We start from the raw sequence: 121,896 nt of genomic DNA, 5'->3' as shown, positions 1-121,896 counted from the left end.
CATGGTGGGAGGTTAGAACTAGATGATCTTTACGGTCACTTCCAACCCAAACCATTCCATTATTCTACCACAGGGTCAGGTGGAATAGGCTTAAGCCTCAGCCTGCCTCTCTGGGTGAAGTGTTTGTTTTCTTCCAAGCCTTTAATAGCAGAGGCACAGATAACATCCTGAGTGAAATTAGCTAAACATGTTTCTCTGTTCCTATTTCAGTCACATACCAAGGGCAAATCCAGAAGGGGTCTGATTCTACTCTCCATAAACAGTAACTGGCACTACAGTGAAGACCTGCACCTCTCCCCACTCCTTTTTTAAACATAATTTAAGAATGGCTAAAGTAAATGCTATTTACATGAACCACAGTGGGAACAAGTGAAAAAAACCCCAAACCTAAGAGCAGAGCAAAGCCAGCAAATAGAAGAGAATATATTGGTGAACTTTGGATTGTCATGGTAACTAGACAAGCTATAAATTCACTGGCAGCACACTTGGATGTTTTAAGCAAATTGATGTCATTACAACTCCATGAGTAAGGCTTCTGGAATAGGTCTGGTAATAGTTTCTGTTTTTACAGCTGCCCCTTCTCAAACTCCACCAGCTCCTTACTGAATTCTTGAGTTGAAATTTGCCATATTAAACTCAGCTCCTTCAGGATTATCAAATACCAGTTTCCCCAATGTTTCTATTGCCCTAACCAGAATTCTCCAGAAGAGGAGGGCAGGTGCCTGCCATTTATCAGCCTGGTCGAGTCAGCTGCCCCAAATCAGGGCAGGGAAAATATGTTGCTAAAAGGGCCGTGGCATCCTCAGCCTTGAACCAGTCCTTGAGATGAGAACTGCCAGGACCAGACACCTGGTAGTCCAGAGGTACAAGTCAGGGAACAAGACTGGGACAAGCAGCAAAGCCTCACATTTGTAGGACCTGGGAAGAGGAAGCCTTGCCCTTTGTAATGTGGAATAGATTAACCACATACCAGCCCAAGGCAGGTCTGTCTCCTGCCTTAGCTGGCTCTTGTATTAAGTGACAGTGCATTAGTGGTGGAACCAGTTTAAGTTGTGGTGAATGACAACAGATGGAAGCTTTCAGCTTCAAGGAAAACAGAAGTCTTAATACAGCACAAGATGCTGTGCCTCACCCACTCAGCTTCTCATCTTGAAATGTAGGAAAATCCAGTGAGGCTTTCAGGCTCCTTTCATGTAGCTTAAAAAACAGTCAGCCACTCCCATGTGAAGAAATACTGAGATCAAAGCCTTTCTCAGCTGGAGCTGTGTCCTTGCTTTACCCCCAGGCCTGTAACACAGCCATGCTGCTTTTCCCTTTTCCCCACATGCTGGGGGTGGAGGAAGGAAGGATGAAGGCAGGGAGGGAGTCCTGCACTGCAGCTCCTTCCCTGTCAGACAGCAAACACCACACGCTGCAGTGTCACTCAGGAAGGAGCTGTTCCCCAGGCTTTGGAGTGTCCTCCCATTCCACATCACTCAGCAGCTCCGAGGAATGACTTCACCTGCCCAGAGATGCTCTGACTCAAACTCCAGGAGCCAGCTGCCTGGGGCAGGGTGTAAGGCACGATGAGGCAGCTGGGAACTCCCTCCACTGAGCTTTATGGCTTGTTTTTTATCGAGGAATGGAGCTGCTTCAACTGACATCTCACACACCACGAGTAACAAACCCTCAGCAGCCATTTCAGGAGCAGTCAGAGGCTAAATGCAGAAGCAGCCAGGACGTTTAAGAAAGATTCTGTCTCATGTCCCGTGTCAAGTTTTACAAGTTTTCAGGTTACAAAACATTACACTGCTCTCCATTGAACATTTCCCCCTTCACACCATTTCCCCCTTTCCCCCATTTGCCTGCAGGGGAAACAGGGCAGGGCAGCTCATACCAGGAACTAAAACCCCAGGGATGAAAGCAGTAAGTAACCCAATTTACTCAGCAAAATCTCAACTGCAGGGACTGAGTGTTAATCCTGCTCCCCTTTGGAAGCCTCTGCCCTGTTCACTCTTTACCTTCCATTTCTGCAAACATAATGGAGATATTATGGCACAGGAGCCATTCACCATTTTATATTTCTCCAAGAACAGAAAGGTAGTAAGGTGAAAAGGTATGAATAAAATTCCATTTTAAAGGGCCTTTGCTTCTAGGAGGAAGAAAGGATGTCATCTGACTGCAGAAGAGCAACTGCATCCAGAGTCTGCCTGTGTGCCTCCTGGGGAAAGGGAAGTGAGAAAGAAGTAGAAATATTTTCCTGTCCAGACCTTGCATTTTTTTCTATTTTATTTTAAACATTTTTGAAAGGAAACAGTGTCAAAAGTCATTAAGAAAATGCAAGAACATTAAGACAATCCTTTGAACACACTGAAACTGAAGGGGGCCAATAAATCTTGTACAGTGCTGATAAAAATCAGCAATGACAGAAGTGTTTGAACATTTCCAACCTAAAGACCAAACCATAGCTCAATCCCAGTATTGCAAAACTAAGAGCTAAGGCCTGTGGCTCTATGGCCACAACTATTCAAGAATAAATTTACATAAATTAAAGGGTAGACTGTTCAGGAATTTTTTAATAGGCATAAGCATGCTATGAGTCCAGTTCCTTAAGTGCAAAATTGTATTTCATCTGTGTTGCACAAACATCAGGAGATCTAATACAACACTGAAATTTTCAACTGAAATATTTCCAGAACAGAAATCAAAACAGGCATTCAAGGTTTAGTTTGCAGCTGAGCTCCTCTGCTTTGTGTGGTTGTCTCTAGATATGCTTTAAGGCAGTTTGTTAATAAGAAACAATGGGAAATTCTTCTCAGTTACACTCTGGTGTTAAGACAAGCTGGCTGAAGCAGATTCAGGTTCTCCTTGGTGAAAGAATTCCATTTCAGTGGACTTTAAAGTAGGTCCTGAATAGAATTTTCAGCACAGTTTTGCAGCTCTTCTAATCCGACTGTTTTATAGGTCCCAAAATAGAAGCAGCAATATTAAAGAACCATTAACAAAAACCATTAATGGGCAAATGGGGAAAAAAGCTGTGGAGCACTTACAGGGAAACAAAGGCAGTTGCAATATTTTACTCAGAAGTTAAAAAATTACATGCTACTGTGTTCAGACTTCAGACTAAGTGTTTAAAGCAGAATTTTAAACCCCTGAAAATAGGGGATTGTTCTGAAGCACTTTCATTTCCTGACTGTAATAACCACCCCATATATACACAGATGCCACATTCCTTAATCACATTCTAAAATAGATTCCCTTAAGGTATCATACATAGCAAAAGGACACCTCTTTTTCCAACCAATATTGCTTGCACATAGTTATTGATAAGCTCTACCAGTTTCAGAATAGCAAACATCCAATTATTTAACAATATAAATATTGGTTACTAAAGTTTTAATCATAAGTATAAAATCTCTATGTAAAACCACATGCTACAACATATCTGTACAAAGGCCAGGAAAAAGGCTATTTTTTCTTTTAACAAAGTGCTACTGCAGAATTAACTGATTTGTTGTGGACGTTTCTGAACAAATACAGATTGTTTGGCTCAGAGCATTTCCTTACAGACTCTAAATTCTTCTCAGAAGATTGTAAAGCAGTTAGTTTCAGGCTGCTCAGTAAAAAAACAAAACAAAACAAAAAAAACCACCCCAAACCCGTCCCCCCCTCAAAAAAAGAAAACCAAAACCACTCTTGAGTTATGGCTGTGCAACCAAACAAGCAGGTAAATTTTAATTTTCTCTAAACTCTTTCTCAGTTTTCACTATGACTTCAGAAGTTCCCATCTAGATTTAATCTACACAGAGCACCATCAGACAGTACCTGTGTTACAGCTCCAGCCATTCATGAAGCTGCTGCTCTAGCTGTGGCAGCTGGCCATTTGAGCATTCCTGGTGCATAAGGCTTTGACTCATCTTTCATATGGATCAGGAATGAATGGCCAGGTCTCTCCTCAGCTGAGAGCCCCAACAACTTCTTAAATGACTCCAGCTGTAAGGCAGCACTTGTCCATGACCCCCCCTAGGAAGTGCCACTTCAAGCACAGTAATCCTGTGTCTTATCAGAGGCATGGGATGGAGTGAAAGGGGGGAAACCTCTAAGGCAAGAGTCCAAAAGAGGTGCTCAACTCACACCTGAGGTTCAAAATATCCCTTCCTTTTCATACTAAGGCTACCACATCAGATTTTCTCAGACATCCTTTATTCACACCTAGACACTTTCAAGTAGAAAGAGAGAACTTGTCCATTTATTTGGGATTTCCAGGTATCAGGCAGTCCAGAGCAAGAGCAGCATCTGACAGGCTGACATCCCTGGAAGCCCAGCAGGAGCACTCAGAGCAGCTGCATGTTCAGGGTGTCCCTGTGCAGAGATCAGCACAACCCAGCTGTGCAGGGCTCACAGCAGCTGTGTTCCAGACCCCAGGCAGACAAGTTAGAGCTGTCCAGCCTCTGAGATGTGCAGGACAAACAGCCACTACACTGATATCTGCCACAGCCTGGACACACTGGCCTGTGCTACTTGTACATCCATTCACTTTGTGGTGTGAAATACAGGAGCCATAGGTACACTTTTAATAGTTGGGGGGAGATAATAACACCAGGAATGTTCCCAAATATGTCTCCATATGTTCCCAGTCAAGCTCCAATATTCTGCATTACATCATGGTAACTAGGACATTGACTCACACCTTTAGTTTTTCACATAAAATACCAGGTATACCTATCTGGGTGGCAGAGACAATTTTTTCAGAATTGGTCCATAACACTGCAGTGCATCAAAATCAGATTTTGAGCATTTGTTCAGCAGCTGCTAAATGAAAAAGGAAGTTTTCTGTGGCTGGTGGAAATCGCTTTTGTTTCAGGGCCTCAGCATTAAGGGTTGGTTTTTCATTGCCGTCAGAAACTTCAGTAAGTGAGGCTAAAGTAGCCAAGATTTCTTTTGTCTTCAGAGAAATGTCCTTAAGGAACAGAAAAACAAACAACCATGAATATAGTATTATGTATTAAAAGGTTTACACATACACTTAAAATAAAAAATCAATACAGAACAAAAAAAGGAAATAATGATAAATAAATAGCTCATTTAAAATAAAAACCCCATTTATTTTAAGGTAACCTTGTAATAGTTCCTAAGCCTGCTCTCATGCCATACTGGATAAAGGATGCACAACCACTCCTCTCCTGACCCTACTGAGTTACGTGACTAAGTCACTCAGTTGTGAAATGTCTATTATTAGATGGGGGAGGGAGTGATAAAATGCCATCATCATAAAAATCAGGTTTTATACTAAGAAGCCATATTTAGCAGGACCTTTTCAAGGTATTGGTAATAGTAATGATAAAGCATTGAGGAAAATCCATGCTTTGTGGAATAAAACTGGGAAATCAATCTTACAATCAATAGAATTTCTGAACTTTCTTCAGCAATGTAGTTACTCAAGAGATAATATAAATCAAGTAAGTTATCCTTAAGAACCTGCATGATGAATAAAAATGCTCATTTTTAAAAAGGCAGAAGGTAGAAGAGACTGATTCTCAGTGACACTCTTCCTCCTACTCCCTCCTTCTGCCAAGATTTAGCAATAGAAGTTAATTAGATTTAAAAATAAAATATTAACCTTAATGACTTGGCTGTCTGATTTATCTGGATCTTCTGCAGATTGAACAATTAGTTGTCCAATTTCTTTGTGAAGTTTTCCCATTGTCATTGCCTCTGTGTAAGAAAAAAAAAAAAACCCACAAATAAAATCACCTTTTTTGTGACACCTAGAAATGCATATGAATAACACACCAAACTGAAGAATCTTTTCATGACTGCCATTTGAAATCTGTTGGTAAAGGCAATTATCTTGTATCAACAGCCAGTACCTCTGAAGTGGCCCAAAGCAGTGATAAGGAGCAGCAAGATGATAAGCAACACACAAGGATTTCTTTCAAATGATGCCCAGTCTTCAAATATTTAATGATATGTTTTTCTAAAAATTCATGTAATACCTCTCCATTCAGCTGGAAGTCTCTTCCATGTCTAATATGCATGTTATGAAATCTCAGTTGTGCATTTGTTGGAAAACAAAGCACATCTTTCTGAATTCCAACTTTAACCAGTCTTCCAGGGTGGCAATCAAATGAAGACAGAAATTTACATACTGACTTTTCAAAATCTGGATGGAAGAAGGATCAAGATTGTTTGACCTACAGGAAGGCTGAGCAATTACTGTCAACTCTGGAATAAACTAAATCCAAAATATAAACAGCAACCAACCTTTTACTACAGGTGAAACTGTAATTTCACTGTCTGCCAAATTCACATACACGTCATAGAGGTCTGATCTACTGCTCACTTCAGAGTCTGTAAATCCAGCGATGTAACCTAGAGCATGGAATTGAGCAAGATTAGGTTCTTCATAAATAAAATCAAAAATCACAGTCCTAAAGTCTATTCTAACAGTATTTGACACAATATCCACTAGACACAGGAGGTTGTTCTCGATACAATCATTCAACAAGTGTTCAGCAGATGTGTCATTTCCAAGGAGCTTAAAAATTGACTTCTAAAACTGCCTTGAGCATGGATTAGCTGCTAACACTACAGCAATATCACCAAGTTACCAATCCGAAATTTTAAAACTCTTCCTACCTTCCTACTAAAATCACTCATTTCCAACTTTCTCATTACAAAAATCTCCACTCTGGGGCCTCTTGCCACAAAGTCAGTATTAGATTGGAACAGAGGAATAAACACAGCAGATTTTCTTATTTATAGCATGTCAGGTGAGCAAACTTGGAGCAGTTTTTCTCCGTGGAAGATGCTTTGTGAGCTGTAGAAATGTTGAAGGTGAGTAGTCTTCCTGCTCATATTCTACATAAAGAAGCCTCTTAATGGCCACATGATGTGTCACAGTAACCTCTGCATAAAGCAAGGGCCTGGATTATGCATTAAGCACTATGCACACACAGCACTGTGTCACAATGACCAAACTCCAACAGGTGAAGTTTACCTGTGCTTAGGAGCCTAAGATTTCACTGACATCAAAACAGAAGTCTGGGACTTCAAAGTTAGGAATTATAAAAAAACATTCCATTACTAGTGATGTGTGGAAGCTGGGAAAAGTATCTTATCTAAATGAGCTGCTTCTCTAAAACAGGAAGATTTTCAATCCCTCCAATCAAAGCATCAAAAAAGTCTCAAGGCTGCTTTGCATCTGTGATTAGAGATAGACTGATGTGGATCCACCCAAAGCCACCAGATTAACTAATTATCTTCCCACATACTTGTTTAGTTGGTTTGCCCTTTCCAGAGGAAATGATGTTTAGCTTTGATCAGTAGAATTAATAGCAAAATAACCCTTTTTTCCCTCCAAAGTTCCCTGATGCAGAACTTTGCAGCAACAGAAGCTGAAATTGAATTTTCCTGGTATTTTTGATTAATATATTATCACTACCTGTACAAGCTTTTAAGGCTTCCAGTTCCTCCTCATTTAGATGCACATATGAATGAAGAATTGACCAGTCTTGTCGATGCCACACTAAAGCAGGCAAAGTCCTGGGGAGATTATGGTGCAACTTGAGACACAGTGGATTTTTACTTACACTTACTAAAGCTACACAGTAAAAATTGCATGCCATGAAAAAGAACAATTATTACTAGGTCTCATTTGGGGGGGTATATGTGTATATATATATATATGTTATATATATTTATGTATATGAACTGTAAAGATTTCTGCTATCAGTGCAAGCAGAGTTTATCACTCATTCCACCATTAAATTTTTCTGAGTTGAGCCAACATACAGCTAAACCTTAAGAAGGATTAAGCAGAATTTCTATAAACATGTTTAAGATACTTTTTTTTTTTCCCTTAAAATACAGGTTTTTTTCTCTATGAAGGTTCCAAATTTGGTGGACTTCTGGGGGTGGGTGGGAAGGAAGGAATTGATAAAGTACCTGGTAAATTCCTGGATAGCTTCTATTCTAGGATGGTACACTACAATTCTCTTCTTTAACATCAGTGCAGTATATAAAATAACTGTTTCCATTCCAAACTGAGACACTATATCTAGAAAAGAAGGGAAATTATTTTCTAGAAGATACATATGCTGATATCATATTTTTGAAGAATCTTAATAATAACAGCACAGGTAACAGTGTCAGCACAGCTTACTTGAAGCATACATGAAAACAAGATTGTATTTTAGGCTGTAAGCAAGAAATCAGAATAGAGACTCTGGCAGAGATTAACCTTTGATGGAGCCAGCAAGGTAAGCCTTCCGAGCATCAAAGTCCTTGCTGAGGAAGGATCCATTTTCTTCACTTTGGCAGATGCCCTTTGTAAGGACTGCAATGTAACTCTCCATCATTTTAACTGGACTTCCATGCTTCAAGTAGATTCTGTGTGAAAAGGAGAGAATCTGGTATTTTAACTGCATCAGTGCACCAATATTTATATGAAAAATTAAAAATCAGTATCCCAGATAGCAATATTGCTGGCAATAATTCTTATTCTGGACACTTGGCTGAGGTTTTAAATACTAAACTAGAAATCTTCCAACACGCACACGAACATGTCTATCTTGGAATTTAAAATAACCCTATTTTATTTTAGCTTTCTGTTTTATGAATGAAGCAACACAGACTAAGATAGAAACACACCCCAAAGGTGTAGGCAGGTGTCCAGACAAAGGACTCTTTGCAGACTTGGAAGGTGTCTGCTTAATGAAAAAGCAACTACCACAGTAACTCCTGTTATTACATGCACACTATGACTACATAGCTTTTAATCTTTTATCCAAGTATCTTTTGCCATTCTTCTGTACTCTTTGCTAAGTGATGAAAGAAAAATATAAACATGTCCTTGATACTCATTAAAAACCCAAAACTACACAGAAGAAGCACACAGAGAACCTATGCACTGTCTTCCAGGAAGAAGAGAGATGCTGTAACCTATTTTACAGGTTAAGATATTTCAGGAATAGCACTGAAGCTGTCAACTACACATTTTCCATGTCAGCTATAGCACAAAGCTACATCACATTTGAAACTCAATTATTATCATGCTTAGAAGAATCCATTCTAGATTTGAAAGGAAGTACTAGCTGGTAAATCAGCAGAAATGTGATCCACAGTGAATCTAAGTATTTCATCTATCATATCTCAGTCTTTCAGTGCCCTGCAGAATTGGTAAGCTTGAAGACATTCCCAAGTCTGCATTATATATAGTAAGTCCCAAGAGCACAAAAACCTCAGAATTGCATCTAATTAGCTGCAAAATCTCAGGGAATACTCTTGGTATCAGGAACTGGGACTGAACTAACTCAGAAACTGAAGGAAAAGCAAAATAAGAAGCAAAGAGAGAGCATGAGAATGGGGACATGAACGGAAGTGAGTAAACAAGACAAGGAAATGAGGTTTTCTGGTTGGAAGAGGGCTCTCACTTCCCTATAGGAAAAGCAAAACCATCCCCGGGTGCTGTGCTTAGCTCAGAGGAGCTGCAAGCAGCATCTATGAAGATGTTGTGCAGGGATGCAAGTCATTCACTATACACATCTTTGAGTCAGTCTTTGAGCCCAGCACTGACATCTTCCCAAACATTTACACTTTTTAAAAATACATTCTCAGAGAAAATGAGTGTGAGGGTGGTGGTATGTATCTGGTGAAGACACACATTAAAACTCAATGAACATCTGACACTCACCCAACACTTTCTTTATACAACAAGCTCAAATCAAGGACTTTTATCATCTGATTTCATTTGTAGGACTGAGTTTCCAGCAATTTGTTTGAACAAACGCAACACAATGAATTCAACCTTTTGCTTTGGCAAGATCTAAGCATGCACACAGCAGTACCTAAGGCCAGCTTTTATACAGACCTACAGAGGATCCTGGTGAAGGCTGCATACTTCTCTGGGTTGAAGTCTTGGGCAGTCAGCACAATGGAGAAGTGGGTCACCTGCACATGACACAGGGGCAGAAACACACAGAGCTCAGCTAATCACCCCACACAAACAGTGTCACTTTATTTCAAAGACCCAAGTTCCTAACTGCAGGAGTGGCCTGGACAGAGGACTTGTGATGTGCCTCAGCTCTACTACAAACTGTCCTTTGCTTAACCTACAAACAAGAGTTGCTTTCCTCTAATCTCATGAAGTTATTAAAAAACAGAAAGACATTTTTCTTCCCCACAGCAGGCAGGAAACTTCCAGAATTTGTTGCCAAGGGAGGCTGCGGAAGCAGACAGCATGGACATATTTAGAAAGAGACTGGAAAAAATACACAGATAACTGGCCCACAAACAGAACTACACTAGCTTCCTCAATCAAATGATTGTGTGCTGGGACAGCACAAGACTGAAAGTCTGCAGACAACAACCAGGCTTATGTGTCCTCCTGAAAGAGCATCTCCCACTGCAACTATTGAAGACAGCACTGTGACATTTAATTTTATTTTACTTCATAGGAAATATAAACTTGGAGTGAGGAAAGGCAAGCAACATTCTGCTGTGGGCATACAAAATTACCACATTATCTTCCTACTTAACAACATAGCATGAAACATGAAAACTGAACAGACTTAACTGACAGTTTAATGATTTCATAACAGGAAAAAGACAGAAGATACAACTGTATTTGCTGTCTTCCAGTAATCAACGCAGTCGAAAAGGAAGTTCCTACGTAACTCTATCATTTGGGGAAAAAAGGCAGCAGGTTCTATAGGAACAAGATTCTGAACACTATGAAACAAACTTTGTAGAGAGAAAAAAATGCTGAACTTGAAATGCAAATTAACTACAAACAGCAGCATGAAATAGCATTTGTATGTAAACACAAAGAACTGGGTAATGAATATCTCAATCATTCTGTAATTCCATGTCTTGGTGACAAATGAAACATAGACCAGCTGGACACCTGGACAAAGCTGTATCTGTGAGCACACAACACCTTGAATCCCTTCTCTTTCTCACATTTCTCTCCATGGGAAAAGACTGCTGTAACCCACAGAGGAAGCTCTGCAGAAGCCCTCCCTGCATTCTACTGAGACCCTGCCAGGTCATACCTTTTTCAAAGCTGGAGAATCTTGAACTTCTACCGTTGTGATGTAGAACCAAGACCTTTTATACTGGCCAAACACAAACGTATGGAGCAATTTGTTTTCATCTGTAAGGCAGCACTTTCGAAGCAACAGAGTCCTCAGTTCAGCTGTTACGGATGGATAACACCAAACCCACAAAGCATCTCCGTTGGTGTCTTTTTCTATGGTGGAAAGATGTTCACTGTGAGAATGCCAAACAGCAGCAAGGAAGTAAATTGATGGGTTAATCAGGTTTGTTTCCTGGAATCAGATTAAAATTCCACCTTACACTAACCCTAGACATCCAGTTCTGCCACTGCAGTTTAAGCCTTAAGGCAGGAATTCTGATACGAATTTTATTTTTAAAATATTAATACATCTCCATTCTTGACCTGCTTCACGAGGGCAAAGAAGCACCAAGTTTGAATGCACATTCAACATGAGCATGGTATTGAGGAACAAGCACCCGGACCAGCTTATTTATGATTTTCCCTAGTTCTGATTTCGCAACACAAACCTCGGAAGCCGCGAATTTCAGACACTTCGGCCGAGTTATGCACGGCTTAGCTCTGCAACAGGCAGAGCCAGCACCCCCGGCACCGCCCGGGCCCGCGGCCTCAGCGCGCCGGGCCCCGGTACCGCCCCGGCCCGGTCCGGCTCCCCCGGCCCTCACCGATCAGCCCCACGGCCCGTAGCAGCTGCGCCTCCGGCTCTGCCATCTTCGCTCCGCCGCCTTCCGCCCGCCCGGCCCCGCTCCGCCCGCCGGGGCCCGCCCGGCCCTCACGGCGCCGCTCCGCCCGGCCGGGCCCGCCCCCCCGCCATTTACTGAGCGCTCCCGGCGCCTTCTTCCTCCGGGACCCGCCCGCCTGTTCTCCGGCGGCAACGCGGAAAACGGAGAAAACGCTGTGGGAAAAACGTGTCTTTTCTGTTGTCTGCGTCACAGAATGACAGCACAGTTCAGGTTGGAAGGACCACGGAGCTCAGCCGGTGCTCAAGCAGGTTCCCAGAGCATGGTACTCAGGAGCGTGTCCAGACGGCGTTTGGGCATCTCCTGTGAGGGAGACTGCAGACCCTCCGTGGGCAGTGTCCCAGTGAGTGATTACTGCAAAATATAGTTCTTCCTCGTATGCAGGTGGAATTCCGTGTGTGTGCCTGTTGCCTCTTGTCCTATTGCTGGACACCACCGAGCAGAGCCTGGTCCCTCCTCTGACACCTCCCTTCAGATAGTGACAGACATGGATGAGATCCCTGCTCAGTTGTCTCCTCTCCAGGCTGAACAGGTCCAGCTCTCTCAGCCTTTCCCCAAAGCTGAGGAGCTCGGGTGCCATCATCATCTCTGCAGCCCTCTGTAAGTCACAGGGCAGAGTTCATGTGAAATGTTACACAAAAGGAGGGTGGCCCTGCTGGCAACCACCTCCTGAAGTCAGGGCCAGGAGCCATACCCTGAGTAACCCAAAACACAGACATCCCTGTGTTTCTACACAGCCTGGATAAAGGCTGGCTTGTGCCCAAGTGGGGACTGGGTGGTGTGAGGAAGTCATGGAAGAAGAACAGCTATTCCTGAGTAACTCCATGCATCAGCAAGTTTATTGAGAATGTAAGGATCTCATTTGCAAGTTTGGATGAACAGTGGCACCTGAACGTTGGACTCCATGTTCTTAAGGGTCTTTTCCAACCTAAATGATTCTAGGAATACCATGACACTTATTAGAAGAAACTTCTGAAATAACTGGGATTAACTAGAGGAGCATCAGAAGCTGCTAAAAAAATGTGAAGTTCTGAGAGACCTGGCTAGGGAACACCCTAAGGGGCAGCCTGCCATATGATTGTCATCCAGTCATGAAGCACACACATTAAATATACTCAACTACCACATAGGAAGAGACGTGACAAGACAGATAAAAGCTGCTCCGGATACAAAATTGTCTTGATCCCAGCCTGGAGGGCTTTCAGGAACTTGAGAGATCCAAAACCATGGAGTGGGCTGCGCAATAGCAAATCCAGCAGTAAGTACCAGGCAGGGCAGCTGCAGTCCCCATGAGTGGCTGTCACCACTGGCTCCGGTGACATGGGCACAGCTGCCACCCAGACCTCAGGTAGCCACCCGACAGACATAACATTTGATTGACTTATTTATAATTAATTTTATGAACACAAGAAAAGCACTTGATCAGTACCTTAAGTACCTTTGTCATGACTCTACTTAAAGCAGACCATACTAAAATACAGGTTTGTCTTGGTTTAGGAATAGAATTCCCCAATTTAATGCATCCACTGAAACACCCCAGACTACGCACCACTCGCTCACGTCCCTCCCAACGTCCCCCTGCGATAGGATGGAAAATTGGAGGTACAAAAAGGTAAAGATCACGGGTTGGGCTAAAGACTATTTACTAGAAGCATCAATGGAAAAGGAAACGAACAGTAAGAACAATGCTAATACGAGAATGTGCGAGACAGGCGCAGGACTCACGGGGCCCAGCGCCACCCGACTGCGTTCCCCGACAAATCCCCCGTGCCTCCGGTACCGTTTATGGCTGCGGACAAAGGGCTTCGTGGAGCTCGCCCCGCGATCCCATCCCGATCCGCCTCACGGTCCCGATCTCCCCACGTCCCCATCTCACGATCCCTTCAGGGTCCCGATCCCAATCCCCCTCCCGCTTCTTCCGCAATTCCCCCACGACCCGGAATCGGTCCCGCTCCCGTCCCCCGTCCCGGTCCCGCCTGGCGGCCGCGGCCCGGTCCCGGTCCCCTCCCGGCGGTTCGCGCGCGCGCCGGGCGGGGTTTCCGCTTCCGCCGCCGCCGTCAGGGCGCGCGCGGGCCCCTTTCCCTCCCCTTCCCCTGCCGCTCCCTCCCTTTCCGGCCGCGCGTGCCGCCTGGCTGGAGTGAGGAGCCGCCGCCGCCCCGTGAGGAGCCGCCGCCGCCGCCATCATGCCGGTGTACTTCCAGCGGCCCGAGAACGCCCTGAAGCGGGCGAACGGTCAGTGCGGGCCGCGCCCACACTCACGCGGTGCCGGGTCGCCTCCCGCGCCGCTCCCCGGCTCCCGGCCGCGCCCGCCCCGGGACTCCACGGCCGGGCCCGCCCGGGAGAGCCCACCCGGAATCCCATGACGCTGAGCGGAGGCCTCCCGGGAGGGAGCGGGCGGCGCGGCGCCGGCGCGGGGAAAGGGCCGGGGCGGCGCGGCCGCGCCGCATGGCGGAGGGGAGGGAGGCCCGGCGGGCGCGGGGAGAGGGCCCGGCCCCGCCTCCAGCTCCTCTGGGCCCCACGGCCGCCTCCGGGCGAAGGGGGAGCCGGGGCTGGCGCGGCCTCATCCCGCGGGCCTGAGCCCGCCGGCGGCCGGAGCGGCCGGGGTTGGGCATGAGCGGGCCCGACCGCGCTGCCCTGACGGGGTGATCTCAAACCCGGGCTGATCCCGGGCCCTTCTGTCCCCCGTGGGCTTCGTGTGTTGTATCCCGTCCTTCACGTGACTCCGGCCAGAACGCAAATGGTAAAACTCCTTCACTGCCGCGCAGGCTGATAGCACTGGTTTGTCCCTGGAAGACCGACCTAGGGAGTTGTTCAGTTCAGCGCTGTAGCCGACTCTTGCTGACTGCCACATAAAAGCCGGACTGGTTATATTTATCAGCTGGCTCATTTCGGGCCAAACATATGGCTTTGACGTTTCTGGTTTTTATAGTATCCTATTTTAAGCCCCTTAGCAAGACCATTTATACCCTTCATTGTCACAGGGCTGATCGTAAGATGACACATAAAGACATCCACAATTTACAGGTGATGTACGGGTCTTGAAATGACAGCAGAAGAGGCTGTGTGCTCTGGGACTGTGCATTATTCAAGTACTTTGTATTTTAACAAGAAATGTGAAAGTACTGCATGTCCTCAAGATTTTTAATCAAAAATTCATTGTAAAAATCTTTCCCACAATGGTAAAAAGATGACAGATAAAATCAGCTTCAATAAGCATTCAAGGATGAAGATGTGCTGTATCAGTCCTTTCACTGAAAAAGATGCATATACCATAATATATAAACTTTATTTATACTTGCAAATTCTTGGGTAGAGTAAGTGTTACTTGGTGTGCAAGTCCCATTTCTGAAATATTGACTTTAACTGCTCGTTGTTATTGATGCTTTCCTTATATTTAAATTCACATTTCTTACACTGCTGCAAGTCTGCTGAACTGTATTGAAGTGATGGAGTCAAGTTGAACTGAAAGAGATGTTCTCCAGACAGATGATGGCAATCCTGAATTTCAGTGGATTGAATGGAAAGCTTGACCAGCAGTGTCAGGTCTTACAAACTGCAGGGGGCTCAATCTTACTAGAGCTAAGCATAATAAAGGGTGGAAAGTCATACCTAAGGCAGACTATGTGTTGCAGGAAGCAGTTTCGTGTTAAATTGACATTTCAAATGAGGACATTCAGTGCAATTTCCAGAGTTTCAGTGTGTGCTTTATAGGTAAGGCTCAAGTGAGCGTTAGAAGCACTTCATGTTCTCAGTGACTTCAACATACAGAGGTGATGTTTGGAAACATGAAGAGCATGAAGGATTTTAAGTCTATACAGATATGTAAGAAAAGTGTTTTTATAATTGATAAATGTAGGTCAAGGCCAACCCTCAGCTATTGTTAATATTTGGCATTGCTTTGTAGTCAGGGATCTAATGCAACTTTGAGGAGTGTTTTATTGTTGCAGATACTAAGCTTGCTCACTATTAGAGATACTGTAAAGCACGTGACATCTTGGTCACCTCTTGTAATGACATGTTTTCTTGAAACCTGAGTTTAATTCAAGATTTTGGGTTAGCAGTAGGTGAATTGTTCATGTGTATCAGCTGGTTCCTGACCACTCAGTTTCAGTTGCTACTCTGGATACCTGTTAGCATTTTAAGTAGTATAAAAGAACAAAACTAGTAGAAAGTAGCTCTTACAGCTACTTATGGACTCATCTTTACAGTTTGTATGTTACAGATCTGAGTTTCCATAACTTACAGTTCCTACTGTGAAGCATGGTGTTGTGTGCTGTATTTGATTCTTTAGGTTCATTTTGTGCTTTTACTGAAGTGTCTCTTAAATTAGCCTTAATTATTTGACTTACTTGTAGGAACTTGCTTGGCCAGAATTAATTAAAAGTTTCAAAACAACATATATTAATTTTGTGCTTTGTCCAGTGGGTTATCGACCTCTGAGAGCTGTGGTTGGAGTGCCCTGGCATTGTTGCAGGATTAAACTTGTCTTTCAAGTTTATTTTCATTAATGAAGTCTAAAGCTGAACAGTAATTGTCTCAAAAGCAACTCTGAGATAGAATGACAGTGCAAATTATGAGATGGAGGGTAGCTTTGTTAAAATTCCCTTGGTAAGTAAAGTACTGCTAGATACTGTCACACCGTAACTTTGATTATCTTCAGTTGTATCATGGTGCTTTCTCTGGAAAGGAACTTGCTCATCTTCTGCCAGCTCATTATTTACATAAACTGAGCCCTGAATATGAGCTGTTGTGTTCCTTAAATTAAAACCACTCTGCTGCTTTCAATCTAAACCTTTTGCCATGTTTAACTTCAAATTTGAGATTCCATAACTTGTAAGCTATGTCTCATGTCTGAGCCCCTGGAACAGGCCCCTTCTTTAATAGCTTTTGCCATTATTTCTTTAGGGGTGGAGTGCTTTCCAAAGTACTTCATGGGAAGTACCGACTCTACCCCACAGCCTTTAAGAACAGGCTGTACTTGACCTCCCTTATCTTTTAAACCTGTTCGCTTCCCATTCTGTATGTTCATTTCTCCTGCTGTTCTGCAGTGCAGAGTACATTCAGAATAGGGTCTGTGTGGATGTGGGTCGCTGCCTCAGTGTTTCCAGTGGGTGGTTTGCTGTGTTTTGTGTGAGGCAGAATGTGTGGGGTATCAGAGGTGGGAGTTGCTGAGAGCTCCTGTTAATAACAGCAGCTACTTATGGATGATTAAATGGGACACTGGTTTCAGCAGCAAGGCTGATTTAAAAAGTGTCTGACCCTTCAACTGAACTGCAGCAGCTTTTGATGTAACTTCTTTAAACTGAAGTGCTAAGCCACTCAGGAGTTAAAAACAACAGATGAACAGCTTTGCTGTGTGAAGTTTTTTTTCCTTCCTCCACCTGAGAGCAGGACTTTCTCTTTCAGTCGTATTCATGGTGTGTTTTACACCTTGTTGAATGTCCTTGGTAGGTAGCCAAGGCCTTGTACCCACAAGCCTCCTGGTGGGTATTCCTTTTCCTTGATGAATCGAGGATGGTTAAAACTGGATGTGTGCATTCATACACAGTCATGTCTATGAAGTGCTCAGTCATGCCTGGATGGATGGAGAGACCTTTCTACTATTCTGAAATTCCCATGTAAATTTACTGGTCTACATTTGTTTGCCAGTTATGTCATTGAATAACTGGCACTGAGTTGCCAATGTTTTTGATCTGGCCAAGTAAATCAAACCATCAATGCACTTTGGGTAGAATTGATTAAATTCTGAATGTTTCCTGTATTAAGTATAAAACATGCATCTTCTGGTGTGCAACTCTTTTGCTAACTGGGATTTTACTTTCAGAATTTCTTGAGGTTGGCAAAAAGCAGCCTGCCCTTGATGTTCTCTATGATGTTATGAAAAGTAAAAAACACCGAACATGGCAGAAAATCCACGAGCCAATTATGCTGAAGTACTTGGAACTCTGCGTGGATCTGCGCAAGAGTCACCTGGCAAAAGAAGGACTGTACCAGTACAAGAATATTTGCCAGCAGGTATGGCTTTTGATTTTTGATTGTACTTATTTATAGCCGGTATCTGTCAGCTGATATAACCTAAAAGTAACTGATTTCTCAGGAATTAGGATTAATCTGCCTTTTAGATGTTCTTGGGTTTGTAGCAGTTACATTTTAAAAGATTTGTTGCCTATTGTGAGTGGAAACATCTTCCCATTTTTTTTCGCCTTCGGTGTAGGTTAACATCAAATCTTTGGAGGATGTTGTTCGAGCCTATTTAAAATTAGCTGAAGAAAAAACAGAAGCAGCTAAGGAAGAATCCCAGCAGATGGTACTGGACATAGAAGACTTGGATAACATTCAGACTCCAGAAAGGTGTGCAGCCTGTCTTTAAAGTGTAACAATTCACAGAAAGTATCCTTGTTTTCATTCACAAAGCTGAGATATAAATGTGGTAGACTTGAAATGGAATACTAGTGGTGTTCTAGCAGTTTTAAAGGTAGAGATGAAAGCAGGAATTTTACATTGAATGAAATCCTAAGTCTGAGTAAAGAAAGCAGGCACTAAGGAATAGAAAATCTAGGTGTAGTGGGAGTTGAGTCACCACTTTCCAGTGTCTGCTCAGATCTGCCTCTGTAGATGTATTGGAGAGTTTAGGATGGTAAACTGCTCATTACTGGTTGATTTAGAAATGCTGTTAATTATATCAAACCAATTTAGTTCCCATATGTGATAGGCTCCATTTCTTCTGTACATTGTGCATGTACAAACAAAAGAAGTGTTATTTTATACTTGCTTGGTTAAGTGATGAGGTAATAGAAGAAAGGGCATGAAAAGTACATTCAAGAGAGAATTAATAGGATGAGTAATGAGAATGTAGAATGGTGATAGAAATGATAAAAAAATTAGAAGAAATTACTGAATATTTGTCTTGTGTAGGAATAGTGTTGTAGTAGTCAAATAATACTCATAAGGACCTGGAGTAGAAGGCTCTATTTACATGTTAACAACTAAATTCTCTAGTCTAGAAGTTGGTTGTAAAAAAGAAAAGGTGACAGACGTGTCTTGAATAAGGGGGCAGTGCCATTCATGTTTTTTCCAGTGTCTGAAATTGTTACAGAGGAATCCACTAATAGTTAAACAGTGAAGATTGACTGACCTCTCTTTTCCTTGTTCTCCTTTCTATAACAGAGGACTAGAGAATGGATCTTTTCCATCACACTTCTCATCTAAACAAGCACAATTTCCTTAGTGTTTTTTAGGTCCTGTTTTCTAGACTTCTCATGCTTTCCTACTGGATTCACCTCTTGATCTGTTAGAGAAGGCAGTGGTGATGTGTCATGTTTAATAGTGTATGTAGCACCCAAGGATGCAAATTAGAACTGGAAGTGGTGTGGCAGGAAAGAGTTATAAGAGTTGAGACTTTCTATTAAAAACAGTTCAAAAAGAATTTTAAAAATGAAGCCTTAGGGAAGATGGATTTTGTAAGTTTAATATGTTGAGTGGATTGTTCAGCAGAAAGGGATCTTTTGGGACATAGCACTGAATTGGTCTCAGTGTCTTGGGAATGCTTTCACCTGTCTTATATTCCTGTGATGAGGCAATGAAGTTCCACATGCAAGATCATCGTCTCTTACTTCTGATGTATTTAAGCATCTTTTTCATGTCAGAATTTGTAAAGGATTTGAAATGTTAATGTGAGTATTCTGGTTTCTGACGTGTGCGGATCATAACACAGCGCTTGTGTCACATGTCAACACGAAATGAACTCTGGCAGCAGTGCTGGTGACTAAAAGGGAAGTGTCAGCAAGTACTAAAGTGTCTGCATTGGCACTGATACTTGACTCTAACAGAGGTACAGGACACAGCTCCCTGCTAGGAAAGGGAAGGTGAAAATCCTGGAGTGAGTTTCCTTGGAAGGATACAAGCTGCTCATGTCTTACCTCTGGAGCTTGGAGATGTCAGTTGTATATGCAGTGGCCAAAGTTTGAAATGTAAAAGTTTGAAATAATTATCTACATCCCTTAAAGGAAAAGGGAAACTGGTCTGAGGGACCAGTTTGAAAATAAGCAATAGACCATTCAGCAGCAATTAGCTGTTCAGATTTGTCCAGTTTTGTCTTAGAAGCTGGTAAGAAAAATTTATGAGAATTGTAGGGAATAAACCACTTCTCTTTTTTCTCTGTCTTTATCCTGCTGCCCTGACTAAAGCGTTCTTTTGAGTGCTGTAAGTGGAGAAGACACTCAGGATCGTACTGACCGCCTGCTTTTGACACCCTGGGTTAAATTTTTGTGGGAATCCTACAGACAGTGTTTGGATCTTCTCCGAAATAATTCTCGAGTAGAACGCCTGTACCATGACATTGCACAGCAAGGTAGGTGCAAAAGATGGAAACTTGAGCTATAATGATGTGGTGTGTGTCCCCTTTAGGGGAGGGGAGCATCCAAGATTTGTAGATGCTTGTGGTCAAAAGGATCAACAAGAATCAGAGGGTCCTCAAAAGCTTAAAAAGTTTTAGTAGAAAATGATGCATTTGGCATGAAAATCAGTGTATTAGTCCCTGACCTCCCAGTATAAGCACATGGCAGTGGGTTTTGGAGAAAGGGATAGCATGGAAGAAGAGAGGGTTGAATTAAAGAGAAGCTTAGAGAGAAAGAATGGGAGGGAAAAAGAGAGAAATCACCAGTCTTCACTCCAGTGTGGATCCAGCTGATGGGGGTGCCCAGGGTCCTGGGGGTGTACACACACCTGGGCTTGACCTTTTTATAGATCAGTTTCTCACTTGGTATGCAAATCAGTTCTCCTGCTCTGTCTGTTCTTCTGGACCTTTCTGGAAATGGGTTGGAGGGCTTCCAGGGTTTTGGGTGGTCTTGATTCCCCTCTACAGTCCATCCCCTCTTCTTGACCTCTTTCTTGCACTTGTATTGTGCTTATCTCCAGAAGCCAGAACAAGGACTGGTTTTTGAGAACTATGGGATTAATGACAGTGTTTTTGTCTGTCATTTCCAGACGTTTGAAAGCCTCATTTGACTTTACCATATTTAGATGCCTTGGGAATTTTTCCCCCACATTTTACAAAGCCAAAACCTGAATTCGTGCCATTCACAGGATTTTGTGTGCTCTTAGTTCAAACTAAAAGCTGGAATCAGTGCATAAATTAGAACATTTTTAAAGAGACTTAAAGTATTCCCTTTGCTCTTTAAGCTTAATTATGTAGAAACATCTTCACCTTTTGGGGTCAAGATGAAAATGCTCTGCATTGTCACTTACTCATTATGTGTGGCAGACAGATTGTATCATGTTTGAGATGTCTTTTGACTGCAAATGAAGACTCTCTAAGTGTACTGATTTACATATTTGAATCCCATTGAGAACTACCATGAAGTCACCATCAGTGAACATTTTTAATTGACATTATTCCTTTCTGCAGCTTTCAAGTTCTGCCTGCAGTACACGCGGAAAGCGGAGTTCCGCAAGCTCTGCGATAACCTGCGGATGCACCTGGGGCAGATCCAGCGGCACCACAACCAAAGCACAGCCATCAACCTCAACAACCCTGACAGCCAGTCCATGCACCTGGAGACCAGGCTGGTGCAGCTGGACAGTGCTATCAGCATGGAGCTGTGGCAGGTATGCAGCAGGGCTCCCCATCACGCTTGGTCTCCAGCCTTCCCAAGATCTGCTCCGTGCTGTTCATGTCTCATGGGACATGCAGCAAGGTGAAGAAAAGGATAAGAGCTAAAGAGTAAAGTTTTAGTATCTAGGATATTAAATGCTTAGTCTGGTGTTCCTGCATAGCACTTCAAGCTTTGCTGGTAGAACTTTCAGAGATTTTTTGTTTAGTTGTTTTTTCCCCTTCTTGATTTGTAGCCTGAAAATCTGAATGAAACAAGTTTTCAAAAGTACCATATTTTAAGCAGATAGTTAATGGAGTATGTCCAAATAATTTATTAGGAAAGAAGTATTTCATTTCATGTAGCTGAAAAAACTGAAGATCACAGCTTTCAGTAGTATTAAATATTTTATAGTCTTATAACCTTTAATAAATTTGTATTTTTCTTTTTTTGTGGTGTTACAAAAAACTTACTAACAGTAGTGTATTTGGTTGTTTTGGGGTATTTTAGGAAGCTTTCAAAGCAGTGGAAGATATTCATGGACTATTTGCACTGTCTAAGAAGCCCCCCAAACCACAGCTGATGGCAAATTACTATCACAAAGTTTCAACTGTCTTCTGGAAATCAGGAAATGCTCTTTTTCATGCATCCACCCTTCACCGACTTTATCACTTATCAAGAGAAATGCGAAAGAATCTCACACAAGAGGAGATGCAGAGGTGGGGAAAGATACTTGCTGTGATCTTAGAATCTGTTTTTAACCCCCTAGGTTCAAAAATAGACTAAATTGTACCCCAAAAGAAGCAGATGACATGTATGGCTATGAGCAGCTCTGTCTAAATTGGCCAGTACTAATTGCCTCAAAAGAAATCTAGAGCAAGGAGGATGTTTTACAAAGCTGCAGTGTAAGTATTTTAAACATTAGCATCACCTTAGTTAAGCTTCCTTCTCTTTACTGCCTGAGAAGATATGCAAGTCAGTAAATAAATATCTGGGAGTTTGTTTTCTTTTTCTTTTCTGAGTGGTGGTATCTTCTTCACAAGATTTCACAATTTCCTCTCGTGGTGTAGTTGCTGTCTCCTGTTATTTCGGGTGTTTTTACTCAGTTTTGCATCACGGATGCTCCTCGTTCCTCTCTTGAACTGGCACATATATAAGCAGGAATTAGTAAGTGCTCTCTAGCAGTTCATCTCTTGCATTTTTGCTTTGTCACCAGGATGTCCACTCGAGTCCTTTTGGCCACCCTGTCCATTCCAATAACTCCAGAGAGAACTGATATTGCTCGTCTCCTGGATATGGATGGAATCATTGTGGAGAAACAGCGGCGCCTGGCCACCCTGCTGGGGCTGCAGGCCCCCCCTACACGGGCCAGCCTCATCAATGACATGGTGAGTACTGGGGTTCAGGTGAGCAGCTTCCTAACACTGAGCCCCGTTCCCCAAGAGCCCTGTGCTTAGCAATTAGGTTTTAAGCAATGGGTATTTTCAGAGAATGTTTGAATTTCTTTCAGTTGTTTGCACTCATATCTCAAATTTAGGTTCAAAGCTCATTTTACAATTTTAATTAATTCTTCTTGCAGTAGCTGTCCAGTCTACTTCAAACCCACAATTTTAGGCTTCAGAAATGTAATCATGAGCAGAGATGTGTGGTTTTAGTTTGGATGTGGGTCTATGTTTGTGTAGTAGGTTTCTGTCATAGAAATGGCTGATAATGGTACTCTAGTCTGTTTAGCTTGTTTGGTTTTTGTCTACTTTTTGTCTACTTTTCTTCTACTTTAAGTGATGTAGTGTAGAATTACTGTCACTGCAGTTAAGAGTGTAATGAAAAATACATAGTCTCCTGTATTAAAAACCACATTTGTTGCCTCTTTAACTTGTTGAATGTGAAATTCTTAAAGCATTAACTATTGGTTAATACTGTATCAACGTTGAGATCTTTGGATTTTTTTTGTTGACTGTAGGTCAGGTTCAATGTAGTGCAATATGTAGTCCCAGAAGTGAAAGAACTTTACAATTGGCTTGAAGTAGACTTTCACCCGCTCAAGCTGAGTGCCCGTGTCAGCAAGGTAAGTTTTTTGTAGCTTTGTGTGTGTAGTAATTGGTCTTGACTAATAGTCTGTTATTTCCATATTGATTTGTGGTAAATATCAACTAGCTTTTTCTTTTGCCAGATTTTTCAATAGTAACCTTGATTTGGTGAAGTTCCATTACCATGACATGTGCATGACAATCTGATAGAGTAAGCCAGGTTATTGAAATAGAATGAAAATTCACTCAGGTCTTTTGGGTGCTATTCAGAGGGCTCCATGAAGGTGCAGAGTTTTGGGAACATATCAGAAGGTTTTGTTAGTGGAGATGCTACTGAGTTAATTTTGTTTAAAGGTGCAAAATAAGAAGATATGCACACGTGGGCATATGCTGGCAAGTGGGTTGTGTGTTAAGTGGAAAGATAAACCAATGACTGGTTTTACTATTAAAAGGTAGAGTGTTAGAATAATGTGAAAGCTGTTGATTAGGTTAGTGTAAATTCTGCAGCTGATGAAGCACATAATGTTCTTTTTCTCTGATAGTGGGAACAAAGATATTTGAGGTGCTAAAAAGAGCTTGAAGGTAAATTAGCAGTGTGGTAAATGTTGCCAATACTGTCAGTCGCCTTCATACAAAAACTGTCAGCTCTCCTTCGTAACTAAGTGTTCTGATCAAAGGATGAACTTAATAAAGCAGTATCTGGACAGAAGTGCTCTTGTTTTAAGAGCTGTAAACCAGAAATGTTACTTTAATGGTGAAGTTTGTACAGGTCAACGCAGATAGAGTAACTTTTCAGACTTTTGATAGGTTCTGAACTGGGTGAAGGACCAAGCTGAAAAGGAGCCTGAACTGCAGCTGTACATTCCTCACCTGCAAAACAACACCATCCTTCGCCTTCTGCAGCAGGTATGAGTAAAGATAATGTATGTTCCTAAGTTAGAATGTGCTTTGGAGGAAGATTAAGTTGGAAACTTTAATGCTGAAATAATTTTTCCTTCTATCAAGTAGAAGACTGATTTTCAAATATGTATTTCTAAGATGTAACCTGTATCTTCAGTTTGCATCATTTAAATACAGCTGTAGTAGCTCTACTTGATAGTGGGGTACAGTGGTGTAGTCTCTTGTCTAGATTTTCTCCATTATGTGCCAAGTTTCTTAAAACTTTGGAGTAAGGTTGGGGAGGGGAGTATTTAATTTTGGTTTTTGGTTTTTTTTTTTTTTCTTTTAATTTGTATCTAAGTTTTTTATAAAACGCACATTTCATTGACCTGCTTTCGTTACCAGTGATGAGCAGCGTTATTTCTGGTGTGCTAAAGAAATAGTTGAAGGCTAATTAGCAGCATAGCTGGATGTAGTTACTGCTGCCAGTCTCCTTCATACAAAGCAGCTATTCAGGAATGGGGTTTAATCTGAATACAGTACAGAAATAAAATCCTCAAACAGTATTTGCATGCATATATATATAGTATTTGCATATGTATATATATACACATTAGTACGTATATATTCATTTGTTGACAATTTAGCAAGTTAACTTCAAGGCCTATACAACAACTTCTGATTTCTTTTTATTGAGGAAAAATACCTAAAGTTTCTGTTCACATTCAGGTGGCCCAGATTTATCAAAGCATTGAGTTTGCTCGTCTGTGTACCCTGGTTCCTTTTGTGGATGCTTTCCAGCTGGAGCGTTGTATTGTGGATGCAGCCAGGCATTGTGACTTACAGGTGAATGCTGTAGAAAGACTTGGTGTGAAGTGATATCTGGGCTCATGGAAGAGGCAAGAGTGATTTGTATTTCAGTGCTCATTTCATTGAATTACTGAAAGTTCGGCCTCTTCCACTGCCTTTGTTTTTGTTGTTGGGGTTTGTTTTTTGTCTGAACCATAGAAATAAAAAAGATCTTCATTGACAGTGCTATTTTTCTCATACTAATTTGGCATTTCTCATACAGTGGTATAGCAAAACTTTTTTTCAAGTAATTTCTGCTTAGAGCCCCTGTTGACTCATGGTGACCATAGGCAAAGCAACAGAGAAAATGGTTCAATAAAAATACAATCATTTTTCTTCCTTTTTTTCTGTTTTTGCAAAGGTTCGCCTTGATCACACAACCAGGACACTGAGTTTTGGTTCGGATTTGAATTACTGTACTAGAGAGGATGCTCCACTGGGCCCTCAGCTGCAGAGCATGCCTTCTGAGCAGATCAGAAACCAACTGACTGCCATGTCCTCAGCTCTGGCTAAGGCTCTTGCAGTTATTAAGCCTCCTCACTTAATGGTAAGTCATTTAAAGTCTTATGAGAATGTTGACAAAGCTCATATTTTAATGAATGTGTTTTCTCAGATTAGATGTATGTTTTACATTCTGTTTTTTTCAGCTTAGTGGTAGTCACTTTTCTTTTTAAGAAGTCATTCTTAAAAGCACTCAACTAGTTAGTTTCTGGGCATAACTAAAACACGGCAAAATGTACACAAGAGGCCTGAGTTTCAAGTTTCCAGTCTTGCAAATACCAGGTTTAGGATATAATAAATAGTAACTGTCCCATAAATGAGCCTACAGAACTAGAATTTGTTTATAATTTTGCATGCATTTTTGAAAATCCAAGAGCCTGCTTCATTTATTCTTCCTGGAGAAACTGCTGTTGTGAAAAAGCTGGAATGTAGCTTTATAGAATAAAACATCCCGCAGCTCAGGAGCTGACTTGTCTCTTTTCCTCCTCTGGGGCTCTTGGTTTCAAGGTCAAACTCACATTTCAGGTTTTGCAGAGCTCTGTAGCAGCAAGGTGTAAATCAGTCTCAGATTTCCAGCATGCTTTGGTCGTGGCAAGTTAAACCTTCACTTTTTTACTATATCAGTGGTAATTTTTTCATTTGTTTTAGGTTTATGAAGGATTTCATAGCTAACACGTCAGATATTTGTTCCATAGGGAAAAAGGGCTGATAGCAACATGTCCATGTTAGATTCTCTACAGGTTGAAATATTAAGTAATATTATTAAAATCTAAATGCAGAAAGTAGAACTGACATCTAATGCTCACTTCCTTATGTTAGCTTGAACATACATTAGCAGTTTTACTTCTGTATAGGTTTTCTCTTAAAAAGATTTGATTAGTGATTGGTATTGGATTGTCAATTTGAAAGAAAAAATGTGCTTTAAGTATACATCCATGGATAGAAATGGCAGTGAGTCTTGCACTTGACATGTTAGTACAGTTAGTAATTGTATAAGACATAAATCCTCCTCATTTAACTCATCAGTGGTCATTACACTCGTAAAATTGGAGAACAGTATCAAAGTTAATATCAATCTGTGTGGTTAGAGAAGCTACAGAACAAGTTGATACCCTATTTTCCTTTATTGTACAGGTCAAAACTTTCCACTTTTGTCAAGGGTTTAAAAGCTTTTAATATGCCACATTTCTAATAATTCACAAAATCGTTAAATTTGTCTAAAGCTTTTTATTTTTGTGTTTCTGGCACCTCCATTTAGCTTTAAATGTGTGCAGATCTGCAGCAAAGTACGGATGTTTCAGTGTTTTTGCTGAATGCCCTAGAAGTGACAGGTTGCTAAAAATATCCCTGCGGGTGCTCACATTTCAGGGGTAGCATGGCTGGGGGAGTGTGGGGAGCTGATTTGGGCTGCAGTGTTTGGCTGGACTCCTGGAAATGGGCCTGAGCTGGCACAGTGACACCTCCTCATGTGTACAGCATCAATGTCCACAGAGAACTGTGGGGGTGCTCTGGGAAATGCTGGGGGGTGGGAAAACTGCTTAAAGAACAGTTCATGTTTCTAGTGTCTAGAAGCCTAGTGTTTTTTATAAGGTAATGAAAATGGTTTTAAATACAATGTTTAAATTGACTTATTTTTTAATCGTCTCACAGATTGTGTTTTGTGTCAGGATACTTTTTTCTTCTATTAGTGTTTGGAAAATAACAAAACTTTAAAAGAACAAAGCAGCTTTGGTGAAATACAGTACATATGATGATATGCTTGCAAACACATACAGAGACAAACAAGACTGGCCAATTGCAGTTAAAGATTTCAATATCAGTAACATCTGGGTGTACAATATTTTTGTACCCAAACCATGTTGAAGAATACTGTCTTTTAGAGACAACTTCCTCCATGTGCACATGATTCTGGGCAGTTTGTGCTGCCTCAGATGCCACTTGGATATGTGACTAGATTTTCAACTTCAACTGTATTTACATTTGGTTGGCAAGTTTGGAGAATAGAATTAACTTTGCATTTTCCTTGAGAATCATTTGCTTTGCTTACTGCCTTTTTAAGAGGGACTGTTTACATCATTGTCTTATTCTTAAATTAAATCCAGCAAGAGAAGGAAGAACAACATCAGCTGGCAGTCACCGCCTTCCTGAAAAATTCCAGGAAGGAGCATCAGCGTATCCTTGCGCGCCGTCAAACCATAGAGGAGAGAAAGGAGCGCCTGGAAAGTTTGAACATCCAGCGTGAAAAGGAGGAGCTGGAACAACGGGAAGCAGAATTGCAAAAAGTCCGGAAAGCCGAGGAAGAGAGGCTGCGCCAGGAGGCAAAGGAGAGGGAGAAGGAGCGGATCCTGCAGGAGCATGAGCAGATCAAAAAGAAAACTGTTCGGGAGCGCTTGGAGCAGATTAAGAAGACTGAACTGGGAGCCAAAGCATTTAAAGATATTGATATTGAGGTAGAGGATTTATTTGTTACAGTGGGAAGTTATTTTGTTATGCTTTCAGTGTTACATTGCTGGGTTACCTGAATTTTGTGGATTTGCACTGCAACTGGTCTTACAAACAGTCTCTCTTAAAAATGAGACAATGTAAGTAAACTTTAGTTCTGAATAAGATCTTTTTTACCTGGGGAGATAAAGACTGCCTTTTGTGGGAGTTTTTTCTCGTTTTTATATTGATAACTTTACTTGGTTGTAGGATCTTGAAGAATTGGATCCTGACTTTATTATGGCTAAACAAGTGGAACAGCTGGAAAAAGAAAAGAAGGAACTTCAGGAGCGACTGAAGAATCAGGAGAAAAAGGTACAAAGTAGGAAGGGTAAAAATGTCCATACAATTTTTTAGTGACTATGATCTGTGTTGATACAGATATGTGCATACACACATATATAATACTGGTGTTGAAAATGTTACTGTCTGAAATTGAAGAAAGGTGAATGTGTTATATACCAATTGGGTCTCTGGTTTCTGTGCAAAAATCTGTTCTAAATAATGGAGTTGATTTGAAAAAGGACACTTAAGCTGGATGTGAACTGAGTCTTAGTTGGGAAGTCTTATAATTAAAGAATGTTTGGAATGCGTTAAATGTTCAAAGAAGGAGGGACTAATATGGAGCATCAAAATTAATTAATGGTGTTAGTCCTCACTGGAAGAGAGGAAACTCCACTGCTAGAGTCCTCCTAGATGGCAGAAAAGGGTCTGTCTGAAAGGGTAGCTATAAAAGTGTGAGAAATGTGTCATATTAAATAGAAACACATGACCTGGGCAAGATGAAATTCATCCAGGACTTCCTGCTGCATTCAGGAATGAAACAGAGGTTCTATGGTACAGTTGGTGACAGCTGGATTGAAGAAAAAGGGCAAGTAAGAAATGGCAGGTTAGTTAGAAAGGTTCCAGTGAGGATCTTTGACACTGCAGGCATGTAAAGCTGTTGCTTATACTGGACAGAGGAGCAGAAAACACATTAACAATACAATTAGTAATCACCTGAGTGAATATAATCTACCTGGAAAAGTCAGCACAGCTCCTATAAAAGGAATGTTTGCAAAGGCTTCCTCTTAGAGTTCTCTAAAGCTGTCAAAGCAAACATGACTAAGATAGAGCTGATGGGTGTAGCTAAGCTGGATTTCAAAAAAAAGCTTTTTACAAAGTTCTTCTCAAAAAACGCCAACTTAGTAGTGTGACAAAAGAAAGTCTTTGAATTATGTTCTGGTTAGATTTATTTTAAAACTTTATATAGGGAAAGCAGGGAAAAGAATCCCTCAGTCTTTGGCTTTGCATATTAAACAATGGGCTTCAAACTTAACATTCTTTGCCAGCAGTGAGAACTTGATTCTTCTGCATTTTGAGCACTGTCTGCAGTTCTGGTCTCTTTATGTCTAAAAGGATGCAGCTGAGCTGGAATTTTGACAGGAGGCCAACAAGAATTATCAATGATGCAGATTGGCTTCTGTGGGAGAAATGTCTTTTGTAAAATAGTACCCCTCTGACAAATTTGTAGAGAGAGGATGTGGTGCCAGTCTGTAAGAGTGTACCTGTTGTAAGAGCTGATGATGGGAGCAGTTGTCTTTGCTCTGCCTGCAAGGGGTAGTGGAGTGAGAAGCATCAAATAAAGCCAGCAGGAGCCATGTTCAGAGCTGTTTGTAGGTAGAAATTGGATCTTCATGCTGTGAGCCACAGACACACAGGAGTTCTTTCCAAAGTACATGGTTGTATATAAAAAGCTTTGGGTTCAGAATGAAAAGAGAGGAAATCTACTGATGTTCAAAATATAAAAATACTTCCAACACCGAAAATGCTGGGATCTGAAAATGGATGATGCTGAGAGAGAATGGTGATGTGCCCGTCTCCATTCCTGCATCCTTGCCTGGCAGTGCACTTAGTTGCCAGTGGTAGAGGCAGGTTCTTGATTAGGTTGACTTTGGATGGTCCAGTGTGGTTGTTGCTATTTCACCATAACATCAGATGTATTGGAGAAGTCTCCAGGAATCAGGGGTTTATGTGTGTGTTAAAGATGTGTTATCTTTACCCAGATTGACTACTTTGAAAGAGCGAAGCGCTTGGAAGAAATTCCTTTAATAAAGACTGCCTATGAGGAACAAAGAGTGCGTGATATGGAGCTGTGGGAGCAACAGGAAGAAGAAAGGGTAAGAATTTTTTGTTCAGTTGATAAAGTGCATTAGCAATGCATAAAAAATAGTGGGTTTTGCACTGTTTGGGTTTTTTTTTCTCCCAGCTCTTTCCAAAAAAGAAAAAAAGATTGAAATGTTAGCTTTGTGATTTCACTGTTTTAGTGCACAGCAGTTTCTTCTGTCTTTGCTCTGAAAGGGGAAGAGAAAATTTCTCCTTCTAATGGCTGGTGTAGATTGAATCCGAATGTATAGTAAAATCATACTTTGTATATTTTCTGTTTTCAGATCACCACCCTGCAGCTGGAGCGTGAGAAAGCCCTTGAGCACAAGAGCAGACTCTCCAGGATGTTGGAGGATAGAGATTTATTTGAAGCCAGGCTCAAAGCATCACGACGAACAGTTTACGAGGTACACGAGATTTGGCATTGCTAACAAAGTATGCTCCTAAAGTGAGGAACTAAAACTGACCCAGGGATTCTTCAGGAAACTAGAAACAAATTAGTATTTGAAATGGTTCAGAACTATGGAATTGCTCATTTTCTGCTTTGATTCTTAAATTAAATTTCTAATACTTGTCCCAAGGTAGTATCACTTAAAATTTTTGACGGTTTCTGGAGTAGCTTGTATGGAAAATTTAAGAGGGGTAAATTGTTTATTTCAGTATTTCAGTACAGCTATTAGTAAGGGATCACTGGGTGTCATGTAGGCAGGCAGCTGTATCTGCCTGTTTATAGCTTTGAGTATTTGGCTATGTTACAGTAAAAGCTGGCTTCACCAAAAAGAAAGCAGAAGAGCTTTTATGTTATGTAATATAAATTAGTAACTGCATATGACAGGGATAATTTTGGGTAATATGTTTTAGCTACAGATAACTTAATATTTAGGCAATTCCTTTTCTGAAAAAGCAGATAAAGGACTAATACTGTGCATGATATTTGATTGTCTTTCTTCTATGTGGGAGGATATTGTCTAACACAGAATTAATTGCAGAAGAGACTGAAATGGTGAACAAGTCGTATTTCAGTGGAGCAAAATTAATGTGCTGCAGTTTGTTGATGTTTCTGTGTAGCTTTATTTAGCAGTTTGTGTTAAATGCCCAGCTCTTAGAGATTACAGCTGTGGTGTTCTGAGGTGTACTGTTGGTATTTCAGGATAAACTCAAGCAGTTCCAGGAACGGTTGGCAGAGGAGAGGCGGAACCGTCTGGAGGAGCGCAAGAAGCAGCGCAAAGAGGAGAGGCGCATCACTTACTACAGGGAGAAGGAGGAGGAGGAGCAAAGGCTACGGGAAGAGCAGCTGCTTAAAGGTGTGATTGAGAATGTCACTATTTCATCCTTTGCATTCCATTTTGTAGCAGAGCTAATGTCTGGTTTTCCTGTTTGATGAGTTTGGAGGAAGTCTTCTCGACTTCCAGTTGTTGTACCTTCCTTGCTTACCTGTGCAGCATAGACAGGAAGGTAAAGCTTTGTAGCTGCTAGACATGAGTGAAGGAGGAGATAAAATAAGGGAGGCAAATGAAAAAATGAGTCTTTAATTTTAGCCTATAATTGGAGTTCTGGCCGTTTGTTTGTGCATGTCTTAAAGAGAAAAGAAAGGGAACACTGGTGTCAGATCAAGAACTCCAAAAGTGTAAGCGACTCACACACCTTTCTTTGTGAATTGTTTTGTCTGATAGCCCTAATAGCCTGTTTCAGGGCTTTAGAGGAGAAGAGGTGGTTGGCAAACCGCAGGATGAATTTCTGCCCTGTTTGTCAATTGGAAGATGAAGCTTTTATGTATCAGAGTTCATCATAATGCAGTATTTAAAGAACAAAACTGAAGCAGTCATGAATATTAAATTTCTGACACTTAGCTGATTTTTTTGTTTGACCTTTTCTAAGGAAGGGATCCTCTACCATGTTTGAGGTAATTACTGATACTTTAGTCACTACAGTTATGGTCTGTACATTGAATTAGCATACAGGTATTGGAACGTGTTCTTTCTTGCTAGCTGTTCAAGATGTCTCATTAATGGATGTACCAGGGGCCTTTTCCTATTGCTTTTGAGTTAGAAGACTTGCAGAAAACAGCTTCTGTGGTTAGCTAAACACATCATATGAAATGCTTATATTTTTAAATGTTTATTTTTTATCGAGTCCAAGGGGAGAGATTGTATTGTGTAACCCTTCTGTGGATACAGCAAAGTAATGGAATTTGTGTTGGTAATTAGTTCTCTGTGTTTCCAACGGTGCAGAGCGTGAGGAGAAGGAGCGCATTGAGCGCGAGAAACGCGAGCAGGAGCAGCGGGAGTACCAGGAGAGAGTCAAAAAACTGGAGGAACTGGAGAAGAAAAAACGTCAAAGAGAAATGGAGATAGAGGAAAGAGAGCGCCGTCGGGAAGAGGAAAGGAGAGGTCTGGATGACCCATTTTCAAGGAAGGTGGGTAATACCTGCAGGTTTCTTTGACTACTCCTTCTTCTGTAGATTATTTGAAAGAAGGTGGTAGCATTACAGAGTCATAGGTATTTTTGTTTATTTATTTATTAAGTTAAAATGTGAGCAGCTAATTTGATAGTTAAATTACTGTCACTTAGTTTCAGCTCACTGTCAGGATCTGGAATCTCTAGTTTAGCAATGAAATAAAGAAACTACTTGGAAACCAAGATCTTCAAGCCATTTATAAACTAAGTTAATAAAGACTAACATGAATATTGGACAACATTTTCTTTAATACGAAAAGAAGGAAAACTTGGAAGCAAGTGCAGTGACTCATGCAAAAGTCAGAAATTCAAGTAGATATTGAAGGAAAATCCCTCACAGATTAAACATAAAAGCATAGTTTTGTATTATATAAGAAATATGCAATAACATAAAACCAAGAGGTGTGTGCAATTTCCTGTTTACAAATAAAACTTGGATTGGGAGAATTCACTATCCCAATCCAACAGGAAACAAAACAACAAGTTAGTTGGAAATGTTTAGTGGTTTAAAAGAATGTAACATAAGCCTTCTACACTCCCACTCTTTCAGAACTTACAATTCAAGAGAACTAGTTTTAAGTTTCATCCCCCACAGCCTTTCTCTTTGTTTAGTACATATTTCATTAAGTAACACCATGAAGATAAGTTATCAGCTTGTATAAATTGTTTTGATAGTCTGTCAAGTAAATAATCATGATGGGTATTTTTCACATAAGAGGTCTCCTATCTGTGGACACTTAATGATGTGGAAAAGCTGGCTCAGGTTCTGAGAGAGAGATACCTTTACCACTCCAGAAATTCCATTTGCAGTTTTGGGATTCTTTGCTCACCGTTGTTATTTGGGGTAATTTCAAAAGAATTTAAGGAGACAGAGTAGGGGATATGCAAGATCTTGGTTAAGCCATATTGACACATAAAAAGACTTTTCAAAGAGGGGTTTAAGACTGAAATACTCTTCCTAGAAAGAGGTTGTGTGATTCTGTGAAATCAGGTATTTTGGATGATTTAGCTAACTAGTTCCATGTGGTGGAATTAAGGCGTAAAAATCTGTTTAAATGTTTTTTCTGGCAATGGAGAGACACATTCTATTTTTAAAAAATACAGATTGATTATTGCTTTGCCCTGCAACCTGTTTTCGCTAGTACCTCACCTCTTCTGTGCACTGAGGTATTAGGAACAAAATAGTTCTTGCCACAGAGAGATTTCAGTGTATTCAGTTACATTTCCTGATGAGATCAGAAAGCACAAAAGCAAATAATTACTTAAGTTCATTCCTGTTGTCATAAGCCCCAGGAAAAGGGAAACTGTTAGAACATCTCTTTTGCATCAACAGGTAGTGGCTGTGGCTGACTGTAGCTGTTGTTCAATTGTTCATACACTTCTTGTAAACTCTGTTGTGTATTTGCATATATCCTACCCTGCTGGTAAAGTATGTGGCACAAGGGGAACCATGTTTTTGTTTGAACTGCAGCAGAAACAATAAAGTCGGTTAAAACTGTACTTGAGTTACTCAAACTCCTGATAGTTCAGTGTTCTGCAGTGTGACAAGTGAGTTTTTAATGACATAACATGCTCAAGGGTAAATTATATGTTGAAAATCTTAAAGAATTCAAAGAGAATGTTCCTAATTTCTCTTGACACGCAGGAGTCTCGTTGGGGTGACAGGGAGTCCGAAAGCTCCTGGAGAAGAGGTGGTGAGCCAGAATCGGAATGGCGTCGAGCACCAGTGGAGAGGTAATCAGGGGTTACTAAGCCCCAGTTATATTGGGATCAAACTATGGAGGCTCCCATTTTGTTGCTGCTGCACTGAGCAATATCTCTTTAAATCTCTGAAAATTACCTTCTCTTAAAAAGTTGCTTTGTAAGGATCTCATAACGAGAGAGTGGTTTTATCTTGGAACCATGCTCAGATAACATTCCTAGTTTATTTGGCTTAGATACGTGAAGGCAAGCAGACACCTTCTGTGTGTGATAAACAACTTGCTTCCTTGGATTCCTTTTTAAATTAACAGTTCCTCTCCCATTCAAACATTGGTGTCAGTTCTGTAAATACAGAATGGGGAAGGATGACAAACAAATGCAGTGTTCCTGGATGATGAAATTCTGAGATTTTCCATTTAGAAAACTGACAGTAACTACGCAAGTTCCAGAGCAAGTCACAGAGCAGAGAACACATGCCATAAATTAAACAAAGTTCTGAAGAACTGTTGAACAGGGAGGAATAGATTTCTGAAGGAAGAATATTATGAATGTACTTTGAACTTTCAAAATTAAAAGAAATCCACACTTGTTTACATCTCTTTTGGAGATGTTCACCAATAATGAAAACTGTTTATACAGTTGTAGAAAACAAGATTTTTAACATTTGTCTGTTTTTCTGCTCCATGTCAGGATGAACTGTAGCTAAAAATATTTCTGATGGAGTACATCTAGTTGTTCTTAAAAGCCTGTGCTGATGGAGATAACACTGCTGATTCCAATTGGCAGTATGTTTTATTGCTTAATTAGCCTTGGAGGTAGATGGATTTTTGTAAGTGTCTAACCCTAATTTCTAGTACAGCAATTTAAATCCATTACTGCTTACTCTGTCTCCAGTGGAAGCAAATTTATTGACTCTTTCTCTCTCTAGTAATTTCTTAAAGTGTTTTAGAAGGGTGTGATCTCTTTATAAACAAAATAGAATTCCATCTTTCCTTAAAAGCTGTGTTGCTTTTAGTGATCCATTTTCTCATGAACTGCAGACTCTTAACAATTGGATGAAACTGCTGGGTGGAGCCTTTCACTACTCACATATTGCATAAGTTGTGATGCCCCATCCCTGGAAGTGTTCCAGGCCAGTTTGGACAGGCCTTGGAGCAACCTGGGATAGTGGAAGGTGTTGCTGCCCATGGCAAGGGGTGGAATGAGATGATCTTCAAGTTCCCTTCAACCCAGACCATTCTGTGATTTTGTGAAGTGTTTAATGCACTTATTTGTATGCTTCAATGGATTTTTTTCCACAGAGAGTGATACAGCTTGTCTTAGTCATTTCTCTTTCAATTTTACTAGAGATAGATTAGAGGTAGTTTAAAAGCAGTAGTTTAAAATTAGATTTAAAAATTCTAAGACCCTGAGACAGTATCTGAGTGAATTAAGTATTTTTTCATCTGATAAACATTATAGCCATTCTTGTACATGTCTTTTATGGTAAAATAATCAAATTTTTCAAAGGGGAAGATTATCCAATTTGAGTCTAACTGGAAATTAACAATCTTCATATCTTGATTTTTACCTCACAGATCTATGATAATTGCATTTTCCCTTATTCTTCCAAACCCAGGAAATGCACTGCTTGCAATTCCTCAAAATTCTTGAGACTCTGAGCTGTCACCAACTGTTGTCTCTTTATTCTCACCTCTTCAACTCCTACATCTGCTGTTTTGGAGCAAATCATTGCTGTTGTTTGTTTTTTTTTTAACATTTTATTTAGTAGCCTAGTGGATTTCTGAACCTTGGGGTGTTCTTTTTGTTGTGTTTTGGATTGGGTTTTATATTTTTAAAATTAATGAGATGCGACCCCCAGTGCAGCCTCTCTTCTCCTGCCAAGAAGCAGGTACCAATACATTCCTGTGATGTTCTCTTTCTTGTGTCTTTTTTTTTTTTTATTGCTGAGGAAGGTTAATTTCCTGAAATAAAGAAATTAACTCGGTGACAAAAACAGCGTTTATGGTCTAAATGTATGTGTAAAATCCTGTAGGCAGACTTAACGGTGTGTAGGGCTGCCACGTGCTTGGAGAGTTAATTGATGGTTGTGGGGTTTTTCAGTATTGATTCTTTCAGACTTAGGTCAAGTTTGCCAAATTAGGCTTGGTGTAGAAGCCAGCCCTCTTCTCTGTGATGTTGCAGCAGATAACCAACAGGGGACTGTCCAAACTGTAGTTTTGAAGGAGATGATGAACTGCTCAGTCTTTACTGAAGCTGCAGGGACAGTGACCTACCGATTTCCTGTAGCAACAAAAGGCATTAAAAGGTGCATTTTGAAACTGCACACCGTGTTTGGAAGCACTCACCAAGTGGGTGCGGTCAGAAATGGCTTAGAGGGGTTTGATGCTGTTGAGGTAAAGCTTTCCTGAGTGTCACCTTCCGCTTTTCACTCGTTCCCTGTGGTTTTACAGAGACTGGCGTCGAGGAGATCCAAGAGACGATGAGAGACCTTTCCGACGCGGGGATGATCTGCCTCGGCGAGGGGATGATCTGCCCAGGCGTGCTCCTGCAGATGAGAAGGAGCGTCCTCCAGAATCAGCAGAGGACAGGCCACCTAGGCGGGAAGGGGACGAGGACAGGCCTCCAAGGCGAGAAGGGGAAGAGGACAGGCCCCCCAGACGTGGCTTGGATGAGGACAGGCCACCCCGGCGTGGTTTGGATGATGACAGAGGAAGCTGGCGAGCTGCAGACGATGACAGGGGTCCCAGACGTGCCCTGGATGACGACAGGCCCCCCAGACGTGCCCTGGATGATGACAGGCCCCCCAGACGTGCCCTGGATGATGACAGGCCCCCCAGACGTGCCCTGGATGATGACAGGCCCCCCAGACGTGCCCTGGATGATGACAGACCACCCAGACGTGCCCTGGATGACGACAGGCCCCCTCGGCGCGGCTTGGACGACGACAGAGGCAGCTGGCGCGCGGCGGATGACGACAGAGGGCCCCGGCGCGGGCTGGATGACGACCGGCCGCCCCGCCGGGCTCTGGATGAGGACAGGCCCCCCAGGCGCGGGCTGGATGACGACAGGGGCAGCTGGCGCGCTGCAGATGATGACAGGGGGCCCCGGCGTGGGCTGGATGACGACAGAGGGCCCCGGCGGGATGACGACAGGGGACCCTGGCGGAACGCGGACGATGACAGGCTCTCCAGAAGAGATGATGACAGGGGCCCGTGGCGTGGAAGTGAAGACTCAAGGCCAGGTCCTTGGAGACCGTTTGGTAAACCAGGTAAAACACAGTAACATAATAATCCTCCCTCCAAAGCGTGTGTATCTATCCTCATAGATAGCAGATGTAACATACTTGGTGCCACAGGTGGGAGAATCTGCTCAGAAAACATCTAGATTAATTTGGTTAATGTGGACATTCCTCTACTTGGTATAATTGAACCTTTCAATTTGGTTGAATTAAAAAAAATTGCTTATGAGGAAAATACGTGATAGTCACACACTTAACATTGGTCACTTCCCTGTGTGCAAGTTGAGTGCTCTGCTGGGAGCATTCTCACTAGATTAGCACACCTTGGACTCTTTCCCTACCCCTTCCATGTGTCTGAAGTTAATCTCCTTCTAAAGGAGGATTTTGATACCTCATTCAAGTGGGTCTGGTTTTGATAAGCCCTTTCTGTGTGTACAGAGATAATGTTTTTAACATTCCTTTTTTGTTTTTAACCCTTCCTGAAAGTCCTGCTTAGAGATGACCTTCTGAGGTCTCTTAAAATCTGAATTTTCCTATTGTATTGTTTATTTCTATTCTTAAGTGTCACTGATGGTGTCTAGAGCTGTTGCTGATTCTTTTCAGAGCTGTTGATGACATTTGAATGTTAGATATGATTTTGATTTCTGGTTCTACAGGAACAGTACGTAAGTTCTTTTCACTTACGTATTGCCAGGCACCATGTCAATTTTCATAGGCACTAATTCTGTAATCCAATCCTTTAGAATCTAAACTAATAATGTATCAAAACTTGCACTCCAGTTTTTGCTATATAAAGGCAAAGCAGGCTACATAAAGAACTCCCATTCATAAATAACTGAGCAGTATTGCAGAGTGCACTGTTAAGTGGATGGTAACAAAAGTCCCATTTTAAAGTAGTGCTTTAAAAAGCAATAAGTTCCTTAAAAATCTTCTTGCTTAAAATCTCCTTACTTGTGGAGTTTTACAAAGGAATCTGCTGTCTGAGCTACGCTCTTTGTTTCTTCTTGCACTTGTTTTGCACCGATCCTTGTGGTTTGTGGCTGAAAACTGCAGGGTGCAGCCAGCTCTGCTGGACACCCGACATGAGGTGTGCATTACTGGCTTTACATTTAGCAGTTTGCTCAGAGCTCTGTGGCTCCCATGTGCAAACTTCTTACAAACATCTTGAGTTGGATCTTCAGACTTCAGAACTTGAAGAGCCAGTTTCTGGGACGGAAGTAAAGGGTTCTTTGTCTACAAGAGAGATCAGAGGTCAGTCACAAACTCCTTTGACTGTGTTTCTTTCTTACAGGGGGGTGGAGAGAACGAGAGAAGGCTCGTGAGGACAGCTGGGGCCCTCCCCGAGACTCCAGACCTTCAGCAGACCGTGAATGGGATCGAGACAAAGATCGGGATGAAAGTGAGAAGGAGCGGGAATTCGACAGGGAGAGAGATTTTGATCGAGACGATCGTTTCAGGCGTCCCAGGTCTGACTTCTCTGTTTAAGTACTTCTAGAATGTTTCTGCTAAGAAACAAAAGGGCCCTGCTGATGCAGAAATAATGTGGAATTTCTGAGTGAAAAGAACAAGGGTTGATTTGTGAAACTAAGCACTTTAGGACAGCAAATGGATATAGGGGCATTTCGGGGCCTTTTTGGTTTGTTATTTTTAGGATGATGTTATCTGTTTACAGGAGGAATTCCAAGATGCATAAAATGCTTTTAAATTTTTCTTTTAAACCTGTTATCAAGAGAATTCCATTTTAGGCTCCAGAAAAACAAACCCAGTTTTGGAAATATGTTAAATAGCCACCCACTGGGCCTGTAAATATCCATGTTGTGATTTATTACTGCTCCTTTGCATAGCAAAGGTAAAAATCTTAACATTTAGTTTTATGTTTTGCACGGCCAAAGGGATGACGGCGGTTGGAGGAGAGGGCCAGCTGAGGAAACATCGAGCTGGAGAGATTCAAGTCGTCGTGAGGAGTGGGACAGAGGTGGTCGTGACATGAGAGACCGACGTGGTGATGACAGGGAGCCGCCCCTCAGGAGAGGGCCACCCCTCCGATCCGAGCGGGAAGAGCGTAGGTTCCTTTCAGTGTCCCTAAACTCCTACATCCAACACAGAGCCTCCCTCTTCCTGACACTGCTGGGAGGGGGTCACATGGGAATAGGTTATATTTTCAGCCTGGATTTAAACTGCCTTTCCATAAACAAAATAATAAAAAGCACCTTTGGCATAATTGAGAATTCTTCAGGGAATCTTAAATACTTGTAGTTGTGTTCTTTTCCATCTTAGTAGCATTTCCCATCTACAGCAGGAGGATAACATTTCAAATATGCACTTCTTGTAGGATTGTGTTCTGGGTGTATGTAGTCCTTGTGTTTAGTTTATCAAGACAGACTTCCCAGAAAGTAATTTCCTTAAACACATTAAAATGTGATGGAAATATTTCTGAATGAGTGTATCACACTATTAATGGTATTAATTTTGGATATTTATTAATCCTTTGCTATGTTCTAAAAATACAGTAACAGCAAATCCATTTAGCCTGGGGGGATTATCACATCTTCCAGTTGTGGCATTCTTACCTTGAGAATCTCATTTTGTCTCTGCCCCAAATATGGGTGTTTCTGCACTTGGGGAGCAGGCTGGAACAGAGCATGGGATCAAACACAGGAGTGCTGCTGACAGAAAGAGTGTTCTCAGTGTGGAGATTTTTTTTTTAATGTATCAAGAAGTTTTGGGATTTGACTTCTTGACATCTGCCACAGCTTGGTTCAGACACAGCTGGGGTAGAACTCTTGGCATCCCTTTTGGTGGAAATGAGCAGTTTTTCATACAATAAAGGGTGGTGGATGCTGTTACCAGTGGAGTCATGTAATTCAGTATCATTTTACCTCTGGTTCCAGTAGGCTGAAGAGCAATTTCCTGTCTTTTAATAACAGCAAACACCTAAACATTTTCCACAGATGTTTTTAAGTCAGGATTTTTCTGTTTTCAGGGTTCAGTTATTTCTAAGGAGATGCTTTCATGATTTTAATTCTGCTAATACAAGAATATATTTTTGCACCATAAAGCCATGTACATCAATAGAACATTCTTATTGCAGGTACTGTGTTTGAAAGATGACACTGGGCTTGCTCACCACAATCCCAAACCTGAGAAACGGTTTGAGTAGTTCTGCTGTCACTTCCCTATGAAATGAAAACGTGTATTTGGCCCTTGTCATTGTATGCCCTGTTGGCAGGGCTGAGGATCAGTAAATCCCACTGCCAGGGTCGAGGCTGTTTGTTTGAACTCTTGCTGCTGCTGCTGGAACACGACTGAGTTGTTTTTCTTTCTTCCTGCGCCGTAGCGAGCTCGTGGCGACGCGCTGATGACAGGAGGGAAGAGCGCGGGGAGGAACGGGAACCGGTGCGGCGGTCAGCCCCTGCTCCTGCTGCTCCTCCAGCTTCTGCTCCCTCAGCAGCTTCCAAAGAGCGGGAAAGGGATGGGGAAAAGGAGAAAGGATCCTGGAAAACAGAGAAGGAGCGTGAGCCTGTACGCCGCACTAAAAACGAGACAGATGAAGAAGGGTGGACCACCGTACGACGTTAAGTGGGAATCACAGAGTTTAACCAATGTTTTAGCTTTGATTTGATCGAATCCACAGATTATATTTGTGCTTATAAACATTCTGAATTGGAATTCTTTAACCAATGTTTTGAGGTAACATGAAAGCATGAATTACTTACTCATATAGATTGATCATGCACAAAACTCACAGCAGAAGGTTGGAAATTGAATGCCAGTTTTTGAAATTTCAAATGATGCTTATTTCATGGGTCATTTGTTGCTAAAATAAAAAGAAGCAAGCCCAACAGCTGTTTTCAGTACAGCTTCTCTCTCGCACCACAAAACAGGCTGCCCTTTTTATTTTTAGTCTTTCTTAGTTTGGAATGGGATATTATTGTCACAGGACATGCCTTTGAAAACAGCTCTGTTCACACGGTGGAATTATTGAAAAAGCAGAGCTAAAAGAAATTAGCCATAAACTAGAATAGCCCTCTTTTACATAGGTATCTTGGAGGGCAGGCGGTTTCTGAGATATTTTATCACTATCTAAATTCAGTATGTTGTTAAAATTTGAATTGAATACAATAAACATTGTGAATTAGCTACACTGGGATATTTTCTGTAGATTTACTTGAATCCATAATGCCTCTGAGGCCACTTTGCAGTCATTGTTCCAGTAATGTACACACTGCTGCAGTCTACAAATCAAACTTGCAGCATTTACAATTTCAGTGTTTTGGTAAGCATATGGCTATGTACTTTCTGTTGCCAGTATCACAATTGCTTTTTCCATTACTGGATAATTCATGCCTTTCAAGGATTTATAAATATTGTCATATTTAAAATGTGTGGTTTTGGAGAAATTGTTCAACTTTCCCCCCAATTCTTTGTCTTCAGGGTCAATTCTTTCCCTTTCCAAAAGTGATTTGTAGTAATGGCTGTGTTGACTTCAAAGCTGGGGTGCAGTAACAACAAGGAACGATCTGGTCACACTGAAGCCAACACAGAACTTGCTGCTGTGTGTTTCTTCAATGATAAATAAACAACTTAAGGAATTAGCTACTGCAGTGTCTTGATTTTTTTTAGTGAGTCCTGCACCATGTGTTCATGCAGCACAGCTGTTGAACAACTCTTTCCTGTTCTCAGACCTGTTTTGTACCAGCTGAAGAAGGTGAGAACACCTGGGCTAGTTTCTCCCTGAGAAACCTGGTGTGTGAACAGAAGTTGTAATACTCTTCTTGTCCTTTCCCTGTCCTCTTCTGGGTTAGCCAGGGCCAGTAGTTTTCTTGGGAAAAACTTGCTCTCAGAGCCATCTTCTCAGGGCTCGATTTTTGTGTCTTTGGATCCTGTCATGTCATTGCTGGTTGAGTCACAGGATTCCTTCAGAGAAGTAGTGTTTTCCAAGCATAAAATACTGTATTTTTTGTTCTTTATACAGTCCCCAGAAGGATGGAACTAGAGAACAGCAGCTGGATCTGGAGCAGGGGGTGCTGCTGCTCTTCAGCCACCTCCTGCTGTCCTTGCATTCTGTGTCACAGGGTCAGTGCTGTGGGGACCCAGGAACTCGCTTCACTGCTGGCTGTGCAATTCCTGTGTTACTTAGAACCGTGTTTGTCCAGTGTTTGTCCAGTGTGCTTTCTTTTGAAGACCTCTAAGGCTGTGGACTGCACAACTGTTCTGGGAAGCCTCATCCAATGCTTGACTGGCTCCAAACTGAAAAAACAGTGTCACAGAATGGTTTGGCTTGAAGGGGACCTCAAAGGCCATCCAGTCCAACCCTCAGCTGCAATGAGTAGGGACATCTTCAGCTAGATCACATTGCTCAGAGCTTGAATGTTTCCAGGGATAGGGCATCCACCCTTTCTCTGGGCAATCTGTGCCAGTGTTTTCCACCTTCAGTGTTAAAAAAACCTCTTGTATCTAATCTGAATCAACCATCCTTCAGTTTAAAACCATTACCCCTTTTCCTATCACAACAAAATCTGCCAAAAAACCTGTCTCCATCCTTACAGCCTCCCCTTCAAAGGCACAACTAGGGTTCTGTGGAAACTTCTGTTCTCCAGGCTGAAAAACCCCAGCTCTCAGGAAAAGCTCTCTGGTCATTTTTGTGGCCCTCAAAAAGTTTAAACCTCTTTCTTTTAGCTTCTACTCTGTGTCTGCTTGCTGTGTGCTACTGTGGAAAGCTGGAATTTCCCACATAACTTCCTAGCAGGAAATGGGTGGCTGCTCTGAGATCTCCCCTAAACCCCTTCCCTTTTCCAGGCTGAACAAGCCCTGGCCCCTGAACCTTTCCTCCCAGGTGTGTGCTCCAGCCCCATAACATTGTCTTGGCTCTCTGATCAACTCAACTCCAACTTGGCCAAGTCCTTGTATGGGGGGAATGGAGCCCCAAAGATCACACAGGAGAGATGAGCTGGGCTGAGTGGGATTCTTTCCTGCTGGAGGCTGGGGTCCAGGCCCAAACTGTTCAGTGCCAGCTCAGCCTGGCATCTGCTGGCCTTGCTCACCTTTTCCCCTGCCAGGGCCCAGAGGTATTTGAGCCCCCAGCCTTCCTTGGCTGGTCAGGCCCCTGCCCTGCCCCTGCTTGAATTCAGCAGGCTCCTGTCCATCCTGTCCCAGTCCCAGGTGTGGGCTGGAATTCCCACTTGAGTATCTTCCTGTGGCCATCTCCAGGGCCTAGAGGATGTTTCCAGCCCACAGTGCTGAGCCTGGACATCCAGCCAGTTTTTCTGCCCCCTATGTGGGCTGTAACATCCTGAGCTGGGTGCAAGAATATTGTGTGAGACAGTGCTGAAAGCCTTGTTAAAGTTGAGATGAAGAACATCCAGTGCTCCTTCCCTCACCCACAAAGATACTTTATTATAGAAGGCAGGTGAGCCAGACATGGTTTACCCTCAGTAATTCCATTCTGGCTGTTCCCAGTTGTCCTCTGCATGTCCCCAAAAAGATCTTCTGAAGGGACTTCCTCTGATTTTCCCAGGGACTGAAATGATGCCATCTGGCCTGTGCCTTCTCAGATGGTCCTTTCAGCCTTCTATCAACAGCAGGCACAACTTTTGCCTTTCTCCAGGCTTGTAATATGTAAATAGTGATTATCCCTTCAGTTACATAGTTTTAATTGTATCCACACAAAGACACTTTCACACAGGGATGGGTGTTAGTCATCTCTGCACCAGCTAAAGCTGTTTCCCGGTGTGTGCATTTAATTCATATTATTTGAAATTGTGATAATGTTGTAGCGTTACATTCTCGGGGCTGGGCAGCTTGAGAAGAGGCTGGGGAGATGAGAGCTTTGCAGACATGTCAGTGTGTTTATTTTATTGCTTCATCTGTTTAGACACAATACTGACAGTGATCAAAAACCTCTGCTGACCAAATCCAACAGCTCAAACCTCCATCTCCTGCCATCACTAAACATGAGCACAAAATTTGGTTACCTGAAAATGCTGATGAAGCCAAATGAGCTCTTTGTCAATCTTTGCCTTGAGTCATGTTCCGTTAAACAGCTAAAATTTTTAGCGTACCTTAAAAGAATATAAACTGTCACAGGTTGTATTTAGAAGGCAGAACTTAAGGCTGCTGTTGTTTGAGTGGATGCAAATGTTACTGGATTAAACCAAATCTCCAGCAAGGCAGTGTCAGGTATGAAAAATGCTGTTTCTTTCCTGCTCCAGGAGCAGTCCAGACACTGACCCAGCCCACAGGCAGGACTGAGGGCCATCAGGGTTCTCAGCAGAAGGAGGGCATAACTGACATTATATTTAAGCTTTCTTTAGAGTGCTTTACCTATAAAAACTAATAATTTTTTACAAAATCCGTATTTATGAGAACTGGCTGGGTGCAGTGGTGACAGTCCTGACTGGGCACAGCCACAACTGGAGCCCAGGACATGTGGTGACTTTGGTGACCTCAGAGAGGCCACAAGGATGTTGGGGTGGGCTTGTGGGCAGCCAAGAGGCACCTCAGACAGTGAGAGTACTGGAAAGCTTGTCTTGCTGTAAATGAAACATATCTTTGTTGTTTTACTGTCCTTGGGCTGCTGTCATTGGCAGGAACTGCTGTGTGTAAGCAAGTTTTCTTCCTGTGCCTAAAGGGTACTGCTGAATGGTGTCAGCCTACAAAGGGAAGGCATTAGGTCAGTGAAATGCAAGATCCAAAATTTACCTGTTATTCAGGCACTAGTGCCCATCCTGTGGTTTTACTGCAGCACTGTAACAAGTAGGCACTCAAGCAGTTTAACAAAAACACCCAATTCTTCCTTTTTTGCCATGGCAGTACCAGCTGGAGCTGAAATGCTCTACACTTTGTCTGGTCCTCCTCTTTAACATAATGAATGTGTTTAATTACAGTAGGATAGAGATTGTAAAAACTATTCCACTGCATTTTGCTAATCAAAACCTCCCCTGCTGCACTTTAAGCTCTGTTAGACCTTTCTTGGGTAGGAGGCTTTGCTAAACCTCATTCCATTTTTAGTGTATCACTTGTTTTGTCCAGACAACAGGCATTTTCGAATTATACCTTCTTCCCCATGAAACTCTTAGCAACTCATCTCCAGTAAAAATTAATCTGTATATCTGGTGGGTCAAACTGGCAGTGTAAAAAAAGAAAAAAAGACATTTTCTAGCCACTGTGGTTTGGCCCTATGGCATCTACCTGAGGCACTGGTCAGCAGACTGACAGCAACCTGCCCAAATAGAATTTCCACTGAAGATGGGCACAGACTTACCTGACTTCAGCTGAATCAAGTTACCTGTATATCTGAAAGTATTTTCTAATTAGAAGTAGCCTGTTTTTTGCCAAGACTAGCACCAGCTGAGGATGATTATCCACTATTGTGTTCACTCCTTTTGCCACACTATCACTATAGAAAAGATTCCATGACTTACACTCTTTCTCTAGAAGAGTGAAAATAGTATCTCACTTTTCATAGACCTCTTCTGTGGAGCATAATACAGCTCTAACCTGGGCTGCTTTCAGATTAAGCACTTTGCTGTTCCTAGAATTTAAATTACTAATGCAAACGGTTGCCTGTATTTAAGGAGTCAAAGTAGCAACACAAACACTGGCTATTGTAATAACCTTTTCAGAGTGACCAAGAACAAGCATGTTTCTGCTCGCTCAGTGCCACAAGGAGTGTGCTGGTGCACCAGAAATCACAGGAGCTTACTTAAAAAAAAAAACAATCAAAAAATCCTTTAAGGTTTAGTCTTTGTTAGACTAACTTGCAAATCTTTAAAGGGTAAATTGTCCTGTTGAATTATTACATAAAGTAACTGAAGAGCCTTGCTGTCAGGCTGTCTTCTGCTGAATCCTGTCATCTTTCTGCAATAGTCTGAGGTTTGTTGCTTGTTCTTTTTTACCTCCCCACCCCCAACTAGTCTTGAAACTGTTACTCTTCCACTTTACCTGTTAAGCCTTCGATGAGATGCCTAAAGCTGAGTAGCAGAGAGGACAGGCAGCTCTTGGCCTTTCCAGAGCAAGGCTGCAGGTACTTGCAGAGCAGAACCAGCAGCAACAGGCAGCAGCACAGGCTGTGGATACACGTTTTCCTCTTGCACAGGCTCTGCAGAAGGCCAGTGCCATCCAAGACACAGGATCTGCTGTTATCCTGAGGGATTTCCAGGTGTTGCTATAGGGCTGGTACTGCTCAGCAGCTTAATGTAAAGACCAGAGAGGTGGGGCAGGGACATGGCAAACACCTCCAATCCAGCCCGGCCAGTTAACCCTCAGAAAACACCCGAGACAGATTTTCTTTGATCTTTCTTGCTTTTGCGTCCAGTAACAGTCAACTGCATTAAAATGTATATAAGGATCTTCAAACTTCCCACAAGTAGGTAACAAAAGTACAGAAGAAAACTCTTCCCACAGCATCACACTTGAGCTCGATTCTAATGTGTGGTGGACACAGATTAAACCTATGTGGACCAGGAATCACAAAACCAAACACATCTAACTTTAACAGCTTAAAAGAGCCTGTGGTGCACTCCCCAAAGGGCAAGAGACAAAATGGAATGTATTGAGCACAAGGCTGGCACAAGGACAGCTGCAGCCACTGAGTATTGTTTAATGCAAACCCCACTGCATTTGATAATTAGACCTGACACCATCTTTGGAGCCATCTGATGGAGATTTAAGGGAACACTTCCACACAAAAACACTTTCTCCCTCCTAATTGCTGTGGCTGGGAGTCAACAGCAATGATGAATAATGAACCCTGGGTCCTCACCCTCAGCCCATCCCACACGTGTTTTGACTCTATTCTTGACTGTCCTGCTCTCCTGCCCCCTTCTGAGCAGCTTTTCAAAAGGAAACCACACAAGTGTGGATTACTCCTCACTTTCCTAGTTCCCCTTTTCTGTCAGGAACCATCTCCCTTCTCATCCTCCGGGTGATGTCCCAGCAGTTCCTCCACAAGGCTCTCTTCACCTCCCTGCTCTTGTCAGGGCAGCCCCTGTGGACCGAGCATCCCTCCACACCCCAGGTGTTGGTGAAGCCACACAGCAGTGTGACCCTCTGCACTGAAAACTCCAGCACCCATCTTTCTGCTCCAGCATACTCTTAAACTCCAAACTGCTGCTGCTTCTTGTCCTACTTCTGGCTAAAAAAACCCCAAAAACACAAAAAAAACACCCCAAAACAAACAAAAGTAATTTCTCTTGGGGATTAGAAGTGATATAACCCTGGCTGATACTCAGTACCAAGGAACTGCCATCACCCAGAGCGGTCCAGGACTTCAGCCTAACTCTTGTGCTTTGTACAGTCTGTGTAGTGTTAAGGATATTTGTTATCCACATGGGTAGATCTGTTTTACTTGCAAAGAGTTAAAGCCACATTCTCTGAACTCTTGAAAATAAACAACCTCCCTCTCTTCCAATCTGCTACGGTCACAGTCTTCTGCTTTGTCCAGGTCTCTTTCCATCAGGCTTCCCCCATTCTCCACCACAAACACAGCTGCCACAAGGCTTTCTCGATTGCCATTCTTACCGCCTTTCTGTCAGCACAGAGGGCTCCGTTTGCACTCTGGCCCAGAGTCATCACGTTTTCAAACACGCACTCGGATGTTTTCTCCTCTCAGACTTTCCCTAAAGCTGAGTATTCGACACGGGGACCCTCGAAGCCATCGGTGCCCACGAGAGGAACGGTGACCGCACGGATGCTGCGATTTCGGGCAGCAGCTGTTAATTACCGAGGGGACAGGTTCCATCGCGATTTGCTCACCGGTTTTGAACCCGGCAAAGGAAATCGCTCGGATGTTTGCTTTAAGAGCCGAAAGGCGGAGTGTGGTACCCTAATTAAATGCCGTGCTATTAAGTGGCAGCGAAGAGCAGCTCTCCCGGGCGATGCCCCGCCGGCACGGAGCGCTCGGGACGGGCAGAGCCGGGCGGCAGAAGCGGCGGCCACCGGGGACCCCCGCCACCTCCCCGGCCGTGGCTCTAACCCTGGGACCCCCCCGTGCGCACATCCACCCAGTCAGATCTCGCCGTCTCCGTAAAAATCACATATAGATATATTTTTTCTTACAATAAACAAACACAGCGCATCTCCGCCTCGCAGTCCCCGGGCCCGGCGCGGGCTCCGCGCGTTCCAGCGGGGCCGGGGCAGTGTCAGCGTGGGGGGCACGGGGCGAGGCCCGGGGGTCCCGGCCGCTAGCGGCCCTTCCTGCCCAGGGCGGTCCGGGCGTGCCGGAGCTGCCGGGCCGCCGGCACTTTGGACAGGGGACAGTACTTGATGGTGTGGGCATTATCGCCGCTGGCCCCGCAGAGGGGGCAGGTGTAGCGCCTCAGCACCGGGCACAGGACGCGGCCGTCGGGTCCCTTGAGGATGTGCGTGGTGTAGAGGGCCACCGCCTCCTTGTTGTTCCGGCAGAAGACGCAGACCTGCAGCTCGGGCTTGAGCAGGCGGGAGGCGGCCCGCGGGTGCGCCGGCAGCCGCCCCGCCACCACCACACCGCCCCAGGCGTGGGCAGAGCCCTCCCGGCCCGGGTGCTCCCCCGAGCAGTCGAACACCACGGCGGCGGGGCCGCCGCGCCCGGGAAAGGGGCTGAAGTCGGCGAAGCGCTCCTCCAGCAGCCCCTCGCCGTGGTGGTGGTGATGGTGATGCCCGCACAGGTCCAGGTCGTGCAAGTCCAGCGCGCCTTCGAAGTACGGCCCCGCCGCCTCTTCCTCCTCCTCCTCCTCTTCCTCCTCCTCCTCGGCCGGCGGCACGGCGGCCGCCACCACCACCGAGGGGGGCTCGGCGCCGAAGCCCTTGCCGGGCCGGACGGCCTTGGTGATGAGCGTGGCCAGCCCCAGGTAGTCGTTCCAGGAGTTGAAGACGTTCCCGCAGGCGCTGTGGCTCCGGCCGGTGTAGCGGGCGCCCGGCAGGCACTCCACGGGCGGGAGGTGCCGGTGCTGCTCCAGCTTGGTGCCCGGGAATGCCTCCATGGGAGCGGCCCCTCCCTCGAGCGCGGTGCGGGGCAGCGCCGGGCGCACCGTCCGCTCCGGGGCCGCTCCCGCTCCCGCCGCCTCTGCGAGCGCGCGGCCGCGCGGAGCGCCTCAAGTAGGGGGCGGGGGCGCGGCCGCCGAGCTCCCATTGGCTGCCGGCTAAAGCCCCTCGCGCTCATTGGCTGAGCGGCCGCGGGGGCGTGGCTCGGCCGCGGTCGGGGCGCGCTCCGGTCCCGCAGGTGCGGCGGGAGCGGGACCGGGAGCGGGAGCGGGAGCGGGACCGGGAGCGGGAGCGGGACCGGGAGCGGGAGCGGGAGCGGGACCGGGACCGGGACCGGGACCGGGACCGGGACCGGGACCGGGAGCGGGAGCGGGACCGGGACCGGGACCGGGATATGGACCGGGACCGGGACCGGGATATGGACCGGGATCGGGACCGGGATCGGGATAGGGATCGGGACCGGGATCGGGACCGGGACCGGGACCGGGACTGGGATCGGGATCAGGATCAGAATCAGAATCGGGACCGGGATCGGGATCGGGACCGGAATGGGGAGCGGCAGCGGAGCCGCAGGATGATCCGGGAGCAGCCCGTGTGAGCCGGACCGAGAAGGCAGAGGCCCGGCGGGGAGGAGCGGTGCCGCTCCGAGCATCCCGGCACTGGCAGGGAGGAGTGTCCCCCCGCAGCAGAGCGATGCGGGGACACAAGTTTAGTGCTGTACGGGTGGGAAGAGGCTCCAACGAGCTTTGTAAGCTCACGGAGGGCGGAAGGTGCCTTCCCATTTGGGCAAGAGGAGCTGATAATGCAGAGATCCCATTGATTTCCAGCCCCTGGTGAGAGCTGCTGGGCTGAGCAGGGTGGGTGGAGTTCTGTCAGAAGTAAATGTGTCTCCCCTGTGCACGGCCCTGATTTGTCAGTCTAACAGATGCTCCTCTGGCAGGTAGAGCAGCTTTGCAATGTGTTTTGTTTGCATCTGAGATGGGCAGGTTCCATGAGCTCAGGTATCAGGAACACCTCCCCAGGGGCCGCCTCCCGGCACCGCGGGGCTGGATCCGCATGAAGTGCCTGGGAGTGGGTGTTTCATGGGCCGGGGAACAGCGAGCACGGCTGCAGGGAGTAGAGCTGGCTGGAAGCAGTGTTTCAGAGCATGAATTCTCCGGTTGGAAAGTGAGACTCATTCCAGTACTGACAACATCAGCAAAGGAAGTCCTGTTCCGTGCTTGTGGGGGACACGGTTCTGCTCGGGGTGACCACAGGGATATTTCAGTGTTATGGGGTGTCAGGCTCAGCCCAGAGCTCCTCTCTGAGATGCAGTTATGTGACTGTGCAGTTAAAGAGACCTTTGCCCTCTTCAGCAGAGTGTTTCAGGGCCTGACTGGCACTGGAGCCAGCAGGGAATGGCAGAGGTAACAGATGGGTGACAGGGCACAGGGTGATCAGTCAGAGTGGCTGAGCATCACTTCCTGGAGCAATTGTTGTATCTCATCTTCTGTAGACATTTTAAGAGGCAGAGTGAATAATTTCATATCACTGCTGTAGTAGAGCACATAGCTACAGGCAGAGAGGAAAATGGCCCTGTTCCCCTCACTGCCAGTGCAGGGAGTGATGGAGACCCTGGAGTAGCATAAAAAAATATCCTCACTGGGAAAATATTGTGAAGGACAGACACCTGTCACCAGCACTGCTGTAACAGCATCCTCTATTTGACCAGCAGCTCAGCAGGGCTCACATGCCTTGGCAATCCAAATGTTTGAGGTATGTTGCAGGAGTTATTTCATTGCTTTCCTTTCCTTCCAGAAAAAGTTATTCCAGATTTTTGCCCACAGACCTGCATGTTCCAGGTGTTGAGCAAATACTGAACAGCTCCACTCAGGTCCCTGCAGAGCTGTCAGGCATTGTCAGACTTGCACCAACCTCATGCCAGCTGATTGGGGTCACCCAGTCACAGTGCTGGTGCAAGAGCAGGGAATCCCACTGACATTGGAACGAATCAATGTCTTGGTGAAACTCTGCATCTGTTTCAATCAGTAAACAAAATATGTGGTCAAGGAGAACTAATGGACAAGTAGGTGCTTCTAGGAAGGATCGGTGTTTTGGTGTGCTTTGAAATGTTCTTATGAAACACTGAGAACTGCATGAAAAACTACTGCTCTGTCCACAGCTGGGAGTCGGGATTATTTCTGACTATGCCAAAATACCCTTTAGGCAATCCTTGTCAGGACTTGGGCAGTGTAAGACCACAGCTGTCTTGGTGGTGTCTCATGTGAGTTCTTGTGGCAAGGCTGCACAGCAACCCTGGCAAACTCTCATCTGGAGCAGAAGTGACAAATAGCTGTTGGCACTATGAATTCAACACCACGGGCCAAGCTCTGCCCAGCCAAGGGGAAAGTTTTCTGCTCCCTCAGAGCAGTGAGAAACTGTGTCAGAAATTCGAGCTGGTCTGAACACAGGAAGCCATCAGATCTGCTGGGGTCTGAGAAATCTGCTTGGGGGGAACTGGTGTGGGAGCTCCCACTGGCCACAGGAATTTGTAAAGTCCAAGATTACTCCTGGGAATACACTCACACACACCCACACACACAAATGTATGAAATCTGCGGACGTGCCAACTGCAGGTGAGTGAGGCCTTTGTTTGGGGTTGGAGGAAAGATTTCTTTCTATGCATTAAAGCAAAAATGATCTAACGAGTGACTTAACAAGAACGATAGAAGGATTTAAGCACAGAGGGGTTTGAGTGCATGCAGGACAGCTGTCAAGTTTATAGAGGAGATTAGCAGTTCATTTGAGAGATACATTAGGAAAGGCTTACTCTGGGGGGCTGTGAGCTCCCCTGAGGCTGGGGAGGATTTACTGCCTCTAAGTGTTGATGTGTTGTGCACGTTATGAAGCTTGCCATCCCAGCAGCTTTGATATGTTCCAGCTTTTCTTTAAAACCCCTGTGGATTTTAAAGTGGCTTTCATTTAACGTGGGAGATGTTGACAAGCTCCCCCAGGAGGATGGCAAGTTCTCGGAAGGGTCTTTTAAAATATTAGCTTCACCACCACTTCTAGAAGACTTTTTTCCCCCCTCTGGAATATCAAGGAGTGGTTTGTTTCTGACAGCACTAAAAATACATGAGGTGTCTGCTGACACAGGGAAGATATGCCCTGTGCTGCTTGGACTCCCAGCCTAGTGTTCAGGAATCCTGTCTAAAGCTTTTGGCTTAACAGATGATGCTTGTGTTTGGAAAGCTGAAGTTTATGGCACAGAGCAATCCTGTTCAGAAGATTGGAAGCAGCTGGTGGGACTGACATGGGTGAGTTAGGTTTCAGTGGAGGATACAAACACAAGTCTTGGAAGCAGAGCTGCCGCTTGGGGTCTGCCCAGAGGCCCCAGCACTGATGCTGGAGGTGCCTGTGGGAGAAGAGCTTTCTCTGGTGTTTCTCTTCTCAAAAGGGAGGGGTGCACGAGGGCTTGTGCTGGGGCAGGGGAGGAAGCCTCTGCTCCTTGTCAATGGTGTGGGGAAGGTGGGGGATCCCAGGCACGGTGTCTCCCAGACTCCAGGAGAAGGAGGGCCTGAGCTGGCATGACAATGTCGGTAAGAAGGATAAAGAAATCATCCTAACCCCTTTTTACTGGCAAAAAGTTCCCTGGGATGGAGGATTAGGGATGTGAAAGCCAGCTGCAAAACATGACTTTGGTTTTGGGAACCTCTCTTTGGAGGTGTGCTTTTGCTTTTGTTGTGTGGAAGCAGCTGATCCTTCAAGGTGGAAATCTGACTGTGAAGGAGGCACTGGTGGTTTCACCTTCTCCTGATCTGTGCTGAGCCCAGGGGGCTATTTCAGCATAACCAAACACATCAGGGGTTTCTTTAACAGAGTACCAAACTTCTTCAGGGTGTAGAGCACAACTTTCTCTGCACTGGGGGCAGGAGTGACTGTCCAGACCACTTATTTTAGAGTTACATGACAGTCCTCAGGTAACTGCAGCAAATGTTTACCCAGGCAAACAGAGCTGATATAAAAATATGATGCATTTTTAGCTGTCTCTCAATTTGATTCAGCCACTGAAAGTGCAGAACAGCACGCAGCATTAGCCAGCTCTGTAAGAACCGCTGCTCCACCTTGTAGCATGCAGGCAACTGGAAAGAGCTGAGAGCAGAAAATAAAAGGTTCTTCCAAGAATACACTATTGTCATCAACTGAGTAATGTGCTCATCACAGCAGAAAGTTATATGGGCAACCTAAACATGGCTCTGCTTGAGTGTCAAGTGCTTGAATTTCCAGCAAAATGCCATCACTTCCCCTATTTTGTTTTATCTTCAGCAATGGCACCTTGAAGCAAGAGCAGCTGAAGCTGAGCTTTGAGCAGAGCCCAGACTGCGACGTGACAGCATCAGCCTGGCTGTGGCTGTGGCTGTAGAAGGGCTCAGGGTGGGGTGTGGGGGCTGGAGGGGACAGCTGAGCCCTCTCCAGGGCTGACAGCAAGCAGGAGGAGAAGAGACTTCATGCTCTGGGGGCTGACGGTGCAGAGAGAAGAGAAACTGAATTTCTTCTCCCCCCAAAAAAGTTTGTCAGCTGAAGGAGACAAAGTGCTTCCTGGACACAGACTTTTAAAAATCTTCAGAGCACTGCTGAAGGTGTTGGAAATAGTAGCTGTAAAAAAAAAATAAAAATCCATTACAAGGCTATTTTTACAATCAGAAATGTATCTAATCTAGTTATCGGGGCTGATAAACAGCCGACACTATCAGCTCTTCCATCATCTCTTGCAAATGCATGGAATTTAAAGGAGAATGCAAAGGTCATAGACAACCAGCCAGGGTTTAGACTTGCCCATCCAAACTACTGCAGAGCACAAATAAAGCCAAGAGCCAAATGATTATCAACAGAACCATATTTGTCCTGAGGATATATTGACTTATGGAGAGGGATGTCAAAGTGGCATTGAAATTAATTTGTACTGTTTATGAGAAAATCAAATGGCTTTTATGAAAAGTGAAAGGTAGATTTGGTTGCTTTTCTTTGTGTTTATGCATTTTATTAATGTATCAGGGAAATGTAATAAATGCTATAAGCACTTCAGTTCCTAAATGTCAGATGTGATTTCCTTTTACAGGAAATCAGACTCATGTTGAAATGAAGAACCAGGTTCTTCTGCAACAATCCTGTGAGTGTGAAATGGCATGGGCAGTGTGTTAATTTTACAATTTTGTATGAATTAAATCAGGTCTATATTACTGAATATCTCGGGATATCCCTGGAAGTGTCCAAGGTCAGGCTGCATGAAGCTCTGAGCAACCTGCTCTGGTGCAAAGTGTCCCTGCCTGTGGCAGGAGGGTTGGAATGAGATTTAAAGTCCCAGCCCAAGCCATTCTGTGATTCTGTGACCTCCAGCTCAAGTATTTGGGGAGCAGGAGCTCTCTGATCCGAGCTGAGCTGCTCAGCTGTGGCCAGTGCTCTGCTGGCACCACCCTGTGAGCTGGTGTGTGCATTTGGAAATGCTGAGGTTAAAATCCCAGCCTGCTGGACTCCTCTGCAGCCAGGGGTTCATCTTTGGAGCTTATTGTGGCTGGCAGGTCGCTCTCATGTGCCTCTGTCAGAGTCTGCCCCAGCAGCTGTCCGGGTTTGTGCCTCTTGGGGGTGTTTTGGAGGTTTCACACATCGAATTTTGGAGTGTCAGTTGGCATCGCCTGCAGGTAATGTCATTTCACTCTTTCCTTTAACTCCAGGTAATAATAAATGAAACCCCAGTCCAGCAAACAGTAAGTATGTGCTTATCATGGCAGGCCTTGCCACAGTACCTGCAGTTTTCTCAAAGTCAGCAGTTTTTGTTAGATTTCAGGAGACCACGGAGCTCTTAAGGCACAGAAAGATGTCCTGGTGACTCACAGTGCAGATTAAATTCCTCTTTAATATCAGTGATGAAACTCCTTACTTAGAGGGGCTGGCCAAGGGTTTGTGCACAGATTTCATCTCCTGCTGCCCCTGCTCTCTTGTCTCCTGTGCAGGATCATGGAAGTGGAAGGCCAAGTCAGTGCATTTGGAAAAAATCAGAGGTTTCTGGATTCACTGAAAAGAGTATTTCAAATAAAATTTTGGCTAGACACTCTACATTCCTTTATGTATTCCTCCTCTCCAAAAATCACTGCTCCAGGATATCCTTGAGAGATCTCAATGCTTGCATGAAGATTTATTGCTTTTAGTTTCCGAATCAGTTCTGAACTGAATTAGCAAATGCTAGTGCATATTTCTAATAGCAACAAGAATTCCAGCAGAATTTCTGAGGTCTGTCTGGCTGATTAAATCCAGTAAAGTCTCCTGCTAAGCTCCTTGGCAGAGCCAGCCAAATTCAAGGACTTTTAGACAATCACAAATTCAGTTCTGAAGATTTTTTATTGTGTGAAATTTTACCAAGCAGAAGAAATTTATATGTATTAGTTGCAATGATCCGTATAAATGTCATGCACACATGCTAGACAGTAGATAAGTTCCTGATATATTAATTTCACATGGTGAGGATAATAGCATTTCTCCTGACAACTCAATTAAATTTGTAAAAATTTCCTAGCAAAAAACAGTCGTTGCATTTTCTGTCAAGCTGATAAGCACAATTTAGCTGAAAGAGAAAAGCAATCCAAAAAATCAGCCTTGCACTTGGAAATTGCTGTGAAAATTCACACTTGTTTTCTGTTTTGCTATTTGGTAAAAGGAGTAACCAGAGGGGCCTTCATTGTCCTGCCTGCTTGGTGGTGCTGGCTTTCTTAATCTGAAACTGAAATTGTCTCTATTGGGAAGAAGAGCGATGTCCAAGAAAATAAACAACTGAAGGATACAGCAGTCATTAAAACACCAATAAATAATTTTTAATTAGTTGAAATGTTTTACATTTCTGATACATTCTGGGAGCTGTTGTCTTCTCAGAAGTCACAGCCTGGATCCCCATGGACACCCCTGGGATTGGGTGCTCCCAGTGAGTGTCAGTGGATTGCAGCTTTGGCATTTCACATCCTCAGAGAGCCTGTGGTAAGTTCCTAAATTCTTGCACTCCTGTTTTCTCACAAATCCCATTCAGAATCTGACCTGAGAACATGACTTCATTTGTGTTTTCAGTGAAAACTATTTTGCTCAAACCTTTGGGTGCTTTTGAATTACCTTTTTTTTTTTTTTTTTACCTCCTGAAGGGATAACCCACTAATTATACATGAAAATTGTTCCTCAAAGATCCATCTTAATAATATAATTGTAGTAGCAAAGCAACTGGTGTGATTATGTGCATCATTGCACTTTTCAGCCATTAACCAGCTTTTCTTGGTTAATGAAGTTAGCAAAACCTAGAATGTGCTTTGCTGGAATATATCCAGTGCAATCTCATTATCACCTACAACCCTCTATAATTGGGGCGATAATGTGCAGAGCATTATATGGCTGATAAGTGCAATGGGATTAAAAGAGGGCCAAGTTCTGCTCCCAGGCACACGTGACAGAGCTTGGGGTTTTGGGGAGTGTTTGTGGAGGGCCTGCAGCCCCAGGTGGAGTTTTGGGGGTGCGTTGGGAGCAGGAGGAGCTGCACTTGGAAGGAGTCCAGCGGCAAAAATGATGAGAGCTCAGGAAAGGGAGAAAGAATTGGTGCTGTCGAGTCAGGAGGAGACTTTAGTGAGGCATAAAAATGGTCTTAAACGCCTTCAAAAGAGGGGAATAATCTGTTCTCCGTGATCCTGTTGGATAGGACACAGAGGAGAGGATTTACACACAGCGAGGGCAGTGGACATTGGATATTGGGGAAATGCAGGGTGGATAAGGGAGGGCTGGCTGGAATTGCTTGGAGCAGGGTGTGTCAGAGGATTCTCTGCTGCTGCTGGGCACCAGGAGGAGGGGAGTGAGCAGGTGGATTGTGTGCTGGCCCCTGGCTTCAGGCAGCGAGGAGGGAGCAGCAGTGTCACTACGGTGCTGTTTTATGGCTCAAGGTGCAGGTGACTCCTGGCACAGAGATGGGATCTACTTGGTGCTTGCACAAGCACAGAGCAGATCTGCCAGGAGGATCTGTGATCAGAATTATGCTCTCAGCTGTTACACACTTGGAATTACTGTCAGGACTGCTGGTGGAAGGGAGAGAAGGCTGTGAATGTGAAAAAAGGGAAGCATTAGTGTTTGCTGCCTTGGATAATACAGGTCACAAGGCTGGTTCTGTTTGTGCTTGTTTGAATTTCAACATGTCTTTTCAGGAAAAAAGCATTCAAATGTTATTAAAAAGCCCTGTAATGAAGAGTCATCCTGTCTGCTTCAGCTCTGGCTTTGGTAATAAATTCATTATTTACACTGGTAAATATGTGCCTTGTGTTTCCAGTCAGGACTTGCCTGTTTTCAGTGTCAAGGTTTTCCTGTGCTAATTGAGGACCCTGATCTCAACATTTAATTCTCCTTGTGAGCTCTGAGTCTTTAACCAAGTCATCCCCTAAACTCCTCTCTTCACAAGCTAAATAGATCAAGCTCCTGCAGCTGTAAATGCTGGTTTTCCATCCTTCATTTTCCTTTCTGAGCTCTCTGCAGCTTGTCAGCTTCCTTTATGAATTGTGGGCTCTAAATTTAACGTGACCCTCCAGTGGGAATTGCACCAGTAATACCAGGAGCACAGGAAGATTTGCATCCTTTGCTGCAGTACAACCCTTAGATGTTGTGTACAACTGAAGAGGAGCATAAAAATAGGTTCAGACCAAGGTTCCTCTAGCTCAGTATTTTGTTCCTGACACTAGGCTGTAGTGGATGGATTCTGAAGGGTGGTATTTCCCTGCACAGCCTCCCCTTATCTTTTAAAAAATAAAGATACAATCTGAAATTCCATGCAAAGCCTTTGGAATTCTTATGTCTTCGGTGTCCAAATGGCCTGTTAGGCCTGTAGCTTCCCAACATTTGTATCATGGGCTGCCCTAGGAGTTAAACTGCAAAGCAGAAGATTTGTGTCTTTGCTAAGTGTCTGGGAAAGGATATTTTTAAATCCCAGCAGGGCCCTGGGGAGGCAGGGCAGAGGGAAGGACAGCGTGTCCCTGCCCCGTGGGGACAGTGCTCGGCAGCAGCCAGGCTCACCCAGGGCTGCCCTGCTGGCTGTGCCCAGGGCTGGCACCCCAGGGAGGAGAGGGAGCAACCCCTGGGCTCTGCCAAAGGTCTGAGATCCAGCAGATCCAGGGAAGGAGCTCAATGTCCTCACCAGGGGAGCCCTGCCTCTGTCTGTAAGCTCAGCTGAGGAGCCACCACCATCCCAAACCTGTCTGAGCATCTCTGAGCCCCAGAACAAAGCCCTGCCTCCTCCGTGTTCCCCATGGAGCTGCAGAATTCCATCCCACCCCACTCAGGTGCCTGGGACTCCCTTGCCTCTCCACAGCCAGGTCCTTGGCAGTGAGAAATCCTCTCCCCCAGTTACCGCTCTGCTGTGTCATCTGCAGCTTTATTAGAGGATGATTTCATGTTTTCTTCCAGGAAGGATGTTACCCAGCTGAGAATAGATCACCATGGAGCTTCTTGGAAACTCCTGGGTGAGGATTCCTTGTTTACAGTCACACTTGGAGCTCTCTCAGCCGGTTTCCAGGTCCTGCCCCGTGCACCAGCTCAGTTCTGTGCTGCTCCTCAGTCTGTAAGGTTGAGTGCAGCATTTTGTGGCAGTGTCAGGACATGTGTGAACACACTTCAGCACCCTGCAGTGAACAGGCACCGAGCCAGCTCACACACAGGCTCGCTGTGGACACAATCACAGAAAGGTTTGGGTTGGGAGGGACCTTAGGGCTCATCCCATTCCACCCCCCAGCCATGGGCAGGGACACCTCCCACTATCCCAGGTTGCTCCAAGCCCTGTCCAACCTGGCCTTGGACACTTCAATTTCCAACCTGGCCTTGGACACTTCAAGTTTAGGCACTCTTGTCTTACTACAGCCCTTGGGCAGCTGGAGAAAGGAAAAAGTGGTTATTTTAGTCCATTCCAGTAGCAGACTAACTAAAGTAAGGTATAATTCAGTGTCATGGAATTTTGTTTATGAAACTTCCACAGGAAAAACAAGGTTTCCAAAGACAGAGCCAGCTTTAGAGGGAGAAATGGATATGTTTGCATTTCAAACCGTTGCTGGAATGCAGATTGCCAAGGACATACTTGCTAGTGGTGGAAGAGAGTGGTGATGAGGAAATTTTACTGCTGGGGAAGGAGATCAGAAAAGGCATTGCTTTAAGGACCTGAGAGTAAGAGCAGAGGTGAGGACATTGAGAATGTAGAGATGAGACACAAAGAAAAACTAATTTTGAAATATTTAAATCCCATTTTCTAAATAGGGAGAACAATTGATGGTATAGGCCACTTAGAAGATACAAAGGTACAAGCACAAATGTAAATGCAGATCCTGACCCTTTAAAAAGACAAACTCTTTATATCCTGTTTCCACTGAAATTAATGAAAAGACTCCTGCTAGTTTTATTCTTATTTATTCGTTTCTAATAATGGTTTTATTGAGGTGATTGAGACACAAAGAGCCATAGTGAGAACATATTCCACTTTTTTCACTCAGGCAAAAAGAGCAGCTGACAAAAGCAAAAATATCTATTCATAAGTATGTTCAATTGTGAGAACATTCCTCTACCATTCAAATTTCTGGAGGGTTCATCTTTGGTTTCCTCAGCAGTTTTTTCCTGGTACCAAATTATTGTAGCTTTCTGGATGAACATGAGTGCTCTTCCCTTTTGAAGTAAATAGAATACAAATAAACACCATCATGTCTTAAACTAATGGACAACTTTTCTCTAAGTTTAACACCCAGAGGTTATAAAAATCGAAAGTGCACGCTACTGAAAAGCAACTGATTTTGGAACTGATTTTATATAAGGTTACAAATAGCAATGATAATAAAAAAATGACCAGTGCTGGGATTTGGCTGGATTTTTCTTTAAATTAATGATGCTCCTGAGAGCCTAGATATGTATTAACTTGTGTATTGGAAGCAAAATGCACCCTTTGAAAAGTGTACTTGTAAGCTTTTACTGAAATGGAAGTGTTTCAAATACATGGAATTTATCAGTATTTGAGCAACAGCTTTAAAATCTTATGGTTAGCTCAAAATGCTCCTTAGTGCTGTTTCAGCAACTGTAGCCATCAGAGCTATAAAGCTCGAGTTGTCTTGGCCTTGTTGTAATAAAACATCTAAACCCTCTCATTTTATCATTTCTGATTTCTTTTCCCCAGAAATCATGAGAAATTTTTTTAAATGTCGCTGTTTTATTTTGACGCGTGCCAGGTTTCACCCATCTCTAGATATGTTTTGCTGCCGCTCATGAGAGCCTCACAACATAAATCCATCCGTGCAGAGTCCAGATGGTTTCATTTAAGCATTTGTTTTGGTTGTGGCTGTGGTGTGGAGAAATGCTGCTGTGATGGCAGTCCCTTAAAAGGGGGAACAGGAACAAGAGAGGGCTTCATTCATCTGCAGATGAAGGGAGAGGTGAAATCCTTCCCACGACAGGGTTGCTTCTTATTAATGGAGTTTTAAAAATTGCCAGAATTCCTTCTTTTTAAGGCAGCAGACAGAGCTGCTGTGTTGTTTTTCCGCAATGTCTCAAAACACCACAACACCGGAATTCGGAGATGTTCAACATGTTTTGAAATAAGAGTGGTATATGGGGGTCAAAGTTACTATGAAATGAAACAAGTAGAAATAAAGAGAATTGTTCCTGAATTCTGGGACTTAAACAAACGTGGTCATGGTGTCTTTGACTTACCCTGAATGAGTTTTGCCAGAGACACCATGCTAATATTTTAATGTGTAAATCCATAACCCATGCTGGACTGTCAGGGTGGTGGTGCTGGTTTTTGTTCTGTTTTTTACTGCCTCACTCCATCCCCCTCCTCTCCCCATTTCCTTTCAGATTTGTACCAGGCAAAACACAACCATGCTTTCAGCATAAAAAGTAAGATTTTTTTTTAAACAGGACAGAGATGTTTAAATCTAAATGTTTACACCTATTCCTGGTAACTCTGTGGTGTGGCAAGCAGCACTCAAATCTTTGGGATTTTATTAAATGCTGCCTGAAATGCTGTCTGAGGGCAGGCTTGATACTTCTTGCTCACTGGATGCAGGCAGCTGCACCTCCTTGAAGGAGGTTTTTTTTGTAAAATATTCTTCATAATGAGAAAAAAGATCATGGGTTGGATTTTAAAGATGCTTCAATACAGCACTTTTTCATGTCATTGATTTTTATGTTTTTGCAAAGCAGCTTTTAGGTTTGGAGCACTTTGGCAGCACTGGCTGTGACTGTGGCAGTGGCCAAGTTCTGCCCTTCTCCCTTCCCATGGCTCTTAGCAATGCAAAGCCCTGCTTTTTTATGTAACCATAATATTTGTGTTCTGTGGCTGCAAAAGGAAAGGAAAAAAAAAAAAAAGCTGGGCTCATCCCAGGACGGTGGGAGTCCTGGAGTGATTTAGGAAAAAAAAAGGAAAATTAAAAAAGAAGTGTGAAATATGAAAATCTGGGTTGGCTTTTACTCCCTCTGTGGAAAGCCAGGAGATAATGTGTATAAACAGGGAGGAGAGAGATGTAGCAATAAGCCAGAAAAACCCCACCAGTATGGAGCAATTTAAAGCAGATAGGACAATATTTCTGAATCAGAATGATGGGAGAACAGCAAAATCTTTTCCACAGATGTTACATTGGTACTCTGTGACATCAGCTGTGGAGCTGTGTGATCTGGGCAGAGCTGGCTTTACATGGGTTTCACTGACACAGACACAGTCTGCACATGGGCTGGGGGGCAGCTTGGCTGTTTTCTAGTTAGCCACTCACTTTCTCTTGTTTCTTTGTGACTTTCACCTGCAAAAGCAGATAGAAAATGTAATTTCGCTGTTTCTTTCAGAAGCGAATTAGAGAAGGGTGGTGCAGGCTGTTGGGAATGTCCAGGAGATTGAGCAGGGCCTGGCATTCCTCATTCCTGGACTGGAGGGGTTTGGCACTGCCTCCACCTGCCAGGGTCTGAGGAAATCCCTCTTACTGCAGGGACTGCCTTCAGCCTCTGGGCAATGCAGCACCTTCAGGCCTAGCTGCAACATCTGTAGGCATAAGTATTCAAATCCTGAACTAAAAATGGGAAAAAAGACACTTTTCCTGCCATGTTGGTGTCTGAGTTCCCCATTGTCTTTATTTCCTCCTTAGTGACAAAGGTGGGGGAAGCTCAGGAGCAAGCTGCCCTCTGCCCAGCCAGCAGTGTGGTACCTGAAGGTGGGAGTGAGTGAGTGAGTGAGGGAAAACCTGTCCCTTGGTGCCCTGTGTGGGCACAAAATGCTTATTGACACCCAGCCATGTAGCAGCTGCTGTGCTGGCTGGTTTCTCCCTCCTGGTGAGGTAGGATGGCAGAGAGGAGGGAAGCAGTGAAGCCACATTTGCTGCAGGTGTTGCTCAGAGATCCAAAAGACCACTGAGATCCAGCTATTCCACGCAGGCTTTCAAAGCCAACACTGCAGGGCTTGCTCCAATTTTAGTCTTTACATTTTACAAGCATTGCTGTGGCATTCATCCCACTAATGCCTGAACCTGCTGCATCCTCCTGTGAGAAAGGGCATTTTTATCTCGTTATTGTGGTGGGGTGCTCCTGAGGTAGAACATGGTTATAGAATTTGTTCATAATCACCTGCTAGGGCTGTGAAAGAGCCAAGAATAGGTTTGTTTCCCCATAGTGGGCCTTAATCATGAAAAAAAAAAAGAAAAGATCCTTCCACTCCAGTGAAGCGGGTCACGTCGGGGAGCTGCTTTTGCACCCGTGTGCATTAGTCCTGCAGTTCAGAGACCTCCCTCATTAAAGAGTCACATGCTGCAGCCTGAACGCCAGGCCAGCCTTCCAGCCGTGTGTTTTCAGGCTGGAAAGGCAAATGCTGGCATGGAAAAACTCAGCTTTCATTAGGAACTGTCTGAAATCAGCTAATCTCGTTTGAGCGCGCACAGGAACGGCGATGCTGTAAACAGCGGGCTTTGGTGCTGCGGTTTGCCCGGGGATGCGGCCACAGCAGAGACTGTCCTGGCTCTGCTGGATCCCACTGGCTGGGAAAATATTTTAGCAAAGCCAAGGGAGAGCTGAAACTGTGGAGCACAGATACTGACAGCAAGTAAATAACAATGTCCTTTGGAAAGAGTAAATGAATAAAACACACGAGCCCTTTGGCGTCCTCAGGGAGCTCTGCGGTCTCCAGGTAGAAGGAGTTCAGGTGTCACTGCCAGAGCTGGGGGGGCTGGGATAAGTGATGAGCTGGTCTGGCAATATTTCTTCTCACATTACTAAACACCTTTCATTAGCAAGGAACAATGTGTGTTTTCCCTCTCTGGTGACCTTTGCTGGCGCGTCTTCCCCGTGTGCTTCACTTTCTTCTGACTCCCTTTCCAAGGCCAGCTCTGCTTTTCCACTGCTTTGGGAATTGTGCCCACATTTGTGTCTGGTTTTGTGTGTGCATTTTATCAGGTCTCTCCTCTGGGTTTGTCAGCAGCAGTGAGCACAGGATGGTTTCCCAGCTCTGGAGCGAGGTGATGTCACCTGTGCTTCTGCAAGCAGCTGTGGACCTTCCCCATCAGCCCAGGAGGTCTTTGCAGCCCTGGAGTTCACCTGTGGTTACAGGATACATGGTGGAGGGCCAGAATCATCTCAGGTTTTGTGTCTTCCATCCACTACATGGCAGCAGTAGCTGTGATGGTGCCAGTCTTACGGGGCTCCTCTACGGCCCAACTCAGGTCTTGCTGGGTGAGGGATGTTTTCCAAACGTTTCTAGTGATCATTCATTGCTTCCCAGCAAGTGTGAGCTACTGTTGGTCACTTTCTGATTGTTTTTTAGCACAACATCAGGAGATGCAGCTGGAGGGTCCTGCCTGGGGTGTGTACATGGTGTTGTAGGACTGACATGTAGCTGGGTCTTATTACGTTTGGGGTGTGGAGGAAAATAACTCAAATGTGAAAGGAACTTGTCTTAAAATGAGCATTCTCCTAAATGGATTTGTTCCTCTGATTCATTGCTCCAGTGCAGGCTGTCAGCCTCCCCAGAGCAGCTCCTTGTTCACTCATTTTTTCTCTATTAATAAATGCACACAAGCACTTAAATGGAATAATGTACCACGTAGAAAGGGAAAAACAAAAACAAGCAACAAAACTTGCTGTCCCCATGGGAGGAAAGAAAATCCTACACAGGGAAAAACAGTGCCATTCCAGTAGATTTTTGTTTACTGAAATGTATTTGATTCGTAGGCTTAGCTCTTGAGGCTGTGTGGGGCAAGGACAGTTTATACACTCCTCTTGTTTAAGGTACACAGCATTATTTCCCCCCAGATCTTTCCTTTCCTCTCTCTCTTCATATGTTGTTGTGCTCCATATCTGAATCAAATCTTGTACTAATTTCTGAGGTTTTGTCTGAGCTGAGGTTAAATCAGTATTTAACAGGGAAGCTGGCTGTGGATTGGAGTGTCACAACAGTCACTGTGAACAGTGTGACATAAAACAGTGTTGGAGCAGATCATAGTTTGGAGTGAAAGAACAGACTGTGTGACATCATGAAAAACCTTATTTCTGAAAACTGTTCTTCTAGCTGAGATTCCCTCTCCTTAAATGTCTCTAATGTAGATGTGTCTGGGGGTCAGCTCCCCTTTTCTCCCCAGGGTTCTCCTTGCACACTGCAGTTTAGCTGGGATTTTTCTTCCAGACTGGAAGAAATCTCACAGCAGCTCTGAAATTCCCTTGCCCAGGTGAGTCCTGTCTGGAGGTTTTCACCTGGGCAGACAACAGGGCTCCAGGGACCGATCTCTTCTGAGCTCCTGGGTAGAGGCTGTCTTTTACACTAACACTGAATTATGGTGGTGATACCACCTTGGAGAAGATTTCCTGTTAAGCTGTGCTTTGTTTCCAAGGGAGGGTGTGTGTTTCTGTGTGAGGAGGACAGAAGGACAGCTCCTTCCAGGAGTGGCACTCAAGTCCCTGCTGCCTTGCCAGGCTGCTGCCAGAGGCTCTGGAGGCTGGAGAACACCTGTGGTTTATCTTCTCCCCCTTGGAGAGTTCAAAATGTGCTTCACCCTCATCGTTGGGGGTTCTCTAGTGCCAGCAAAGGGCACATCCCTCCTCTTCCTCCCCTGCAATGCCAGGGCAGCCTGCAGCTCCTCTGCCTTGCCCTGTCCTCTCCTGCTACCCTCCCAGGTGGTGTGCAGGAGGCTTTGTCTGGCAGGGTAAGAGGGGCACCTCTGGCTCTGCTGGGAGAAGCAGCCTGGCTTTCTCCAGGCTCCCTTTGCAAGGGGGAAAGCAGAGGATCTTGAAATGAGTCCAGTGTATTAATAAGCCAGGCTGCCCCATATAGCGGGAGTGAAAGTGGGACAGTCAGCACACTGCTAATTTTACACAGGCCCAAGGGGATTTTTTTTCTAGGGAGCATGTTATCATTATTTTGTGTCCTAAAGGGCCTAAAATTAGGGCTTGTAAGAAGCAAGCTCTGGTTGAAGGCTTTGTCCCAGGCAGCCCAGGCCTGGGGAGAGCTGTGTCTCCTCATGCACGTGCCCCAATCCAGGTACTCCTCAGCCTGGCAAAAAGAGGAGGTGGAAACAGAGGTGCAGAGAGGTCTGGCTGCAAGTCCCCAGCCCTGACCTCTCCCAGGCTGGCAGTGAGGGATGTCCCCTCTGCTCCAGCCCCTGGGGACAGCCGTGCTGCAGCGGGGCTCGGCTGCTTCTCTGCTACACAGTGGGAGCTGTGGCCAGTGTTAAATGAGGGATGTGCTTTAGAGCATGAAGGCTTCCAGCCAGTTAATTACAGAGAACATTTGCAGCTTCTCTTTAAATCCCAGCACTGCCTCTGTGCACCCCCTAGCACGGGCAGGCTTGGATGCCACCCAGGATGGGAGCAGGGGACACGCTGGTGGATCCTGAACCATGCCAGGGCTCCTGCCTCAGCCCCACACTGCTGGGCAGCAGCCAGGGGAGCCCTGGGGTGTCCAACACCCTGAGCACCTGAGCCAGGGGAGCCCTGGGGTGTCCAAAACCCTGAGCACGTGGCTCTGGACAGCTTTGGGGTTTGGGTCATGCTTCCCTCAGTTATGTCTCCCTAACACCTGGGCTGAAGGCTCCCACCCTGCAAGGGGTTGAGCCAACATACAGTGTGCAGTCAATGGGTTTGTTCACATGCCTAAAATTAAACCCTTCGTTAAGTGCTTTTGCTTAATTAGGCCAGACCGCGCTGTTCCTTGTGGGATTGAGTGCAAAGTGAGGCACGCTAGATTAGAACCAATATTTTCAAGCGTAAAGCTAAAAATGAAGCACTTAGCCCCCAGTTCTGCAAATAATTAAGCACATGGGTAATTACTGATTTCATTCCATTCATCAGTTGTGTTGATTTCTGTAGGGCCATGAGATGCTGGTGGTTACTCAAGTGTGTGCAAGGTTGGGCCCCCAGGTTAAAAGATCTCAGAGGCTGGGGAAATGGATGTTTGTAGAGTGTCTGGCACACAGGGTTTGTGATGCCTGTGCACCTCCCTGGGTACTGCCATAGGAATAATAATGCCACATTTAAGTACTGATGATTTTTAAAGATGCTGATGGCCTCAGCCATGGAAATGTGGTTTGGGCTTTCTGTGGCAAGCAAGCCTCAATGGGGCAATCATCAATGGGGCAAAAGAAACAGCATTTGATATGTGGACAAGGAAATCTGTAGCCTTGTGTCCACCTGAGCTATTATTTTGTGCAGGGAGGCTGTGGAATCCCCATCCCTGGAGGCATTGAAGACCAGGCTCTCAGTAATCAGATCAGGCAGAAGGTTCCCTACCCATGGCAGTGGGGTTGAAATTACATGATCCCTCCCAGCCCACACCACTCTGTGATTCTCTGACTATTTTCCAAAATATGAATGTTAAAATAACTGTTTTCATTACTGCAGCCCCTAAGCCAAAAGAAGAAAGTGAAATCCAGGCTGAAGTGGAGCTTGACGCAAGAAGTCAGCAAGAAAGACTTCAGCTGATATTCTTTTGTCTGTTTGCTTTTCCCCGGGCATGATTTGTTTTAATTCCTTTTAAAACCAGACACAGCTCCTATCTGTGAGGAAACACTAAATTCTCGCTATCATTTTGTTCCCCTGCAGATGATTTGACAGCGATGTTTACAGAACTCCCAATTTCGGGAAAATAAAACTGCGAAGGGAGGAAAGAACAGGAGGGAACCGAAGGGAGCTGACCCAGGAGAGGCTTCTGCCTCTCCACGAGCAGATGTTAATGATGCCTTTGATAAGGTGCCGTGCTGAGGGGACCCTTACATGATTTCTCCTCTGTACCCTCTGACTGCTTTAGGCTGATTGTGTGCATCCTCGGGGGGCTGACAGGGACGTGTTCTCACACAGAGCCACCGTGAAGCAGCTCGTGTCACAAACAAGGCTCATTAGCATAGCTCAGCAATTAAAGCCCGGCTCAGTCTGCTGTCCTGAGATAAAGAACTCGCAGTTTATGGCCTGCTTGACTTTCGCTGGAGATGAATTGGCTGACAGCTTGGAGTGGTGACGTTTTGTCTCCTGAGTGCAGCTGCTGGCGAGGGTGATCTTTCAGAATGTGACTTTTCCACGGCCCAGCCAAGGGTATTAGCACGAACTAATTACAGGGAGAAGCCAGGGGCGATGGTTCTCTAGGAGTGGGAACATCACAGGCCCCAAACAGCTGGGCAGTGCCAGTGCTTCTCTCCCCTGGAAAACAAGGGCCCTGCTGGAGGAGAGCTCCCCATCTGGCAAGCTCTTCTAATTCGTATAATACATGCAAATGATATTTATATTATTTATTTTTTACTAGACTTTAATGAAGTTTAGAGAGGACTGGGCACATGTGGCAAGGCAAGGGGCTTCTCTTCAGAGTGAGCCTGTTGTAATATTTGATCAGTGACATTGTGTTACAAGAGCTGTCTCCAGGTTAGCTTGTTTTCAATCTTGTGAACATCACTTTTAGGAAAGAAGTTTTCTTCTGCTTACAGCTCAATGCAGTGATCTTTTGCTGTTTGATTTTGGTTCTCTGTTTTCTGGCAACAGAAACCATGAATTCTGGTGCTTGGAGTTCACACTGGCCGTGTCTCTGCTCCATTTTACCTCATTTACCTGAATGTCCATGTAAACCTTCTTTTTTTTTCTTAATAAAAAAACTTTTCAGTACGTGGATCCCCATAGAGCTAATTTAAGTCCGTTAACAACAGACTCACTTTTCTTAATTACCCTTTGTAGAATTATCTCAGGATTCCCCGGGGTTCTTGGTCTGCAGGTTGAAAAGTGCCTGTACACCGAAGGACGAGGTGTCTGCTGGTGGTGGCTGGGAATACAGAGCACAATTTCTGAATTAAGGATGACCTACTGGTGTTCGTTTTGTTGTGATCCCTCATTTACCCCAGCTTGTAAGTGTGGGGAGCACTTCTGAATGAGAGCCAGTGATGCACCACAGCCCAGGTGGCCACAAGTTCTGAGTGTGCTGCAGACAATGTTGGTTTTGAGTCCTGGCCAAGCAAGGAGCCAGCCCAGGCGCTGAGTGCTGAAGGATGAGAACATAAGACTCTGATCTCTCTTTGTGGCCACACAAATGGCAGCAGGAGGCCTGGTGTGTCTGGGGCTGTGAGATCAGCTTGTGTTGACTCTTTTGGAGCCAGCAAAAGTGCTGGTTAATCTGCATGTGGCTACTTTGAAATGTCACTGCTGTTTTGGTGGCGCTGACTCAAGGATTTCTTTGGATATGTGGTGGTGGGGAGGGAATAAGCTGTGTACATTGTTGGTTAACTACATGGTGTATTTCTTCCCAAGCATGTGGGGTATTTTGGCTCTTTTCACAGCTTGTGTCTCCCTGCCACAGATGCTGCTAAGTGTTTGAGGAGCCCTGAGCTCCGTATTCATGCACATGTTCAGGTAAATCAGGTAAAACGGAGCAGTCATGGCCAGTGTGAACTCCAGGCACCAGAACCGCCAGGTCCACTTCAGCATCTGCCTCTGATGCTGTGTGGAAGCAGAGCTGGGATTCTGTGATCCCAGGACTGCTGCTTCCTCCTGCAGAGTAGGTATTGCCTGGCAGAAGTGTTCCAGGAATTAACAAAAAGCAGAATTGAGACCAGCAGAGCAAGCAGTTTCAGCAAACTGTCAAATGTACATTTTTCTTCATTATTTCCTCACTGAACCATGATGATGTCTGATGGAGCATTATGGATGTGGAGAAGGAAGGAAGTGTTAGCAAAGCTTTAAAACTAGACACTGCACTGGCTAATGAGGCAAAAAGGAAATTCTGGCTGTAACAGCAGCAAAGTCCAACAAGAGAGAATTGGGTTTAAGTTGGAGTGGGGGAGTGGAGAGTGCATGAAACCCTTACTGGGTCAAGTGAAAAACCTTTCACTTTACAGCTTCTCCTTGTCTTTTTATCTAGAAAATGAACATTCACAGGGGCATAAAACACACACACTCACTGCATGGGTGGCTTGCACATTCAGCTGTGGTGGTGGTGGCTGCTGGAATTTGTGGTTTTGATCCAAGGACCTTTCTGGTCTCAGGAAGATGAGGAAATTTAGGAACTTTGCACATCTGGATAAAGTTGGAGGCAGGTTAGTGATCCCTGACACCAGATAAAAACACACAACTTTTCACTCAAATCGGTTTGGTGAAGGGATGTTTAGACCTTTTTAGTGTGTGAAAGCCCAAAGTGGTAAATGAAGGCTGATGTGCTGCCCCTGTGGCAGTAGTTTCTCAATTGCATTTTGGATAGATATGGTCACATTTTCTTATGAGTGTTCACTGTTGGAGAGGATTGCATTTGGTGCTCTGCAGCATAGCAGGGGTCCTATGGTGTGACCTCTAAAACAGCCCAGCTGGTGCACTCAGCAGCACTTGCAGAAGTGCCTGGAGATGTGGATGACTTGAAAATTCTCCAGGTTCTTCTTCAGTGTCTTAGAAATCAAATGGGTTCTCAGGGTGGTTTGAAGCAAAGCATTGGAGATGCACCTGTGCTTGGTGGGCGGTGAGGTTGCAGTTTCTGGTTGGGAGCTGGTCACAGGTGCAGTAAAATGGAATATATTGTGCTCTGTTGTGGTTTCTGTTGCCAGAAAACCGAGAGAGAGAGACTCCTGTGTGACTGTAATTGCACACTGGTGAGTGTTTAATGCTGGTCATTAGTGGGCAGGAGGAAAATGAGCACTCACATCACCACTGATAATATCAGGTGAAACACAGGGGTGAATAAAGAGTTTGGATCTTGCTGAGTTGCCCGGTCTCCAAGCAGGGAGAGAGCTGTGCTGCCAGCCTGGAATTCTGCCAGGTAGCCAAATCCACCTGCTAAATAGGACAGAAGGGTTTGTACAGACCTGGGCATAAACTGGACACAGTCCTGCAGGATCTGTCTGTGTGCAGGTGTCTGTCTGTGTGTCTGTGTGTCACGGCAGCTCCACGCTCCCTGACTTTGGAATTCCACACCAGAATGTGGCTGCAGAGGTAAACACCAGCTGGGTGCCATGTGAAAGGGAGGGAGATTAGTGGAACTTGACAGCTCCTGGATACAACCAGCAGCCTTGGATTTCATATTCCTTTAGAATGAGGAGATCAAAGAAGTGTGATTTGGGCCCAGCCTGGCAGCCTGTCACGGTGCATTAGGAGGGAACAACAGCCCCGTGTCCAGGTGAAAATGGCTTTTGTGTGATTTGGTATGTGGCTTTAGGATGGGAAGCCCAAAATGCCCGTGGATTAGGCACACAATACACAAGTCCTTTGTGAGTTTGGCGAAGTGCTCTGCTGCCTGGTGGGATTTGCCACCCTGGGTTGCATTCTCCAAAACAGAGAATGGAGAGAGAGGCCCTGGTGGGGCCAGATGGGGAGGGCTGAGGGGATGCTGAGCTGGAGCTGGCACCTCTGTCTCAGGGGCAGGTGCTCAGCTGGGGATCATCTGCTCTGAACTGGCAGCTGTGAGCTGTCTGCTGGAGCTGGGGAGGACAGGGCTGGCCTGACACCGCTGCTGGCAAGAGGAGGAAGATGCACACAGCCACCAGTGAGTCTCCAGGAACTCAGCAGCTGTGTCAGGGCTGTCCTTCACCCTGCTTCACCTTGCCCCGTGTATGGAATGGGCTTTACACAACCCTTGTACACATCTGTGCTAGGATTTCTTTCCTAAAGTGCCTCCAGGCTCCTTTTTTAATGCATTTATGCAAGGTCTTCTGAACTCTTGATGTTCACATCCATAGGATTATAAGTGGTAACAGTCTGGTTAAAATCTTTCAGAGGGACCAGCCCTGAATGCCAGACTTTCTGCAGGATTTCTGTGCTTAAGTTACCTCTGACAGGATGCTCAAAAGTGCTTAGTGTAAAGCCTGAGCTCTTCTTTTATTAGAGCTGCAGGTGCTGATATGGCCATTTAACAGGGGTAAAAATAACTTAACCAAAAGATGCCCTTTTATTAAGCCATCACTGTGTCTTAGGTAAAGTGTTCTTCTAGAAATAGATGTCACTTTGCCCTAGGAACAGTCTGGTATTTTATTAAGGTTGTCTCTTCATTAGAACTTACCACCTATTCTGTAGTGCTAAAATGGGAAAAACTCTTAACTTTTATAGCCTATCTCAGTTCTTTGTTTCCAAGTGCCTGTAAGACCATTGCATTTAGTTTAAGGCCCAGTTATGACTTTTTTTGTTTTGTTTTGACTTTTTCTCTCCTATTGATTTGCAGTGCTACAGAAAACAACAGCTGAATTACATTTGGCTTCTCCTGCTTCCTTTCTCTTTGAGATGAGGTTACAACGACCTCATCTACCTAAATCAATAATGTGCACCCAAATCTAATAAAGATTTAGCAGGGCCTGTAAAATAGCATGTAGCCCAGATGGAAAGGGAGGCCCTAATGTCCAAGCCTCTCATTAGCTATTTATCAACCATTAATGATGAGAGTAGGAGTGGTGTGTGGGGAGAAGGACACAAAAGCAAGACAGCAGAGAACCATCCTGAATAGGAGGAGGAGACAAAGATTATACAAGACATGTGCAGGCTGCAGCCTGACACTGGCTGGGGAAAGGCAAGTACGTAAAAAGTGGAATTTCAGTGGGAGTTTACTTGCAGAATCACAGATTTTTATACAAAAAAAAAAGCCTCACTGTTCAAGAAAATATAACTAAGAGTTTGGTTTCTGGTTGTGGTATCCCATCAGCTGATGTTGCATCCCTTTGTAGATGTGAAAGCAAAAAAGCTGAATTTCCTGGAACTGAATATTATAACCTTTTTGATTTTTTTTTTCGGTAAAAGAGAATCACCTATGTGATAGTGGGACCATCTCTTAATCAGTGGTAATGTTAGGAAAACTCCACAATTTCCCTGTTTTTTGCTTTAATTCCAAGACTTTTGTTCTAGCTGAAGGAAATTAACATGCTTTGAAATTAAATGAATTAATGAATGGCCAGAAAAATTTGTTTTCACCAAATTGTCTGAGTGCAGATAAGACAGGCAGTGAGGCAAATAGAGAAATCCAATTTATATCACTGTTTTTTTTGTTTTTTTTTTGTTTTACTGGATAAACATTTTTATATGGGTTTGGAGTTTTCATGCTTTTCTTGGGGGAGAGGTGTTGATATTTGTTGGAGATGGGAAATATTTTTTCAAGAGCTGTAGCTCAAAAAGGAAATTGGCATTTCTGGAGTTTGTGGTATGCACAAATACAATCATGTTCCATGAAACAATATTTCAGATTCCAGCAATGCAGAACATAGTAGCAATTTCAAAGAAAACAGGAAATAGAAGTAATTAGTCAGGCAGGAGGAAGAATCCCAAACATGACTAGGATACCAAATGCTTTACAAAGCAGTAGCCAAAACTGTATTTTAATCTTCTTTGAATATTCCTTCAATCTTGCTCTGTAGGTGGAATGCCAAAATCAGTTACAGTAAATTTGAATTCTTTTTGATGAAGGCTGACTTCAAATTTATTTGTTAAACAGCTGCAATGAATCTTTTCCTCTCGTGTAGAAGCAGCTGTTCCTTGCTGCACACACCTCACCTGGCCGTGGTGCAGAGCCAGGTGCTCTCTCACAAGGTGGGTGTGGGAGGTCAAGTCCCTCTCCCTTTCCAGCAGCTCCCATGGCTCCAGCTCTGCTGTGTGCAGGGGCAGCATCTCAGCAGTGCTTCCCTTGCTGGGAATGAAGGCAGCTGTGCAGCATTTTTCAGGATGGACTGAGGAATTCACTGCCTCCTTTGCCAGCTTGTTGTTGCTGTTAAAAATCTGCGCTGTATTTTCTATTTGAAGCTGTCTGGCCTTAGCTTCCAGCCATGGGTTCTTATTAAGCCTTTCCCTTCTAGATTAGAGAGCCCTTTATGGCTGGTATTTTCTCTCCATGGAGGTGCTTAATACCCTGTAATCAAGTCACCCTTGGCCTTCTCTTTGATAAGCTCAATAAATACTGTCCATCAAATTTCTCACTGGAAGCAGTTCCTCCTCCCCAGCCTTTAAATTGTTTTAGTGGCAGTTTTCTTCATCCTCGAAGTTTTGCAGTTTCTTGTGAGACAGCAGAGATCCAGGGGTTGTCTGTGGTCTTTCTGCCTGAATCCACTGAGATGGATGGAGAGGCACCAGTGCAGCCCCCAGCAGTGGCAGGGGAGCTGTGTGACTGCAGCTGCAGAGCTGCTTCCAGGGGCACTTTGTTCCCATGCAGACTTGCAGGGCTGTTGGCATCACCTGCCCTCCTTGTCCCTTGCTCTATAACTGGAATAAATAAATGTTTTATGAAAAAGCCCAGCTTACCAGGTAAGTCATTAAACTGTGTGATTTCCTCCTGGGAAAGCCATGGATTGCCTGTAGCTGTGAGCACCACTTTTGCAGAGCTGTGCAAATGACATCTTTTGAGGAGAGACTTAGGAGAGTTCTCCATGACCATGGCTGGCTCTGGCTTGGCAGAGAAAGGTTCTGCACATGGAAGGGATGGCTTGGCAGGCATCCCCTGACACATCAACCTTTCCTCTGTGTTGGTTAAAGTGTCCTGATGTTTTACAGCCAGAGGTTCCCCAGGAGATGCTGGATGAGGGAGAAACCCACGGGGTGTTCTGCAGGTTCTGTTGTTTTATCATGGTGAAACCTGTCCTGGTTTTTTGACTCAGCTTTGGTTTGGTTTTTTGACTCAGCTACTGGTTCTGCTGGTGGCTGCTCTGCACCTCGAAGGGTTTGCATGGCTCACAAACAGGTTTTGGATAGAGTGTATTTATTTCCTTCTGCAAACATGCTCATGAATTCATGGTAAGTTTTCTTTGTCTGTCTTTCTCCATCAGGACTGCAAAGGTTTGGGTTTGTTGCCTTGTTTCCCCACCCAGAGAAGTAAATCAACAGGCTATAATTAAAGATGTTAAGAAGTTCCTTCATTTTCTAGTCCAAAGTTTAATTTACTGAAGCACCTCTAACTACCTGGCAGCTGAATCACACATTTTGTATTTCTCCTCTGTGGAGCAGGACAGAAGGCCAGGGACAGCAGCTGCAGAGGCTTTCAGTGATGCTGAGTGTATCTATCAGCCCCAGACACCTGTGGCTGCTCACCTTCCCTTTCAGAGCAAGGCCTTCTTCACAGCACTGCTCTAGTTCTGTGTTTTTCCATTTGCTGGTTGCTACCGTTGTTCTCCTTTTGTTTCCAAAAAGAAAAAAAAACCCAAAAAACCAGATGGCTTTAGTGCTGTTTACCCCAGGAAACATTTTGAGCATTCAGTAATAAAACTGGGAGGAAATCCTTCACTTCCTTTATGCCTCCTAGCAAGTAACCACATCAATATGAAATGAGGATGTTTTTGGGTACTAACCCAATGTCACCGATCAAAACACAGCCATAAATACTTTCAAGATGCAGCCTTGAATCAGGATGGTGGATGAGGAGAAGCCACTTCTGTTTTGGAAAGGAATTCTTTCCTTCTGCAACCACTTTCTAAATTGCACTGACATTTAGCAATTATCATACAAAAGCTTTTGTATCCGCAGGATCATTTTTCATGTCAATAAACACATTCCTTTGCTTTTCGGTGCAATGTTTAATAATTCTCATTTCCTATAGGGGAAGAGAGCCCTTGTACTTTATTTGTATTACACAAATTACATGGAAGAAACAAAGCCATATCTGATCATAATTATTAAATTAAGAACATTTGCATAAATCCTTTTTTTTCCCTCCCCTAATCTAGTTTGCTGTTGGTAAACAGTGTGTTATCTAGGTTTAGCAAAGCATTTGGTTTCTAGCCAGATTTTTGCATTCCTCTTGTCCTTTTTGAAGTTCTCTTGGCAGGCAGGATCTGCTTCTCCTAAGCTATCTGTCATCACACAAAGTGGATTCCAGCTTCAGACAACAAACAAGTTGCTATTCTGGATTCATGGGCTGAACTGTCATTAAGTCAGTGCCTCTCTGCTCTGGGGTTTTAGGAATTGTCTCTGTTCCAGCCCAAAGCTCTGCTCTGGGGGCTCCTCACACGTTCAGTGGAAAGCTCCCTGGTGCTCCCTGCCTGGTGGGTCCCTGGGAGGGGACAGCTCTGTGTGTGGGACTGATAAATTGGGAAATGGGGATGGGGAATGTCTGGTCTCCATGGGAGCCCCCCAGATTTCCAAGTCAGAGTGACACGACCACAATTAGGATTGAAGAGAGAAGAATAAACAAAAAATAAATTAATTTCCCCCCAAGCCTCTGCCTGGAAGCGTGGGAGTGTGTTGACAGAAATGATCTAACACTTCCTACAGAACAGGAGGGCTTAGAAACACCTGAAATACCCATGAGATGTTTGTGCCTGGCAAAGTGGAGCCCTGGGCTTGCTCCTGGGCTTGTGCTCTGTGTTGATAACCACGAGCAGCCAGTGGTGGCACCGTGCAAGCCCAGCAGTGCGTGTTGGTGTCTGCTGGAGCCTGCAGAGCCACATGGATGGGAGCCTCCAGTTACCTTCATTTCCTGCCAGGTGGCTTTTCGGGGGTGCTGGAGGGCTTGTGGATTTGGGTGGATGAATAGAAAGGCTGGGGCCATGTCAGGCTGCTGTTAGAAGTTTCTGGGTGGCTGCTTGTAAGAGTTTTGGTGGTCTGTGGGAGAGGCTGTGCACCCCTTTCCCATTCCCAGAGCCACCTACTTTGGGACTACCTGATTTCATTCCCCTTCAGCCACCTTCTGCTGCTCCTCTCACTTCTTGGGGGAGTTCTTCCCCTCCTCAGCTCTGATGTTGGTTATTCATTTTCAGTAGTATTTCTTTCTTTACAAGGGAGAGAATTCAACAGCAATTCCAAATCTGAGCAAGAGATGTTTTTGTAAGGAATGAAAAGGACACTTGGTGTTTTGAAGGTAGCATTTTGACCATCTCATAAATAATAGCACTTTTCTCTACTGCTCTAGGAAACTCTGTCAGATCCAAGCCTGGAAATGTTTTCCTTTAAAAGCTTGCTCTTTAGCTGCTGGCATCCTTTTCCTAACTGGAGAAAAGATGGTGGCAGCCATGGAGCAGTTTCCCTGCTGAGATGTGCACATCCCTCGTGAGAGGTGCTCTCACAGAGCTGCTGGCTCTGCCTGCTCTGCTCTCTGGGGTTGGGGTGCTGGGCTGGGCTCTGTCACTCGTCCTTTCCCTGCCCCATGGTGTGGGGCTTTGCCTTGGTGCATGGGGAGAGGAAGGAGTTTAGACATGAGCGAAACAGGACAGGTCATGCAGCTGAATCTCTCTGGGGAACACCACCTCCAGCCTTGCAGGTACCACTGTGGGTGTCAGGCTGTGTCTCCTTGGTGTCTAAATTTGAGGCTGGACCAGATGGGCACCACAAGCAAAAGCAGCTGGTGGACAGCCCCCTTGCCCAGGGTGCAGCTTGCTCTGAGACCAGCCTTGGAGGCTGCCAGAGCATGTCCTGATTGCCTGGGGCCTCTGTGATACAGGAGGAGTTGGCACCGTGAGGCACCTGACAAATCCTGCAGAGGAAGGATTTAGGGAGTGTGAGTGAAAGGAGGGGTCCTACATTTGTGGAGTCTGGTCCAACTACCTTTACAGACAGGAGGCTCACATTGATTCAAATGGAATCTGGATTGACCCCTAGTAAATGAGATCATTTGCAAAATTGAAGCCTTTGTTTGCAAGCTGGATTGGAACCTGGCTGTTGGTGGGGTCCCAGGGACAGAGAGCCAGGCACTTAACTTGAAAATGACTTTACTGCTGTAATGTCATTACGTTTTATTGACCAAGCATTTCCACAAGTGGTGAAAGGGGATTATTGGGAGACTGGGATGAATGTGCATTATGTCACCTTTGAATCACATCCTGTTTGCAGGCAAGATGTGAGCCCTGATGGAGTGAGCCACCGAGCAGAGGGGCTTTGTGTGTAGGAGCTGTGCTACTGTGTGCAGAGGAGCTGGGGGCTGCCTGGATGAAAGGCTCTGGTGGAAAACTACAAAGCCATATCAGAGGAAATGCTTTCAACTTATCTAAATCAAGATGTATGGCCTTTTATTTCTGCATGTGCTACATATCCCTGAGCTCTTTTTGGCCAACTGATAGTCATTAGACAACGCTGCATTGCTTTGCAATTTACTCATTGCAGGGCTGTGACTTAACTGCTAACAGAGTAATATTTTTCCTCATATGTAACTTATCATTTGTTGGATGTGCATCCAGCTCCTGTCACAGATTAAAGTTGCAGAGAGGTGTGCCACTGTTCTCCCAGCACTGACAGCCTTCAAACAGCTGTTGAACACAGCCAGATGTGAGGTGTTAGCACAGTTGCCTGCAAAGGCCTTTTCCCTTGCACCCACGCTCGGCTAGGAAATGAAATACAAGATCACCGTGACATCAATAAAACATTCTGTCAGTGAGACATGTAAGTTACCTGGAAGCTGAATTCCATTTACAGGAATGGCAGTGGAATACACTGTCTGCATTTTTTTCCTCCCAAGAATCAGTTTCTCTGATTGATTGCATTTGTGTTTCATCACGTGTTTCCATCACAGTTCTGTAATTCTGTGTCAGGGAATCTTGTTTCCATTTGTGGTATTTTTATAAGGCTTATGAAAGTGAGTGATACTAAACCAGGAGGTTTAGGAGAATGGTTTTCAAGCAGAAACAATAAGACTGGAAAAGATTTCCTGTGCTTGTTAATATTCAGCTGGGATTTGGTCTTTAGATCCTAATACTCTGCATTGGAGGCTATTCTAAAATTTATTGCTCATAAGGGAACATTTTGGCATATGTGTCTAAATATCCTAAAATATTTCTCCTCAAAACAACTTAAATTACTGTTCCCACATTTTTGTGACTTTGATTGTGCTGAACATGCCCAACTTCAGTGATTCTTATACACAGGAATTCTTGGTAGGATCATCATAGGATATGTTCCCTGATCCTCCAGTGACGTGACCACTGTGAGGATCTAAGGGTGAGCTCAGGGCCAGTCCAGAAAGCTGTAGAGGAACATCCTTGCAGTAAATAATGCTGAGATTTTCATGTCAGTTAAATTTCTCATTCAGTGCCAGGAGTGATTCTCTTGGATGTTGCATTCTCATCTAAATTTATATTTGGTAAAGCAGAGGAATGCACCTCACACCGATTCTTTTGGGGAGAAGAATACGACTGAAAATCAAGCTTCTTTTATGCAGATATTTAGAATATAGATTAAATGCTATGCTTTAAATAATACAAATAGAGCTCAGGGTTAGTAAGACAACTATTTTTCCCTCCCAGTTTGTCATTAATAAGTAACATTGCTGTTTCTTCTGCACTAGATCTCCTCCTGGGAGTGTGGTGATCCCGTGGCCACAGGAGCTGTCCCCAGGCAGAGGGGCACGGGGGGCTCTGTGCCTGCTCAGCCCCTGTTCCCTGCCTGCCTCTTGCCCATCTTTCACTCTCTTGTGGCTGCTGCTTTTTGGCCAAAGGTGCTGTTTGTGTTTGGGTCACGGGGTGCCCGTGGTTAAACAGTTTGTGCCGCCTGATCCGTGCTCGTGGCATGAAGTCACACATCTCCCCGAGTGATATTTTATCCAATCCATTTCTGGCTTTAAGCAGATTATAAATTTCTTTCCCTGAGCTTCTGTTTTCGCAGGGATAAAGGAAGAGTTGCAGATGAGTTTGCTGCTGTGTGTGTGTGTGTGTATGTACTGAGAATTTATTTATTAGATTTCTAATCATAAACAGTTTAATGTTTTTGAATTACTGCTCAGTCTCATTTAGTTTGGTGTGACCTTGAGCCATACATTTCCAGGGCTCTTGCTAATGGACCTTTTAAATGATGACAATGACATACACCAGGCTCTTTGATAAGGGAACCACTGCTACACTGCATATTATTTTAATGTTATTCTACAAAATAACCATTATAATATCGTTATTTTTTTTTAACTCTGGTTTTGTCACACCAACATTACAACAATCTACATCTGAAATATTTCCTCATTTGTGCAAAGCACATTTCTCTGCCAGGGGTAATGAAATGACCAAGCAGTGACCCTCATTTTTATGTTTCTCCTACTGTGAAGAGGAATTGAAGATGAAATGTAGAAGCTAATAGCTGTGCAGCCCCAGTGAATCTAGCAAATCTAAAGAGCCCAGCCATGGGATACATTTAAATATTAAAGCAGTTTTTATGTGCTCTAAACAATATTTGCTGCAGCTCTCAGTATGCTTTAATCTGGCTAAATGGTTATTGTGTTATGTGTCCTAGCTGTAAAGCTGTCGAGCTCTTTTGTGGTCAGGATACTTCTCCCCACTGCAATTTAGATTTGACATCGATAAACATAAAGGACCATTCTCCAAAATGTATCCTGAACAAGTTAATCCTGCATGAAGCAGGGTGCTTAGAAACCATCCACATTTATTTAATGCTTCCTTCCTGATGTGCACTGTAACAATTGCTTGTGTAGGGTAGGGAAAGTGCTGGTTTTTCAAGGGGAAAAAAATGGAACTCAACACAGTTCAGTCCTACAGGGAGAGTGGCATAAGCAAGGTTCAGGTCTGAGGCAGGAAAACCTTGACTTGTGACTTTTTCTTGACTGCTGACTTGTATAGAAACAATGCCAAATATATTAAATTTTCTCTGTCTTAATTGCCTCTGTCCACTCTGGCTGGCCTATTTCTTTGGAAAAGAAAATTCTTGCTGGAAGTTGGCTGCTCTGACTGATGGAGCATCTCCAGAGGTAGAGGTGTTGGACTAGGAGAAGTTTTTTGAATGTGTCAAGGCTGTGATTGAGTTTCCTGCCACTGCAGGAAACTGAATTTTCTGCCACTGCAGGAGACTGAGCACAAACTGTGTCTCTTGTGGGGTTTATTCAAGGCTTACAAAGGCCCCAGTGGAATTTTTTCTGGTTTTGCAGTCTTCCTAACTGAGGTCAGGTTGTAACATTATCCCCAGGGGCAGCAAAAATTTCTTTTTACCTGATTCATGTCCATGAGATGTGTATGAATCTTCTGCCTTTTTTTTTTTTTTTTGTCTCCCAAATGTGATTGAAATAAGGTAGTGACCTCAAAAGTGAAAAGGATCCATATAAAGCCTTATTATTCCATATTTCTTTAGAAAACCAGGCTAAATATGGAGAATATGCACATTCTAGGGTTTTTTTCCCTTCTAATTATAAGAAAAACCACCACCATTTCACTTCCTTTTCCTTCTACCCCTGAAGAAACAAAATCCAACCCCCAGTGCAACATGGCTGTAGTAGTAATGAGAAGAGCATTTAGTTACCTCTGGGAACAGAGTTTCTGAATTATCCTGAAATCTCAAAATTACTTTAGCAATCTCCTTTAAATCCCAAGTGGGCAGTGATCCATATTGTAAACCCTTCACATGTAATTCGACACAATTAGCAAATTCTACTTCTGAGACCATCTTGTGACTTGTGCTGGGAGTGTTTCCTACAGAGGAGCAGTTTGGGTCTGGGTGGAGGTAAATGAATCAGTCCTGGGGGGAAGCTGATACTGTCCAACTCACCCTGGGCCAGCACGATGTTGATTAAAGAAAGTCCAGCTTATCCACTGTCAGAGGAAATGTTTCCCTGTTTATGTTCCAGAAATAAAGCAGACCATTGCACAGAATCCCAGTGCAGGTCTTTTCTGGACTCTGAGTTGCTTCTGGTCAAACCTAAATAAAGTGATTTTCCGATTCCTGTAGCTGACCTTCCTATCGCCAAGTCGAATGATCTTTGTCAGTCTGACTCTTTTATGATCTTGCTAATGAACTTTCCATTTTATGCTTCTTGTCTGATTAGCAATGCCAGAGATTTAACCAAGCAGAGATAATTCATCAGTCTGAGCCACAGCTCTGAGGGCACGGTGTCAGACCCTCCCTTCCTGCTCCCTGCACTCTGTTCCTCTCTGCTCTGAGATCTTCTTCATTTGTTTTTGAGGGAAAAGGCAGAATCCTGCTCCTGCTGCTTATTCCTTAGGTATTGGTCATCCTTGACTCATTGACAGTGAAATTCACAGCATTGTTTTGGAAACTCTTAAGCTGCCATTTATTTTTAAAATCCATACTAAGGTTCATGCAGATCAGTGAAAACAGAAAAAAACATGCCTGAATTCTGACTTGCAGTGTATAAAAGTAAGTGATTATTTGAAGTTTGTGGGTGCAGCTATGTTTATTTATGCTACAATCCCTTTTCTTTCTTCTGGTGGTTGAACTTTCTGCCCTCAAAATTCAGAACTGAAATATTTAATCTGTTTCTGAGTACAGTGGTGAAGTCTGTACTGCAAAGAGGGATCGTGATTTCTCTGAGAATCCCTGTGTATGACTCAAGTGTCTTGGCCTGATCTTGAGCTTCTTGTCTGCTGGTTGCAGGGGGTTGTTTCCTTTCTAGAGCTGCTTTCTGGGATTGGGAATTAAATACTCAGGGGATCAATCCCTGTGCTGCTGTGGCCACATCTGCACTGGGTTACTGGGCTGTCCAGGCTGAGCATCTCTCAGCCACACTCTTCAGCAGGTTGTATCAATTCCATGCCAGAAACCTGGCTCTGCCAGGCAGGGAGTGTGGGGAGCAGCTGGGATGGTGGGGATTCACCTGACACAAGGGCAAACCTCCCTCCCTTCCGTGGCAGAGTGGGTTCTTAGGGAAGCTTCAGAAAATCTTGTTTCTTCCTGGAACCAGAAGCAGACTTGTACCACCTCTACCAGAAAGGCTGGAATCAAAGCCAGGAAAGCCCTGCAGGGAGTAAGGAGAGATATGGGCATGGGAGTCCTCCATGTCAGAACCCACAACAACAGCCAGGTGAGATTTTTTGGCTGAAAAGTCTCTAGGATAGTTTGGCTGCTCTGGCACCTTTCTTTGGACCTTTTTTTAATTAGCTTTTGCCCAATTTCACAATCACTGCAAGTTTGCTAGATTCACCAGATTCACTCAAGCTGTGCCAAATTGTGCCAGTGATGTTTTTAAAGATATTTCCTTGTAAGCAATGGGTGCCAACCTGTATTCCTTGTGCACCCACAACCACCAGAAAGAACAGTAATCATTAATCTGTCAGTGACACGGTCATTGCAGCTAAAAAAAGAGACTTGGGAGGTTCTGCAGAGGATGCCATGTATTTCTTAGCTCCATGAAAATCAGATGTTTTGCAGTGTGGACACTGCAACCATTGTCTCTTGGTGCTGGGTTTAGCTCCTGTGTACAACATGCAGGACACGCCAGACAGAGCGTGTTGGGATCTCTTTGTGATTATCTCCCCACTGCCTAACATGTGCCCTTCTCACTTCTGCTGCTGCTGCTACAGAGGGTAGGCAGGGTCTAATTAAAGACAAGGAGGGATGGATCTGCATATGTTGTTTGTGTTTGGGGACTCTCTGGCTCCGAGGAGTAATAATTGGCTACAGGGCCTTTCACCTCTATGGCATGGCTTTGAATGTAGATTAGCTTAGTGACTTTTAATGCCATTATCATGTGACAGCTGTTTTACATGTGAAATTAGCTGGTTGTTTGAGTGCTCTTCCTACAGGAAGCCAATATCAATAATTACCACATCAAATGATGCTATTAGGACTGCTTAAAAATATGTATAATTTTAAGTTTTATGAACTTGCTTCGAGTATACATACTGGTGTGTGTTGTAACAACACTGAAATAATTGTAAATCCACTTAACTCCATATTTAATCCATGTATAGAAGAAATACATAAGATATAGCAGTAGCATCTCACTGGAGGGCTCCAACATCTCTCTGTATTTGTGGTCCCATTAGAATACAGGGCATGTAAGCTTATGATGCATTTAAAATTAGTCTGTGTGACTCTCCCCTAAATGTGTAAAAATCACAGTGAAAAAGCAGCACCAAACAGAAAAGGTCAAGGTAGCTCAGGGAAAAGTCCTGCTTGATAAATGACTCCCATTTCCATGGGGGGAGCTGTAAGGAGAGATATGTCTCTCTGATACAGCTGAATGAAACAGATAAGCTTTTGGACACGTGGCCCCCTGTTTTTAATGTGCCAGCCCTAGGCTGAGGCAGCAGCTCAGCTCTTGTTAAAAACTTTTGCACTCTGTCAGCTGCAGCTGGTTTTCCTGAAGAGGAAGGGTCCGTGTCCTCCTGACTGACCCCATCCCTGCTGTGGGCTGAGCTGTAGATGTTTGCAGGAGGAAGTTTTGCCACTTGTACTGTGAAGGAAAAGTGACCTCACAAGAGAGACCAGGGAAATGTGCTGAGATTGAACGTTGGCCTCAAATTCTTTGTCCTCTGCTGCATTTTGGAGTTCTGTTTTCCATGGCAACCCTACCAGCAGCAGTAATACAGCTGTGAACCCTTGCCTCATTCCCTCTCCTTCCCACCTGAGTGGGAAGCTAATGATGCAGCTGGGAATGTTGACTAAATGTATTTGTGCTGGAGAGCAATGGCTCATGAAAGTTAAAACCTTCTGTGGAAAAGGTTTTGGTTTTTTTCAATTTTAAAAAGAGCTTTTTATTGCATATTCCTCCTGGATCACAGAGAAAAACAGCTTCCACAGAAGAACCCAAGGTTTTGCAGGTCTCTGGTAGGGTGGAAATCCTGAGCCTGGGTTGCTGCTTTTCTTTGCTGGATATGATACCAGATTTGTGCAAAGAACAACAGATCCAACAGAAAAGGCTTGCTGAGAAAGACACGGTCTCACCCTGCTCTGAGGGATGAAAAGGAATATCTGACATCTTGACATTTTCATAACATGGAATTCTTTTCTCCCAGCAGGTCCTTCTCAAGGTGATGAAGGGAAATTTCTCAGCATGACTGTTTCTTGTTTATGATCTCTAGATTTTCTCCTTGGTTGGTTCTGTAGGTTTGCAAGCAATCCCTTCCTCCTCATAATCATGTAGTACCTATAAACTCATACATTATTATGGCAACTTGTTCTCCTCAGTGTGAAAATTATTAAACTCCCCATAATTCTGCAATCCCTCATTAATACCTTTAGCCCCTCCTATTCTTTAATGAAGCCATTATTCACTAACAAATTAAACATGCAGGTCTGTGAAGGTCTTTTGTAAACAGACAAGGTGTTATCTGTTAGGGAAGAGAGCCTCCAGGCTATCACAAAACAGGATAATTTACATGATGTGAAGGATGTTCCTGAGATCCTGCAAAGACACAGTAATAGAAGATATCTTGATTTACAGTGGTGCAAAGGGTGGCTTCTCAGGCCCAGCTTCCTGGGGATCTTCAGAGAGTGTTTTTAGAATAGGTTAGAGACATCTGTCACGAGTGCCAGGGTCCCTTTCTGGATGACCTCCTAAAGCCCTCTCCAGACTGCTCTTCTGTGATAGATTCATGCCCAGGCAAGCACAGGAAGAGATTTCTACCAAGGGAAGTGGAAATGCTGCCTAGCACAGGATTACACAGCGATACAACAGGTTGGGATTACTTGATGAGCCCTTTGTACTTTCTGCTGCTGCCATCCCTGTCCTGGGGTGCACCTGAGCCTTTTATCCTTTGAAAAGCCTCTGGACAGGGCCCCAAAGGAAAGACATGCAGGATGTGTACTTGGCTGAGAAATGCTGAGCTGTAGTATTGACCTGGGCTTCAAAAAGTCCAATTTTACAGGTGAAGTACTTGATGGGAGGAGTCATAAATAGAGGGGTGTTGGTCATTTAACAGCAAGGAGCGGGAGCAGTGCTTTGTGCAAGGGAAAATTAAGTGACAGGAATATGGGAAGAAGGAACCCAGGGACACGTGTCACTGGCACAGCCACACCGTGTCTCAGTGGGGTGGAGATCTCTCTCATTACTGCATCACACAAACAGCAGCCTGTCCTGCTCCAGATGTGCTTTATACCTTCATCACAGACCTCTTTCGGCGTGAAAAGCAATTCCCCCACAAATGGCCCTTCATTAGCTGTGGGGTCATGTCAGAAACAATCATCAGTGTATTGCTGATGTGGCCAAGGCATCTTGTGAACTCCCTGACCCCAGCAGTCAGCAGGATTTCTTTATGTGAGCACTAATATGAAAAGCATTAGCATTAATAGAAGAGCTCTCGACCTAGTTGGTGTAAGGGGTCAGCAGAAGTTTACAGACACCTTTGCCTAACATTCCTATCATGCCTGGCAGCTTGACTCTCATCTTGTTTTTCACAGGCTCTGAATAATGATATAATTCTCAAGTCCTTCTACGATCCATCAATAGAGCAGGAATCCAGCACGACTGGGAGCCACCCTAACTGCACAACATCACCCAGCTGGGGACTGCTCTGTCTGTTCACTCTAAACTCATTTATGGTGTTGTGTCAACTCATTACACTGCTGGAAAACGAGAAAGATAGATAGAGCAGATAAAGATTTGAAGAATTTATTTATTTCTTTGAGAAACCTTACCCTCATGCTTCTCTTGACCTGGCTAAGAATCTCCTCCATGGATGGGACACTGCTTTCCCAACATCCCTTGATCCAACACTCTCATCTCAGAGGATGCAATGATAAATGCTGGAGGTCTTGGACAGTCCTTACCCATTAAAAGAGTATTTGAAAAATGTGCCAACATATAAGGGAAGCATAAGCTGTTGTGAAGGGTAGAAGCCTTTTTTTATGAATAAAATTAGAAAAAATTAGTGGGCTGTCCAGGCTAACCATCCCTTGGCCACACTCTGCAATTTAAAATTAGATTTAAAATTACAAGTCACTTTTAAAAAATACAACTGTATACATCAAGCTGATTTTTACTTACACGAATCTAGTTTGTACTTGGGTCAAAGAATATAGAAGTAGACAGCTCAGCATCTTGATTGATCAGTAGAGTAATAGCATACATTAGCTACAGAACTTGAATTGCAGGATGTTTTATTTTGGAGCTCTAGAAAACATTTGGGTGCCATCTGAGAGCCAGCACCGTTCCCTGTGCTCACAGGGATTGCAAGGGGGGTCTCTCAGATACCCATGGCTGGGAGATAAAGGTTTGGTGGCCCTTTGGATATCTCCTCTTCCTGTGCTGGGGAGGACTGGAAATGTTTCTAAGCGAATGGCAAACCAGTTCCAGCTGCAGAACGAGCTACCTGTGTCTATATAAATATGTGGGTAAATGTACTTTGGATTCTTACATCTCTTTGGGACTCCTGATTCTGGTCTTTACAGCAGCAACTGAACATGTTATGCTTCACTTCTGCCACTTGCCTTATTCCACCTCCAGCTCGGATTTGCAGCCTTGTGAAGCAGCTGTGAGTGGAAGAGCTCTCTGTGACTGTTTTGTCAGCCTTACAGAAGTGGTGGGATGAGTATAGGTGGGAACAATGACTCTGGCAGTCCCAAGACAATAGTATCTTTTTGTTTCCAGCCTGGAGTGCTCTCCTAGCTGTCTGGCATCTCGCAGAGCTGGTTATGTTTCAGAGGGAAAAAAAAGTAAAAGTGGATGCTTGGCTGAGCTATGGGGCTAAAAGTTCATTGCAAAACAAACGGTCTTTCAGCTGTCTGACTTTTTGTAGATGTTTACTTACTGCAGGAAGGTGATTGTAGCAGCCAGCATGAATTTTCTGTGTTCCTAACAGCGTGCTTTACTTTGATGGTAAAATTTAATTAGTTTGTTGGCAATTTTTTTTCTTGCCCAGTTGAACTGTTTCATCCACTTTGCCAGGGTAGCCATATCCCAGCTTTGTTAAAAACATGGGACAGCAGAGGGGGATGGTGATTCCTGACCACCTCAGCCCCATGGGGAGGACGACAGTGTCTGTGTCTGCTGTCCAGACTCTGCTGTATGATGAGTATGAGACTGTGAGACTGACAAATTCACCTTCACCATCTCTAATTCTGCACCTGCATCCAGCCTGCAGGAGCTGCAGCCCTTCCAGGGTCACGGAATAGCCTGGGAAGGCTCAACAACAGAGGATCCAAGGTGGGAATGCAGAAGCTGCCAGGACTTTGGTCCTTATTACCCACAGCACCATCAGGTCCCACATTAGAGAGGCAGAAGAGGCTCTCTGGAGGGAGGTGTGGATATTTCATGCTCCCTTTTGGGTAAACATTAGCTTCTGTGGGAGTTGCTTTATTTCTGGATTTGTTATGCTTGGTTTGTCTTGCTGGTTTTAAATATTTGTACAAGTGACTAGAGCTATGCAAACTGTGCCTGAAGGAACTGTGAAGCAGAGAAGAATTAACTGGAGGTACCAAAATTGGTCAGTGTCCTAACTAAAAGTATTACAAGGGAAATTGAAGGCATATACCAGAAAAACAATGAAGTATTTTTCTTCTTTTGACCTGTGGAAGCAAACATCCAGGGAATGTACTTGTCTGACAGAGAGGCTAGTGGTGAGAGCTTTAAATAGGTTTGTGATTTACAATGTCTTTTACAGCACTAATTTATTTGTGTTTAGGCATAGCAGTAGGCAGGGAGGCTGCCTGCATCATCACTGTTCAGACATGTTGGCTTCTGCTGCCAATTTTTTTGTCAATATTTACTTTGATTTTTTCTTTTTAAAGATTTATAAAATGTGTGATCACCTTTGAATGGCTGTGCAGGTATGGTCAATACAGTCTCTATCCCACAACCCACAAGGTGAGCAGCACCAAAAATGTTCTTTGCCATCACATGAGGCAGTGAAGTTTAAATTTCACTGGACAAGTTTGGGCAGCGTTGAAGGGTTTAAAAATACCTAAGCGTGGGACACATCACCTTCCCAAACACACAGTTTGCTATCTGATATATCAAATGACAGGATTACATTTACAAGTGTAAAAATTCCATGTGGAAGCAAGTAGATGCCTTTTAAATTAATTGATTCCTTCCTGTCAGCTGCTGTAGTGGAAGAAAATGCTTGTTAAGAAAAATGTTCAAGTGCCAAATGGAAAACACTGAAAACCACAGTTATCTTGATATGCAGAGAATAGCAGTGGTGGGGAATAGCTGCATAAAACACAAGAGCACTGGGGGTTGCCTGGACTCAAAAAAAATCCTTTATTATTGCTGCTGCCTTAACTGCTGGTTAAAAACAACTCAGCTGACAGGATTAAGGGCATAAATCCATTAGAGTGAGAGAGAAATGAGGGAATAGGTTTTCTCTAATGGCATTGCTCTGTAGTCAAGCACCTGAATATAATTTTTAGCTTGTTTGCTGAATAAGGAGGATGAAGAGACCACCTTGATGTGATGCTAATAAGATCTATTTGCTGAATATCATCCTCTGGAAGAAAAAGGGGTGGTAGCTGAGTGCCTGTGACTCTTCAGTGTTTGTGACCAGCCTTGAATAATCCAACACTTTGTACTACACAAGGGAGATCTACCTCAAAATTTTTCCTCTGTATTTGCCATTTTAATTTTTTTTTCTATAAATGCAGGAAAGAAAACAATAATAACTTGGCATTTCTTTTGGGTACTGCAGAGATAAAAGTTTCTCTGCCTCATTCCCAATTCGTTACCCTCTCAGTTTTACCATCTAAAACTGTATTTTTATATTAATTAGGGTTTTGTTTGCTTGGTTGTCTCCAGACTGTTCACTGATTATGCTGAATACTAGTGAGCTGACATATCATTCAGTAAATAGAAATGTGTCCTATTGTTTCATGAAAGTTTAAAAGAAATAAAAGTATTCTACAGAGGGAAGGACAGATTGAGCAGCCTGCTGTCCCCTTACAGCAGCATGTGACTCCTTCAGCTCCAGGGGGACCCTCAATTCACACAGCAAACTCCCCAAAGAATTCACATTTTGTAAACTGCTGCAAACATTTCTGTGAGCAACAACAAATCGAAGCTGGCAAAATCAAAGCCTGCCAAAACTTGCTGAATATGAAGGCAAGATGTTTTCCATCTCTGCTCTTGCAAAGCAGAGTGTCTCCTGCAGCTTCTGTCTCTGTGGATGAGCTGAATTTATTCACTAACATACATGCAAATTTCCCTCCTAGGAAAACATGCAGGTTTTGGAAGACAGCACCTGACAGAAAGGACTATGTCTTTTGGCTCTCACTTCCAAATGAATTTGTAAGCATGAGGCAAAAAAATGCCTTCAGGAGGTTTAAAAATAGTTCTCATAGCTGGAATTTTTGTATCATATTTCTGCATATGCTTATCCACTTTTACTCCCCTGTTAAAAACTGCAATGGGAGAGAAATAGCAGGAGCAGCAAGTGTTATCTGATAACTATTTAATGTGGTAGCATTACTATCTAACAGAATTAGAAAATGGTGCCTGGGAAAAATCCTAATTCTTAAAGCTTCATGTTCTGGCAAACAGTTTGCTAGAGATTAACGCTGTAGTTATGATTAAAGTACAATCTGCATTATTCCACAATTTTTCCTTTCACATAACACATTATGCTAATCACACTGTATTCCATTTTTCAATAAAAGGTCAACAGTGCACTGTTTGTGCAGAATGTGCAATTTAAACTTCATGTCTGTCATTAGAGATAATCTAGGTTTGCTGTATCAAGTGAGGTTGTCATAGAAACTAGACCTGAGATCTCTGTTTACAGCCTTTGGAGAATAAACACTTTGCATTTATTTCACTGAAAAATAGGCGAACAATTAAATAAGGTTTGAAAACAAAACCGTAATGGCCCAGAGAGAGATGTCATTCATCAAAAATCAATATATGTTATGCAGCTGGTAAACTCCAAGCATTCAAGCAGTTGACTGACAGCAGTAGGGAAATATTTCCCAGGGGGTGGAGGGTAAGGGAGTAACTGATAGTGTATCCTAATGCCTGGAGCAGAATTAATTTTAATTTGCTAATAAATTTTGTTCCAGGTATTACAGCACTGAAGAATATTTGTTTAATTTTTTGCCTTATGTCAGGTAAGGCTTTTTGTGTTTGGCTATTTTAATGGCATTGGGAAATATTTTACTTTTTATTTTTCTGTAACGTTCTCTGTCTTCCTATTGTAGCTGAACTTTTCATTGTGGATTGTAACGAGGTTTGCAGGCATCCTAAAAATATCTCTGGTGTCTGCAGCTTCATTAGTGAGCAAGAGGGTTACAGCTTCCAGCTGAACATAGAGGTTTTAGCTTGTTCTTTCTGTGACGTGTTATTAACTTGGAGAGCTCACCTTTGTGAGCAAGGGTATTTAGTAATGTTTCAGGAAAGGATTAGAGAACAACGTGGACAAAGACAGCTTCTGTGGTTATTGCACAGTAAAATCACCAGGACTATCAATCTTTTTTCCCTCAGGGCATAATCATATTACCAGCTGGGTGTTTATGTAGGGGTTCTGTCAATGGCATGGCTTTACCCCGCTGAGCAGGTGAGTTATGTGGATTGTGTGTCTTCTGCAGCCTCTGAACACTGCTGATGTCACAGGACAGGGTCTCTCACCAGCAGAAATTCACTGTTTGTCTACCACACCCTCACTCACAAAGGTGCACCCAAAACAGGTGGGCTGCTGCCAGATTTTGAGGGGAAAGTGTAACAAAATTTAACTGGATCTTGAAATGACACAGAAGCCAGCAGAACTCATGGCTGAGGCAAGCTGAATGAAAAGCTTTTGATATTTTGCTTCTGTGCCAAAGTAAGGATTTTTCTCCCATCAGACAGGTCAATGGGGTTTTTCCAAGTGGGAGGTATCCATGCTCTGATTTCCAGGGTGTAAAACAAAACTGATGTTTTCTGCTGGTGGAAGTTGTGCACAGCTCTGCTTGCTGCAAAGCATTTCTCTTTATTTCTTCTAGCAATGAATGTGATCTGTTAGTCTCCAAGGGTTGTCCCTGATATCTCATTTTCTTAGGAAAGAAGGGGACAGCTCTGCTAAGGGCTGCCTGCCTTGTGTTATGCCACTGGTGAGTTTGGTCTTTCAGGTGTATAAAGAGCCCTAGAAGAGGATCTGCAATGCTACAGGCTGATAATCTTGTATTTGCAAATCTGCAAGTCCTCAGTTTTTTCATGAATGCTCAAACCAACACGAGGTAGTTCTGTAAATGCAACTTCTCTACCTTTTCAGGGCAGAAAATCTTCCCATGCCTGAGGTGTTTGCTCAGCACCACACACCTCCCTTCTAATTATCTGCTCTATTTGTATTTCTTGACCTCACATGCATCAGTAACAGTAGATCTGTGAACAAAGTCCTGGCTTGTTGAACTGCCATTCAGACAATTTTTGTGATACAATATAAAGCAATACACTATTAGCAGGAAGACAGACCTTGAAAAGTACTTTTCTTTATGCCTGTACTAATGTTGAGCCTCACAGCCCTTCCTTTGGGTGACTGGCACTGCATTGGTTGAAATACTGAGAAAATCATTACCCGTAATAAGTTGTTTATCCTGGTCTTAAGCTTCCCTCAGAGCTGTTCCAGCCCCGTGCTGCATTAGCACTGGGCCCCAAGTGCACAGAACCCTGCAAACAGAGAAGCCAAAGCAATGCTGGGGCTCACAGACAGCATCTACACTCGACTGAACAGCCTCAAAGGCCTGGGAAAGCCCTGGGGACATCTGCCAGTGCTTCTGGAGCTCAGGCCATGGCAGGGATCAGTGCCTGGCTCTGGGAGGGATGGGGTCTGCCTGCCTTTCTGTGTGTGTCAGGTTTGCACAGGCTCTGCTTGTAACACTTTTATTTCAGCACATCACAAAAGCTTAGGTTGGTGGGTACTTCACACATCTGAGCTGGCAAACAGCTGTCTGGAAGGAATTGCACTGCAATTCCAAAGGAATTACCCTTTTTTTTCCAGCCTGGCTTCATCCCACAGCTGATTTTCTCCCCTCCTCCCCCCAGGAAGAACATCTCAACTCTGGTTTTGGCTCTGGTTTTATTGGCTGCATTCCCTTGTGCTGGAAGGTGGGGAGGGGAGTTGGGATGTACCCCAGAGAGACTGGGATGGTGATGGTTAGTGACTCAATGGCCCATTTGTGGGCAGGAGGTGAGGTTCTGGGTGTGTGCTGGTGATGCCTGCGGGACAGAGGGGGTGAACACCCACCCCCAGTGGAGACAAGCTGGGTTTTGGGCCAGAAAAGAAGTTTTTTATCATGCCAGTTGTCCTTTGCTGCACCTCCCCGGGGAAAGTCACATTCACACCTTGGCCTGAGGTGCCCATCCCTTCTGCCCATTCCCAAGGGCAGAACTACCCCAGCTGTGCTGTCATGGTTTGGGAGGGGTCCTAAACCATCACAGACCCTCGAAGAACCCCCAGATTCATTTCTGGGGCTTCCCACCAAAGGACTGAAAGCTCCCTTCCCCCGGGGGAGGAACCTGGGTGTTTCCACCTGAATCTGCTGCATGATGTGACTTTATCCTTCCAGCTGGAGAGACACCTGAGGAGTGAGAAGGAGCATTCTCCTGTTTCTAGATTTCTCTTTTAGTCTTTATGACAAAAATATGTTTAATTTAAAAATCCTTGGTTTGGCAGGTAGTTGAAAGCTGTTCTGTCCAAAGCCTTACTGGGTAGGGCTCACTTTTTGATCTAGGCTCTGCTACTTTTTCTGACTAGGCAGGAATCCCTGCCTTTTGTAAGAGATTGAGTGAATTTTGGAGTTTATTACAAACAATCTTCTATTCAGAAAGGGAATTATTTCCCTTCAAGTGTCTTTTAATTTGTTTTGTTTAATTTTTTTGGGTTTTTTTTTTGGTTTTTTTGGGTTTTTTTTGTTCATATCAAGTCAGGTTCTCCAGGTAAATAATTTGCCTTGTAATTCTCTGCATTGATTAGAGTTCCTTCATGCTCAGCATGGATTTTTCCAGTTTCAGGCTGCTTCTCACTTTCATCCATGAATTTATTCTCTCCAGTCCCTTGCATTTATAGGCTACTGTCACCTCTTTTATTCCCCAGTTTGCAAACTCCATGCACCTTGTTCTCCATGATTCTTTCATGGGAAATATCTGCCACGGCTGCTGTAGGAGGGAGTAGAGTGGGAGGAGTGGCGATTGCTCAGGTTGTACTGGTTTTGTGAAGTGATGAAGCCAATGTCCCTTTTTAGGAGGCAGCTTTCCCTGCACTTGGCTTGTGCAGGGCTGGAGTGTGCAAAGTGAATTGTAGACATAGATTTTGTTGATGTGTTAAGAAGTCTGAGGCAGCTTTGGCAGTTATCAGTGTTTGGTTTTTTATTTAATTTGAAGCAAGTTTCTTCTCACAGAATGGATGAAAAATTGCATTCTGTTGTAACTCTTTCCTTTGCACATTTCTCCAGGCCTTTTGAGTGAGCTCTGCTCAAGGGACTTTATGGCCTTATCCACTTGTTTGGAACATTTTGGTGTGGAGGGTGACAATAACAATGTCCCAAACCTTGCACAGGGACCCTGAAGGGCAGCCTGAACCTCAGTGGCCAGATACCAGGATTTGCCCTGCTGCTGTATCAGATTCATGGACAAACAGGGAAAGATTGATGCAGCAATTGAATCAGCATTCCTTGAAAGCTCCTGCTGAAATCACAGTGCAACTTTTGTGATGGACAGGGTCTCTGTGTCCCCAGGCTCCCGGGCTATGAGAGCCAAGCCTGTTGTGGTGGCCTGATAACAAAGCTTAATTACCCTCAGCCTCAAACCTTTGCAAAAGGCTGTGATGCCCACAAAGATGGGATGATTATAATGGCTCTTCTGCAAGGTTAATCTCCAGGGATCATGTGTTTGCACGTGCTGATGAGTGATTTGTCACGTTCACCGTGCCCATTTCACCGTGACCTCCTCTCCCTCTGTTTGGCCTTGACCCTACAGAGTGTGATGGGGAGGGACAGCTTCCTCCAAGCCACCTGGTTCCTGCTCCTGCCTCTGCCCTGCCTGCTCCAGGAATAGTGAAAAACCCCATTCAGTGCCTGCTGACTGCTTCCCCCAGCTCTTGGGCTTCTCATTCAATTGCTCCCAAATATTATTAAAAAATATATATATTTTCATCATGTTTTACAGTATTTTTGTGAAGGAACTGGCTGCACATACTGAAGATGATCTGAAACAGAAAGCAAAGTGCCAGTTGCAGATTATGACTAGAATTTACTTGGAAAATTTAGTTCTGATTTTTTTTTTTAAATAAGAATATGTCTCTACAAATTCTTTTTTGGAAGGACTGGGATATAATGTTACATCTTACACTCAGAGCTTGTAGTTTTAATTTATGATTGTCTCTGTATCTTTATTTTCTGTTTTAAATAAATAAAGAAATAATCCATGGGGAGAGTTTCAGTCTGTCAATAGTGTTATTTTCCAAGATGAAATAATTCAGAATTAACATGATGAAATAATTCACAGTCAGTGCTTGGCAAAACTGGCATCTATGAACTAGGGAGACAAGAGAGTGTGACTCCAGAGCTCAGCAGTTAAATGGTTTTGTCTCCAGCTTGGGCCAGCAGTTTTTGTGCAGCCACTGCATGGGAGAAAGCAGTGGGGGAGGAGAGGGCAGAGGCTGGTGCTAATGTTTTTAATTTCTCATTTACTATCAGGCAGCACCATATGGAGCAGAACGGATCATATAGAGGAAAGAGGGATGGATGCCATTTTTATTCCTTGAGCTTCTTGTCAGAAGAAAAGTGAATTCTCTGCAGGTAGCTTGAGCCTTGCCAGAAAAGTGTTTTTTTATGATTGCTAATGCTGGTGAGGATATTTTATTTAATCTATTGTGTGGGCTTTTGGGTATTTTTTGGTTTTTTTTGGTTCTTCATAGGATGAGTAGGACTGACTTGTGCCTCTCTAATATTTTCACAATGTCAGTGCATTATTTTCTTGCTGCATTCAGAAGCATTCCAGGCACTTGTCACAATCAAATAATATTTATTTGGAGACTCGGTGGGATGCCCAGGCATCTGAATGCCTCTAAAAGAAACACTGCTGCTTTGAGTGATTATGCAGTGGCACTTCTCCTCCCAGCTGTGCCTCACAATCTCGGGCTGCCAGCAGACCTGTGGTGAGCAGAGACTTTGCCCTGCTCTGCTGCTTCTCCTCTGACATCTCTTCCTCCCTCAGGTTGCATCGGGTTTTTTCCCACTGACTTCTCAAAGGCAAAAGCTTTGCACTTGTTCAAAAGCTTTGAAATTGGGTGAAGGGAGGGAGAAGAACCTGCCAGAAAAGTGCCCTCGACGATCTTGCGCTGTAACTTGTGTGCAGAGGGCTCTTGAGAGCTGGTGGGGGCTCTGAGCTCCCCTGTAGCACTAAACAGGCACTGAAGATGTGGGTAGGAGTAAAGGCTTGGGAAAAACTTTTTAATAAAGCATCTCTTTGGAGCTGTGCCATCCTGAGCACAAAGCTGTGCCTGCTCTGTGTCAGCAGGGAGGCCCCCAGCAGAAATCCCCTCCAGTCCCTGGGAGATGAGACCAAAAGCTGTGTGTGTTTGTGTGCTTGTTGAGACACACAGTGCTCATCCAGCTCTCCAGTGTCCTGCTAGCAGGGTGCCTCTTCAGCCCCAGGGAGCAGAGAAATCCATTGGCACCGTTACATCAGCTCTCCTCCAGCCTCATGCACCCTTGGCTCAGCGAGCTGCAGATTTAAATGATTTAAAAAGCATTATTTTCCAGCTTCCCTCTTCAATAGGGATTAGTGTATCTTCTATCTATTTCTTGTGCTGAGGTCATTGCTTCATAGCTGCAAGGCTACAACCTCATGACTCCATCACTTAATTGTGTTTTAGGACTGCTTTCTTTAGCCATAATGGATTCGCAGTGCAGTCAGAAATGAAAAGCAATGTTCATAAAAATATTAGGTTGAGGGCAGCACAAAGTCCCCCTCAATGCTCTCTCATGAGCCTCACTTACAGCTCCATTGACAAAAGATATACAGGCATGTGTCAAAAATGTCAGTATGGTTTTGTAATGGAAAGGATGTCCAACTATTGATCTTCCTTTAGAAGTTTTACCTTCTATAATTCATTCTCAAAAGCCTCACTGTGTTTTTCCCAAAGGCAAAGAGACATTTAAAGCAGGTCATTGTGTGCTGGGGTCTTGCCTATCCAGTGTATTCAGGTTCTTCAAGCAGCAGCAGATATTTCAGAAAGCCTGTTAGGGGAGAGGGTGGTTAAATGCTGTGATTGGTCTCAAGCTTCTGCTCTGCCCCTGCAGCCTCTGTAAACCCAAAAAATGCTGATAATCCTCAGTGAGAGACAGTGGAGGAGTGTCTGGTGCTTCTCATGGGTATGGGCTGGGGGAAATTAGTGGAAATTAATACCAAAACTATCTAAGAAAACGCCTGGTCTGGGTACAAAGCCCATCCTGGCTGGTCTTGCAAGACTTTGGACAAGACTCAATCCTTCTGCTGCACTGTGTGACTGGGACTCTCTCCAGCTGAGCCTTGGTCATGGCATCTGGGACTTTCCTGACTCCTTGCACTGCATTATTAACTGCTGGTCAGGGAGGACACACAAGGGGCTGGGTTTTGCAGCCCTGGTCACTGTCCCAAAGTGGACAATAGTTTTTATGCAGTAACACGCAGAAAACTGCTGTCAATCTGCATATGTGTGTATTTCTTACCTCTCCCTGGTGGCTGCCTCCTCCTGTTTATGCATCACATCCTGGAGCTTGTATGAAGGAACTTGTTTTCCTTGATGGAGACAAGCACCTACAGGTGAAAACCATCTCCTGATCAAAGCCAAGGAATCATATTCAGGGTTTCTGACTTGCCTTCCCTTTGAGCTGACTATTCAGTACCTTATTTTTTTTAATGCTCCTGCTGTGAAACAGCTGCAGTGCCTGAGTCAGAGCAGTGCAGCAGCTCCTGCTTCACTGGGACATGCTCAGGTGGCACAGCCCAGGGTACCTGATGTGCCTGCTTGTGAGGGTCAGGAGTCCTGAGCTGAATCACTGAACATTTGCCAATGCAAATGTGTTAAATCTTCTGGGAAGTGTTTAACATGCCTGCTCCAACACTCAAACTTCCAAATTTGTGCAGAAGAACGGCTTGCTTGGACTCATTGCTCATCTGCAAGAGGTGCTTGCTTGCCTTGTCCAGCTGGCAGCTTTCCTGGGTGCTGCATCCAAGTCCCCAGGCAGCAGTCTCACATCACATCACCCCAGGGGAAGGACCCGCGCTGTGCAAGGGAGGAGATTGGAAAGGAGCTTTCAAAGAACCCAAGAGAAAGGAGGTAGGTGACCTTGAATTGAAAGGGTCTTTATCCTATTTCTTATCTGAACCTCGCTGGATCAAGACTGGCTGAAAATGATTTTCTTCTGCTGGTTGCTCAATGGCCTGTGTGAAATGGCATTGACAGATTTGGCTGCGATGCTGCCAAGACTTCAGGCTCCCTGTGAGTGACACAGCTCTGGCCCCTGCTGTGAAGAGCCTCTCCTACTGTAACGTGAGCCATTGCTTACTTTCCTTGATATTTTGGGGGAGGAAGGCAGTTTTGTACCCCACACAATGACTCACAGCTGAGAGAAACACAAAGCCACAAGCCCACGCACTAAGTTTAGGCTGTTGTTTAGCTCGCTGCGTGCGTCTCGTGGGACCACTTTCATACGAGCTGCGTTCACATCTGTCCTTCATTAAGAGCAGCAGAGTGGAAGGGTATTTCAGATGGTATTAGGAGTGGGCTGCAGGAGCTAGAATCATCACACCTAGCTGTAGGTGTTCAGGAGAGGTGTGTTTCAGCTTCTTGTCATCAGAGGAAAGAGGCATTTGTGCTTTGAATTCCTGGAACTGTTCAAGGCCAGGTTGGATGAGTCTCTGAGCAGCACAGTGAGGTGGTAGCAGTCCCTGTCCTTGGCAGGGGGTTTGGAATAGATAATCTTTGAGGTGCCCTCCAACCCAAATAATTCTGAATTCTGTGATTTAAGAGGGTGGCTCTATTGGTACTTCCAAGTGGGTTTGGGCAAGGTGTTGGCTCCCTGGCTGTTGCTGGCCCAGCATTTGGAGATTGGCTCTTCGTGCTCAGCTGGAATCTCTCAGCCTTTTGTGTTCCTGAGACCCAAGCTCAGTTCCTGCAAGTGATTCACATGGACTTGTTGCTGCATCTCACTAGTGCTTAAATTCCAGTCTGTTTTTGTGAGTAGGGGGTTTTTTGGGGTTGTTCCTGTAAATGACTGACTCACTCAGGAAAGACTTCTCCAGAAGTGACTTTAAGATAGAAAGCTGGATAATTGTGTGCTTCAGACTTTCAATTTGCTGGTGACTTTATAATGTCTTTTACAAAGAGAACATAAAGGACTGTGCCATCCTTGGTGGGATGCACATCCAGCATCCCATCATGGCAGCATGGAATGGGAAGCCCTGATTCAGCCCCTGGATCTCATCAGGATCCAGCTGCAGGGAAGCTGGAATATTGAGATAGGAAGCTGGATATTGTGCCAGTGCTGTTTCAGTGCAGTGCTTTCCATATTTAATGTGGCTAAATGAGGCTGACTCTTTAGGAGTGTCTCTGCAGGAAAAATGCTTCCTGTGTGCCTAGAAACTGCCTCACTCTGCTTGGGTAAGGTCTGAACAGGTAATTCTAAAAAAGAAACTATTTTTTGAGGCAGCAGGTGCTTTCTACAGGATATGAAGATTTCACTTAGAAACGAGGCACATCTTGGACATTGCCAAGGAGCTTTGCAATATTCAAGGCTGGGTCTCTGGTCTCAGCCTTGACTTGTTCAATTATGTCTAGAAATTCCCATTCAGTGGGTGTTTAGTATAAAGTGAATTTGCATCTCATTTCCAATTCTTTTTTCTGGTGCTACTGTCTGTCTTATTCCCCTGAGACATCCACCTGACCTCTAAATTGATCCAGAGTCTTTTTTCAGAGGTGAAACCTTGCTGATTTTCACTAGGCATCAAGCAGGGCAGCACTCTTCCAGCATTTATTGGAGATGAGACATGTGATTTGAACAAAGTTTTATCCCATGATGTGAAAATCCTGCTTTTGTGCACCTGTCCCAGCACCTTGGGCTCTGCTTTCTCCCTGCCCTTGGGGTTTCAAACTGGCAGAGGAGGTAAAAGGTGCTCAGGTGGCAAAGCCCACCAAAGCAGCAGAGATGGCAACAGGTAATAAGAGGGGGAAGAACATTTGCTTTGCCAAGCCTTGAAAAGTCTCTGGGTGCCAGAAGATGTGGGTGAGGTCCTGAAAGGTCCAGAAGAGCAGGCAGGGCTAGACTTCACTGCCCCACCTCCTCATTGTCATCTTCCTCCTCTTCCTCTGCCCAAGGCAGCTGACACAAAGGAAGTTGGAGGGGCAGCGTTTTTCCACAGATGCTGCTAGGCTGACTGCTTCATTTAGCTGCCACTTTGGCAATTGCTCAGTGCCCAAAGCTGTTCAAAGAGTTTTCAGTGTGGTGAGGGACAAAAACAAACAAGTCAAAGGCTTCATTAGGGAATGAGTGCATGGGTCGTGGCTGGGGGTGAGAGATGAAGCCCTTTGCTTTGCTGGAGCTCTCTCACAAGTTTTCCTGTCTCGTATCCTTTGCGTTGGCCTCACCTTGGAGTTGTTGCTGGTGACCCTGGTGTAGCTGCCACACGAGCATAAATTGGATGAGAGCTAATTAACTGTCAAAACCCAGGGCAAAAGACAATAAACCCCTGCTTCACCTCCTGGTGGGTTTCAGTCTTTTCTCTTTGATGTGACAGCTTGTCCTCCATTCCTTTTGCAAACAACTCACCATTGCAGAGGAAATGCAACACAGCAAGGCAATCACTTATCGCCAGTGACAGCAAATAAACATGAAAAATGGGCTCTGAAATACTAAAGGACAATGATCAGAAAGGTTTCTTCTTTCATCCTAAATCATGATGTTTAACACTCGGCTGTAGTATTATAAGTTATTTATAAATGTCTTGGCTTGTTAGGAAATATGTGTTTTTATATAAAGATAAATAATGTTTTTAATCAGATGATAGATGTGCATGGGGAGGGGGGGAACGTGGAGAAACCGAGGCAGACTCAGTGTAATATCCTCATCCTAATGGGGAGGCACCTAACCAAGCAAAATATTGCAAAGTGACATTTTCTCCTAGGCGTGAGTAACACAGACGTGTTTGTACTGAAGGAAAGCTCATTAAAATTTCTGATGGAACAATTTTCTGTCAGAAAATGAAATTTTGTCAGAATCAGAATGTCTTACTGAGAGGTGTCAATTGCACAGATATTTGCAACCAAGGAACAGTTTTGTTTTGCTTTGGAAAGGTAAAATCCTCGTTTCTGTGTTTGTTTGGATGCTTCACACAAAATGTTGATATACTTTAGCAGGATTTAATTTGTTACATTGCTTTGATGTTCTCAAAACAAAATTTTAAAATGTATCAATATGGAGGGGTTCAAAACTGGATTTTTTTGGATTGTCACTTCATGAGAAATTTTAATTTTTGTTTGGTTCTGATTCAATGGAAAAACATGCCAGAATGTTGGTTTCTCATATGACATAAGTTCTGTTTTTTTCACTCAATTCCAATTATAGCATTTGAATTTTGAAATTCAAAGAAGCAGAGAAAAACAGGAGGCAGGAACAAGATGTGTCAAAACCACCTTTTGTTCCCCCCCACTCCCTCAGACACATGAATCAGCTTTGGCAAACTCAGCGTTTTCCAATGTTGTTATTGGAATTGGAATATTGGCTATTATTATTTCAATGCTATTGTAGGTACATTCCTAGCTGGGCCTTGTGGGGATGTACTTTTTTCTGGAAAAGCTCACTCCCTACACCTGAACATGGGATGCAACCTCCTCTTCCCACTGAAGGGGAGGTTTTGCAGGTTTTTTGCCTGTTTCTTTGGGATGGATTCTCTTTCTGCTGCTTGTGTGGGATTTGTGTCATTTTGCTGATTGAGAAGTAACAGAAGCTGCTGTTCTCTGCAGGCTCTGGAGATCCTGCTGACTTGGGGGACTGAGCTGTGGAGTTTCAGGGTCCTCTGTCCAGTCCTGTGAGAGCTCTTACAGCTCAAGGGCTGTGGAGGCAGCAGAAGGCAGCTGTCCCCAAAATGAACGATCCCACCCCTCGACAGCAGCTGCTGTGCTAGCAGCTCTTATTTAAAAACAACTCCCAAACCTTCCCTGGACTGTTTCACAGCGTGAGCATGCTCCTGAGCCATTTGTTTGCCTTGCAAAGAGGTTGTAACACACTTTGCAGCAGCCTGTGAACAGTTGCAGGTGGATCTGTTCAAGGGTTGGTTTATCTCGCTCCAAGGTGTAAAACCTTTGGAAGAATATTTACCTTTTGTGAACACACAGGCAAAACAGGAGTGCAGGAAGAGCCAGGCTGGAAACAAGACTGCAGCATTGCCCCCCTTTCTGCCACACACACTTTTGGATTATTTCACTTGTTTTGAGGTTAAGGCAGCCTAGCTCAGGAAGTCTTCCAAGGGGGAATGTAAGTCATGCTGGAAATGAGACTTTAGGAAAACAAGAAGAACACAGATTTACTTCATATAGGATGTTTTGCGTGTTTGAAAATAAATTCTGTTCAGCAAAGGCACTCTCTGCTTAATTACATGATTGTGACAGGTTTTATTCCAAGATGAAAATGTCACCATTTGTCACAAGCCAGCCTGAATAAGACCTTGTTTATACATTCCTTTTCCACACTTCTTTGAATTATACCATGGTAAATTTGGAGCAGCTCTCCTGAGTTCAGTAGAAAGTGACCCTGGTTTACACATACAGGTGTAATTAAAAAGAGTTTTGGCCTGTTGCACTTGGATTTGTGGCTAATCTAAGATTTATTATAGAAAGTTTTTGGCCATCTTGACATCATTCAACTCATTGCACTGTCCTTCCCCACTTCATAAAAGGTTCTGATTTCCTTTTGGTTTCAGGGTTTGTTTTGTTTTTGAGGAAAGGAAGGAAGATTTTCACTGTGGGGAAAGAAGAAAGGGAAAACTGTGACCTTCACATGTGATTTTTTTTGGCTTCTGTGTGGGTTTTGGATGGATGAGGAAAATGAACTTGGATTGTAAATGGTTCTTGGTGTGATAAACTGGTTTGCTGGGAACTCCTCCTGAAATAAGCCCTCCAGCCTGGAATAGTTTCTTGTGGATGGTGGGGGGGGGAACAATCCTGCATCAGCCAAAAGCCCTGCAAATTTTGCATTGTCCTGAAAGGAAGAGGCTCATGGTGCTGTGAGAACCTTGGGCAGTGATGGACAGAGGTGTGAGGCTCAAAGGGGTGTGCAGCTGCCTGATAAGCCTTGGAGGCTGAACTCCTGCTTCAGGGAATGGAGTTGTTATGAAATCAGCCTTGTCCAGGTTTTATTGGCTCTGCTGGCTCCTTCAGGGTGACTTTTGGTAGCACACAGCTATTAAATGCAGAGTGGCTCTGACTCTGAGAGAAGAGAGGGAGGAGAAGGCACAGGAACAGTGAGGGCAAAGACGTGCCTTGGTGAAAGATTCCTTTAGCTGAATTGGAGTTGTGTTAAGCTCTTCCCTGAGGGCAAATACTTGATTTTATTTATGGCTCCTGAGTTAGAAGAAAGCTTTCATTTTAGAAAGGCTTCAGAATTATTTCCTCTCTCTCTCCCACTTGTTATATTTGACTAGCTGTGGCACTGACTATCATTTCACATGATAAAAACTCTCTGCTATAGAAATCAGAAAAGAAATGAACCCCATAATAAACTAATCTTCCTATTTCTTGGTTTCCAAATCAGGTTGCTGTGTAAATGCTTATACCTTGGGCCTTTTAAAATTCCCATTACTCCAGTATTTCCTTCCACTCAGAATCTATGTTAGACTCAAGCCTTTTAAAACACATTTGTTTTCTGAAAATAACTAGACATTTTTGTGCCCAAAACCTTAATGCTCCAACATTGCTTGCAGCTTCAATAATGGGATAACCTATCAAAGTGGGATGACCCATTTAACTGTTTCTAGCCCTGCTGAAATGCAGAAATTTAAATCTGCTCTTTCCTTCTCCTGGCAGCACCCATTTCCCCACTGACCTGCTGTTCCCTATTTAGAAATAAGCAGGATAACCACATCCTTGGTTGGTATCTATGCCCACATTGTGCAGTGAGAGCCATGTCTGTACTTAGAAATGTGAGGAGAAAGCTTAAAAGGGGCATAACATAGATTAGGGCAGCTAGAGAAATCTTGTTTTACATCCTTCCCTCTCCCCTCACCAGCATCAGAAATATGAGGAGCCCAAGGGAGCGAGCAGCCAGGCAGGTTTTGCATCCTCAGGACACTGATTTGTGCTCAGCTTTGCCAGATTCCTGCAAGGGGCTGCACCAACCTCAGCCTGCTTTGTCCATCTGCCATGGGCACAGCCAGAACCCAGGAGTGCTGGCTCCTTGTGTTTGATCACGTTCAGCCTGCTGTGCCTCCCTTGGGGCTGCTGTTCCCAGGGCTGGTGGAATCTCTGGAGGGGGCTGATGGTCCAGCACGGTCTGTGCACAGGACAGTGAGCTGATGGATACAGCAGGGACCAGAGTTTTGACACACCTGCAAGGGAGGAACAGACCCCCCTGATCCTGTGCCTTCCCCGGTGACCTCTGTGTCAGGCTCCTCTCATGCCTTGGGAAATGTCTCCTTTTTGTCTTTATCCAAGCTCATCTCTGAACCAGCCTTTGTGGCTCTCTAAGGTTTAGCTTTCTGCACCATTCATTTGTTGTCTGTTCCCACTTAAATTGCCAGTCTTGATGCCATATGGCTCACTTAGTAGACAAATAAGCCAGTGTATGTGGTGTAAATATTTTCTTACAAGTTAAATTGCAAATAAGGAAGCTAATTCATGAGAAGAAATTGAGTTTTCAAAGTGAGATTAACAATAAAAACAAAAAAGTCTATTTCAATACTGCTCTAGAGGACTTCACCCTGAAGGTTTTGAATGCCTGATACAGCCTTCCTTTTTTTTTTTTTTTTTAATAATCTGACTAAATTTCTAATTACTCTTTAACCTGCCCTTTGCTAAGGTCTCACTAAGATCTATTGGCATGTTATAAATAGCAACAAAAGACCCATCTCTTTTTCTTTTTTTTTTTTTTTTTTCAAGCAGTGGATATAGTATAAGAAATGTCAGGAGTAAGATTACATGATATAAATGGTGTAATGGAAAATATTAGGCAACTCACAGTGCATTTACTGCTGTTCAACCCAATAGCCTCAGTTCAAAGCTTAGCAAAGCTGCAAAGGCTAAAACAACAACCCCTCTCTCTCCCCTGAATGTGCTCTGGGAGCAGCTTGCAGCTTATTAAATTATTGCAGCTACTATAAAAGGCAGTATCTCGAAGCTCATCTCTCAGATGTGCTCTCCTGTTGTGTACATTGAGCTGCATATGGGAGGGAGAGGAGAGTCCTGATATTTACTGCCCTTAAAACACTTTGAGGATAACACAGCCCCATCCATTTCTTGAACTCTGCCTTTTTTCACAGGCTGCTTTAACCTGATCTTGTAAACAGGGGTGAGAACAGAGGTGTTTAGAACAGAGATGCCAAGGAGTCAGTGGGGAATGAAAAATCTAGGGAGGTGGTGGATGGGTTTCAAACCCATCCTCTTTGCAGAAATCTGGAGTAAGGCTGCTTGCTCAGGACGCTGGGGGTTTTTTTGTTTGTTTTGTTTAAGCAAAATTTTCAGCTCTTCATGGCTAAGCAGGACTCCAACCTGGTGTCAGTACCACTGGGTGGGAAGAGAGGGTGAGTGGCGGGGACTGTGGCAGTACCTCCAAGGAGACTGAAATCCCATGGCTTCCCCCTGCAACACAGCACTGCCTGGCAGAGAGGGAAGATGTGGGAAGTGCTGCTCAGACCAGCCAAAGAGGAGATCAAAGTTGAACCATGATGCTGCCTTAGGTGACTTGTTACCATCTCAGTGCATGCAGGTTGTGCTTGGAAAACTTCTAGCCCTTATCTAATGGAATAAATTATTCCTGGCACTAAGTGCTAATGACCTTGGGAGTGAGACTACTGAAGCCCAGAGATACGAGGAGCATCTGTTGAGAATCCACTCTTGTGCATTTTGGGGTTTAGGCTTCTAGCACAACTATTGTCTTCTGAAGATAAGCCATCAGGCTGAGGCAGCCAGAAAATATTTCAAGGGAGAAGTGGCTGAAACAGCAGAGCTGCAAGTGATTATATCTAATCTGCCTTTGAGAAGCCAGATTATGGCTGCCAGGTCTGCTACAAAAGCCCACTTGGAGTTTGCTCTTGGAAGAAACTTCAGGAAATTTAAGGGAGATGCAGCCATGTGCTGCTGAAGTGGACTACTGAGGCGTAGGGTTGTTTTGTTTGAATGGGATATGCAGCTGTTTTAGGCTTCCTGTGATTTAGCCACGCAGGATTTTGCCATGGAGCGTGAGCAGAGCATGCTGTGAAATGGGGATTTTGGCAGGGGGCCGGGGCTGTGCTCACAGCTGAGTTTGTGACCTGGTACTGCCTTTGCCCTGCCTGCTGTGGGGCAGGCTGAAGTTAGTGTGGGTTGTATCATCTTCTGCTCCTTCTCCTGGGCACGCAGGCTCCAAGCACTGCTGAGAGGAGGGGTTTGAAAGGCAGTGTCCCAGAGGCTGTGGTGGCTGGCAGGGAGCTGGCTGCCCTGTGTGCTGGGGAGTCAGGGCTGCCTGGCACAGCTCTGTCCCTGCCCCAGCCGGGAACGTGCCCTCCCAGCACAGAATTCCTGTCCTGGGGTCAGTGGTGGTGGGGAGGAAGAACTCACTTCTCATCAGGCTGTGGGTCACCAGGGAGAGCTGTGATCCCAGGAGATCCCTGTCACCTGGCAGAGAGGAGAGCCAGGATGTGTCCTGACAGAAACTCCAGCATCGTGGTCCTTCCAGAGTGGCTGCCTCTTCTCTTCCCAAAGCCCGAGGATGTCTGAGGAACACCCTGCTATGCCCTGTTGACAGCAGTACTTTTCCCTGTTCCTGTTGCTGTGGCATGCAAAGGTGGTAGAATACCTTCTTCCTAAACTTCTGCCTCTGAAATTGTCTCTGTCTCCATCACTCTGATTTACTTTGTCAACAAGGATTTCCTCGCATCATTTTATAATAATTTTTGACACTAAAAGCAATGTTTTCAAAATGTTTAGCCAACCCCTATAGGTCTCAGGGGCTATTCCACAGCATCTCCTGTAGCCTGGAGTGTAACTAGAGCTCCCACTGTGGTTTTTGCAACTCAAAGGGTCTCCAGGCTGGCTAAAAAGTGTAAAGAAATGAACACTTTTGTGCCCTGTGTCATATGTGCTCAGAATGATCTGCTGGCAGAAATTTAATTTTGTTTCCAGTAATTTGAGGTTATGGATAGGATTACATCTCCCAGTCAGAGAGAGACATTAATCAAGAAATAGGCCTCTTAATCCTCCTTTCAATTTTAATGAAACACTGTAAAAATGCCTTTCACCAGGGGATGTCAAGTATCAGTTGTGCTTTGATTAACATGCTTTTGTGACAGGTTTACTGTTGTACCATGTACCAAGTTATTCAGCAACCTAATTTAAGCTGTCTGTCAAGGGAAAACAAGTACAAAGAGAGCATTATTTTCTCGTTGGACTTGCAATAACAGACTTCTGTATCTACAAATTTTTTTATTTTTTTTTTTAAATGCTGGTTACTCCACACCCTTTGTGACATTTTTAACCTTCAGAATAAATGGGTAAAGGCTGGACGTGACACACCTCACACTGTCCCCTGAATGGCAATTAGGAAAGAGATAAGAAATCGGAAATGTTTTTGCAGCTGATGTAAGTTAAGCTCTTGCCCTTCTCACAGCAAAATGGAATTTGGATCAACTCTTCTGGAGTATAATGGGTGTAAATTTGGGGCAATTGAGAGGAGCCTGAGCCCTGAATCTCTAATCCTCTCTTCTTTTTTCCTGTCCTCCTTCTGAAGTCAAAACACATTTTCAATGGGGGCTTTGTGGTTTGAGTTGCATTTGGCTTCTTATCTGCTCAGCTTTTTCTAATGTGGCTTGATTATATTAGATATGAACTTCCTCGTGGCTGGAAGCCAGCAGCAGACAGACTATTCTCTCTCCCAGTCGCTGAAACCTGACAGGGGAATGCCAAGCCTTTTCACAGGAGTTGGTTTATTTTTAGAGAGGGATGTTTTTGTTCCTGCCTCTTTAAAAATTGACCTCTTGGAACAGGATGGCTCCAGATCATCTCAAAGGAGAATCTGAGACTGGAAATGCAGCCTCTTCCAGCTAATATGGCACACAAGCCCCCAAAGCTGCCCTCCCCAAGCTGACACCCACCAGGCTTTAACAGCTCACTTAAGAGAGAGAAGTTTCCCGTGTGAGTGGGTGCACTTGCACTCTCAAGCCGTGGAATACGGACAAAAACTTCCCAGTCCTGTGCATTGGCTGCTCTGCAGACAGAAGAAATTAATTACAAGATGGTCCTTCCATTTGAAAAGATGATAAGTGAACTCTCAGCCCGCTTCTGATGACTGGTTTCTGCCAGGAGGCTGTGACACCACTCTCTTTGCTTGGCTTCCTGGAGGGAAGGGCTGGTGCAGCTGCAGCATCTGGAGGCGAGGGGGTCAATGGGCTGGCAGAGGTGGCAGAGGTGCCAGTCCCTCTCAGCTGGGCTGCCTTTCCCTGCTGACCAGCCAGCAAGGGCTTTGCAGGAATGAAAGCTGTGGCATGATCTTGAATTTTTAGGCTTCTCATGGCACTAAGACCTGCTGAGGTCTCCAACCTCTAATTCTGCTACTCTGCCAGGGCGCTCTATACATCTGGTGACCTGGGAGAGTGTTTTGTGCCATTTGTAACATCTTAATGGCCATATTAACACCTCTAATTGTAAGTGACAGGGCAATTAGTCTCAGCATTGCAGTTTGAACAATTATGTTTGGCCTACTAAAGTGACAGAATATTCATTAATGCAATAAGAAAAAAAAAAGGTCTCCTCAGGATTTGCTCCTCTGAGAGGAGTAGCCTGGCTCTTTGTCTGCTTTAAGCCTCTCCAAAAAAAAAAAAGCAAGCTTGTTTGCAACTCTTGCCAAAAATTCTCAGCTGTCAAACCTGTTTATTCCATGAAAAACACTGAGGGCAAGTATGTGTCTACTCTGCCTCTGACTTGATTCACAGGGAAGAAGTTTCAGAGAGAGAAAAGTGCCTCAATCTCTATTTCCCACAAGGCCAAAGAGTCTTGGGGCCTCTTAGCTGAATCCCAAGCTAGGGTGATGGAATCCACTGATAGAACCAGGGTGCACATATTTAGGGTCAGAAACTGTGATGGAGGTTGTGCCAGGTCTGAAAGCTTCTCAGTGTTTACACTGCCTTGCACTCGAGGTCTCATCTAAAACCAGAGCTGCTCTTCTGGAGGAGGCTTTGCTTCAGCAGAGACAATCCCAGCTCTGAAGGCTCTGCTGCCTTCAACAAAACAGCCAAAACCTGAGGCAGCAGGGGATATGAGGGGACCCGGACTGATGATGTGTTACATTTCTGACTCTCTCTGTTAGATTTCACTGCTATTAGGCAAGTAAAGACACATGTGGTTTGATTTTGTCCATGAGACTTTTTCCCTGCATGTGGAAGCCACAAAATAGCGGCTCAGACTTTAGACAATCGCAGGAATTCTGTTTGAAATCCTGAAAATGGTTTCTTTAACACATTGTTTTGGTTACCTGCTCACTTTCTGTCTCTTTCCTTTCTGTTGTGTTGTGTAGCAAATTTTCCAGGGATGCTTCACCTGATTACCATCATAGATCTGAGGGATCCCATGAGATCTCTTTGGGTTGGAAGTTTTTTCAAGATATTGCTGAGGGATTTTGGGTGAAGGGCAGCCCTAAAGGCAGACTCATTTTCCCAACAACCTTTGTGTGGTATTGCTCTCAAACAACATGCATGAAGCTGGGAATTCTTTAAACAAACTTTGTCTAATGTCTCAACCAATGAACATCCTGGTACCTTGGGTGAGGTGGCACTTGTTTGGGGTTTTATTTTGGTTTTTCTTTTTTGATAAATCCATCTGAAATCTGACTAGTGAGGCTGTCATTTTTTTAAAAAACAGCTTCACTCCTAAGTGAAAGCTGTCATTGCAGATGTGTTTTAGTTCAGTGGAAACACCGAGGCTGTGTCTGGGACTGCAGGATCAGGACATCTTTTTAAGCACAGTGGGAGACAGATGGGTGAGCAGCCAGCTTGATGCAAGAACAATAAGAACAAATGAGCTTTTTAAAAATAGAACAATTGCATTTGGAAAGAGGATTGGAGAGGGGGGTTAAGCTGAGAGGGAAATAATTCTCCCATGATTCTATCCTGGTTTTTATATTAAACAAAACATGTTGCAACATTGTCTTCGTTAGCAGTGAAGTGACAAACTGGAGCACTTCCAAATTGGCTGGCTCCAAACTGCTTTCATATTGACCTGAAATGTCAGCTGCTATTATGTTCTGCTGACCACTGATTGCTTCCAGAGTAGCATTTTCTCCTGTGAAATGAAAGAAGTTCCATCTCAGTGATCTCAGTGTTTGTGGAGAACGATAGTCACGGGAAATGATAGCGCCTTCATTTCAAACCACTTCTCCGTTTGAATGAAATGAATTGTTAATATTGAAGTTATTTGCGCTGCGAGAGTGAGTTTTGTGCAAGAATGTTTTGCTCATCTAGAAGATCCTCCACTTCACCTTAGAGTCAGAAAACCAAGGTGATAAGTGCCTCTAATTTGTTTCCCTACTTTCACACACAGGTGCACAGAGCTGGGCTTGGACACAGCAATGCTGATATCCTGCTCTGCAGGTAAATGTTGAAGTTTTCCTGTGGAATTATTCAAAAACCCCATAAATATGGAGAAGTGGTATTTCTGGTAGCAGTAGTTGAAGTTCTGTGATCAGGTATGAAATGATATGGTGGAAAGTATTTTGCTTAATTATTTTAATCCTCTTTAGAAGACAGAGTGTTTAGATAAGTTTTATTTCACATAATGCTGGCTTAAAATTATGTTAAAATGTCATAAAAACCTCTTGGTCTTTAATTCTCAGGGAAATAAAATAAGTGATCTGCAAGGTTTTTTCAATATTTCTCTTTTGAAAACCTGTGTAATATCACTCATTCACATTCCTACACTCTATTTTTCTGTAGTTATCGCTTGAAAAAGTGATATCTTCCAAGCAAAAGTGCAGGAAATAGGTAAGTTTTTTTTAAAGATAAGCAGGTCTGTTATCTGCTTAAGTCCAGAGTGAAATACACTGGACATATAACACCAGTGGATCTTTTTCTGTAAAGCAACAACAACTAAAAAACCTGTAAAATGTGGGAAAACTGCATGCATCCATGTCAGCTTGTGGGCTCCCCCAGTTATCTCAGTGTTAGTGTGGATGGACCCTGCAGAGATGGGCTTTGGCCATGTCCAGTATCCATTCCTGTATCATTTTCCTCCTTCTTGTTAAGGTCCTACTCTGTGCTCATATTCACCTCATTTGTGAAAGAACTAGAAACAATTAATTTCCCAAAAGGGAGAAGAAAAGCATAAAGTAGAATGGTCATGATTTCATAAGAGGCATTGACTGTCCTCTATTTTGTGTGTCAAGAATATGTGATTTTTGCTACTATTTTGCACAGTGAAATCTCTGACAGTTTTGTCCATTTAGACCCATTCTCACTTTCTCTATTAAATTAAAATTAAACTAATATTCCACTCAATTTTTGGAAGAACTAACAGCTTTTATGAAAATACTGTTTTCCGTTTTAATTTTTTATACAGCTATCTCCATTCTTTCTGATTAATTAATAAGAAGAAAATAAAATCTGCAAAAATTAAAATATTTTTATCCATTCCTAGTGGAATACTGAAGTATCTCAAATAAAGTAAAAACAGCTCCTTGCTGAAGCAGTGGATGTTAAGTATTGGCAGGACAAGAAAAAAATGTTGTTTCATTGTGCTGTGCTCGATCTTTCTGAATGTTGAGGGCGGTTCAGGTAATTAAAAGAGGAAATTCATAGTATGAAACACAAAAGCAAGTGGTTCTCTGTGTGGAGAACAGCAATAGTTACTCCATCACGAGGAGGTTTTATCAGAAGGATGGACATTCAAAGGATCTTGTGATGGGAGTCCCCAAACAACAGTTCAGGATGCTTTACTTGTAAAAATGAGTTCTGTGACTTGATTAATGGCAGGTTCAAATTGCCTCCTTCAGGGCTGGGGGTCAATCTGTACAACATCCCACAAGGAAGTTCTTCTTAATGAAAACAAACTATCCCTAGTACAAGCCAGGAAACCTCCCTGGTCTCGTGGGGAGCCTGGGATCTTGCTCTGTGCTTGAAAAGTCAAAGGTTTGGATTGGGAATTTTTGCAGTGTTACCTTGGGGGCCTGCTGTAATACCAGAAACAGCTTGGAGCTTCCACCTGGTTGGGATTGTCAGGGAAAAGAGAATGTTCTCTTCAATCTTTCACTTAATTTTTCCCTGACAGTGGGATTAAGGTGCACCTATGTTTGTGCCAATACTGCTCTGGGATCAGAAGCAGAGTTTGAGAGTTTGGTTTGTTGGTCTTTTTTGAATTTCAAATCACTTTAAAGGAACAAAATGGTTGTAGATCTTCTTGTCACTTGCCAAGCTAAGATGGCAGAGAAGGCTTGGATATTTTTCAGCCCTCTGCTGAGGAGAAATCTCTTTCAGGCAGCTGCTGCTTTTATTATTGCCATAATCCATGGAGAGGTCAAACAGAATAGCACTGGGGACAGGATCTGGAGATGATGTGCTCCTGCATGAGAGGGGAATGAGGAGGAGTAGCTGCAGCACAGCTGAGAGCAATGGTGAGGCCAGAGCTTCTGATGAATGAAGCCATGACTAACTGCTGGCTTTTGGAGGAGATTGACGCTTCCAATAGCTTGGAATTAACAGAATAGCTTGGTTTACAAAACTTGCAAATAATCGAACTATTAACAGCGTGGTTGAGTCACAGGGAGATGAAATGGTTTTACAGCTGCTGTGATGATTCTCGTGAATCTGCAGGGGTTTGTCCATTGGGAATTTCATCCCTAAAAGTAGAAATTGCAGCTTTTACTATGAGTCAGGGCTCATGCTTAGCAGAAGGCAATTAGGGCATTGGTAAATTCAGTAAATGTGAGTCAGTGCAGCAGCAGGAGTAGACCACAGGGGTCCTGAGCTGGAGCCTGCCCTGTTTTTCTCCAGTCTGGTCCCTTCCAAGCTCTTTCCCCTTCAACCAGACTGAAGTCCTCCAGAGAACTCCAAAGCAAGGAGCTCTCCTGAAGCTCCTTTCAGGGTGTGGTTGCCCAGCTGTCTTTACAGATGCTCTCTGAAACCTCTGCCCAACAAACCAGGCATGAAGGGCACCTGAGGAATGATCCTTATCCTCTGGGAACAGTGGAGCTCTCTACAGCAAGGCAAGGCTTTAGGGATGGATTTCTGCTCCCTCCTTGGTTCAGGATGCTGGCCCTTGGGAATACAGGTGAACAGATTTCCCAGGGAGGCTCTGTCCCATCCTGGGTTTTTATCACCCTTGTCAGATCCAGCAGGAATTTTGTTGGATCCCCTTGTTAAAATATTAGCTGCACTTCATTGAAAAGTCTAATGCCTTAAATCCTGCTGCAATGGCCTCCCAACCCCTGCAACTGTGGGGGGAAAAATTCAGGCCAAATAAAGGATCTGTGAAAAGAAACATCTCCTTTTATATGACACCCTGTTAGCCTTAATAACAGTTTTCTCTCTGTAAGTGCAGTAAAGTATGGAAATATTGCTGTGTTACATGGTGCAATTTTCTGACTGTGATTTTCTCTGATAAAAGCCTTCAGAGAGTGCATTTTCCTTCCCACTTATCTGCCATCAAAAGACAGCAAATACATGAAAAATTCAGCTGTCACTCTAAACAAAATATACAATTATTCTGGGTTGATGTTTTAAGCAGAAATAATTTCCATAGCAAAAAAACCCCTGCAGCTATTTTCTAAATGCTGTGGTGTTTGCTTCTAGCTTTTTGCATTACGCATGTATCACCTGTTTTGGACATTTGAATGCAAAGATGAGATATCACAAGTTAAAACTTAGCACTTGCCAAATTAAATATTTGCTGGGCTGAGCCCAGTTCATTACTTGACTGCTGTTTTGCACTAGGGAATGAGAAATCTTTTCTAACATGCCAAAGGTGGTTATTTTAGGAAGCTGACGAAGAGGGCAGATGTTATTCAAGTGGTTGGATAAGAAAAGGAAATAGTCCATGTTAACCCTTCTGGAATAACCAGGTAGATGAAAATAAGTGGAAATATTCCTGAAATATGCTGATTTGTTTGGACAAATCAAAGCAGAAAATATGAGATGGAAATTTGATACTTCATCTCTCACAACTTGAAATGTTAAATTAAGGCTGCTTACATCTCACATTGCTCAGATTAAATTACTTTTGGGGCATCTCTGAGCTTTAAAAGCACCCAAAACCCAGAAAAATGTTCCTGTGATGTGGTATCACTTGGTTAGTTTTTTTTGGGTTTTTTTGGCATACAACTTATACTAGAGATCAAGAAGTTTCATGAAACTGTATTTAAAAGCTGAGATGGAAATTTTTCTTATCTTGTTTCTAGGGCTGAACCTAAAAATAATAGTAAAAAACAACTTATCTTGGCAAAACAAAACTTTCTCTTTTTGACTCAAATGGAAAGATCATTGGAACAGGCTATCTAGGGAAGTGGTGGAATTACCATCCCTGCAAGTGTTCAGAAAACATGTGGATGTGGCTTTTGAGGACATGGTTTAGTGGTGGTGGTGGTTCTGGGTAAACAGCTGGACTCAATGATTTTAGAGGTCATTTCAACCTTAATGATCTGTTTCTTTTGGAAGTCACTTAGGCTTTATTCCTCTTTCTGTCACCCCAGCTTAAAAAACAAAAAAATTGTACTTCATCTGTGTCATTCTGAAATGCTAACTCAAAACAGTTGAAAAATTCTAAAGGTATTTTAGCACTTCAAAACTAGAGCCCTTGAGTTTGGAAGAGAAATCTCCCCTCCTGCTTAAGGCAGAAGCACCAACCCCCTTTGAAAACATGAAGAAAAAAACCCTGTTCTGGTACTTTTAGTGTCAGAGAGTAACAAAATCATTTAGGTTGGAAGGGACCTCTGGAGATGATATATTCCAAGCAGTGCTGGAGCAGGCTGCCCATGTGCAGTTGGGTTTTGATGTTTCCACAAATGGAGATGTCTTCTTGTTTTTTCCTTAAACTTTAATGTTAATGCACTAATAGTTTTTGTCTCGTCTGAGATTCCATTTGAAAATTTAGCATTATTCAAATAGAATACAAAAAACCCTTCTCACCTCACCTTTTTTTTCTGGGATACATTTCCCAGAAAATACTGCCATTTGCTGCAGTTTGGGTTTTGTTACTCTTGGTTACGTGTGTAGCATTCTCTGGAGAGCTCTGCAGCATCTTCTGCTTTCGTACAAGGAAGTCTGATTCACTCTCCTTGTGGAAATTATCATCTTATAATTAAACTTGGCTTTTGTTCAGAGGGTCTCTGCAGTGGGGATTCAAATGTGCTGGTGAGGTCATGTCACCAGTTAGAGCTCCTGCCATGAAACAAAGTCCAGAATGCAGATACATGGCCCTCAGTTAAATTATGTTAATTCAGTTTGAGAAAATGAGTATTTAGCATTTCGTGCTGTGGGTAGATATCATTCCATAGTGGCAGAAAAAGTCATTGACCTTCCTGTGCAAGCAGCTCTGCTGGTTATTGTGACCTGAGCCAGCCTGCTCTCCAAGTGGCCAAGGGTCTGTTGTGCCAGACTCTCTCTGCTGGAGGGTTCATGGATTTTGGTTCATCTCACACTCAGCTCCAAGCTGTAGCACCTCATCACTGTTTCCTTGTCGAGTCACCAATGCCCATTCCTAGGCACAGATCATTTTCCTGCTCCTCTCCTGAGTATTGGAGCTAATTCCAGGCTTAGACAAGTCCAGTGCATAGCAGGACTCAGCCTACAGAAGCAGGATTTTAAGCAGAAAAATAGAACAAGCCTTTTGGAGAGACTTAGTCAAGTCAGCTGCTCTGCTGTTCATATTTATCCAGCAGCAGTGGTGCTCAGCTTTACAATTAAAATAATCTAACACCCTTGCATAAAGGTCAGGCAGCAGATGCTGCCATTAGACCTGACAGATTCACTGATAAGCTTCACTTCAAGGCAAAGCATTTAAGAAAAAATGAAGTATCAACTTTTAGTATTTCCAACCGCACGTGCACATGCACAAATATGTGTCTTAGCAGGGAGTTATTCTTCATCTTCAAGTAGAAGTATGCTCTACTAAGGCTCAAACTTTTGAAAACCATGCCACACACAATATATAAAATGGGTATTTCAAATAAGATATGTGACACCTCTGATTAACAATTCTTTAACTACAGTCAAGTGTTTGTGTAGTTAACAGAAAATGTGTTCTGAAGAATGAATGGATATTTCATTAATATACAGACTATCTTTGCATAGAAATAATGGAAGAAAAATCAAATTATTCCAGAGTCTGACTAGGCATTGAGTGGAGTTTTATGAGAATGTAAATTGGAAAGAGAAAGGGCCATATCTCTGTATTCCCACCCATCTTTTATAGGTAATGAATTGTTTAGAAAATTTAGCTAAGAAAAAGCTTTTGAGCTGGAGCCTGAGAGTCCTTCAGGGTATGCTTAGAGGTTATCTCTGCAAGGCAGGTGGATGAGGAAAGAGACAAGCTTAACCCTATAAAAATAATTATGATATATTATTAGCAACTAATGGCAGTCTAATGGAGTCTTTTCAGCAAAGACACCACTGGCTGCAATTTCTCTTTGTCATCTGCATAAAAAAGCAACTCTTAATGAAGCCTGTATTCTGGTAATTTCTCAAACTCAGTGAAATTAGCAGGAAACTTTCTGCACTGGAAACTTCAATAATTCCACACTGCCATTAATGGGAACACCCCAGCAGGGCAGCAAAGCTCAACACTGAAATCAGTATTAGAAATCTGTCCAGACCACAGGATCTACTAGATTGAGAGTATACCTGGCCTTTTTCATTTCTTACCTAAATTTTTACTTTCTGACTTTCTTTTTTTACCTTAAACAAACTGACATGACCTTATGATGGTTTACATATAAGAAGCTGTTGGATCATTTTAGTACAAAAGTCATAAAAAGTGCCTGTAATAATTATGTCTCTACAGAATTCGTGAAAAGAGACAGCTGGATTGAGGCTGGAGACCCTACACATAGCCCCATAAATCAACAAGGGGAGCAAAAAAAAATATTAAAATCGCTGTAAGAGTGGAATCTGAGAGACTGTAATCTGCAAACAAAACACTGAAGTCTCACTCCACAGTCCATTACTTAAAAAGACTTGGGTAATGTTTGGAGAAAGGAAAAAGGAGAAGAAGAGGACGAGGATGACATTAGCAAAAAGCAGGGCACATTACACAGTCAATAAGTAATTGCTGCAATTGGAGCTCATCGTCTGCTTAGCACTTAATGTCTTGGCCTTTTCAGAGTGAATTTTATTAATACTAATGTCTGAAGAAAACAGTACAGTCATTATCTCTGTTGATTCTTGAGATGTTCAAAAGTGAAGCTCTTCTCTTACTTTTGATTACTTGGCTCTACCAAATTCTTTGTGTTGCCAAGGGCTCTCAGACACTTAAAACTTGTCCCCAGGGTCTCTGACTAGGAGTGTCAGCACTGTGCCCCTACAAACACACACCAACTCCTCCCAGTCTCATTCTTTTCCTTCAGATGTTTGGAAATGGAGCAAAAACCACCAGAAGTCATCCCCTTCCCAGGGGTCAAGGTGGGAAGAAAACCACCAGCCTGTGGTTTTCTCCAGCAGACCTCTCAGAGGTGATGCTGAAATGCTTCACTGGGCTAGGATGGCTTTTGTTCATACCCTATTCTTTAGAAACCACAGCATGAATTTCTTCTATGAATTCTGCTGATCTTTTGCTTTTATGTCTCTTCTGTTTCCTTCCACCAGTTTCCCTAGTAAACAGTAACTATTTGAGGTGCTCAAGGCCCTTGCAGCAAGAGCAGAATAATTTGCAGTCCTGAAGAAAGAGGTTTTCTGTGGATTTTCTCTGAAATTGCTGATCAAAAATAATTTGTGTGCTCTAAAAGTGAGGGTAAAGGAGAGGCCTTGGAATGAAAGTGTTGCAAAGACCTTATTCTGTGTCTTTTTCAAATGCTGATTTTTTGAGGAAGGGAGATCATCAACAAGAGAACAAAACAAAGCCTCACCTGCTGGTGTGGGCCCATTAGGGGAATTAGTCCTGCTAAATATGATACTGTGTGTAAAGTCAAAAAAGCAGAGTGAGGACTGGAAAACTTGGCAGGAATTCAGCCAGGATCCATTATATTCTCTTTCACATGGCTGAGTGGTGGTGGCACTAATTGAAGGCTGGGCCCTCTTTTTGCTGACTAACACGGGGTCATTTTAATTTCACCTGATTATGTTGCCCTGTTGTAAGAAGTCTGACAAAAACAAGGTTTGTGCAGACCAATGAGTCCTTGGCTGCCCAAAGGCTCTCTTGGCAGCTAGAAAGCTTCTTTTAATAAGTGGACTGACACATTTTCATTTTTAAATATCCCAGATAAATTTGCTGTTGTACTGCTGCATTTCAGTTCAAGCTGGCCAGGTGTCTGTAGCTTATCAATCTATATTTACAACATGTGTGAAAATTGTGGAAAAATTAAAAATGCCACAATTCCTACCCACCCTCATAAGAAAATGACTTGAGCAAGACTGGCCACCTGAGGGTTGCCAAAGAGTGGGATAAACAGATGAAATAAGTGCTGCTGTAGGAAAAGACCATACAATAGTGGAATTGTTTTGGGAGAACTTTTTGTCACACACTTGGATAAGAGCTGTGATTCTTTGCTGCTTTTATCAACATTATTTGTAATTTCCTCTTATATTTCCCCTGCTCCTTCTTTGCAGCTCCCTGAGCAGACCCACTCAGCTGTATAATAAGGAGATGAGTTTTACCTCCTTTTTATCACTGCAAATCTAAAGTGACTCTGCAGAAGTCAAACTGATGTTGGCTAGGGGACAAATGGTCCCACTAAAAAGCTTTTTAAAGAGAAAAATTCCCCTCTCCATTTGTGGAACAAATTAACTACTAGAGGCATCCAGTTGGATGCACCTCTCTGGGGCCAATGACCAGAGAGATTTAAAAGTCCATTACGCTAATGCCTAATTCCTTCTTTGCACAGAGGAAATGTCCTCGCAAGCTGGGCTGTGGCAAGGTCCTGAGTTTCCATCAGGGAAGGGATTTGCATCAGCCAGGAAACATTTGGTGATTACGACTACCAACTGCATTAATCATGGGCTTGAATTAAAAGTCACTGACGAGTTGCTTTGGGAGCCGTGTGGCTGTGCAAGGGAAAAAAGCCAGAATGAGCATTTCTGAGCAAACTCGGTGTGCCAGTGAGGAATCAGCCTTTCCCTCTGCTGGCTGCTGAGCCATTGCACAGAAATGGGGCTCTGTCAGAACAGGATGGGCCCTTTTATGAGGCAAAATCTGCCCTTTTGTTTCTTCTAGGGCACGACAGCGTGGAGGCTGCTTTGTTTGAGAAGTGTCAGTGTGTGGCTCTTGCTGCTGGATGGCTGCTCCAAACAGGGCCAAGCTGAGTCCTGCTTTGTGTTGCCCAAATGGCTTCTCCATGGCCAGAAGAAGCCAGGTTTGGAGGCCCAACCTTCTGGAGATCAGCACCCAGCGCCTTGCCTATGGATTTCTGGGAAGCAGGAGCAGCCCACTAGTCCCTTGAGCCATCTAGTGGTGCCTTCCTTGACTATTGAGCAGAACATCACACTGAAAAAACCATAAACAGCATCTCATTAATGTGCAAACAGTGATTAGTGCCAGAAGCAGGCCAACCACAATGAAAGCATCAGTGCTTTTAGTGGGGTTACCAAAGCAACAGAAGTTCTGGCCTGGAAATGGCAGACAAGATAAAGATGTGGATGCCAACAAAGGATGCTCAAGGCTAAGAAGATTGGTCTGTTGTGATCTGTTTTGTGCTTTTGTCTTGGTGTTTGCAGCCCTTTATGGTTCCTCACTGAACGAGGCTGGGATGTAAAAAGCAAAGCTGAACTTTCCGACCTGAAACCTCAAACCCTTTTCTGATGGTTTTTGTAACTGGAAAGCGGAAATAGAGCCTTCAGTAATTCAAAAGAGATTTAATGATCAAAGCTGCAATTAAAAGCGTGGTGAGTCATCTTACAGTCGTCCATGTGCTAAAATGCACAGGCTGTGCAAGAGATCATGTTGTCATGGCTGGTTTTACTCAAAGTGAGGACATAGGAGCTGCCATTACTTCCAGCTTCAGAAACTGAGTTCTGCAGACCTGTGTTTATAGAGCAGAAGAAAAGGCAACAGTCCTGACTCCCCCATTTGTGTATTTTATTCAGTAGTTCTGTCTGCAACATCTGAATTCATCACCGTGCTTTATTACTTTTCTTCTTCTTTCAGAGTGTCTGCTCTCAGTAGGAATCTTGATTTTTTTTTTAATTTACACTAACAAATTGCCCACCAAAACAAATACAGAAGAGCTGATCTTTAGAGTATTGTGGGTTTTTTTTTGCTTTCTGCAGCATGCACTAACAATGAAATATTTAACTGAACTTTTCACAGTATGTGCATTTTCTCAAATTAAAATTGCAAAAGACAAGGAAATGAAGATAAAAATACCCAACCAAGCTGTTTCTCAGAAACTCTCACAAGTAATCTAATATTTCCCTTCAAATCCTGTTGTTTTATTCTGCTCAATAGAAAAAAATAGTGCTAAATAGAATTTAGTTTTAGTAAAGAATAAACTTTTTCCTAAAAATATTTATCCTGTAACACACAAAAGCAACTAAAAGGAAGCAGGAGAATTGATACCTCTCTACTGGAAAATTGTAATAAAAATTTTGAGAATCTGCTACTAGTCTTGCTTTTCCTGTTCCTTAATTCCCTCCCTATTGGCAGTGAGGTATTTCATGTTTTATTTTCAATTTCTCATAATGGTTGCAATATTCAAACTCTAACCCAGTAGAATGTGATTGCCTACTTTACAAAAATCACTGTAGCTTTGCTTCTACAGGTTTATTTGTAAAACAAGCTTTTTTATCTTGCCACTTTTGACATCAAGTGCCTCCAGTCAGTGACAGATAGATAAAAATAAATGCCAGTTTTTACAAGAATCCCAAAAGGAACAGCTAATGTAAAATATAATGCAATCAAATAAATTGGTGCTTGCTTTCCCAGCTTTTTCTGAAAAGAGACCTTTTCTGTATGCTGAGAGACAAAACTGGCTATCAGATCCTAGCAAATCTTGCAAACAAGAAAATTCAAATATCTTATTGTGGATCAAATCCATTGTGGTCACCATTCATTTGACATAACACACCTATAGAAAATGCTCTTAAATCCTTATATTACTTTACAAATTCAATTGTTTAGCAAATAAGAAGCAGAATTTATCTTTCTGTGTTTTCAGTGCATGAGAATGTCCTTTATCTACTGCAGCCAAAGGGTTGGCACAGTTTAATGGGGAAATAGAAGAAAGCCCTGTTAAGAAAACATGTATCATGAACTACAGGATTTTATGGACTTTTTCTAGAGGTGGCCCAGGATGGGACAAACATTTGATGTCTAAATTTGGAGGGAGAAGTATTCCATCTAATAACTGGGCAATGTTTTTATCATAGCTCAGCCTTGTTTTGCAATGGAGAGAACATTAGCAGAAATGGTGAGAACTTCTCCAGAACTTGGATATGGATTTTCAGTGAGTTTTGACAAAATCTATGAAAGTCCTGGTGCAGTCTGAGATGGATTATACCCTGCCCATGGGTTCAAAGAGCTGCAATTGCTCTGCTGTGTTAGAGCAATGGCTTGGTCTTGATATTAGGAACCAGAGCAAAACCTTCTTGAGGGAAGGGCTAGACTGTGCAATTATGAAATTCCTGCAGGGATTCCCACCTGTCAGTCACTGGTTGGCTGATGGTCTGGGCTAACACTCTTTTTATACCTTATAGAACATTTAGCTTCACCAGTGACGTGGTGAAATTCTTATTATCCAGGCCAACAGGGAATCTTGGGAAGTAGAATGGCAGGGAACCTCCCTAAGTCATAGAAATGAGTCCCACAAGCTCACAATGTAGCTGGTAAGAAAAAGAATAAATAAATAAATAAAATGGTTGCATGAATTTGAAACTTTCTTCTTTTGCCCTTTCTAATTTCATTTTGTATCCCCTTCTTTTCTTCAACAGAAGAGAAAG

At 43.8% G+C, this 121,896-nt stretch overlaps 3 protein-coding genes, 1 long non-coding RNA gene and 1 other non-coding gene across 5 annotated transcripts; 3 read left to right on the top strand and 2 right to left on the bottom strand.

The window, feature by feature from the left end:
- Nucleotides 1–4,647: 4,647 nt before the first annotated feature.
- DENND10 (DENN domain containing 10) lies at nucleotides 4,648–11,822 on the bottom strand. Its single transcript, XM_058841956.1, has 9 exons — nucleotides 11,722–11,822; nucleotides 11,034–11,230; nucleotides 9,851–9,930; nucleotides 8,222–8,370; nucleotides 7,927–8,038; nucleotides 7,424–7,524; nucleotides 6,244–6,351; nucleotides 5,600–5,694; nucleotides 4,648–4,939 (listed from the first exon to the last, which is right to left on the bottom strand). Exons 1-9 carry the CDS (start codon nucleotides 11,765–11,767, stop codon nucleotides 4,763–4,765), a joined length of 1,065 nt encoding a protein of 354 aa, XP_058697939.1. The 5' UTR covers nucleotides 11,768–11,822; the 3' UTR covers nucleotides 4,648–4,762.
- Nucleotides 11,823–13,870: 2,048 nt separating this feature from the next.
- Nucleotides 13,871–42,266, top strand: EIF3A (eukaryotic translation initiation factor 3 subunit A). Its single transcript, XM_058841129.1, has 22 exons — nucleotides 13,871–14,028; nucleotides 17,621–17,811; nucleotides 18,011–18,147; nucleotides 19,983–20,146; nucleotides 21,203–21,402; nucleotides 21,897–22,105; nucleotides 22,603–22,774; nucleotides 23,347–23,451; nucleotides 24,221–24,319; nucleotides 25,022–25,138; nucleotides 25,503–25,688; nucleotides 27,745–28,092; nucleotides 28,334–28,438; nucleotides 30,169–30,282; nucleotides 30,553–30,675; nucleotides 31,419–31,572; nucleotides 32,500–32,684; nucleotides 34,371–34,459; nucleotides 36,880–37,697; nucleotides 38,959–39,133; nucleotides 39,560–39,729; nucleotides 41,005–42,266. Exons 1-22 carry the CDS (start codon nucleotides 13,980–13,982, stop codon nucleotides 41,244–41,246), a joined length of 4,152 nt encoding a protein of 1,383 aa, XP_058697112.1. The 5' UTR covers nucleotides 13,871–13,979; the 3' UTR covers nucleotides 41,247–42,266.
- LOC131580681 (small nucleolar RNA SNORA19) lies at nucleotides 24,665–24,797 on the top strand. The gene has a single exon (XR_009277934.1). It is a non-coding gene; the product is annotated as a small nucleolar RNA SNORA19 (small nucleolar RNA).
- Nucleotides 42,267–48,689: 6,423 nt separating the features above from the next.
- NANOS1 (nanos C2HC-type zinc finger 1) lies at nucleotides 48,690–49,703 on the bottom strand. The gene has a single exon (XM_058841959.1). It carries the CDS (start codon nucleotides 49,625–49,627, stop codon nucleotides 48,851–48,853), a length of 777 nt encoding a protein of 258 aa, XP_058697942.1. The 5' UTR covers nucleotides 49,628–49,703; the 3' UTR covers nucleotides 48,690–48,850.
- A 2,397-nt stretch (nucleotides 49,704–52,100) lies between these two features.
- LOC131580444 (uncharacterized) lies at nucleotides 52,101–120,453 on the top strand. Its single transcript, XR_009277873.1, has 3 exons — nucleotides 52,101–52,243; nucleotides 110,366–110,415; nucleotides 119,177–120,453. It is a non-coding gene; the product is annotated as an uncharacterized LOC131580444 (long non-coding RNA).
- Nucleotides 120,454–121,896: the final 1,443 nt, after the last annotated feature.

The sequence above is a fragment of the Poecile atricapillus genome, chromosome 6, assembly GCF_030490865.1.
Source record: "Poecile atricapillus isolate bPoeAtr1 chromosome 6, bPoeAtr1.hap1, whole genome shotgun sequence".
Taxonomy (NCBI): domain Eukaryota; kingdom Metazoa; phylum Chordata; class Aves; order Passeriformes; family Paridae; genus Poecile; species Poecile atricapillus.
The sequence above is the reverse complement of the archived record's forward strand: the minus strand, read 5'-3'. Positions and strand labels throughout refer to the sequence as shown.

Bases quoted from the DNA above. Each gene is read 5' to 3' on its own strand.
- EIF3A (XM_058841129.1), top strand. From the start codon at position 13,980: ATGCCGGTGTACTTCCAGCGGCCCGAGAACGCCCTGAAGCGGGCGAAC. The intron at 18,148-19,982 runs GTGTGCAGCCTG...CCCTGACTAAAG, and splicing joins AACATTCAGACTCCAGAAAG to CGTTCTTTTGAGTGCTGTAA. The intron at 39,134-39,559 runs GTCTGACTTCTC...GCACGGCCAAAG, and splicing joins GATCGTTTCAGGCGTCCCAG to GGATGACGGCGGTTGGAGGA.
- NANOS1 (XM_058841959.1), bottom strand. From the start codon at position 49,627: ATGGAGGCATTCCCGGGCACCAAGCTGGAGCAGCACCGGCACCTCCCG.
- DENND10 (XM_058841956.1), bottom strand. From the start codon at position 11,767: ATGGCAGAGCCGGAGGCGCAGCTGCTACGGGCCGTGGGGCTGATCG. The intron at 9,931-11,033 runs GTATGACCTGGC...TGTCATGTGCAG, and splicing joins ATTCTCCAGCTTTGAAAAAG to GTGACCCACTTCTCCATTGT. The intron at 5,695-6,243 runs GTTGGTTGCTGT...TTTCTTACACAG, and splicing joins AGTTTCACCTGTAGTAAAAG to AGGCAATGACAATGGGAAAA.